At 35.0% G+C, this 144179-nt stretch overlaps 8 protein-coding genes and 2 long non-coding RNA genes across 12 annotated transcripts in view; 5 read left to right on the top strand and 5 right to left on the bottom strand.

Annotated features, from left to right (window-relative positions):
* The first annotated feature begins 5281 nt into the window (after positions 1-5281).
* Positions 5282-21472, top strand: LOC140832932 (cysteine synthase). Of its 2 annotated transcripts, none has more exons than XM_073197244.1 (11): positions 5282-5470; positions 5876-5923; positions 6092-6201; positions 6322-6379; positions 7649-7912; positions 8171-8308; positions 8433-8484; positions 19854-19933; positions 20051-20110; positions 20231-20311; positions 21056-21472. In XM_073197244.1, exons 2-11 carry the CDS (start codon positions 5891-5893, stop codon positions 21146-21148), a joined length of 969 nt encoding a protein of 322 aa, XP_073053345.1. In that variant the 5' UTR covers positions 5282-5470; positions 5876-5890; the 3' UTR covers positions 21149-21472. The 2 variants fall into 2 exon arrangements, with proteins under 2 accessions (XP_073053345.1, XP_073053344.1); XM_073197243.1 differs by having other exon boundaries at positions 5372-5470; positions 5862-5923.
* On the bottom strand, positions 13830-19847 carry LOC140832933 (uncharacterized). Its single transcript, XR_012118198.1, has 2 exons — positions 18569-19847; positions 13830-18451 (listed from the first exon to the last, which is right to left on the bottom strand). It is a non-coding gene; the product is annotated as an uncharacterized lncRNA (long non-coding RNA).
* Positions 21473-41957: 20485 nt separating the features above from the next.
* On the top strand, positions 41958-76962 carry LOC140832931 (nuclear pore complex protein NUP214). The gene is made up of 17 exons (XM_073197242.1): positions 41958-42227; positions 42342-42550; positions 52805-52973; positions 53426-53578; positions 54343-54467; positions 55395-55507; positions 63595-63731; positions 64177-64339; positions 64434-65133; positions 65450-65602; positions 66129-66186; positions 67783-67916; positions 68012-68136; positions 68655-69000; positions 74440-74638; positions 74713-76398; positions 76658-76962. The coding sequence occupies exons 1-17, from the start codon at positions 42011-42013 to the stop codon at positions 76771-76773; spliced, it is 4803 nt and encodes a 1600-aa protein (XP_073053343.1). The 5' UTR covers positions 41958-42010; the 3' UTR covers positions 76774-76962.
* A 10155-nt stretch (positions 76963-87117) lies between these two features.
* On the bottom strand, positions 87118-87995 carry LOC140831735 (late embryogenesis abundant protein D-34-like). The gene is made up of 2 exons (XM_073195485.1): positions 87529-87995; positions 87118-87321 (listed from the first exon to the last, which is right to left on the bottom strand). Exons 1-2 carry the CDS (start codon positions 87859-87861, stop codon positions 87289-87291), a joined length of 366 nt encoding a protein of 121 aa, XP_073051586.1. The 5' UTR covers positions 87862-87995; the 3' UTR covers positions 87118-87288.
* A 1544-nt stretch (positions 87996-89539) lies between these two features.
* Positions 89540-91104, top strand: LOC140831734 (uncharacterized). Its single transcript, XR_012117917.1, has 4 exons — positions 89540-89831; positions 90134-90225; positions 90950-90992; positions 91079-91104. It is a non-coding gene; the product is annotated as an uncharacterized lncRNA (long non-coding RNA).
* Positions 91105-103629: 12525 nt separating this feature from the next.
* Positions 103630-106171, top strand: LOC140832930 (pentatricopeptide repeat-containing protein At4g14820). The gene is made up of 2 exons (XM_073197241.1): positions 103630-104223; positions 104499-106171. The coding sequence occupies exons 1-2, from the start codon at positions 103658-103660 to the stop codon at positions 106090-106092; spliced, it is 2160 nt and encodes a 719-aa protein (XP_073053342.1). The 5' UTR covers positions 103630-103657; the 3' UTR covers positions 106093-106171.
* Positions 106172-115472: 9301 nt separating this feature from the next.
* On the bottom strand, positions 115473-116963 carry LOC140832929 (uncharacterized). 2 transcript variants are annotated; one of them, XM_073197240.1, is made up of 2 exons: positions 116804-116963; positions 115473-116341 (listed from the first exon to the last, which is right to left on the bottom strand). In XM_073197240.1, the coding sequence occupies exon 2, from the start codon at positions 116284-116286 to the stop codon at positions 115669-115671; it is 618 nt and encodes a 205-aa protein (XP_073053341.1). In that variant the 5' UTR covers positions 116287-116341; positions 116804-116963; the 3' UTR covers positions 115473-115668. The 2 variants fall into 2 exon arrangements, with proteins under 2 accessions (XP_073053341.1, XP_073053340.1); XM_073197239.1 differs by having other exon boundaries at positions 116811-116963.
* A 13640-nt stretch (positions 116964-130603) lies between these two features.
* LOC140831733 (non-specific lipid transfer protein GPI-anchored 26-like) lies at positions 130604-132396 on the bottom strand. Its single transcript, XM_073195484.1, has 3 exons — positions 131949-132396; positions 131742-131804; positions 130604-130937 (listed from the first exon to the last, which is right to left on the bottom strand). Exons 1-3 carry the CDS (start codon positions 132262-132264, stop codon positions 130807-130809), a joined length of 510 nt encoding a protein of 169 aa, XP_073051585.1. The 5' UTR covers positions 132265-132396; the 3' UTR covers positions 130604-130806.
* Positions 132397-133124: 728 nt separating this feature from the next.
* Positions 133125-144179, top strand: part of LOC140831732 (non-specific lipid transfer protein GPI-anchored 25) — an 11257-nt gene continuing 202 nt past the window's right edge. Inside the window, exons 1-5 of the mRNA XM_073195483.1 lie at positions 133125-133418; positions 142484-142876; positions 143181-143216; positions 143293-143322; positions 144001-144179. The exon at positions 144001-144179 is cut by the window's right edge and continues 202 nt beyond it. Of these exons, the coding sequence (XP_073051584.1) occupies positions 142525-142876; positions 143181-143216; positions 143293-143322; positions 144001-144179 (597 nt within the window). The 5' untranslated portion in view covers positions 133125-133418; positions 142484-142524. The remainder of the gene's footprint in view (positions 133419-142483; positions 142877-143180; positions 143217-143292; positions 143323-144000) is intronic.
* LOC140831347 (uncharacterized) lies at positions 136719-139534 on the bottom strand. Its single transcript, XM_073195100.1, has 3 exons — positions 137754-139534; positions 136874-137405; positions 136719-136772 (listed from the first exon to the last, which is right to left on the bottom strand). The coding sequence occupies exons 1-3, from the start codon at positions 139532-139534 to the stop codon at positions 136719-136721; spliced, it is 2367 nt and encodes a 788-aa protein (XP_073051201.1).

Below are 144179 nucleotides of genomic sequence, written 5' to 3'. Positions count from 1 at the left end.
TGTGTATAATTTTGTTAAAGGAGACATTTATTAATCGTGTGACTTATGAAAACGACAAGTTTTTTTTTCTTTTAACAAAGCAAAAAGAAAAAAAAGGAATTCCATTAGTATTGAACTGTTATGTAGGACATGCTGCGATATGCTGTTAAGAAAGATTGACAGTATTTTTTTTCTCCCCAAATATTGTGCTTCTAAGTTCTATGTTGTGAAATTTAGCAATGTATCTCTTCTCTGCTTAAACCTAGCCCCAGGCCCCCAGCCGACCCATACACCAGACCGCTCCCCACAACCATCACAGCGCCTCAAACCCCAACTCACGCGTGGATGACTTCCCACGACTTCTTGGTGTTCCAGATTCGGTTCCAGTCCTTACCAAACCCTCTACCACCATCTAGACCCTACTCCATAATCCAACCATAGACCGCAGCAATAAGCCAGAGGGATCCGCCAAGGTTCAAATCAAGAAAGCCAAGAAACCCGACAGTTCATGCACACAAATTTCAGAAAACTTTTCCCCCTTGTTTTGATCTTAATTTTTGCATATAACCAATAATTTCATGCATAATTCGACAATCACAATAATATGGATTTGAATTGTGCAAATAGAATGATTGAAAACATGCCTTTGCGTTTAACGCTCGAATCGTCGAGTCGCGGGGAAGTCGGTGGCAATCGGAGCGACGTTTGCGGATATTTTTCTTGTGTAAAAATTGTGTGAGACAATAGTGCTTTAAGGTGGGGAGGATCGGTGATGGGTAGAGTCCAGGAAAAGTGCAAAAATCCAAACTCCAAAGCTTGAAGACTCACGGCGGCTGGTGTTTTTTTATTAGCTTAGGTTAGTTTAGGGTTAAATAATCTCTAATAAATAGTTTAAGCATGAGTTAGGTAATTGAATTAACCCACAACTTTTATTTAAAATTTAAATATCATGATCAATTTAAAAGATTAATATTTCTATTTTCAAAATGCCATTTTTAAAAAAAATCTTAAATTCCATTTAAATACTAATTAAATTAATTAATTAAGACATAAAAATCATTAATATAAAATATTTCATCACAATTTCAAAGATTAAATCCTTAATTTTCAAAAAATTACATTTTGAATGCTTAAAATATTTTAAATCGTCTAATAACTAAATTCGACTTTTAAAATGCTAAAGTTCATTAATCATTTAAAATAAATAATTCTTTGGTTTAATATAACTTTTAATCTTAACACCTTAGTCGTCTCCGATCTTTTTTCTCCGGTCTGACATTGAATATTCGTCTGAAAAGATAAAACTTGCGAAAACGTTTTAAATTGCTTAAAATAAACATGTAAACCTTTAAAAATCACCTAAAGAAAATAAATTAGCAAATTTAAAGTTTTTCATGCATGCGGTCTACGTGAATGAATTTTTCGGACTTTACAAGACCATCAACATGATGATCTTTATTGTCCGGTATATATTACATAAATTTGTCTTGATTATGACAATTTTTTTTCAAAATTATATATGAAATGGAAAATTGAAATTCTTTTCTTGTAAAATTTTAATTTTAGTTTGTTATATTTATACTTTTTTTTGGAATTTTGGTCATTTTTCGACGTGACATTCATTTATGTGTTATCACATCAGCATTGTTGGAAAGGATTAAAATTACCAAAATTTAAAGAGTAGGTCTCATGTGAGACCGTCTCACGGATTTAATCTGTGAGACGAGTCAACCCTACCCATATTCACTATAAAAAGTAGTACTCTTAGCATAAAAGCAATACAATTTCATGGATTACCCAATAAAGATCCGTCTCACAAAATTTGACCCGTGAGACCGTCTCACACAAGTTTTGCCAAATTTAAAAGATATTGGACTAAACGCAAATTTAACAATATAAATTACCCAAATTACAACGAAACAAACCTACATAATAAAAAATACAACTTATTCTAAACGAAATATACATTTTTGGGAATACAGTTTCTGAGAAAGGAATAAAATTTATTTTTATTTATATGTTTTAATTGCTATAATATGTAGCATTTCGCCATATGATTATCGTCATATTTTGATTCATATAAGGACTAGTTTTTTGTGCATTTCAAATTTTATGTCATATTAATGATATATTTATTGCTCCAAAAGGTGAAATCGTTCATCTTAGATGCCCCTCACACCCCGGTCCGACAGGATTGTGAGAGGAGGTAAATCATGGTGACTCAGCCAACCAGCAGCAGCTAGACCTTATGCTACGCCGCGCACAAGGAGCTCCCCCTCATTGGAGGGAATTTAACTCCCACACTGCCGCTTGCGAGACTCAATCCCTGGTCATTGCTCCAAGATTTACTACTGCTGACCAACTGAGCTAAACCCATGCGGGATATTAATGATATATTTATTGTATGTACTCGTGTTCGTGTTGCTCGTTTATGGTTGATTCGATGCTACATGTGGGACAGTACACCACATGACTTGGATGAACAAGATTTACACACATATACAATTTTAAAAAAATTAGTGGACCCCATGTATATGTGGCTAAATTTGGGTCATTCATTCTATCATGAGAGTAGAGCCCCTACATGTAGGATGAAATCAACCCTTGTTTATCCTGCTGAAATAATTATAAAACATGAAATTTGTGATTCTTTTCAAAATAAATATTTTTTTATGAGCGATATAGTCATTTAGAAATTTAAAAACGTAAATAAATATAAAATTAAAAGACTTAAAACTATTAAAGAAAAAAAATGTCGAGATTATAAAATAAATAACGCCAATATAATAATAAAATATTTAATGAATATTAGTATAATAAATATCTAGAAAATTCAATCCATGGGGTTGAAAACAAAAGGTAGAAAATTTCCCCCATTTGTTAGGGTATTATTTGTCATTTTGTTGTTGATAATTGAAGTTTGGAATATCCAGGCACACAAAATTAGGACCATGTTAGATCTCTTTCAAGGCGAGAAGAGGGAATACATTTCTATAAAATATGAGCAGTTATTTTATGAAAAGTTTTTATGTATTTATATTTGAAAGATAACATAGTTTGATCTGGTTTATATCTTATATAAAAAGTAAAAAGTTTAATATAAAAAATAATATAAGCATGTAGAGTCGAAAGTCAATATAACAAAATTGACTTGCGAGATGTGACAATCATTTTTATAAATAAACAACACCAAATTGATGCCACTCCAATCCTCCATGTTACAATTTCAGATCTTGGATAACTAGAGATATATGTATTTATCCAACATATATTTTGTATTCGGCTCAATCCTTTTAGTAAAAGATCGGGCCGAGTTTGATTGCAATTCAATTAAGAGAACCGAGAGTAATTACCTGTTTGTTAGCTTTTTGGCTCATCCAAAGTATCAATCGCTTGAAATTCAAACTTGATCTTTTTCCATACCTCACAAGCGGCAGCTAGTTCAGGACTCTCGTTCGCAAGTCTCACGGATAATTGCATAACCCTCAGCAGCAAGATCACGTCCTTCATTACGAGCTTGTACACATGCTTGTAATATGAAGGATTGGGGTGTCATCCATTTGACATTGTTTATTTATAAAAATGATCGTCAGATCTCACGAGCCAATTTTGTTATATTGATTTTCGACTCGACATGATTCATGAAAAATATATATTATTTTTAATATTATAAGTTTTATTTTTATACAAGATATAAATTATCATGGAGGATTGGAGTGTCATCCATTTGACGTTGTTTATTTATAAAAATGCTTGTCACATCTCGCGAGTTAATTTTGTTATATTGATTTTCAACTCAGATGATTCGTGAATATATATATATATATATATATATATATATATATATATATATATATATATATATATAATCCAGGTGTCCACACATTTTTCTAGATATATAATTTAATGTCATAAGTTTCACTAGGGCACCCATCGAGAGCATGAAAGGACAACATTTCATTACCTTTTTTATTTGGTATATGTTGAAAATTTGAGCACGATATATTTAGACTACTTTTATATCTTAAAATATTGATATGACATTGTTTTTTATTGTGAATATCGATAAAGTTGACCCGTCTCACAAATTAAGATCCGTGAGACGGTCTCACATGAGACTCACTCTATTGTTTGATGGAATATAAGACTACAAAAACTGATAGAAATTTTGAATTACAGATAAGTTTTGAATATTTTTCAATTAAGTCCCTTCACCTTAACATATTTCAATATGAAAAATTTCATTTTTTTCCCCCAAAAAAATCGAAAAATCCAATCTTTCTATTTTGACCAAGAAGTCGTGATAATGAAATATAGCAACAAAACAAGCATGTGACTTCCACTGTCCATTTGTAGGACACAGTGACGTAATCTTTTTTGTACTTGGGCCCAATTCAGGGATATATTCATTGGATTATTAAAAAAAAGTAAATGTCACTAATTATTTATTTAAATTACAAAAAATAGCAATTGCCCACCTTGCTTTGCATTGTTTTGTAATGCATATAGTTCCCATATTACTGAAAAATTATATATCAAACCGGGAATAAGATTCTAACTATTTGTCTTTTAATATATGAATATTGTTATCTTGACAATAAAATATGTTCTTTAAATGATTGATAAGAAGCTATTTTTCTATTTAGTAGGTCTTTTATGAGACTGTCTCACAAATTTTTATATATGATACAGATCAATCATATCGATATTCACAATAAAAAATAATATTCTTAGCATTAAAAGTAATAATTTTTTATGGATCATCAAAATAAGAGATATGTCTCACAAAATACGACCCGTGAGACCTTCTCGCACAAATTTTTGTCTTTTCTATTTAAATATAATTTTATTAATGAAAATGAAGACAACTCTTGTTAATAGTTATGGGTAACATTTTTATTTATGGAAAATCAAATTATTTCCTTTTACTTTATTTTCATATTTCAAAATACAATCGCGGTCTTTATTCATTTTCTCAATATTTGCAAAATTTATGCAACCAGCATATTTTCTCATATATACAGTAAAAAATAACACTTTTAAAAAAAAAATAAAATATACAACTTAAATTGCGTTTCATAATTTATTTTTTGAAGACATTTGAGTTATAAATAGAAAATATGTGATTTAAGCGGTGAAATGATGACATAATAATAATTATTATTATTTTAAAAAGATTGAGAGATATGTTTTGTTATAACTGAGTTTCGAGTTTGACGAGTCGTCCCAAACTTGAGAGCTTGACACTGGACGATCACAAATTTTAATTAAATGGCTGCTAATAGAATTTTTTTTAAAGTTTAGACTGAAAGGGTAAATAATAGAAAGTCTTGGGGGAGACTGAGTTTTCTAATCCGATAATCATTGTGATTAACGTGCTATAAACAAAGCACTGTCCACCCTTCAATTTCTACTATATAAACAGACCGGTGGTTCTGACGAAGTCGTTTCTTGTAGCTCGACAAACGATTCGCATTTTCACTGAAAAAAGGTATTTATCGCTTTCATTTTTCTTTTAATTTCTTTTTGGAGATCGGGAATGGTTTATCGATTATGTAATCTACGCAGCATTTGTTGCGGGGAATTTTGATTAATGGTTAATTTTGGGTCGAGTTGTTGATTGAATCTTGTGAGGTACAGATAATTGTGTGAAAAGAGTTCACTTTTTTTTTTCCTGGTGATTATCGGTGAATTGTCCTTTTTCCTTTGAAATTTTGCCGGAATTTGATGATATAATTATTTTTGCTGCTGTTTGATTTCGGGCATAGATTAGTGTTATCTGATGATATGTATGTACGTACTTTGTGTTCTGGTTTCACATATTTGACCTTTTGAAGAAATACAATGTTGTTAAGAGATTCTGAAGGGAATTAAATTCGCAGGTGTTTGATTGCAGATTTAATTAGCAATTATGGCAAATGGAATTGCAAAGGATGTTACTGAAGTAAGTTATTTGCTAAATTCAAATCAATAGTTGTCTGTTTATGTTTTGATTTAGAATAAAGTTGTATTTTATCTTTGTCTGACGTGTTCCAAGTTTTATTTTTTCAAAAAAAGAAAAAAAAAGGAGAAAAGAAGTTGAGTCTGGTTCACTGTGTGACTTATGTTGTAGTTGATTGGTAAAACCCCATTGGTGTACTTGAACAATGTTGTTGATGGCTGCGTTGGACGTGTTGCGGCTAAGCTGGAAACCATGGAGCCATGCTCTAGCGTTAAGGACAGGTGCTTAATGAATAATATTATAAATGGTCAAGACTTGAATATTGATCGAAGCACACTTTGGAGTTGATTCTTTTGTTATAGAATAATATTTTTTTAACTGCAATGTTTTTAATCACACAGGATTGGTTACAGTATGATTGCGGATGCTGAAAATCAAGGCCTTATTACACCAGGGGAGGTATTTACATTTATTGTCATCATCTTTAGTGAGTTTTATTTGAAAGTAGGCAACGATATGTTCTCTAATCATGTGTTAAATTTATGTTCCTTTGGGGTATGAACAGATCTTGGATTCAATTACACAAACAGTGCAGTGAAATTTTATTCCTGCGTAGTGGAAAAACTAGAACCCTGTCTACAGCATAGTAGTCAAATGCTAGCGCCTCTCGCCGAGGACCCTGCGCTTGGGGTCCCAGGCGCAGCAATTCATTAAGCCGGGTCCAGGCGCTTGCCTGGCTAGCCTTTTAAGTAAGCGCGTCTGAGTGATTTTTTTAATTAATTGTTTAAAACAAAAAGCTCAAACCCAAACCCTAGAAACCCAACGCCCCAATGCCGAAATCAAAAGAAGAAAACTCTGAACAGAAGAACGAGCTGAAGACATCTACATTTAAAACAATCAGAAAGACCGATTTCACATCTTTTGAATGAAAACGAAGAAAAAATTGATGTTGATCAAGAAAATGATAAAGACCAAGAAGAATACAAGTTCGAAAGTTTTGGGGACTCTTAATGATTCGATGGAAAAAGATAAACTTGATTTAGATGATTGGAAAATTTAAATCATGTTATTAATCACTATGAACTTATTAATTATTTTTTGTTTTATGTGACATTGTGACCTAATTATTTAATATATTTATTCTGAGATAAATATATTTTTAAAATTTTTAAAATGTACTCCTTGCTTCGGTAAGGCCCACACCTCGCCTCGCGCCTCAGGCTCCGTTGCCCTTGTGCGCCTCGCTGCGCCTTGCGCCCCTGACAACTATGGTTTGCAGTAGTTTTTTTATTAAGTTTGCTCTAGTCCATTTCGTTATTTCATTATATCCAACTACTTTAGAAATACTCTGCCAATTTATACTGTTCTTGTTAATAGTACAATTGCATTGAAACAAGATTTTTCTTATTTTTCCTTTTATTTTCACTTCGATCAACAAAATTTTGGATCCAAACAAACAGGGAGATCCAGTGAGTGAAGTGAGCAGGTGAAAGGGGATGAGAGGTGGCAAAGTAACCTGATTTAGCGGATTTGTTTTTTTTTGGGGGGGGGGGGGGGTGGGGAGTTTTTTATTTTTATAGAATTTGCACAAGAATTTCCAACCTCAGGGTCTTCCTCTTCAAAAAGTTTGCAATGATTGTGGACAAAACAAGGATACTACTTCTTATGTTATTTTCATGAGTTTCCGACATTTTGAAGACCAACATTTTTTCTCTATTTTTGCTGAAGAGTGTCCTCATTGAACCTACAAGTGGTAACACTGGCATAGGCTTGGCATTCATGGCGGCAGCTAAGGGTTACAAGCTTATAATTACCATGCCTGCTTCCATGAGCCTTGAGCGGAGAATTATCCTCCGTGCTTTTGGTGCCGAGTTGGTGCTCACAGATCCGGCTAAAGGAATGAAAGGTGCTGTTCAAAAGGCTGAAGAGATACGTGATAAGACACCCAATTCCTACATCCTTCAACAATTTGAAAATCCTGCCAATCCAAAGGTACTTTAACCTCCATTATCATGTTTCAAGTGGACCCAGCGAGCGTGATAAGTCAATAGCTGCATCTTATGCTTTTATGATAAAATGTTATTGTTATTTATGATTAAAATTATTTGTGGTTTTCTGATATAATTTTTTCTATTTTTTTCATCTATATATATATATATATATATATTAGTTACATGGACCGTGAAGAATTTTGAATGAAGTTATTGCTGATTGGAAGAATTTATTGACACACATGAATTATATATGTAGATACACTATGAAACTACTGGACCTGAAATCTGGAAAGGAACCAGTGGAAAAATTGATGGATTTGTTTCTGGAATAGGAACTGGTGGCACTATCACTGGTGCTGGAAAATTCCTTAAAGAACAAAATTCTGCCATAAAGGTTGACTTGAGAGCTCTCTAGTACTCAAATCGATTATGATACTGAAGCATTGCAATTGTTTCTTTTGTTTAATCCAACTCACAAGTTAATTGATTTTCATTTATCCCTCTATATTCTTGTATAGCTCTATGGAGTAGAACCAGTTGAAAGTCCAATTCTTTCTGGAGGAAAGCCTGGTGAGTGCTGTTGATGTTGTATTTTGTGCTTGATATGTGTATGTTCCTTGTTTTTTTCCCTTTATTTGAACTCCAACAATTTTCTGTGCTGCTTTTTTTTCCCTACAAAATTTATTATTATATTCTGCCAATCAATAGCCATTGTATTGTGATTCTTTGCATGACCTCAATATTTGGAAACTCTCTGTCAGTTGTGATCTGTCTTTATTTGCAAAATGAATTTATTATTTCTCCATCCATTAAGTCTATTTTTAGGTGAAGGATTTTGATGACCAGATGAGAAAGACGATAGTAAACAACTTCCCATGTTTTTTTATCCAAGTACAGTACCGAGAATAATCAGATGACAACCGTTATTTCTTGTATTTAATTGCAAACTTTAATTTTGGGAAAAATTCTATATATTTCTTTGATTTTCCTTTCTGTTTTCATGAGCGATCAAACAAACATGGGTTTTTTTTTTAAAATTTTTCATTTCTCTGTTACCTTGCATTTTGGCTACATTTCCTTGGTCTGAAAATAAAGCAAGGAATTTAAGAAGACAAAATTTTATATGTCATGATTGTGTAAAATTATATGCGTTCATCCATTCTTCTTTGGCTTGGATTCGTCCATTTTGTGTGATGAACGATAAAAAATTTCTTGGACTGAGCAAGTTTATCCATCTGACAATTGAACTATGTATAATGCTTAAGGTCCTGATAGTTTATAGCAACAAAAACAGAGCATAAAAGTTTATGCCAGTACAAGAAAGCAACAGGGAAATATATTTGGAATGCTTTATATTATTATTCATTGTATACTCTTTATATAGAGCTGGAAAAGCATAACAGAAAACCAAAAAATCTTCCTAATATCAATTCAAAATAATTCAAAAAAATTTCCTATAGACTTGGTCAATTGACCAATTATTTAGCAAATCTTGAACCAAAAGAGACTAAGGCATGTTTCTAACACTCCTCCTTGCCTTAGTAGTTGCAGAGACCTAATTTGTTTCTTAGCATTTAAAATCTAGCTTGTGGTAGAGCTTTGGTTAAGATATTTGCAACTTGATCTTCATTCTTGCAATAATACAACTTCATTTCACCATTCTTTTGTACTTCTCTTAAATGAAACAACTTGATCTTGAAGTGCTTAGTTTCTCCATGAAAAATGGGATCTTTTGAAATTGCAGCTTGGTTATCTACATGAATCTGTGTTGCTTCATTTTGCTCCATATGTAAGTGTGCAAGTATTTTTCTGATCCAAATTCCTTGATATATTGTAGCATTCTACTTATTCTGCCTCTTCTGTACTTTGAGTTATGACATCTTGCTTCCTCGAACACCATGAGAAAAGACCCGATCCAAAGCTGAAACAAAAACCTGTTGTACTTCTAATATCATCAATAGAGCCTGCCTACTGACTATCAGAAAAACCATGAAGCTTAAAAATATGATAGTAAGAATATTTAATGCCATAATTTGTTGTGCCCTGGATACATCTTACAATCCTTTTTGCAGCTTGAAAATGCACTTCACTTGCACAATTCATGAACCTCGAAAGTAAGCTTACATCAAACAATATGTCTGATCTAGTGGCTGTAAGATACATTAAGCAACCACTCAAGCTTCTATATTTGCTTTCATCAACTCTTTCTGCTCCATCATCTTTCTAAATTTTTCCTTCTCATTCATTGGTGTGCTGGTGCTTTTACATTTGCTTTCATCAACTCTTTCTGCTCCATCATCTTTCTAAATTTTTCCTTCTCATTCATTGGTGTGCTGGTGCTTTTACAATCTTCCATGTGAATTTTTTTGAGTATTTCTCTTGGGTACTTTTGATTTTTGAAGACTCCATCATGATCTTGCTTCACCTCCATGCCCAAAAGTAGGACATTAGACCAAGTTCTGTCATTTCGAATACTTTGAGCATTTCAACTTTAAATTCTTTTAAATTTCCTCGTTGCTTCCTGTAACAAGGAGATCATAAACATAAATGGAAACTATAATTAAGTCGGCATCTGTTCCTTTTACATATAATGTAGCTTCACTTGGACTTTCAAATCCAAGACTTTGAAGGTGTGCATCAATCTTGCTGTACCCGGCCCTGGGGACCTGCTTAAGTCCATATAAAGCCTTTTTTCAACAAGTAGACCTTCTCCCCGTCCCTTGAGTCTTGACTTGGAATCCTCCAGGCTGCTCTACATAAATCTCCTCTTAAAGATAACCATTTAAGAATGCAGATTTTACATCCGACCGATAAATCTTCCATCCTTTTTGCATTGCCAAAGCAATCAACATTCTGATTGTATCCAAGCGTGCCACTGATGCAAAAGTTTATGAGAAATCTACTCCAAACACTTGACTATACCCCTTAAACACTAGTCTGACTTTGTATTTATTCAAAGAACCATCTGCATTAAGTTTGGTCCTGTACTAGATCCATTTGACTCCAATGATCTTTGATCTTTCTGTGTCGAGTCTTATCCACCAACTCCCACATGTCATTTTTTTTCAATCATTTTGAGCTCCTCTTTCATTGCTTCAATCCACTTGTCATCCTTCTATGCTTCTTTATATTCTGCAAGCTCAAAAATACCAACATCATTTCTTTCATAAATATTAGATAAGGATCTTGTACCTTGAACCGGAACATCATCTATGTTGTTATCAAAATATTGTTATGGTTCTTCCAATGACTTCTTCATAGACTCCTCCCAATTCCATTGTTCGTCCTTCATAAATTTGATATCTCTGCTCACAAGAATTTTTCCATTATGTGGTTGGAAAATTCTGTATGCCTTTGAAGAATCTCTGTATCCAGTCAAAACTACTGTCCCTGTTTAAAGTGCCATTAAAGGTGGCTGCGAGAATGGAAAAAACAATGAGGAACTTCTTGTGGGATGGACACGAAGGGGAGAAACATTGCCACGTGGTCGGTTGGAAACAGGTTTGCAAACCAAAGGAATTAGGAGGTCTGGGGTTGGGGAATATAAGCCTAAGGAACAGGGCTCTTCTTGGTAAATGGTGGTGGAGATGTTCGGTGGAGAAGGGATCGTTGTGGCGAAAGATCATTCAAAGTGTCTATGGGCTTCAGGAAAATGGGTGGGACTTGGGTTTAGCGGAAACAACAACTTATAGAAGTCCATGGAAGTTTATCTCTCGATCGTATCACGCTTTTCATCAACTTATTAGAGTGGTGCCTAGAGAGGGTAACTTAATTCGATTTTGGGAAGACATTTGGGAGGGGGACATTGCTTTTAATTTTAGATTCCCTTCATTGTATCGGTTGAGCAATTCAAAGAATAAGCCGATTCGTTTTTTCTTAGAGGTCGTCATTAGGGGGGGCAACTCGACTTACGTATGGGATGTGAGGTTCAGGAGAGATCTTAACGAGTGCGAGTCTAGTGAGTTTGCTGTTTTGATAGGTGTTTTACATAACGTAAGAATTCAATTGGGCATCGAGGACTTTAGAGTTTGGTTGGGTGATTCATCGGGCATTTTCTCTGTCAACTCTTTTTACAACTCTTTCTTTCAAAATTCAAGTTTTCCTACTTTCAATTACTCCAATTTCATCTGGAAAATACAAGTCCCACAAAAGATCAAGATTTTCGCTTGGATTGTGGCATTGGGGAGGCTACCAACTTGTGAATTTATTCAAAGACGGTGGAAAGATTGCGCTTTAAGGCCTCAATGGTGTTGCTTATGTCGACATAATGAGGAGACTCAAGATCATATTCTTCTGCATTGCGAATTTTCCAGACATATTTGGTCTAATGTCCTCAGAGAGTTGGGTTTTCATTGGGTATTCCCTAGAGAGGCAAGAGATATGTTTCGATCAGACTCTTTGTGCCCCATAGGGAATAAATTCAAAGATTTCTGGTATTTGACGGTTCATTGCGTTTTCTGGTCATTATGGTTGGAAAGAAATAGAAGGATTTTTGAAGACGGATCGGAGTCAATTGATCTAGTCTGGGATAAGATCAAATTTACAGTGGCCACTTGGACTATCAACTTGAAGGATTACAGACACTTGAGCATTACAGATATTGTTAGGGATTGGAAATTTGTAGGGTTGTGATTCGATTGTTTCGATGACCATCTCTAGTTTCTTTTAATTTTCTTTTAATTTTGGTGTTTGTAATTTCAGGCGGATTACTCATCCGCGTTTTGCTGTAATCTCTTATTATTATAATAAAGTTAGTTTTCTATCAAAAAAAAAAAAAAAAAATACTGGTTCAGACTTCTTATCAAGTTTCTCTCTTTTTACCTGTGGCACATAAGAAAACAAAGACTACCAAAATTCTTTAGATTCTAGCTTTGGCTTATAACCAAACCAAGCTTCCAATGGAGTTTTTCTTGTAAAATTCTTGTAGGCACTAGGCAGCCTATTCAGCAAAAAAACAGCAGCGTTTGCAGCCTCTGCCCACAACCTTTTTGGCAACTCCTTCTCATGCAGCATAAACCTCGTCATTTCCGTTATACTTCAATTTTTATCTCACTTACACCATTTTGTTGTCGGGTGTAAGGAGCTATGAGTTGGTGTTCAATGCCATCTTCCTTGCATAGCTTTTTAAATATGTCATTTGCATTTTCTTTCCCGTTATCGAACCTTATTTTATGCATCCTGCAACCACTTTGATTCTCCACCAATGCTTTATATTTCCAAAATATAATAGCAACTTCAGATTTGAATTTGAGGAAGTAAATCCGGCAAAATCTGGTATAATTATCAATAAAATATAATGTAGTATTTATTACCATTTAAAGATGGCTTTTTAAGAGGTGTGCAAGTTGCAGTTTGTGTGTTGATTTCCATGTTGTTTGAGGGAATGGTTTTCTGGCTTGCTTGCCATAATGACAAGACACACAATTAGATAGCTTGTCTTCCAACAAAGGAATGCCTTTCACCAAGTTATGTTTCTGCATGTATAGAAGTCCATCGTGATGGAAATGCCCGAGCCTTTTGTTCCGTAATTCTGCGTTGCTTACAGTGCTTGAAATTCCTATTTGCTCCTACTCCAACAGATTTAAAGCAAAGCTTTTTGCTTTCATTTTCACCTTGAACGCATCTCTACCCTTTAGATCTTTGATCAAACACCATTTGTCTTCAAATATAACTTTGAATCCTTTTTGATATTAGGCACATATAGAACATCCGTATTGTATTTCAGACCTGTTAGACTTTCTATAGCCACAGTTCCTTTCCCTTTGACTGAAAGAAATTCACCATTTCCAGTATTACTTTGGAAATAATTGTCTTATCAAGCTCTTTGAAGAGTTCTTGATCATTAGTCATGTGATTTGTGCAGCCACTATTGATCAACCAGGAATCGTTAGAAAAATTTCTTGATGACAAACATGTTTTTTTAGAAAACTAACTTTATTATAATAGTTAAAAGTTTTACAATAGACGCGGATGAGTAATCCGCAGAAAGCGTTACAAGAAAAGTTGGTAAAGCACTACGCTATTTCACTATCACACTATTCTAATGATCATACAAATTTTCAATCCCTGACTATGTCTTAAATACATAAATGATTGTACTGTGGCAACTTTGTCATCCAATTGGCGACTCTGAATTTTATTTTCTCCCAAGGGGGGTCCACGAAATCCGACACATGTTCAAATATTCTGTTATTTCTTTCCAACCATATCAACCAAAATATGCAATGAATTATCATATACCAGAATCTGGAGAATCTTTTTGCTATGGGACACCCTGATTCCATAATAAATAGATCTCGTGCCTTCCTCGGAAATGCCCGTTGAAAACCCAGCTCTTTTAAAACTTTCGTACAAATACCACTCGGGAATGAGCAATGCAGAAGTAGATGATCTTGATTCTCCTCTTGCTTTCGGCATAAACAATACCATTGCGGGCATAAAACGCATTCCGGCCACTTTATTTGCACAGAGTCGCATGTGGGCAGTTTCTCCAAGGCCACGATTCACGAGAAAATTTGAACCTTTTGTGGGACGTGTACTTTCCTGATATTATGAAAACAGGAGAATAACGGGAAATTTGAGATCGGAAAGAAAGAGTTTGTGACGACCATGGGCTTATCCCGATCTTGGGCTCCCTCGAGGGCCTTGTCTCATCTTGGGTTCCCACCGGGGCATTTTCCCTCACGGGCTTTCCACATGCGCCATTACTCATAGGACTCTCCACACCAGGATGGTTAATGGCGCATGTGCTCCACCATCCTGGTGTGGAGAGTCCTATGAGTAATGGCGCATGTGGAAAGCCCGTGAGGGAAAAGGTCCCGGTGGGAACCCAAGATGGGACAAGGCCCTCGAGGGAGCCCAAGATCGGGATAGCCCCTGGTCGTCCGATCTTGGGCTCCCTTGGGGGCCTTGTCCCATCTTTTGTTCCCACTGGGGCATTTTCCTTCACGGACTTTCCACATGCGCCATTACTCATAGGACTCTTCACACCAGGATGGTGGAGTGATACCTCCCCAAGTCTCGAACCCATGACCTCCTAGCATAAGTACATAGTTCAAAGAGACTTGGTACCAATTGAGCTACTAGCTTAATTGGTACCAAGTCTTTTATTGTAATGACCATGGGCTATCCCGATCTTGGGTTCCCTCGGGGGCCTTGTCCCATCTTGGGTTCCCACTGGGGACTTTTTCCTCACGGGCTTTCCACATGCGCCATTACTCATAGGACTCTCCACACCAAGATGGTAGAGTGATACCTCCCCAAGTCTGTGTCAAATGTTACAACATTTAAGACAACATGCATCGGAATATTATATTTTGTAACACAAATTGACCTTAAATAAATAGATGGACAAGATTAAATTTGCATAAGTATAAATACTTGTGCGGTGCCTGATGGCAAAAATTAATCACTAAAAAACCAAAACGTTAATAAAAAGCAATAACCAGTGATTACAACTAAAATCAATTTCCTTAACACGTTGAGAAAATAAAAGCTTTCTAAAACCAAATAACCAAAAAAAGCTTATTCAATAAAGCAACAAAACGTGAGCTAAAAACTAAAGCAACAAAACGATCTCCAGCCAACTTCGTCACGGATGTTGTCTGTAGATGTTTCCGACACTCAAGGCAACACGTGCAGCAACACTTTGTAATCAGCACGTCCCTTGAAGAATTATTTCTCTGAACTTCTACGGCTTGCACAGGTGCTTGTATGTATATACGATTCGCGAGAGGAAGCAGCGATATGTGCTCTGACAGTGTTCATTTTGCAATCTCTTTCATAGGGTCCAAGCTTCATCATCATCACGAGCATAGCAATCCGCCCACAAACATAAGTAAACACCGCAATTCATATCAACACCTTGTTGTCGGCAGAAAACTGGGTTCACACACTCCTTCGTTTTGTAATAAAATATAATCCTCATATACCCAACTAAGAACTTAGCATAAGCTTTTGCGGTTCCAAGTGACATAGCTGTGTATCGAGTTTCTAAATTCAAACTCTCTTTTTTCAATATCATAAACAAGCAAGAACCAATGATATTTGGCGTGAATTGGGAACAACAAAAATCTACAACGATCAATGAACTTCTTATTTAGTTGTTCTAATTTTCCCCTTGAATCATGTGTCAAATGTGAGAAAAAATCATGGTAACCTTCATCTTTCAACTTCCGCTTTTTGTTCAACCTCTGTAATGTACTCGATACCTCATCCTGGACTGTCGTATCCATGCAAAATATTTCAGAGCCATTTTTTCGAATATACCCACTCACAATTTGCATAAAACAATTGGTGATATCGTCTTTCAACGCATCCCCAAACAACAAATCACAGAATTCAATGCCACAAATTTTGAATCTTTCTCCACCCCACACAGTACCACTTAGTTTTTCCCCTGTAAGATACTTTATTATGATGTTGCACTCTTTGTCCGAGACTTCTTCATAACCACAAAAATCTTGTCTACCTCTGAAATTTTTAAGTTTTGATTCATCTTTATTTGCGGATATCTTCTCGACCATCACCACCATCCTTAGTCATATTTTCATTACTTTGACAACACATTTGTCTCAGTATTTTAATCTCATGGAATTGGTCTTCCACAAGTTTTTCCAATCTCCTAATTTTGTATGTTATTTCATCATCCTTCATTTTAGAGGATACCTTCGTACGAGTAATTCTTTTTAGCAAAGTCTCCGCGTCTTCAACTTTTAAAGGGATCTTGCTTTCACCCCACTTAAACAAACGTGGATATGTACGTGGAGATCAACTCCTAAGGAAAAAAGTGGGGTGAAAGAAAGATCACGTTAAAAGTTGAAGACACAGAGACTTTGCTAAAAAGAATTACTCATACGAAGGTATCATCTAAAATTAAGGATGAGGAAATAACATGCAAAATTAGGAGATTGGAAAAACTTGTGGAAGACCAATTCCATGAGATTCGAATACTGAGACAAATGTGTTGTCAAAGTAATGAAAATATGACAAAGGATGGTGGTGATGGTCGAGAAGATATTCGCAGATAAAGATGAGTCAAAACTTAAAAATTTCAAGGTAGACAAGAATTTTGTGGTTGCGAAGAAGTTTCGGACAAAGAGCGCAACATCATAATAAAGTATAATACATGGGAAAAACTAAGTGGTACTGTGTGGGGTGGAGAAAGATTCAAAATTTGTGGCATTGAATTCTGTGATTTGTTGTTTGGGATGCGTTGAAAAACAATATTATCGATTATTATGTGCAAATTGTGAGTGGGTATAGTCGAAAAAATGGTTCTGAAATATTTTACATGGATACGACAGTCCAGGATGAGGTATTGAGTGCATTACAGAGGTTGAACAAAAAGCGAAAGTTGAAAGATGAAGGTTACCATGATTTTTTATCACATTTGACACATGATTCAAGGGGAAAATTAGAACAACTAAATAAGAAGTTCATTGATCGTTGTAGATTTTTGTTGTTCCCAATTCACGCCAAATATCATTGGTTCTTGCTTGTTTACAATACTGAAAAAAGAGAGTTTGAATTTAGAAACTCGATACACACAGAAATGTCACTTGGAACCGCAAGAGCTTATGCTAAGTTCTTAGTTGGGTATATGAGGAATATATTTGATTACAAAACGAAGGAGTATGTGAACCCAGTTTTCTACCGACAACAAGGTGTTGATATGAATTGTGGTGATTACTTATGTTTGTGGGCGGATTGCTATGCTCGCGATGACGATGGAGCTTGGACCTATGAAAGAGATTGCAAAATGAACACTGTCAAAGCACGTATCGCTGCTTCCTCTCGCGAATCGTATATAGATACAAGCACCTGTGCACGCCGTGGAAGTTCAGAGAAATAATTCTTCAAGGGACGTGCTGATTACAAAGTGCTGCTGCACGTGTTGCCTTGAGTGTCGGAAACATCTACAGACAACATCTGTGACGAAGTTGGCTGGAGATCGTTTTGTTGCTTTAGTTTTTGGCTCACGTTTTGTTGCTTTCTTGAATAAGTGTTTTTTTGGTTATTTGGGGAGGTATCACTCCACCGTCCTGGCGTGGAGAGTCCTATGAGTAATGGCGCATGTGGAAAGTCCGTGAGGAAAAAGGCCCCAGTGGGAACCCAAGATGGGACAAGGCCCCCGAGGGAGCCCAAGATCGGGATAGCCCATGGACCCTGAAAGGTCCCCCAACCAAACTCTAAAATCCTCGATACACACCTCGAGTCTGACTATCTCTATTCTCTAAGACTCCTAAAAGATTAGTGAACTCACCTAACTCAACCTCGTTAAAATATCTTTTAAACCTTACATCCCAAATGAAAGAAGAATTGATATTGCTATGGACAACATCTACGAAGTTACGGATATGTTTGTTGGTTGAAATGCAAATTTGTAACAAAGATGGAAATCGGTCTTTAAACGAGGCCCCCTACCAACTATCCTCCCGAAAACGAATGATATTACCCCGTTTGGGCACCGACCTAATCGGTTGATGAAAAGCCGGGTAAGAACGAGAGATAAATTTCCAAGGAAACAAGGCCTCCTCTCCCAAACATCCTTCCAAAAACGAATGATATTACCCTGTTTAGACACGGTCCTAATCAGTTGATGAAAAGCGGGGTAAGAACGAGAGGTAAATTTCCAAGGACTTCTGAATGTCACTTTCCCCGCCAAACCCATGTCCCACCCGTTGTCATGAAGACTATAGATGCTCTTAATTACTTTTTTCCACAACGTCCCCCTTTCCACTGAACATCTCCACCACCATTTTCCAAGAAGAGCTTTGTTCCTTTGCCTCTTCAGGTGGTTGGGACTTGCGAACCCTCTCCATGTGTCCAATAATACCACATTTTCTGCACTTGACATCAGGCCTCCATCAACATCTCCTTTGCAGATGGTTTGTCTTTTTGCAATGTGGGCATGCTGGATAGATCCCATCCTTGTTTTTGCCATCTTTATCTCCTCCTAAACTTTCCGCCTTTGCTCAGAGAGCACCCTCCATTAATTCTTCTCTTCTCATCTCCTCAGCTTGTAATGCATTCACCAATTCTGCCAAGGAAATGCTTGACTGATCTTTAAATTCTTCTAGCAAAAATTTTGGACTCGTATTTTTCAGGCAGAGATACAAGAATTTTTTGCGCAATTCGTTCATTAGAAAAGTCCTTACCAAGCAACCTCACCTTATTTACTATAACCAACAACTTGTTAGAGTATTCTTTGATGGTTTCTGTCTCCTTCATTTCATTTTCAGCATTTCAGACTCCCTAATAAAATTGAGTACTTGCATATTTTTGGTTCTTTCATTGGTACTCCTTTTTGAGATAATCTCAAATATTTTTTGCCAACGCCAAGTTCATTATTCTTGTAAAGATAGTGCTCAAAATAGCAAAAAAGAGGCAGGCTTTAGCTTTGGACTTCTTAGTCTTCCTCTCTTTGTGGATCCTAAGCCGAGTCATTGTAAGATTTTCCGGCAATGATTGTACGTTATAGTCTTCCTCTATAGCTTCCCAAAGGTCTAATGCTTCAAGATAGGTTGTCATCTTAATAGCCCAGACTTGATGATGATGGTGCTATATGGGAGAAATTTGTTTCAGTTTCCATTATTGAAGCTGATCGTGTGTATGGATTTTGGATTGTTGTTTCATTCCACTTAAAGATCCCTCAAGAAGAAAGCTCCGATACCATTTTGATGGTTTATAACAACAAAAACAGAGCATAAAAGTTTATGACAGTAGAAGAAAGCAACGAGGAAAATGTATTTGGAATGCTCTATATTATTATTCATTGCAATACTCTTTATATAGAGCTGGAAAAACACAACAGAAAACCAAAAATCTTCCTGATATCAATTCAAAATAATTCAAAAACTATTTCCTAAAGAATTGGTTAATGGACCAATTATTTAGCAAATCTTTATCCAAAAGTGACCAAGGCACGTTTCCAACAGGTCCACATAAGATCCAAGGGATTGGTGCCGGTTTTGTCCCTGGTGTGTTGAACGTTGATATCATTGATGAAGTAATTCAAGTAAGACTCGATTTTCTTCTAAATTTTTTGACAGCGTGATTGAAGTGTATGGCGGTAATGGTTTACTGCAATAAATCGTTGAGATGTATGCTTTATCAAGTCACGGATTTATTCCAGGTTTCAAGTGATGAGGCCATAGAGATGGCAAAGCTACTTGCATTGAAAGAGGGGTTATTGGTGAGTTTTGATTGCTTTAGTCATCTAACAAGTAGCATGAAATATGCTTGATTTTAAATTTTTACTTTTTTAAAAATATTCACCTCTTCATGCACATATCTGATTTTTTTATTTCTGCAGGTTGGAATATCATCTGGTGCTGCGGCAGTTGCTGCTATTAAGCTTGCAAAGCGTCCAGAGAACGCTGGAAAGCTCTTTGTCGTAAGTCTATTTTTTTTTCTCATTTCTTGTTGATACGATGATGTTGAAATCAGAGTACATCAGTGGGGGAAACTGTGAATTCTCTAACAGAAGAAAACATATATTGTATTACTTTGTTGATTACAGTGTGTATTTACATCTGGTAATAGATCGACCATCTTAATCACACGATTCAACCAAGTTAGTAATTATTCTACTGAGAATATCATAGAATGTCCCATTCTGAGGGGCAGCGAAACAATAATATCGAATGGCATCATTGAGGGCAAAGGCCACCTAAGGGCTCATATAATGAACTAAAGTTGTTGGTTACATGATCCAAAATCACCTGCCAATGTTCAGGATTCATTATCAGAATCATAATTGTAGTTTCGAAGACTTGTTGATCTCAGATTCCGTTTTTGTTCTCTGTCCGTTAACTTGGATGGTCAAGAACTTTCTAAATGTTTTTCCAAAAACTGAGTTCAATTCTGTTGCTATATTTATTTTTTCGTGCGTTAATCAGATTGCTTGCATTTGGGGATACTAGCAGATTTACTATGCAGCACAGAAGAACCATGATCTAGAGAGGCCAAGTTTTGATGATGTTGTTGAAAAATTGCTGAGTTATTTTGAATTTTGTGACTTGTTTCTTTATGTTTTCATTTCCTAAATTATAGCCGTGGGGTTTGCTTAAACTAGTCTAAATACCAATTTGATACCAAATTTGCTAACATATCTGTCTTATACTTAACTTGGATTCAGGTCATCTTTCCAAGCTTTGGTGAACGGTATCTTTCTTCCGTGCTCTTCGAATCAGTCAGGCAAGAGGCAGAGAGCATGACTTTCGAACCCTGATCAAGGTTTCTGAATTCATCCCTTGTTTGTGACATCCAGAAACTTCAGAGAATCTTGAGGGAAAATTCTCGCTTCTTTCGAATTAGATAATTTTAATCAATGGTCGTCTTCATCTGTTTTCTGATTTCTATCATGTGGCCTTGCCATTGTCAAATCTTCAACAATCTGGCACACCTTTCCATTTCAATGCACCTGTTTGGGTTTTAGTGTGTTTCCAATAAGTTGCCCGTGTTTTCCGAAAGTTTTTATGCACAAGTCTCATGGTATTTACACTTTGAAAAGTTCCCAACTTTTGTTGACGTCTGATGGAAGCAATTACTACTAGACACACGTTGAAGCTCGTGGAAATCACAATATTACTTTATGTACAGACTAATGTCAGTGTAGGCCCAATTTTTGAGATAAGACGACAAAATGAAATTAAAATGCTCTCTGCCTCTGTTCGGCCCACCCCGCTACTCTCAGCTTGGTTCGCCATATATATATATATATATATATATATATATATATATATATATATATATATATATATATATATATATATATATATATATACATAGGTTAGTTCTGAATAGTTTCTGCTGGATCATGTGAAGCGCAAAGTTAGTTTAAGATTAATCTTTGTGTTAGTATGTCCAAGTTCTTTTCATTGGGAGTGCGTATACGTTGACATTATTCAAAAAAAGATCGAACACTGTAAAAAAAAAGAAGATATAATGATCGTATTAAGATATAAATTTGACAATATAGAGGACAAAGAAAGAAATTAACAATTTAAGATAACTTTCTAAAAAGTTACATAAATAACCGATTGTTGAGAAATTATATTAAATTTGATTTTAAATCGAGAAGAAAGTCAAGATGACAATTCAAAAATCAATTAAACATTTTGCAAATGGTTTGAAAATAATCTTAGTTGAATATATATAAACGGTTTGGTTGAAACATTTTATCAAATATTTTGTATGTATTATTTTGATATTTGAAAGAAAACATAAAATGTTGACCAAGACAACAATTGAATGCTACAAATAAAAACACTTAAATTTGTTTACGGATGTTTGGAGATTAAATATTTGATGTAACACACTTTTTTTGGGTTTGCTCTCATTCTAGTTTGTTTTCTTTTTATAATCTGCTCATACTACGAATCTTCATCAAAAGCTTATGTTTGATCTACAAAGTGTTGTACTTATAATATACAAGAATGATGTGAACATTAAATACAAGAATGTCTATTTGGAAAAGTTCTGTACGGTTTTTATCATTAAAACTGTGTCATATTTGAGTTGCTAGCCACTTTCAGATATCGAGCTATTTTTACCGTTAACTTGATTTGGTCCAAATCTAGCTCTTGCTGGAGGTGCCTGGCTGATCCGGCTGCACCAAGTCTAGCTACACCAAGTCGAGTTGCTCTTTTCGCTTCATTATAACTTTTGATTCGTCGATTTTTGGGCAAAGTAATGAATATAAAAGTCATATCACTTTCTCTTAGTTTTCCGTCGAATCACGAATCACTCAATTTCGAGTTTGTATTATATAAATTTTATCGAAATACCAGGCTATATATAATCTGGTACTTGTTCTTCATTCAGTGCATAACCAGTTGTTAGAGTAGATGCCTTACAAGCCAACGGTTGGCTAGGGAATTTATTGACTCAAGTTGAATAAACAATCTTTATTTTAATATAATTTAACTTTTAATGGTTTCGTTATACTTTATCTGTATACCCATGCAAGCAGCATAGATAAAGTCCTTGATTATGCTTTAATACAAATGAATCGTAATTCGATGTTGAAACTCATTTGTAAACACTGCATATTCTAAATTCGTTCCTAGTCGATTCAGCCGCCTAAAACAGGGATAAAGGCCGCTTGAGCTCGAGACTAGCATCTGTGATGTTGTGTACTGTGTTTCTTAGTAAGGGCATAGAGATGTCCAAACATGCAGATGGGTAGTCATATGATGATTATACCGAACAACCCTCCCTCGGACTTTCCAAGTGGTTATCATTCATCGAGAGGATAAGTCCGTGGTTATGATTGTACACCATTAGTCCTTACGACCCGGGACAACACTGAGGCTCTATATGCTAGGGTTGTGCTTTGACTCGTTTACCGGCTCCAGGAGAGTCATCAGGTGGCGAGGTTGGGTACAGTTGCGACACATATAGGAGCCAGTGCATTGTAGTCGGGGATTCACCACTCACCTACGGGTGTGGATATCCTATGTGATCTGATGTAATAATAGTGCATGGAATCTCTGGCCAGAGTACAAGATGTACGTTGGAGAAGGAGTTCTCCAAATAGTACACGCGATGCCACTATTATAGTTATCACATAGTTATCGAATTAATATGCAACCCTCGATGAACCAATGGTTGCAGATTCGATCGGGATATATGAGATGAAGGGACCGTACTGTACGTTAATCATAATCGACTGGTTCTTGCAGGCACTATCAGTGATACCTAGGGGATCATGGGGCGATGCTACTAGACGCTCTTACCATGATCCGATGGGTGCAATCAGAAATGAGTTCTGACATTCTTGATCAAGGTGTTGATGAAAAGAATGGGGCTAACTAGGGTAAGCCCGAATAAAGGATTCTGTCCTGAATCACAAAGAGTTGTGAACCCACGGCTAGCTGTATCCCTGAACCATTGAGGGTCACACAAGCACTGGATCGTTTGTTCTCGTTGAGAGAATAAATTCAAGGAGTTGAATTTATATTATGATATAGTAAATTCAAGGAGTTGAATTTATGATAATTAAATTTTGAGAAAATAAATTCAAGGAATTGAATTTATGATATAGTAAATTCAAGAGTTGAATTTATGAAATTTGGAGATAATAAATTCAAGGACTTGAATTTATAAAATTTGAGAATTTAATTTATTAAACTCAAATGTTGGGTTTATTAAATATTAAATTTTGGAGGTGATAGAAATTCAAGGAGTTGAATTTATAATTTAAATAATAAATTCAAATGTTGAATTTATAATGTATTTAATTTATTAAGATCAAGAGTTGAGTTGATTAATTAATAAATTAAATATGATGGATAATATGTTTAATGGGCTTGTAGGAGTACAAGTCCAACATATTAAATAATTAAAGTTATTAATGGGCCTTGATTAATGGATTAAACTAGTGTGACTAGCCCAATTAATTAATCAAGCTCATTAAGGTTAATTGTGGAATTTAGGTCAAGGCTATTATTTTAAGGAAATATAAAAAGGGAAAATGACCTAGCCTCCAAGCCTCCACTATTGTGATTAACGTGAATTGCATCTCAAAATTCCTCCAAAATAATTTTTGGCCACTTGTTTTGAAAAAGAAACATTGAGCCGTCTCTCAATTTTTCTCTTCTACGCAAAATCTTCTATACTTTCTAGTGCAAGTTAGAAGAGGAACAAATAATCTAGTCGTGGACCTAATTCGGAGATCGAAGAATGTTCGTAGGGATTTACAACAAGAGCTAGATCCGCCTATACCGGATCAGTTGGAGCCAAGTGATTGAATTCACCAAAGGTATGAAATTTCAACACCCTATGAATGTTTATGATAAAATCATACGAGCGTCCAAACATATTTTGATTTTCAAAATAAATAAAATTTTTAAACTTCCGCTGCGTTTGGGCGTGTAGAAAACCGAGATCCAACACCAGTAACTTCATCTTGATTTATCGTCTTCTTAAGCTCCTATTCACTTCGATTTTGGAAGATCTTTGTGTTAGCTTCGTAACACATACTAAATCATTTTGTTTCGATAATCGAAATGAGGATATGACCAAAATACTAGAACTGCCATGTCTAATCGGATGTATCCGTGTCATCCATCTGGAAATTGCGACGTCCAGTTAGCATAGATAACATTCGAATTAGTGGTGCTGATATGAGATAATACTTGTACAAAATTAAGTTTGTTTTCCAACCGTTTTTCCCATTAGTTATTTGGATCACTAGTTTTTGAGATATGAACGAAATATTAGAACTGATCATGTCAAGCTGGTTCCAGTTCAATTACATCCAGTTTGATCTTGCGACCATCGTTTACCTAGATGACATGAGACTTCGTCAAGCCGGTCTGTAATATGATTTGTGGTAAATTTAGTTCCATTTTGGTTGTTGGTCATTTGTATCACCGAGTGATTAGATATGCTCAAAATAATCATTCGCGCCAGATTTTTAATTTGACTAAATTCGAATTTCAGTTTCTCAAATCTTCCAACTTGACATCTACCAACTGCACAGTTAAAGAAATATGCTAGCAATATAATAAAAAGTTTTTTTCTCTCTCATTAAAATCAATATTTCTAATGTTTCCGCAACCTACAAATCTTTTCCTTTTTTATGATCACTACACTTAAATTACAAAAAAAATATCTAACATTTTCCTCTATATTTTTTAAATTTAGAAATTGATAAAAGCACATGGATGACTAACTACTGAAAATATTTTCAAAAGATGATATTTCAAAATATGTAATGCGCAAATAGTAACAAAAAATATACAATCTCAACTCACATGGAAATCAAGATATATTTGCCTAACACAAATATTCATTAGACATTTAAAACATAATCTCATTAAACTCTAAGCAAAATCATAAATGTAAAAGAATTGCTAAGCATGTTAATACATAAACCAATGCTAACACAAAGTAGAATATTCTGTTGGCAGCAAACTCAAGTACTTTTTGTTGATTAATAAAAATAATTTAAGGATTGTATCGAGTTTTCTTTATGACATGCGACTCAAATTTGAATGTATTTATCTCTTCGATTGATGAGTAAAACATCCTTGAACTCTTTGACTAAAATACCAACTTTGTCCATACCTTGTTTTTTGTCAAAACACACATGATTTTAACTGATAAACTATTTTTCCGCGTGCTTGATTTTAATGTGAAAATTCTTGGAAAAGCAGATTTATAAAAAAAAACAATTTCAAATAATTTTTCAAGAACAACTTTATCTGATACCACTTAATAAGATCGATGAGAGACAAGTATTGAACTACAATAGCTCGTGCTTGAAATGATAAAAAAATGAATAGATTATCGAGATATTATATTGAATTCTGTTATAAACCAAGTGGAGGAAACCTAACATAATCATCTAATAAACTATTTGACAAAAAAAATGCAAGTTGAATATGTAAAAACGGTTTAACTGAAATATTTTATCGAACACTTTGCATACAATATTTTGTTATTTGAAAGAATATATAAAATATTTCAACAATGCTTATCAAAACAACAACAATAATTAAATGTGATAACTAAATATGCACAAATTTATTTATAGATGTTGGAAGATTAAAAACATTTACCTAAATGAATCTTTACACTCTTCTTAGGCTTACTCTCATTCTAGCTTGTTTTCTTCTTATAATATGTGCATACTTTGAATCCTTATAAAAGCTTATGTTTGATCTTCAAAATGTTGTACTTATAACATCTAAGAATGATATGGATGTTAGATACACAAGTATGACCATTTGAAAAAATTATTTACGGTTTTTTTTTACCTAAAAACAGTCTTATTCGAGTTGCTTACCACTTTTTGATACCGAGATGTTTTAAATGTTAACTTGAGCTGGTCTAAGTCTTGTTGTGCCTTGAGATGTCTGGCTAGTCTGGTTGGACCAAGTCTAGTTGCACCAAGTCGAGTTGGTATCTTCTCTTAATTATAACTTTTGATCATTGATTTGTTTACAAAGTGATGACATGAAAGTTGTAGCTCTTTCTTTTAGTTTTCCATATGATCAATAAACACTCAATTTCAAGTTTTTATGAGAGAAATATGATCGAAATATCTTACTATATACGATCTAGAACTTGTTCTTCATCTAGTACAGAACCAACAATTTCATCGTAGTTTATCAGTTTTTTAATCTCCGATTCAGATTCTTCATTGGAATATTATTTGTAGATCATTGTGTTAGATTCATAATGCATATTGAATCATTCAATTTCGATAATCGAGTTGAGTGATATGACCAAAATACCATAATTGATAATATCTAGTCGGATGTTGTATATGTGTCATTCAGCTGGAACTTACAACGTTTGGTTAGCATAGATAACATCCGAATTAGTCGAGTTTGTTTAAAATATGACATATAGAAATGATTTGTCTTTCCAACATTTTGACCACTAGTTATTTCGATCACTGGTTTGTCAGATATGAACAAAATACCGGAACTAGTTATGTTAAGCTGGTCAAAACTCCATTACATCAGCTTGATCTTGCGAGCGTCGGGTTTCCTAGATAACATGCAAATTCGTCAAGCTAGTCTGAAGTATGATTTGTGGAAAATTGAGTTTTCTGTTCAACCGTTTTGGTTGATGGTCATTCTCATTATCGAGTGATGAGATATGCTCCAAAAATAAGTTGCGCCAGATTTTCAGCTCGACTAAATTCGAGTTTTATCTTCTCAAATCTTCCAACTTGACATTTATTAACTGCACACTTAATGAAATATGTTAGCAATATAGTAAAGATTTGCTATCATCAAAATCAAGATTGCTAGTTTTTTCGCAATCCAACATAATGACTTGATATTTGAGTGGTTTATTGTATTGAAATGTAATCATGCACTCTTGTTTATTTTGTACCGACGATATGGCTTCACTAGTCATCCTGTGCAGAGCAAAGAACCAAGTTTTATTTATCTCGTTGCTTCCACATAATGGTGTTGTGGCTTGGCGAGTAATTCACTTGACTTGTGATGGTTGTGAGCGACCAAAATACCTATTTTTATACTAGGATGTGCTTGTTTTTTGTTGTATTCTTATCTATAATGTGCTTGAGTTTACGAGATGTACCATTTTCAAGGGAAACACTGCCGATTTTTTTTGTAAAAAGGCCAAATGACCTGTTTTACACGATATATTTTACAACTAACATATTTATCCTCTTTTGATAATATATCTCTCCCCTCTTTTAGACCATAAATATATGATATTGTAAGCCAAAAGTATTGTCACAGTTCTCTCATATAAAATTTCCAGTGAAAATAAAAATACCTTAAAATATGGACAAATATGAACATCCACATGAGTACAAGCCAAAGACAGATCTTCCAATTGCAACTCCATTAATTTTTCTCAATCATTTGTCTCCCCTTCATCGTTCTCAATGTCTCCTTTTCTCCTTGGTGGTATTGGTCCTACTAGGAATGCCAAAACTGTTTGTACATAAAAGATAATAGTTTGAGTGTGCATGAAAGTGTGCCAAGTTTAAATCTGACTTTATTCATAAATGAAGTGGATCCCGAATCTATTTCTGGTTATAATTCTATACGAAATAGGAAATTTATTCAATAATACAAAACAAATTGGGGAATAAGTTCATAATAGCAATCAAATCAATTATGCTATTACAAACTATAATAAACATATTTACAAGGAAAAAAATAAAAAAAGAGAGTATTAGAAAATCTATTAAAAATATGCTAAATAATTAGGCTATAAAGATAAAAATTTCTAGAATTTGTCGAAAGCTTTTTGTATTGAATTTTTTGATGATTTATGAGTTGTCTTCCTTCCTCTGATGTTCTATCATCTCTTTTGTTGAAACTCCTCCAAGTGATTCTCAACCGCTTCTCCCCTATTCCCACGATTATCGTAACTTCACTGACGTGCATCATGAGTTTGACCCAGTTTCTGAAACGACCAAAATTCTTTTAATCTAATGTGCTCTAAATTTTGGTTTTTATTTTGTTTTGGGTTTGTCAGAATTTGGGTCCAACACAAGTATTTAAAATAATCTGTTTTGGGTTTGCCAGATTTTGGGTCAAACGCATGTATTTAAAATTCATCGCAATTACTATTAAAATTGTATAAATTTATACAATGCAAATTTAAAATTCACTTGAATTTTTTCAATCATCTCAAGTCAATAAATTTGAAATTTTTTTTTTCAATTCATCCATCGAAACATAACCTGAATCGATTTGATGAAATAGGGAAAGTTAATAAGTTGTATGATTGCTAGTCTTATTATTAATTTATTAATAAAATATAAAAAATCACAAGTTTGCGACGAGGTACTAGGTTCAAAACTCAATTATAAAAAATATTCATGCTAAAAAAAATTTTAAGTGGGGGTAATTTTATATTTTATAATATAGAAGGGGAAGTTGGACTAAAATCTCTCTGCTATAGCTTTTATTAGGATTCAATCCCCATATGGATTTTTTTTATACTACAGTCTTGAAAAAATATTTTATTTGTTTTAAGAGTAATGCTATATATACACCTTGATTTATAGTTTTCTTATCAATTACCAATTATCATTGGTTAACAAGATATTTATTTCTTTTCACGGGTAATTTTGTTTTTGATAAGTAAAAATGTAAGTTAATGTAAGTCAAGGCGTACTCTATAAGGTGTGCATTCGAAATGACTGCCGTTTTCTTAATGCGGATAATAGGTTTGGAGTTTTTATTTGCTGAGGTTTGTTTTGGAGGAAGTTGAATGAGAGCAGAAGATTATTCGGACTATGTTTGTTTAGAATAACTGATCATAGTGATAAACTTCCTCTTGATCCTCTTTTGATTTTGAGCAGCTTCTTGTTGAACCCCAATTTCCTTCTTTGCTGCGATAAATTAAGGCACAGAAAGTTTAGGTCGAATGACAACCACATTATCGGCGTCCATCATAGTGGTGGAAGTGCAATCCTTTTCAGAACTGAAACTAAAACCAGCATTCTTGAGAAGTTTGTCGATATGCACACTCTTCTTCTGAACCATCTCAGAGAGTGATTTGAACAGAACATAGGTTCAGTTGACTTGAGTTCCAGTATTAACGACAAAAATCAATTGGACCTTCTTTTTTTTTTTAATTTATCAAAGGTTCGCCTTTTTCAAGATAGATTTTGGAACAATATCGACCAAGACTTGAAATTCCATTTTCATCAACTTCTTGAAGCACGATGGAGACAAATCTTCTCCTGAAGCTGAAAAATTCTTCAAAGCAGTAGCCATATTTTCCTTGGAGATGGCCGGGAAATCAACAATCCAGTCATGGGAGAGAAAGTGGAAATGAGTAGAGCTTCATCGATAATCAATGTATTGTTGTCAGGAGCATAGAAAACCTTCCCTTCAGCAAAAATTGATGCTTTGGCATAGAATTCCAGAAGCGAAGTGGTGTAGATGATTGTTGGAGTTTCCAGAAATTAATGGAGGCCATATGCCTCCAAGGCTTTGAACATAGCCACAAGGTTGGCATATCGAACAATGCAGACATATGGAAAGTAGATTTACTAAGCACTCAGAGTATATGAATTGGACATTTCCGCCCATTTGAAGGTTAGAACAATCGAGAGCAAGATTTGTAGAAAATTGTAAAGATTGTAGAAAGAAAACAAAAAGCTCGAAGTTGAATAGATGCAAAGTAAATGATGTAAAATTTGAAATGATGATTTTAAAATAAATGTGTAGCCGTAATTTACAAACACAAGGACACATGTCAGTATGTTTGCAGTTAGTTTAAAATTTTAAGAAAAACGAGCTGGCAGACTGACCAATTACATAAATGCGCGAAAATGGTTGTCCTAGAGTCGGTTAACAATAAAGCAACACAAGGTATACATTTGGTATATTATATGATAAGGTCTTCTAAAAAGAGAGAACACATGAGAAATTCCAGTAATGACACATTTTTAGAAGAATCAGTGTCTTATCAATATAATAAAATGGGCTTATTGGTGCATACCACATTGGGGTCTTCAACTGGGGTGAGTATTTAATACCACAAGATTTTATAAAATCTTATTTATATTAAACAATATTTCCGCTGAAATGATGTTTAAGATAAATCAATGAGACCTAAAACATTGCGAAAATTACAAAACTTAACCTTGGAGAATGGTTTGGTAAAGATGTCTGCCACTTGTTTATGAATAGATACATGTTCCAAGCGAATGACTTTTTTCTGCACATGATCTCTGAAGTCAATATGTTTGGTTCTGAAGTGCAGTACTGGATTGTAAGTTATTATTATTGCACTTGTATTGTCGAAGGAGATAGGTGACTCAGAAGTAATGATTTCATAAGTGATGATAAGGAAATGGGGATTCGTGAGGGACTAAGCCCCAGTGGAACCTGTTTACGGGACTAAGCCCCGTGGGAACCCAATACCGATTTTCCATAGGCCAAGACCCAATAACGGAAAAATGGTTGTTGGTGTCCCCGCCAACTATAGGCCAAGGCACAAAACGGAAAAGTGGTTAATGTTGCCCCGCCGCCTTGTACCATGGTTACAACTGAGATTGATCAATCGACCGAAAGATGAAAGGATAGTCACAATTAACGAATGGATTTCACCCCAAAGGAAATGTATATGATGAATGATGCAGATGGAGATTTTACTGTTGAGACATGATGGTTGGATGACTGAACTGGCTGGGTGGATGGTGCACTAACCCGGGGAACTTTGCTAGTTTTTCCTCACAGTTAGGCTTTTACATCACCTTAAAATTTTTTTATGACTTTTGGAAGTAAGAGTGGTTTTTGAGAGGATTTATGAAGTTCAAATTGTTTTTGAAAAATGCCAGTTTTAGTTTTGGTTGGATGTTTACGATTGTATGATTTTAATGCAGTCATAATTTTTGAGTAAAATAAATGTTGAGTTTATTTTAATGGTGCAAAAAAGTATATATATATATATATATAAATATATATATATATACATACACACATGTGTTCGGCCGAAGCCTAAGGATTTTAGGAAAAAAATTCTAGTACATTTTAAAGAAAAACAAGTTGAAGACGTTTCATTTTCAGTCGAGTTTATGTTTTTCTTCTTGTAACATCTTTCTTGGGCTTACAAAAATTTGCCATAAAATAATAAGTATTCTCACAGTTGAAACAGGCCATGTCACCATATGGTGAATCTTTTTTGAAACTCTGATTGGGATTTGATAGGTTATATGGCTCTTCTTCATAAATCTTGTATATTTCTTGACAAATAATGATATGCCATCGTTGCTGATTTGTTAAGAAGTAATTTTAGACATTGTTTCAGCAGCAACAGTAGTCGACACATTTGGAACTGCAGCAATAACAATAAGAGATTTAGTTGGTTGACTTGACAAAGGCTCTTCACCGCTTCTTACTTCCAGTTCAAGTAGACCTTCAAATTTGCAAACAGGTCATGGAGTTTTAGTTTGATCAAATCCTTTGATTTTCTCATTGTCATGGTTTAAACATTTCATTATATGGGCAGTGCTCTCATAATCTTGAGGGCAATTTCTCTATTGTTATACCCCTTGTCAAGAGCTGCCAATTCATTGCTAAGGCTACTGAATCTTTAATCAAAATCATTTAATGAATCTTCAATATTTATTTTAACATTCTCAAACTTCTGCATTATTACATAAAGTTTATTTTCCTTTGTCTCGTTACTTTAATTACATATCTGGATCAACTTCTCTCATATTTCTTTTACAAAAGAACACATCTTGATTTTGCTGAAAATATTCTTGTCATGGGTTTTATGCAGAATATCATTGGCTATATTATCAAGGTTTGCTTTCTTCTTATTTTCGTTGGTCCACCCGCTTCTGTGTTTTTCCAACAATTGTGGAGCACTTTCTGTTAAAGCCACTGTTGGATTGGCTTTCATGATTTAATGGGTCCATCAGTGATGACATACTATATGTTATCGTCTTGTACTGCAAGATGATCTTTCATTTTTATTTTCCAATCATCGAATTTTTCTTTTGAGAATATGAGAGTCTTCCTGAAGGATGCCATAGATATTTGCAGTAGATGTTTCAGAATGAGATAAACCCTCTATGATACTACTTGATGGATCGATGGAGTGTTTAGAAGATGGGTTGAATAAATGCTTCAAACTTCAATTTCTTTTTTTTTTTAAAGTGTGCTTCCGAAATGTTTAAGAAATCAAAAGCTGATCTCGTTTTTTGAAAGTGTAGCAGAATACTTCGAAAAATGCGGAATCAGTCCATAACACTTTAATGAAACTTAAAGCAGTAGAAGACAGAAAGAAACAAGACTTATTTCTGGAAGTTCGAAAGACAAACCCTTACGTTTCTTCTTATTCTGTTTCTAAAAGATATCACTTGTGGGGCCCTTAGCTCCTAATCGTTATTACAATGCATTTGATTAGGATTAAGTAATTACAGCGGAAAACGAGTTTAAAATTTCTTACAATGAGCCCAAAATATCTCTTCTGATATTTAAATACTAAAAATAGTATCTAAATTCAAATCATAAAACACGCCCACACATAATCAAAATCAATCACATCCAAACATCTCATATCCTCGGGACATGCCCCGGTATATAGATACATATGCATATATACTGGGAACAAGACATAAACATAAACCTCATCTCAACAGTGACTCCCTCCAGATGTACCCTCTCCGGTCTCCTGATATCCTGGAGTATCTGCCATTGTCCACACACAAAGACAACAACAGCCCCCCTTGGGGGTGAGCAAAGCTCCGTATGGAACAACCGATCATATATACCACAGATATCTAAACAATGATATATGGTATGCAATGCATGTATGTCGTGGAGGTATCAGGTCAAATGCCCATCCACTGAGCACATGTCAGAATCAATCGAATCGCTATCAAATCAAATCAATGCTCGAGCTGGCACATCGGCCGATATGGGAATACACATATGATAGCGTCGACGAAGCGCCATCAATCCCACATCTCATATCCAATCATATGGGCCACAATTGTCTATGTTTTACGGGTCATATAATACCGGCATAGCGATTGTGTTCACAAACCCCGGAATCCAATCCAATCATATCAAGGTATCCAAGGATCATGGCTCAACGTGCATGTCATGTATCGATGTATGCATAAAATGATGTGTGTTAACAAAACATTTATTTTATACATCGATATCTCAATCTCAATGTCATGTATGCCACATCAAATCATCAAATAGGCACATAGAAACGTATTCCAATCCAATCAATCCAATCCAACCGACATATATCATATAATACAGATACCTGTCGTATGTTACCCGGTCGCAACATACCTCAATTCTTCGTTCCAGTCGATGTAGCTTGAAGATATCAGTATAATACTTTATCTACATCAATAACATACTCATTCCAATCAATAACATAATTCAAAATCATTAATATGAGTTTCAAATATCATTTGAAACTTCAAAAATTCATATCAAATCGAAATCAGAACATAATTCAATTCCGACTTCAAAACTTAGTTTCTTGTTAGTTATTCTACCGCATATATAACCGACACATAATTCTTCAATCTCAATCCAACGATTAAAATTCTCTAATTATAATAAATTGAGAATAATTCAAAACAACATCACTATAATCATCTCTTATTCGTTAAAATCATACACTATTCAACAATCTTCAATTTCTGTATGATTTAACAATTTATCGGATTTATTCCAAAAATCGACGAATTTCAAACATCACCAAAACTATGAAATTTATACCTCAAATCGAAGACCTCATGTCAACGATCCCAGAACTGAAGTCAAAAATCCATTTAGCTCTCCCTTCTCACCCTCGGTTGCTTCCTGGAGACTTTGATTGGTATACACTTGTACCATTTTGCCCTTAAAATTAATTTGGGCTTCATATGAAAAAGATAGGTCACTCTTTATCATTTTGCCCTTAAAATTAATTCATTATTTTTCAACTTATTTACGAAAATGTCATCAAAGCTATTTTAGTCTCGGGGTCTCACATCACTAGAAGACTTTGATTGGTATACACTTGTACAAACTGACTTCATCATGTCTTATTTTTGCCTAATAAAACTCCTAGTATTAGAACTCAACATTTTAAGATATTTAATTTTGGGAAAGACTTTCCACGTATTACAAATGCTTTACACTTACAATAATTGGAACAATGAAGAAGTTTGAAATAGCTCAAATGATTTTATGAATCTGATAAAGCTTTAAGTGTGCTAGTTTTTTCGAGGCTCTGAAAAGCTTGAGTTTTTTTAAAGATTATTCACAGTAAATTCATAGTTTGTGTAGAACCCGTAATTTAGACTACGTATAAGTCATGCATAATTATAGTATTTAAATTAAAACGATTTTTATTGTATGAGTATTTAAATTATTTTTTTTTAAATTTATTTATTTTACGCAGTAGTTTAATTGTTATCTTTTCAGTTAAATAAGTGAGGCCGGACTGGAGATGGAGTATTGAGATAAGCTAATAAAGACTTATTTAAGAAGGGCTAATTTAGCATGTTAGTAAATATATTTTTAAACAAGTTGGCATGCAGGCAAGTTATTAAACTTCTTTGATATTTTATTAAATTCTTTTAAAGCATAAAATGCATGTTTATTTTATTAAATTGTGTTTAATTATTTTATGCATAATTAATGCATGATAAGATTTAATTCATGAAATTCATGCATTAGGATTTCTAGATGCATTTCACGTTCAAACGAGGATCGGAGACCGAAGAATTTTCAGAAAAATTATTTTATTATACGATTTATTTTTATAAATTAAGTTAAGGTATTTTTAAGGGTATTTCTCAAAAATGGGATTTTATTTGGGTATTTTCACTCGCAAGACTTTATTTTTAACGGTACGCAAATTTTATCGAATCTGGAGACTTTTTAATGGTTCGGCAATTATTTTCAAAATCTTTTCAACACAAAATATTTTTCGGAAGCGTGTTTGGATTTAATGGGCCAACTTTTAAACTTGTTGGGCTTAAAATCCTTTTCAAACCCCTAATTGTCTTTTTAGGCCCATTAATTGTGTGTTTAACCATCTAATTATTATATAACAAGCCATTAACCCTAAACCTAGTCATTCTCCACCCCACTCAGCCGCCCACCCCTCCAATCAGCAACCCCCTTTGTGAATTGCAGCAGCAAGGTTTTTCGGTGGTGCCTTTTTCTTCAAATTCAAGCGCTACTCCACATCTCGGTTGCTTCCCTTCGAGCATTTGTGCACAAAATATTATCAGGCATGCCACGTACTGTTGTTTTGCATCTTACACGCCATATACATACTGATGTGTGATTTTTTTTATTACAAGAAATCTTCGATCCAGTTTAATGCATGAAGGGTTTTGTCGGTTTGTTCATGTTGTGCTTCCTTGATTGTTCAACTCACGTTTTTGTTTCACGTGCAAGGGGCTGCGGTTTTAGGGACTGGTAAGGGACTGATGTTAGTGTCAAGATGTGGTTTGAGGCTTGAAACAAATCGCCAATGCTGTAGGGTGAGAGATCGAGGGATTGTAGTGTAGTGGGGCTTAAGGAAATGGGGCTCGGTTATGAGATTTGGGAGGCTAGCGATTTGAAGGGGGCTGTGGCTTGCATGAGATGATTTACGTGGGTTCAGATAGGTTCACGGGAGTCCTAAGATGGTCTAAGTCCATGTTATGCTGGTTCAAGGCTGGTGCAGTTGGGGATAGGCGAGGGACGTGAGTTTTTGAGAATATGAGGGAAATAGAGTGCAAACAAGAAGGACCGAAATATTTTGCTAGGTCCTGGAATGTTCAGCCGAGAGTTAGGGGACCTGATGACATTCTTTTAGGAACATTATAGTGCTTTTAAAATATGATAAAAAGTTGGGAAGATTTCGGTTTAGTTTCGGTTTGATTCGGGTTAAAACCGGGACCTCGGTCCAAGTTTTAAAACGAATCGATTAAGTTTGGATTTTGGCTTGGGTTTATGTCTAGGAATAATTTTAAAATTTTTTTGGGATATTTTAAGGAGTTTGGTAAGCTTCGGGTAAATTTCAGAGGTCCAGGAATGAAACGATAATTTTTTTGTTTCCAGGGGCAAAATGGTCATTTTGCACCCGGATGAGATTTTGGTCCTGGCAGCGCCCTGAGCACGAATCATGATATTTTAAAATGTTCATGCATCACGTTTACGATTTTTTACGCTATTATAATAATTATGGTGCATGCTTAATTTAAAGGAATTAAGTGAGAAAGTGAAGAGCACTCCGTCTCCGCCGCGCCGCGTCGTTATTTCGTTTGTTTTCTGTCAAAACAAACCAAGGCATGTTTATATCTCCTTTGACTCCTCAATCAAGTCATATAGACATTTTTTTTAAATTATCGCAAGTAAATGATTTTAATACAGGAGATTGAAATTTTTCAGATTTGATGATGCCATTTAATTATATTACGTGCATAGAAATTTAAAATGTTCATTTTTGAGATTTATGCGATATTGCTTGTGGCCGTAGCACTATCATGGGAGACTTTGTTAATCCGGCCGCCAGTTACCGGTCAGTTTCAGTTTGTACCACCCAGTATACTGTGGCATTTTGTCTGATCAGACGAGCATATTTAAATCCGATCGTCAGTTATCGGTCCGGTCGCCAGTCACCGGTCATTTTGCAGTTTATATTAGTGCAGTGGCCACTTGCGGATACCATAATCTCACCAGAAAATTATTACTTGATATTTATGACAGGGCTCGATGGAGCAACCATTTTTATTACGATGTTCAGTTTAGTTATGCACGTATTATAATTGTTTATGGCAAAGTATTTTCACTTTGTGACTCCTGATACGACATCTTACCCCATGCAAAATGTTATTATTTATTTATTTACTTGCTATTTACGATATATGCATGTTGGGTCTTTAGACTCACTAGACTTGATTGTTGTAGGTGCTGATGATGTCGGGACCGAGGGCGGGGACCAGTGAGCAGGCTCGAGTCGGCAGTAGTAGGACCCGAGGACCTCATTTTTCAGCATTTATTATTTTATAATCAAATATTTTTATCTGTCGTTGGATTATTTTTTTTACGGTTATTTTGCAAACATTGAATACTTCCGCTGCCATTTTTTTAAACCTTTCACTTTATTTATCAATTTAATTATGAATGAGGCCTGGTATTTATTTAAAGAGAGAATTTTCAAATTTTTTCGCAAATTTTCAAACACGAATTTTCGGGCCTTTACAGTTTGAGAGCTATTTTTTGAATCCTTGAGATACATTTATGTAGTTGATCTTTTAACGTTCAAGTAAGAACGTCTCTTTTACCCATTGAGAGTACCTGAATCCAATAATAGACTTTGTTAAAGAGAATAATGAATGATCTTGTACGGTTAATTTAATGAAATTAAATTAAGTATATATTTTTTTTATAGAAAAATTGATAACATCAATCTCTTATTAAGAATTACATGATTTGATGTTAGTCTGTCATGTTACCATAAGATAGTAGCACAAAGTCTACTGTTTCTGGCTATAAAATGTTGTAATCTAGATTTGCTGATATTTGATTTTGATTTTGATTTTGATTATCCACTGGAGTTTCTCTTGAATTAATGTTCTGATTTTTCTTAGCCATCAAATCAGCAGAACAATACAATTTTTGTTTTTCTTAAGCAGTACCTCAACTAAAGTTATGGTTTTAAGGAGTACGCCGCCACTGCTAAAGATTAAGTTGAAAAATTGGAGCTCAAATTCACGAAAAAATTAGCCGAGTTTGCAAGTTCGAAGTCCATGAAAGATATTTTTTCATTAAATGGGTGATTTATTTGAGGATATTAGCCGACAGACTTCTTTGCTTAATTATTTTCAAAAGTAGTAGCTGCTAAATTGCATTAACGAAAAAAATATTTATTGCTCATTTTTTTGGTTAGAAAAGAATAAAATAGTGGGTTGGTCTCCCACATTCAACACAATTATTTTTCTATCATCTGACTATTTTATGCTATTTTTTTTTTTACCTTTTAAAGTTTTTCTATGCTATTTTTTTCTTTTTGTTTGGGATTTGTTAGTTTCAATGTATCATATATATAATTATTTCACTTCAATGTTTTTGGTACATACCAAATGTTTGTAGAAATGCCTCTTTTTGGTTAATTCTTAGGAAAAAGATCGAATATTTGTTAATTAAAAAGAACCTTCACAATAATTTTTTTTTTTTTTTGAAAGGTCATTGAAGATCTCCACCTACAATATTCTAATGTTATCGTGAGTATCAAATTTCACAAATTGAGAATAAAATCTATGAAATGTGATAGTTGATTCATCATATTCAATACTAGATTTAAATAAAAGAAATTTTATGTCATTAGTTGTGCAAATGTCTCAACGTAAAATTTTAACGAGAAAATGAGTATCAAACATAACAAATTCGGTAAATCTCTACCAAATTATTCACTTAATTCATCATATTCGATATTGTCTAATATTAAATAATTTTTCCATAATAATATCAAATGATGTATATTTACATCAAAATCAGGTGGTTTAATTTTTTTTAGTACATACTTGATCACGACTTAGTATAATAAAATAAGTGTATATACTTAATATAATTTTTTAATATAATAAAATATAATTATTAGATTTAGTACATACTATATAATACTCAATTTTAGCTAGATAACACTTGACTACACTTTAAGAATACTTGATCAAGACTTAATACTGCTCAATTTCTAATGTATGATATCTTGTTATTGGTCAAGACATAGAACTAATCATAGAATAAGTGTATATACTCAATTTTTTGTTATATAAAAACTTGATTAGGATTTAATAGAACATAATTTTCGACATATTGTGTCATATTACATGTCGAACAGATAAATAATTATCTGATTGTTGTTTAATAATATATAATAATTGCAATATTATCAAACATCGTGCATTGACATTATATATATATTTTTAAAACTTAAGAACCCGCAACTGTTATCTTTGATGTGCTTTGGGCAAAACCAAAGTGTCATCACATTTGCCTACAAACTACGCTGACCAGATAAATCACACTGGACAAACCCTGTGTGGAAGACTCAAAACTGAGATAATGAAAGCAGGAATGGATTGAACAACTAACCTCTTGATATAAGTTCGCCATACCTGTCATCCAAGCTACCTCTTTGGAGGCACACTGAAATAGAATGTAATGATTTGTATCGAGTGGAGCATATAACCATGTCGAGGTACTCAACTTCATTCCATTATACCTAGTTGAAGTTAAACAATACTTTATTAGGGTTTTATCATACCAGATATCAAACATATAGTACCATATTATTTGCCAAATATTTATCTAAGTACCCAATTAGTGTCTACTGTCACATAATTATGGCTTTATTGTATAAAATTACATATATTTGTGACTATATTTTGTTTGTATTTAGTATATGAGAGTTGACTATCCACATAAAATCTATTTGAATTGAGATTCTATAATGTGGGTCTTGATTGGATTGACATAAGAATGATTCTATATTATTGTTGTCGTATTGTTTAAATTTTATTGATTTTTGTCTGAAAATTGGTTAGTTCGATTATGGGTGTGTGGGCAGTGCCCACACCCCATATGAGTGGTTGAGATTCCACCTCATGGGGAAAAAAAAAATTTAAAAAAAATAAAATTGGACCAGAAAAAATTCTGGCCCTTGGATGTACCCCTGCAGGCACTCTTAGACTCTAATACTTAATTTCAATTGCACGTTGCTTAATTCTTGTTTAATACTATTTTAATTGGTTTTAATCGTACTCAATTTCTAACATATGATACCATATTATTGGCTAAACATGTAATTAAAGTAATCACTTACTACATAATATTATATAATTATGTCTTGATAGTATCAAATGACATATATCAACATATGAAAACAATGATTTATATTGAGTGGAGTATATTAACGGACACGCGATGATCTACTGATCTCCATATGAGAGTCGATCATAACCATCAAAACAATTTGAATCGAGGTTTCAAACTTCGTGTCTTGATTGAATTCGAATAAAAATGACTTTATATTATTGTTGTCGAATTGTTCAAAATTCATTGATCTTCTGTTTGAAAATTGATCAATCTCAGTCAAAGTTGAATTAATCAATTACTTCGTTGTAATATTCCTAGACAGAGTATATGACACCAAATTTCAGTTACATAAATACTTAATTGAAAATTACTTAACTGATAATCAACACAAGTCAAAACTGATAACATATCATGTTGTGATCCTGAACTTAAGTATATGGTTCTCAATTTAAGTGAACTGTTGCTATTAGCGATTGTTTAAACAAAAACCGTCGTTAAATATTTTCTAAAACCGTCGTTAATGAACAACAGTTCACTAAAACCGTTGTCGTTTCCCCAAACAAAACGCTAATCTATAACGGTTTTTGTTAAAACCGTTGTTAAAAGTAAAAACACAACGATTTTCCAATAAAACTTTGGTCTTTTGAGTGTTGTTAAAAACATAATTTCTTGTAGTGAATATGATACCCAATCACTAGTCAATCACATGGAAGTAACCATAAAATAAATATAATACTGAATTTTCGTTATTTAATACCTAATTATTCTATAATTTTACCATATTATGACATAGTTACTATCTAAGTTTTCAATGATGATACTCTATTATTGTCAAATTACATAGTTAAGTTGATGGAATGAGATAATCTAAATGCACGATTCAAATTAATGTTGAAGTATGAACTATCATGTTGTCATGAATTTTTATCTCATAATGTTCACAATTTTGTAAGATTGGTCGTTTTCCATGAGACGAGTCAACACGATTTATGTTTAAAGTGAAAAGTAATACTTTTAACATAAAAATAATATTTTTCATGAATAAAATTAAGTGAAAAATCATATCACAATATTGATTTCTAAAACTGTAATATAAAATTGATCCGTGTTATATTCTAAAAAAAGTTTTTTTTTATATATATTTATAAGTTATTATTATTATTGTTATTTATTTATTTTCAAAGAGAGTGTTTTTTCTTTTTAAGAATTGAAATAGAAGTTATGAATTAATAGGTACAAGCGAGCAGCTGTTGTTTTGGTTTTCTTGGAGCTTTTCGGTTCACTACAGAGAATCAATGGCGACTCCTCCTCCAACTGATGGTGCTCCTCTGATCCAATTGGACGAAGAAATTGAAGGAGAGGAAGTTGGTTCCAGAAATTATCGTTTCTCCAAAATTGGAGAACCCGTTCCCATACGCAGCAGCACCTTCAAATTCGACGCCGAAAGCCTTCCCACCCAACCCTTGGTCGTCTCCGAAAAGTTTCGCCTCCTTTTTGTCGCGCATCCGAGCGGTAACTTCTCTCTCGGTGTCACTTTGACGCGCATATGACATGATGCATAAAGGCGTTCACTTTCTAATCCTATATCCATTGCAATTTTTTTTTTTTTGGCATTTTGGAGTTCAGGGTTTTACGTTACGAGGACCAGGGACGTTATTGCGTCCGCTGAGCAGATTAAAGACAATCAAACTGCAAAATCGTTGCAGGAGTTATGCCTCGTGGATGTTCCTGTACAAAACGTGACCATGCTGGTGCTTTCACCTGATGACTCCATGCTCGCCGCAACGGAGGGCAGCAATGCCCACTTTTTTGCCGTCAGTGCTTTGCTCCATAAGGTAGGGTTTTTTAGTTGGTATAAATCTGTTATTAGTTTGATAAGAAGTATTGAAAGTTCACTTTAATTCTATAAACAAGTTAAGAAAGCAAACAATAGTGCGTGTGTTAGCATTTTTTAAATAATATAGTTTTGTTGAAACATTATTTAGTAGTTTTTCGTAAAATTATTTTAAAACAATAATACAGTACTTTATGTTTAATTTGGATTGGTGCATTGAAAACTTCAGAGCTATAGTGTAGTCCGAGCTAAAATCCATTTAAAGCAAGTGAAATGTGTTTTTCCTATGGCTCCACGTTTGATTGCTAGCTCGCTTAAAGATCTAGTTTGGTCGTCATTGTTGTTTGGTGGCTTTGGGTTTGGCACGAGCAGCGGGTTAGTGTTGTATTAATTGTTGGTTTTGCGTCGGTTTGACATGGGTCCGTGTTTTTGAAGTGTACTGAATTGTGCTTTCTTCTTAAGCCCACAGCTGTCTTATATAGACTACTCAATGCAACTTGTAAAAATTTTTGATGCAAGAAAATGCTGCTGAAAGACCTGAGCCACCTCCCGGACTCCTTAAACTTAAAATCTTCAATAGTATCTTATACCAGTACACCAAAATTTCGTTGTGGTCTCTATTCTCTACACTTGGTCGTTGGCTTTGGTAGAAATGCTGGTGGTCTGGACTCATTCTTAATTAAGTAATTGTTACTAGGTTTTGTGTGGTAAGCTCAGTAGCTTATCCCCTGTGGTGTAGTTAGCCTCTACAGGTCTGCACTATTTGTTGTGTTTTTCCAATAAGAAATGATATCTGCGAATTTTAATCGAATGCATGTTTTGAGCATTCAACGCTTGCTTAATACATGTGATGCATTGAACTTCGTCTTAAGCTAATATGGTTTCTGTCGTGTTCTCGTGATAAAGATCGTGTAACGGGTCTCTTGCTAGCGGAAACCTGGTAATCCAGATTCCAGTTAGTCTTGTGGGACTTTCGTCCTTGTCGACCTATCGTATGAATGTAGTTAAGGCTCGATAGAGAGAACCTTGCGATCTCTGAATTTTTGTTTACTGGAAGAAAATGTGATGATCTTTTATTCAACCTTGAATGAATATATATACAAAAGAGTCCTAGCTCCACAATCTCCTAGAGATGATAACCAAATCTTATCCTAAAAATGAAAAGATAACAAACCCGATCCTAAATACCAAATCCTATCGAAAATAAATCAAACAGCTACTGAAAAAGATCCTAATCCCTAGACTTAAATTTGCCGTGCGTGAATCTCTTGTAAATCAAATCTTTCGGCTTATCCTGTGGTGTTTGGCCTGCGGAAATGTTCGTGACATCACCCACCCCCTGAGATTGGTGTTTGTCCGCAAACACAAAAGCTGGAAAACGTCCGGTGAATAATGCCACATCTTCCCATGAAGCTTCAGCTGGTGATAGCCCTTGCCAATGAATTAACAACTCCGTTCTGCCCTTGTGAACTCTCTGATCGAGGATGGCTTGAGGAGTAGGTAGTTGCTCTCCCGAGGACAGGGCCAGAAGTGTGGATTCGCATGTTTCTGCTCCCCGAAATGGTTTTAAAAATGATATATGGAAAACTGGATGCATTTTGGCGGAACCTGGGAGCTCGAGTTTGTAGGCCACTGACCCAATACGCTCCAAGACCTTAAAAGGTCCATAGAATCGAGGAGATAACTTCCGATTGGCTCGTGCTGATAGGCTTAAGTGGCGATACGGTTGGAGTTTTAATAATACCATATCGTTGATATTGAACTGCAGCTCACGATGGTTGTTGTCATATTGCACCTTCATTCGATTTTGGGCATGTAGTAGTCGTTCCCTGACGTTTTGGAGTACCCTGTCACGAGACATCAGTGCCTGCTCTACGGCCTCGAGGCGAGCTACCCCTTGACAGTACGATAGGAGGCTAGGCGGCTGCCGCCCATAAATGACTTCAAACGGAGTGGCACGCAATGACGAATGGAAACTTGTATTGTAGCAATATTCAGCCCAGGCGAGCCATTCGCCCCATTTCTTCGGGTAGTCGCTTGTAAAACAACGTAAATACATCTCCAAAACTCGATTAACCGCCTCCGTTTGTCCATCAGACTGAGGGTGGTAAGAAGAACTGAAACAAAGTTTGGTCCCTTGTAAGCGAAACAACTCTTTCCAAAATGCACTCGTGAAGGTGACATCCCGATCGCTGACAATGGACTCGGGCAGGCCATGTAGTTTAAACACATGGTCAAAAAATATGCGGGCCACAGATACAGCAGTATAAGGGTGAGCGAGTGGAATAAAATGAGCGTACTTTGAGAAACGGTCTACCACCACGAAGATCACACTTTTCCCCTGCGAAGAGGGTAGTCCCTCCACAAAATCCATCGAGATATCTGCCCAGACTTGGTGAGGTATCGGTAGGGGTTGAAGGAGGCCTGCCGGTTGAAGATGTTCAACTTTATTCCGTTGGCAAACCAAGCAAGAGGCCACGAATTCTTTCACCTGGGGTCGCATTCCTGCCCAATAGAAGTCGCGATGCACTCGCTGGAAAGTCTTTTGGTACCCTTCATGGTACGAATTGTGCAGTGCCCCAATAATCCGAGAGATCAATGGGGAAGTCGGGGGAAGAAATATACGCGCCTTATACAGCAACAGTCCATCCGCATAAGACCAATTCGCCTGTGGATTAGCGCCTGTATGGGTTTTAATGAGCTGCTGAATTTCATCCGAGTGTGCGTGTTCTGCTTTAATATCATCCAAAAAATCCCAAGAGGGTACGGAGACAGCAGTAGCGCATATCGTAGCTGATTCCCGGCGGGACAAGGCGTCTGCTACGATATTAGAATTTCCCGACTTGTATTCGATTTTGAAATCAAACCCCAATAACTTGCAAAGCCACCGTTGTTGGGATGGCGTTGCAATCCGTTGTTCTAGCAGGTATTTGAGGCTGTAGTGGTCGGTTCGAACAACAAATGGTTGGCCCCAAAAATACGAGCGCCATGGCCGGATTGCTCGTGTTAAACCCATGAGCTCTTTCTCGTAAGCTGGTAGTTTTCTGTGGTGTTGGGCGAATGAATGGCTGAAGAAAGCAATGGGGCATCCGTCTTGCTGGAGTACAGTCCCAATACCCAAGTCCGACGCATCACACTCCACGACAAAGGTTTTGGAAAAATTCGGGAGGGTGAGAACCGGTGTTGTAGTGAGGGCGTTTTTGAGTTTCTCAAATGCCGTGGTGGACTCCGTGGACCACTTGAAGGAATTTTTTCGAAGTAGAGCGGTTAGCGGGGCAGCAATCAATCCATAATTCCGTACAAAACGGCGATAATAGCCCGTTAAACCAAGGAACCCACGTAAAGCTGTTGGTGAGGTTGGCTGTGGCCAATCTGTGATGGCCTCAATTTTGGACATATCAACCTTAGCCCCTGATTGTGAGATCACATGGCCCAAGTATGCAACTTCCGGTTGAGCAAAGAAACATTTGGAGCGTTTTAAGAACAATTGGTGTTGCTGTAGCGTAGTGAGGACTATGTGCAAGTGATGCAGATGACTTTCCCATGTAGGGCTATAGATCAAAATATCGTCAAAAAATACGAGAACAAATTTCCGTAGATAGGCTTGGAACACATAGTTCATAAGAGCCTGGAATGTAGCTGGCGCATTGGTGAGACCGAATGGCATAACCACAAATTCGTAGTGTCCATGATGTGTTCGGAATGCTGTCAAGGGAATGCTGCCTGAATCCATGCGAATTTGGTGATATCCTGCTCGTAAATCGAGTTTTGTAAAGAAAGAAGCGCCAAATAGCTCGTCCAATAGTTCCTCGATGATGGGAATAGGAAACTTGTCCTTGATTGTCTTAGCGTTTAGAGCTCGGTAATCCACACAAAACCTCCAAGTTTTATCTGCCTTTGGAACTAGGATGACTGGTGAGGAAAACGGTGAAGTACTGTGGCGAATAAATCCCTTGGAAAGCATTTCGGTACATTGCCTCTCTATTTCATCCTTCTGGGAATGTACATAACGATATGGGCGGACAGCAATAGGGCTCGTCCCGTGTTCGAGAATGATTTTGTGACTGAAGATACGGGAGGGGGGTAGGTCCGAAGGTTCTTCAAAGACTGCTGAAAATCCTAGAAGAAGGCCGTGGAGGTCATGATCAAAATCCTTCTGCACTTGTATGGTGGCGAGCTGGCCACTTGATCTAGGCTGGTCCTTGGCAATTCCCTGAAGAGTAACTTGCTGTCCCTGTGACAAAAATTGCATACTCATTTTGCCGAAATCCCATTGAATGGGTCCCAACAGTTGGAGCCAATTGACCCCTAGAATTGCCCCAAAACCTCCCAAGGGAATAATAACGAAATCGATGCAGAATTTATGTTCATCCAATCTTAAAACCACGTTATGACATACTCCTGTACATGGGATCCGTCTCCCATTTGCTACCAAAACCCGGAGAGTAGATTTGGTTTCCATTGAGAGCCCCAGACTCTGAGCCAATGGTTTATCCAGGAAGCAATGTGTGCTGCCCGAATCAATTAAGACAAGGAGTGATTTGCGTGAGATTGACCACTTGATTTGCATAGTTTGCGCCCCCCGTGTTCCTGTTAACGCATGAATCGAAAGCGCTGGCTCTTCTTCATCAACAGGAGGGTTTTGGTCATCATTGTGTGTTGCATCATCTACTGTTTCGATCCAAAATAACCTCTTACAGCGGTGCCCTGGAAGATATAATTCGTCGCAATTATAACACAGTCCTTTTGCTTTGCGTTCCTCCATCTCGGAGCGATTTAGTCGTCGGATAAATGGACCCGTTGGTGGTTGGGCAGTAGGACGTCGTGTAGGGGCCGTAGTGGTGGAAGAACGCGCACCAGAGCGCACATCATATAATCGCGCAAGGCGCATTGCCCTTGGTAAGTCCAGCGGCAGATGGATGAGGACCTCCGCTGCAATGCCCTCGTGTAGTCCACTAATAAAAAGTTCCACCAGTTGATCTTGAGATAGATTGGTCGTCCTCGCCATTAAGTGTTCGAACTTCTTTTGATAGTCTTCCACATAACTCGTTTGTCTTAATTTAGAGAGTTCTCCCAATTTGGTGCAGCGTAGGATTGGGCCGAAACGTAAGTGGCATTGCTCTTTGAATTCATTCCACGTCATGTTGGGGCTGTTTTCTTCCACCTTCAGAAACCATAATTGCGCATCACCCTCCAAATGAAATGCTGCGATCCCTACTCGTTCGTGGACCGGTGTGTTCTGATGTCGGAAGAGAAATTCACAGTGGGTGAGCCACCCAAGAGGATCGGCCCGCCCATCATATCGAGGGAGGTCCAGTCGTGTATAGCGCTGCCCTCCGAAAAAATTTTCTCCCCTCTCTGATCCGCCGCGCCGTGCATCGTTTGAGTTCCTCGCGTTGCTGTCCGTATCATTATTTTGCATGGGTTCTGTTCGAACAGCTGCTACGGAAAGGGATAGCTCTTCTAGTTGTGCTCGAAATCCTTGCTGAATCAGATCCTGTGCTTTCTTGTCTTCTATATACATTTTCATGAATGCATCCAATTGTTTCGAGATGGACGAGTCACCCATTACACCCTGCTCTGATACCACTTAGTCGTGTTCTCGTGATAAAGATCGTGTAACGGGTCTCTTGCTAGCGGAAACCTGGTAATCCAGATTCCAGTTAGTCTTGTGGGACTTTCGTCCTTGTCGACCTATCGTATGAATGTAGTTAAGGCTCGATAGAGAGAACCTTGCGATCTCTGAATTTTTGTTTACTGGAAGAAAATGTGATGATCTTTTATTCAAGCTTGAATGAATATATATACAAAAGAGTCCTAGCTCCACAATCTCCTAGAGATGATAACCAAATCTTATCCTAAAAATGAAAAGATAACAAACCCGATCCTAAATACCAAATCCTATCGAAAATAAATCAAACAGCTACTGAAAAAGATCCTAATCCCTAGACTTAAATTTGCCGTGCGTGAATCTCTTGTAAATCAAATCTTTCGGCTTATCCTGTGGTGTTTGGCCTGCGGAAATGTTCGTGACAGTTTCCATCCAACTAACAATTTTTTCCCCAATTGTGCCTGTACTGCATCCGTGTTCTCCTTCAAAGATTCGTTACCATTTTTGCAAATTGTACGGGTGCTTGATAGATAGTACACTCCCATAAGTTTTTGCATTTCTCCTTTCCAAACATGCAGGCATGTATGTATCTATATGCCATATTGATTACCTTTGTAGGTCAAGTCCATTGATATAAGACCACAATCCCTCAAACTTTGTCATGTGAAATTTTAAGAGATAAGAAGGTGCTCTGGAGATTTATAGTGATCTTTAAAGGGCTTACACCAATTTGAGGAAGTTACAGCATGGAATCGGGACGTCTTTGGGGACGTACATGTTAAAATTTCAGAACTGCGTAATAAATTGAACATCTAGATGCACAAGAAACGGAAGGTAACTGGACAATTTACCTAAATCAGCAGCGACGGGAAGCTCGTTGTGAGTTGGAAACATTGATCATTCGAAAGCAACAAATGGAAAGTCAGAAAGCCAAAGTGAAATGGATGCAAGATGGGGACCAAAATTCTAAGTTTTTTCATTCGTTATTGCAAAACAGAAAGAACAAAGCAGTGATAGATAAGGTTGAATTGGAAGATGGGACTCTCCTTTCTGATGAAGCTCAAATTCAAAATGCAATAATTAGTTTTTTCACAAATCTGTACAAATCATCGACAGGGGATGGTTCGGGACTTGATGGGGTGGATTGGGCGCCAATAACTACTGCTGATGCTGACCAATTGGAGCTGCCATTCACGGAGGAGGAGATTAAAGGTGCGGTGATGGATTGTGATGGCTCCAAAGCACCGGGGCCCGACGGTTTCACTTTAGCATTCTATCAATCCAATTGGGACACAATAAAAGATGACCTTTCAAAAGTGTTCGCTGATTTCTTCTCAGATGGCATCGTTAATGGTTTGACGAACGAAACGTACATTTGTCTCATCCCTAAGAGACAAGAAGCAACGAAGCTAAAAGATTTTCGACCAATTAGCCTAATTACTAGCTTGTACAAAATACTGGCTAAGGTATTGACGAGAAGATTGACAAAAATTTTATCCAAAACAGTCTCAGAAAATCAATGTGCATTCATTCGAGGTAGACAGATAATTGACTGTTGTCTTATTGCTAATGAGGTGGTGGAAGAGTATAGAAGAAAAAAGAAAAAAGGGTGGGTTTTGAAGATCGACTTGGAAAAGGCTTATGACAATGTGGATTGGAGGTTTTTAGACTTCGTACTCGAGAAGAAGGGCTTCGGGGATAAGTGGAGGAAGTGGATGAAGGGTTGTGTCAGTAACGTTTCTTACTCGGTTTTCATTAATGGCAGACCAAGGGGTAGGTTCAAGGGACAAAGGGGTCTTAGACAAGGCGATCCACTATCACCATTTCTGTTCAATTTAGTGATAGATGGGCTGGGGAGATTGATGGATAAGGCAAGGACGGGTAATGATGTTAGAGGGCTCGTGGTGGGGAGAGACAAAAAGGAAGTTTCGCACATTCAATTTGCAGATGACACACTCTTCTTAGTTCAAACTGACAGACACATGCTTGCGGTTGTCGATCTTAACAAACTATTTTGCTCTAAATCCGGACTTAAAATCAACTTAGAAAAGAGTTTTCTGCTTGGAATCAATCGTTTGGACGAAGAGATTGACAGTTTAGCATCAGCCATTGGTTGCAAGAAAGAAAATTGGCCAATAAAATACCTCGGCTTACCGTTGGGTGGGAATCCAACGAAGCTGGAGTTTTGGGCTCCGGTGATTTCCAAGATGTCAACCAAACTAGCAAGTTGGAAAAAAGCCTATTTATCAAGAGGAGGCCGACTGACTTTGATCAAATCAGTCCTTAGTTCACTGCCTACTTACTTCATGTCAATTTTCAAGGTCCCAAACAAAGTGGCAAAACAATTGGAAGCATTGATGAGGAATTTCCTATGGGATGGAGCCGATGGAGAATCGCAGTACCATGTTGTCAATTGGAATCAGGTGTGTAAACCGTTAGACAAGGGGGATTAGGATTGGGCAGTATTCGACTAAGGAACATAGCACTGTTAGGGAAATGGTGGTGGAGAGGCGCTGTGGAAGATAACTATCTTTGGAAAACAGTAGTCGGTAGCATTTACGGATTTCACAGTAATGGCTGGGACTTAAGGGTCGCAAGGAACACGACCTTTAAAAGCCCTTGGAAGTTTATCTCTCGGTCCTACTCGACTTGTCAAACACTGATTAGTACGGTGCTCAAGGAGGGGAATCTCATTAGGTTCTGGGAGGATAGGTGGGTGGGTTTATTGTCCTTCAAAGTTGTTTATCCTCACATTTATTCATTATCTACTGTCAGAGACAAACCTATCTCTCAGTTCTTCACGGTGTCCAGTACTCTAGGTAATTCGGTCATATCATGGGATACTAGGTTCAGGAGAGGGTTGAATGATGTCGAGTTGGGTGAGTTCACTGATCTTTTAGGGGTTTTAGAGTCAGTATCTTTGAGTGTGGGTTCGGGGGATGTCAGGGTTTGGTTAGGAGATTCATCTGGTGTTTTCTCTGTCAGTTCTTTTTACTCATCATTTTTTCAGAGTACTACACACCCCTTCTTTCCCTACTATTACAACATATGGAAAGTTCCTATCCCACAAAAAGTTAAGGTATTCTCCTGGATAGTAGCTTTGGGAAAACTGCAAACTTGTGACAGCATTCAGAGGAGACGGCCGGATCATGTTTTGAACCCACATTGGTGCTACTTATGCAAGAAACACGAGGAAGATCAGGATCATATTTTGCTTCACTGTTCATTCACGACGAGTGTCTGGAACAAGGTAATGCAACATTTGGGTTTCGAGCGGACATTTCCAGAATCGTCAAGAGATATGTTCATTTTGGATAATGAATTTCTCACAGGAAAGGGATTCAAAGACTTCTGGTACATAATCGTTCACTGTGTTTTTTGGTCGATTTGGTTGGAGCGCAACAACAGATTATTCAGTGACAAAGAAGAATCAAGAGATGACGTTTGGGAGAAGATAAGATTCAGGGTGGCGACGTGGACGGTTTGCGTACCAAAGTTTCGGACATACCTATTATCTGATTTGATTAGGGATTGGTGTTATATTTTTTGTTGAACAAGTTACATTTATGGGTTGGTTTCGAATTCGTGGATGGCTCATCCACTCGTATTGTAATCTTTTAACATTATTAATCTAATATATATTAGTTTCTGATCCAAAAAAAATTTGAGGAACAACTTCATGTTACTTTTTTGTCCTTTGTAGTACATCCTGAGTGTTAATTTAGTATGCAAAAAAAATCTTGTAAATACTTAAAAGCTTGATGGAAAGGAAAAATTTATTTACCATAGACGAGTTTGTGAAGAGAAATGGTTGGGTGGTATGGGAAAAGTCATTAGAGAAGGTACTTGAGTTATTTGGAACCAACCAGTCTATCGTTTGATTTTCTAGGTTCCTTGGCTTGATTTCTTCAAAACAAGATAGTAGAGACTGTTCCTCCTCTCTATTGGTGAAATCTTTGCTTGTTGCAGTTTGATTTCATGATTTTGTTATCAAGTTTAGACTGTATTTTGAAAAAGTTGGATGACACCATCAAACTATTGGTACCAAATACGAATGATGTCATCTTCGTAGTTATGTTTATTTTGGTTTCATTTTGCTGTTGTTGAATTGTTTTGTTCGGTCTTTGTCTTGATTTTGGTTTTCATCGGTCTAAGATTGTAGAATGTTCTTCCCTACTCCAACTTGAGGGAATGTTAAGAGAATGGGTTTTTGTACCTCTTAAGGTATCAATGTAAGTTTTTTACTTATCATATTTGTTGAGAATGCATTTCTCCTCTCCCTAAATTATGTTTATATTTAGTTATTGTAATCAATTTAAACATGCTATTTAGTGGTAAGTTCAACCTCCCCTCCTCGCCTTACATGTAAGTTGTAACTGATTAATGTGGGAACATCCCAAGTGGAATCTATAAGAACCCGCCTCTTTATTTCAGTCACATTAATAAAATCTACAAATGTAAGTTCTATCATCGCGCCATATTTGTTTCGACACATGAAACCTAAGATGTCCTCAATTTTATTTATGCCACGGGTTCCCGTCCAATCAACTATACATTAAACAGTGTTCTCTTGTGTATTTTTCCCCTTATGGGAAATCTTCTATTCCTTGAACTTTCATGTGATAAATATTCCCATTGAGACAGGAGCAAAAGCCTTCCTTTTCAGTTCAACTTGATGATTCCATATGCATTAAGGATTTGAGATGGGCGAGAAATGTTGCGAAGGTGTATGTAATTCTTTCAGCTCGTGGAGATTTATTCTATGGATCTGGCCATGGGCCCCTTAACCACGTGATGGAAAATGTTGATTCTGGTATACTTTCTATTCTGTATTTATTTGGATTCTTTAAGTTGATGTGTATATTATACACGGTGAGTTTTGTGAAGTTGAAGTCGTGGTTCGACTTTACTGAATCATCTTCAGGAATCTTGTACTTCCTAATATCTCCTCTCTAGATTATTTGTCGTACCACTGAAGAGAGAGTTTATGATACAAAAAAGCTTTGTTCATGCAATCCTGGAAAATATCTTGGTTTGCTTGAATTTTGAAATTAATTTTCTTCCACTGAGAACAATGAGTCTATTTCTATTATCATTGTGTAGTCATAGAACTTATCGAACTTCTTGTGTGTAGAAAAAACCTTAGCACATATTTGGTTCAGTATCATATTCTATTACTTACTGATCTCTTGTGTGTAGAAAAAACCTTAGCACATATTTGGTTCAGTATCATATTCTATTACTTACTGATCTTTTTTGGCATAGTTGATTGGAGTGTTAACGGCAATTTTGTTGCTGTGGCAAGGAAGAATAATATCAGCATTTTGTCATCACAATTGAAAGAAAAATTTAGCTTTTCACTACCTTTTCGGTCGGTGATAGGTGATGACGATTCTGATGTTAATCAGGTCATAAAAGGTATTTCTCCTTCTCCAGTAATAGATAGTCGTTGATAATTTGTTGGTTGCCATTGCCAATGTTCTGAAGTTTTTCCACTTCAGTTATATTTATTATTCATTTAGCATCCTCTCCTAGATCTTTGTTTCGAAAACTGTTCTCTGTGGTCAAAATTACAGTCGTAGAGTTGTGAATTTTAATAAACTTGTGACCAGATCCCATGAAGTTTCCCTCTAATCAGATTGTCGAAGTTTCTAATCAGATTGTCAAAGTTTCTTGCAATCTGTCGTAGGTGATTTAGTTTTCTCTCCCTGGACGTCATTTTTCTGGCTTCTGTTGGTTATGCCTGATAGTGTTATAGATTATGGAGTTGTTTCTGTTTGCACTAGAAATGTGAATAATTGAATGGTCAATTGCTCACTTGTTGTCTTCTGTTATAATTGTACGGATCTATAGGCTGTAAAGTTGAAACCTAACTTGAAGTCCTAATGTATTCTTCCATCCTGTTTTTACAAGTTTCTTTCCATTTATATGCGTGAGTTTTTTGAACTATGCTGGAATCTCAGGACTTGGGCTGATATACTTTTCTAAGCAGGATTATGGATTATATAAAAAAAGGAAACCCTTCCCCCTCCCCGCTCCAAAAGAGTGTTCTTCTTTTCTATCAAAGATAAACTTTACTTAAAAAAGCTTTAAAAGACTGATCTCTCTCAACTTGGATCTGTCCTTTTTTAATGTTTCTTTTTTGACAATAATTTGTTCTAATTCTTGAATTTGTGGGTTAGTGGACTCTGTGCGATGGATTCGTCCAGACTGTATAGCTGTTGGATGCTTTGAGTTAAATGATGACGGAGAGGAGCAAAATTACATAGTCCAAGTCATCACAAGCAAGGAAGGAAGAATCACCGACGTTAGTAATTTAATTCTGTATATTCAGATTATATTTGAAAACCTTCTATGCTACTACTGATATTCAATTGCTTCTACTCCATTTTTCAATTCGCCTTGAAGCCTAATGAATTCTGAATGAACTAGTCATAGATCTTCAGACTCTTCATTGCCTCTGATGATTGTAGTTGTTATTGCACCGAAGCAGTTATTGGTAATTGATGTAGAAGTGCGGTTGTCTCCTATCTTTCAAATGAAATTACCTATTACAATCGGATAGTTTAGCATTTTCCTTATGCATCTTGACTTGCATCAGTCTCTGTCATGGCCCACTTTCTTGTTCTTTTTTGCATGTTACTAGTTTTCAAGCAATAGTGTTATGCCCATTTCTTTTCAGATTGGTAGAAATGATGGATCCACAGTTGTGGCCTTTCCAGGTCATAATCCCAAGCCAAATTAGTTTTGGTTACAAATTTCTTTATGTAATTGATTTCAACTTCCTCAAAATCACTGGGGTCAGCCGTCGAATTGATCAGCTCATATTTATATATTTTGAGAGACATGGTTAATTTGCTAGAGGAAGAAGGAACCCTATTAATCAAATTTAGGAAAGCATTAGGTTTTGAGTTATGGTATGGGCACACAACGGTTTTAATAGCTTATTTTGGAACATTATAATATTTTTCCATTTTTTTTAACAACACTCATACATATCTTACAAGTTCATAAATTATCTAATGAAATGTGTAAATGGCTTATAAGCTCTGTCAACAAGCTTTGAAAGGACAATGATTTTCTTTTTGTTAAATGTTCCAAAGTACTTTGTATTTTTCCGAAGTAGCTCGGTTATATGTAAATAATTTATCATAACATTTGTGCCAGAGTTACCATATTTCTTGCTAATTAGTTGATTTGATTATTCTTTGTTTGTTTTTTTTTTTCCTTTCAGGCAGGTTCGAAGGCAATTGTGTTATCCTTCAACAATGTTTTCTTGGATTTTTGTTCTGATGTTGTGCTCGCCCGAAATGGACCACACCTGTTTCTCAGTTATCTAGATCTTTAGTACGTGAACTAGTTAATTTATTTACATGCTTTACAGAGCTTTTGATATTTCAGTCACACTAATATTTTGCTATCATATGTATTGAGTTTGTTCACCCGTGAATCGAATAAATTTCGTCATAAGATAAATTTGCTATAATATTTAGAAAACAAATATGTTTTGTGACGGCCCTTTGTGTTGTATATAATTGGTGTTAAGCCTAAACACAGGGCTTCCCAATGTTTTCAAAATTACAAACTTTCCTGTTATTTCACCCGACCTTAGGGTTTTTTTACTTTTTTTTTATTAAGATGGATAGCTTATTTTGACCAAACCTTTAGAGATGTCAATCAATTGGCTCAATTTAATGCATATCAATGGAGCATAAAAAATAGTTGTAACGAGAAAGTATTTCCCCATATTTTGTTTTGAGATGTCCACGGTTCTTTTTTTGTCTTGGAAGGTTGACATTGAACTAATCACTTTTGAATAGGACTTTAATTCATTGTTGTCATGATCCAACAGTAGCATTCAGTTTTCTCGTTAGTTCTTGTTCTGGGTTCTTTGCTCCTTTCCACCCTATCTCCCTTTGGTTCTCGAAATTTCGATCTAATCGGTCTGCCAAATTTATCTCAAATCTGTCAACTTCACCTGCTGGCCTGGTTCCAAAGTCGTGCTTGATTTCTAGATCGGTCTATTTTAACAAAAGGTACCTTTGAAATCTGGTTGGAAAAAGTTCCTGATCTTGGACCGGGAATATAGAAATTTTGGCTGAGTATGCATTTGCTCTCTCTCATCACAGTGAGCTATATCTGATTTTGCTACTTAGAACCAGTGTTATGAAAGGCGAGCGCCTGGCTGTGCCTAGGCGACAGGCGCAGCCAGGCGCACCTGTTGACCCAGGCGCACGCCATTGAACAAGCGCGCGCCTGAGGTGCGCCTCAGCCCAGGCGCGCCTCTGCAGAAAGGCGCGCGCCTGTGGGCTTTTAATTATATGATGTGAACGATATATATAACTCAAGCTAAATAAAATATAAAGCCCAATAACAAGAAAAAGCCCTGTTTGATAATTTACAAAGCCCTACCATCTGCATGGTACGTTCTTTTCCTTAGCGCCTCTCATATTATTTCTGATTCTTTCGGTGTTTGCACAGCGGCCTTCTTTTTTTTTATAAGAAACATATTTTATTAATAATATGATAAGAAGGATTACATAGTGGACTAGTGGTCCACTCTCATAATGAAAAACACGAAAACAACTATGTCAATGATACACATATTCCCAGCTTCTCAATAAATCTAGCGCTGAGACGTTCTTAAAATCGTGATGATTGCCAATCCACAACGCAATATTAAGCTTAATTCTGTCCCAACATGTCACCGCATTTTCTTCAACATCTTCGAAAACCCTTCTGTTTCTTTCAAGCCATGTAGTCCAACATATGCACTGAACAACTACAAACCAAAAAATTCTGCCCCTTGTTCCCGTATGCTGTCCCAAGTCCATATTTAATAAATCATTTGTTGAGTTAGGCATCACCCACACCAAATGAAGTTCTTGCAAAGCTCTATACCATAGGGATAATGTGAATGGACAGTGAATGAGCAAATGATTCTGAGTTTCTGTATCATTTCTACAAAGTGCACACCAATTAGGTTGCAATGCAATCGATGGCCATCTTTTTTGAATCATCTCCGAGGTAGGTAGCTTACCCAATGACACTATCCAAGAAAAGAACTGAATTTTTTTTGGAACCGGAGTTTTCCAAATAGCAAGGGAAACTGATGGAAATGGGAGACGATTAGTAGGAAAGAACGAATCGTAAAACGATCTTACCGAGAAAACACCGGAAGGGTCCCCTTGCCACTGAAGAAAATCATCTGCCCCTTCTACCAAACTCACCGAATCTAGACTCATTAATAACTCAGACAAAAGATGTAACTCCTCATCCCTGACAACCCTTCTGAAATGAAAATCCCAAGACAGAGTAGACGACACACTATCAAAACATGCAAAATAAGAAATAGGCATGTTATGGATTGAAGAAAGCCGAAACAAAGCTGGGAAAAGTTCTTTGAAAGAGGAATCCCCCCACCATCTATCCTCCCAAAATCTCACTTTATTACCTCCTCTCACTTTAAATACAACCATCTGTTTAAAAGTTGGGTAAACTCGGGAAATGAACTTCCATGGGCATCTAAACGTGACATTCAACGCCAACCCTGCATCCCACATGTTCTCTTGTAACCCATATTTGCTCACTATTATCCTCTTCCACAATGACTCACCTTCCACAAAGAATCTCCACCACCACTTTCCAAGCAAAGCCTTGTTTCTCAAACTTATATTTGCCACACCCGATCCTCCTTTTTCTTTCGGTGTGCACACCTTTTCCCACTTAACCAAATGGCAATGAGATTCGCCATCCGCCCCATCCCAAAGAAAGTTTCTAGAGAGCTTCTCCAATGCCTCCACTATGCCTCTCGGCATCCTGAATAGAGACAGAAAATAAATCGGGATAGAATTTAAAACCGATAGTATCAAAGTGAGCCTACCACCTCTGGAAAGAAAAGATTTCTTCCAGTTTGCCAATTTTTTTGTTACTTTAGCCACGATGGGTGCCCAAAAAGATGTTTTCAACGGATTGCCACCCAAGGGCATCCCAAGATAATTGATAGGCCAGTTGTCCTTTCTACATCCCACTTCTTGTGCCAATAATTCAACCTCTTCCGAAGCACGATGAATTCCCAACAAAGCGCTTTTATCCCAGTTGATTTTCAATCCCGACATGTCACAGAAAGATTGAACCACTTTGACCAAGAATCTTAGATGATCTTCGGTTTGCACGAAGAAAAGTGTGTCGTCGGCAAACTGAATATGTGATATTTCTACCTTTTCTCTTCCAACTTCAATCCCCCTTATAAAATTTGTCTCCTTCGCCTTATCCATTAATCTCCCCAACACATCTACCACCAAATTGAACAAAAACGGTGATAATGGGTCACCTTGTCTTAGCCCTTTGGAAGCTTTGAGCTTACCTCTTGGTCTGCCGTTGATCAATATAGAAAAGGACACATTTGACACACAACCTCTGATCCACGACCTCCATCTACTACCAAACCCTTTTTTCAATAGAACAAAATCCAAGAAATCCCAATCCACATTGTCATATGCTTTTTCGAAATCCACCTTCAATACCCAACCCTTTTTTTTCTTAATTCTTCCCTCTTCCACCAATTCATTCGCAATAAGTCCACAATCCATAATTTGTCTCCCTTCAACGAAAGCGTTTTGAGATTCAGAAATGGTGGCTGCTATCACACTCTTAAGCCTCGTCGTCAGTACCTTTGCTATAATCTTATACACACTCGTTACCAGGCTTATTGGTCTGAAATCCTTCACATTATTCGATTCCACTTTCTTACGAATCAAGCAAATATATGTCTCGTTTGTCGCTGCGTTAATGATTCCTCGTTGAAAGAATTCCTCAAAAACCTTCATCAAATCATTTTTCACCAAATCCCAGCACTCTTGGAAAAAAGCCAACGTGAAACCGTCGGCTCCCGGGCTCTTACATCCATCGCAATGGAAAACAGCTTGTTTAATCTCGTCTTCTGAAAATGGCTTTTCTAATTCTGCACTCAACTCTTCATCAATAGGACTCCACTCCACCCCTTCAATGCCCCAACTCCTCACGTTTGACAGTCCGTACAATTCCCTATAATACTGGAGAATAATGGAGACTATTTCATTGTCGTCTGTCGTAATTGTTCCATCAATTCTTTCCATTCTGTCAATGATCGCTTTGTTGTTGCGTTGAGTTAAGATTGAATGAAAGAATTTTGTGTTTTGGTCTCCTTCCGTAGTCCATTTGATTCTGCTTTTCTGGTTATTAATTTGATTCTTACGGCATATCAATTCTTCCAGCAACAATTTTGTTTCTTTCCTATCATTCAAAACCTCTTGTGAACCCCGACCCTCGCTTTCTAGCTTATCCAATCTGCTGATTTTGTTAACTAAGTCTGCAATTTTCATATCCACCTTCCCGAACACATCCTCATTCCATTTTTTTATTTCACCCTTTGCTGCCCTTAATTTCATCATAAATCTATAACCCTCCCAGCCTTGAAAGCTCTCATTGTTCCACGCCAATTGCATCAAATTTCTGAAACTCGGATCCCGCAACCACACATTCTCGAATCTGAATGGAGTCGGACCCCACTTAGGTTTAACCAAGTCGCAAACCACTGGATGATGATCCGATATAATCCTGGGCAAGAGAGATTGTCTGTAAGAAGGATAAATTTCAGACCACCCCACCGTGAATAAGAATCTGTCCAATCTGCAGCAAATGGCCGATTCTCTAAAGTTCGACCATGTGAATTTTCCATTGAGTAATGGAGGATCGATCAACTCCAATTCTTGAATCAGTGCATCGAAACAACTCATGCTTGTTGTTTGTGAAAGACTATTAATCTTCTCGGTTATTGATCTGACCACGTTGAAATCTCCTCCTAAGCACCAACGATCACCACATAGAACCCTCAATCCCGCCAACTCATCCCAGAAATTAGCTCTCAATCTAGGTTGACATGGACCGTAAACCGCCGTGAACCACCAATCAATGATATTATCCTTTTGTATATGAATCGAAATCGAAAAGTCCCCAATCAAATTATCCTTAACCGAAATGATCCTTGGATCCCACATCATCAGTATTCCCCCAGACCGACCAATAGCAGGTAGAATGATCCACTCCACAAACCTGGATTTCCATAGACTTGCAATGAATCTTCGATCCACCACCTCTCTTTTTAATTCCTGCAAAATTATTAAATCCGGTTTTTCCTTAACAAGGACAGCACGTATCAAACCCCTACGTGTTGCAGAACCACTTCCCCTAATATTCCATGAAATAATTCTCATCACTTCACTGCATCTCCCCTTGAACTCGCTCTTCACAAAGAACGACACTATCCATCCACTTCCCCACCTTCGCTGATATTCAAAATTCCAATCTTCTCGACACCCATAGCTGTCAAACAATCTTTATCGGCCGCGATTTTTAAGTTCTGTAAGTCGACTCCCCCCGATGACAATTCTTTCACCTTGTCATTATGTTGCCGTAGGGAATTTTTCCCGGGTTTACCCAACTTAAACACAGTAGATGTATTTCCCACCCCACCTAAAATCTCGACCCCACCCCCCCGACCCTGTAAGGAACGATTAGGAGACAGAGAATGGATAGAGGATTGAATAAGAATAGAGTTATTGGGCAAATTGCCACCCTTACTCGGAGACTCTTCAAAAAAGACACCCAAATCGTCAAAATCTGTAGAATGTAATGTCGAGTGATCGGATATGAGACTTTCTTCTGCACTTGATTCGCCACCTACATCTGAAAAATTAGGATTCAGATGTTTCTCCCAGTTTCCTAGGTCCCCTTCTATGAAATCAGTGTATTTTTCGATGAATGGATTCTTTGATTCTTCACCCGCTGGGCCGCAATATGTATCATTAATTGCCTTACTTTTCTTCCTACTGTAGACATACTGAAATTCCCTCTGTTTTGGAGATATCTTCAAAGACTCGATCGTCCCTGTTTGAAATTCATTCACTGATTTAGGCTGGATTCTTTGCAAAATCTTGATCTGCTTCCCTCGATACCATGGTTCGGAGTAACATTTTCGACCTTCAGAATTTTGCATCATTACCGTATCTTGCATTTCTTTGACGCTGTGATTGTTGTCCAATCTCAGGGTGTCATCCTTCTGGTTTTGAACAGTACTCGCTTCTGTACCTCTGGAACCTTTCAAGCTGCCCCATCCTGGTATTACTCTAGCACCGTTGACCACCACTTGAGCATAAGATCTTTTTTCAAAAATATCGTAAGCTGCTAAATCGACCGAGTCCACCGAAATTCGAATAATCATAGGTCCTCTTTGAGTTTGAATTCTTAAGTTTCTGTTGATGAACCCACCTTCAATACCAACTACTTTGATTTTTGCTGCTGATAGATCTTTGAGTAGAATTGTGTCTTGACTAATCTTCAACAAACCACCACACTGATCACCAATTTCCTTGAAGAGATGTGTTGACCATAGGTCCCAAGGTAAGCCCATTAATCGCACCCAGCTATTGCAACACTCGAAAGTTTCTTCTTCGGTATTGGTATGTTGATTCCACTTTTCAAACGACAAGGTAACTTTATTTTCCAGAAAGCATTTTTTCAGTCTTAAATAGAACGCTGCGTCCTCCTCGTTATGAGGCCACCAAGCAGCTTTGTTAGCTTGAAATGGAAACACTTCAACCTTCCTCTGGACTGCCCTACCAAGTGTAATACGAACCAAATCCCATGATATATTGACGAACTCCTTTGTAATGATGAGAGCTTTACTCCAATCCTTAACCAAACAAGCCGGTAGCTGTTCAAGATTAGCAACCTATGGAATCACTTTGTTTTGATACGTCGAAGTGAACTTGAAACGCTTGTGAGCTTGTTCCAGGTTATCTCTATCTACTCTGATACTCGGTGAAATGTTCTTACGAGTTGACATGAGTTTGGACATATTAAATGCCATCCATTTCCAGCCCGAGTAGAATCTTCCACTTGGTATGATGATACGTTGCATCTTCCCCCTCCATACAATCTTAGATAATTCCAAATAGCTACCCCGTCCATTCGTAGTTTTCTGCACCGATATGACAGCTTCCTTACCTCTGAATCTTTTAAATTGCGGACATGGGGTTGGTTTATTGATGTATTCCTTAAGTGTTGCCAAAGTCCAGTGTAAACAGTCACAGTCCAATTCCAGCGTGTAGGTTGCGTTTCTAGTTCTTTCGATCACGCTCAGAGAGTCTCCCCTTCTGCCCTTGCATAATAAGAACAACTTTTGTTCAATTTTGGCCTCACAGCTAGTTTTGAGTTGATCCCTTGTTGGCCTTCGATTCATCTCCTTAGTCTTAAAAGGAAGGAAAATGGCTACTGGGAGACAGAAAGATGTTAAATGTCCGGGAGTGAAAGCGATGAGGGAGTCGAAAAAGCGGGAGGCAACAGTAGTAGGATAGAAAAAATAGGTTGTCAGACTCTATGGACGGTGGTCGGAAATGAGTCGGAAAAGGCTAAAGAGGTTCAAGGTTGAAACGGGGTGAACAAAGGTGGCGTACAAAGGACAGAATGGGCTCGTAGAGGTCGCGATAGGCTGAGGGAGAGTCGCCGACGGACGGCGACCGTCGCCGGAGGAAGGAAGACGGTGCGGCCGGCCGGGATCTTTAGAAAAAAAAGGTGAAGGCATAGGTAGGGCACGCGATTGACCGAGGGAGAATTTGGGGGGAGAGCATTTCAAAAAATTCTCTCACTATGCTCTAGTGATATTGTGCTGATTTTCCAGCCCGTATAATCAATTCATTAATAAGACAAAACAAGTTCAGTGGTTTCCAGATGTATTTTTTTCCTAGTATAAGCCAAATTTTATTATATTATTTAGAATAATGACTTTGATTAACATTTATTTCTTATTCACATTATTTCTTATGCACTTACGACTTATTAATGAATTTTAGATGATTGGAGTTTGTTTTTTTGTTATGATTTATGCTACATTATCTGTTAATGAATTTTTATTTATATTATTTGTTATCTTTGTGAAAGTATTTAATTTAAATAGTATAAAATACTTCATATATCTTGAATTTTAAAATTTATGTCAAATGCGCTTTACTTCGATAAAGCGTGCGCTTCGCCTTGCGCTTTGCGCCTCGGGCCCCAAGGCACCCTAGCGCTTTAGTGCGCCTTGCGCCTCAAATAACTATGCTTAGAACAATTATGAGTTTTCATATTATTGAGGAGGTGCATCTTTACTGGCTCAATAAAGTTTATATCTCTGAAAGTTATGGTTATCGCCGACAAAGTAGGGATGAAACTTTTTGGGAGAAAAAGATGAAAATGTGATGCTATGATGTCCACATAAATGAACGTTCAGAATTCACATCACATATATATGCAGTAACCGTTTAAATGATCCAATTTGCTCTTTAGTTAAACATTTTATGCTTTTGAAGACTACATATATCAATGTTATAGCTGTTGCTTTCTTTTGGTTTCAGCGGCCTTGCATTTATTGCTAATAGGAATCTATCCCGACAAGTTGGATTGCTTTGTTGGTCGCTGGACGGCGGGAAGAATGAAGCTGCAGTTATTGAAATTCTTAACGATGCTTGGATTCTGCATATTGATTCTCAAGGTGCTGAAATTTGAAACAAAGAAAAGAAAGATTTTATGGATAAACATTTTATTGATGTTCATTAACACGGTTGTTTGTGGGTTCATTTGCATGTCTCTAATATTCTGGAATTATGAAACTTTACCATTCTCTTTTCATTTGAATGAGAGTTATTTATGCATGGTTATTTTTATTCCATGAAAATTGATGAAACTTATCATGGTTATTTGAGGGTCAGTCAAGTTTATTATTGTTCACTTAGAAATGATGTTGTCGTGTGGGGAAGTGGTATCAAAAGGAAGCTAGTGTTTAACAGATTAAAAAAAGTACGGGAAACCATATTGATAAGTACTATCAAGCTGTAAAGTATGAATATTTCCGGACTCAAAATAAAACAGATCTCAGATGCATCTCTTTTTCAGCTGGTGTGCTTTTAGACGATAATTTCTTAACTGTTTTGTCTTAGGTGATGGTGAAGAAAATGTGATTTTAGGAATCACTGTTGACAAGGTTTCCCAGGATGAGAATGCCAAACTCACACTGGGGGATGAAGATACAGAAGTTTCACCTTCTTGTGTTGTTATATGCCTAACCATCGATGGAAAGATTTCAGTTTTCCACTTTGCTAGGTAATTTTATGCCTGTGGTTTACGTATTTTTGGTAGCTTTTCCTAGTGGAGCTCTTGGGAAGCTACATGTAAAAATCTTACTATGTTTCTCTAGCGCTGCAGATGCTTTGTCATCACCCAATGGTGCTACTTCTGAAGAGGACAATACTTCACAGGTATCATTGAAGCATGAGTTGGCTCAGATTTCTTTTGGAAGTGATGAGAGGAGTGGGGAGAAAATCTCTTCAAAATCTGATTTTCCTATGCTGGGCCGAAATGAAAAGGTAAAAGCAGATGCCGAGGCTTCTGTCAGTGAGAACATTGAACTGAAATCTGCTGTAAACTCACATACATTGAAACTGGCTGAGCCAACAAGACTTCAGTCGGAAATATCAAACCAGGATAGCAATGTAGAAACTCTATCAATACAGGATGCCAAATCATCTGCAAAAGCTGTGGGAAACAACACTCCAAAAACTTCTGCTGGGAGGTTTAACTCTGCCCCTTTTAATGAAGTTGATGATTCTGATAAATGCTCTTCACAATCTGCTGGAGCTGTGCTTCGAGAATCTTCAGATATAAGTAAAAAAGATGAACCTTCTGCGGAATTCACTGCTTTTGGACCGAGAGCACCAAACAGATTTGGAAACATACACTCACTACCAACATATACCGTGTCACAAGCACCTTTGGCTGAGGCCGTTGTTCCCGGAAAATCTCCTAAATCTGAGAACCACAAGGACACTTTTCCATCTCCGTTTGTTACTGGGTTGCCAAACTCCATGCAAAATGCATCAAAACAGCAGTTTGGAAATGTAATGTATTCATCACGATGGAGATTTTCACCATACTTCTCTCCTTTTATTTTTTATTTTCATTTTTCTGTTTCTAGCACAATCTGCCTCGTCACATCCCCACCCATCAAGGCTTTTTACGATGAGTCCATTCTGTTGGTTGTTTCATCAGCTTTTGGTATTTTGGTTACATTTACTTAAATGCTATGGGGCTTCTTAACATTCACTATTGTCATTTCGATGAAAGACGTGGTTCTGAGTTACGTGCTTTTTTTAGTCTGTGAAAATATTATTAAGTTTGTGTGATATGATTTTCACAAGTTATTGTATTCTTCAGGTTGAAGGAATGGCCAAAAAATTGGATATCCTTCTTCAAGGTATTGAAGGAAAAGGTGGTTTCACTGATGCATCTATAAACTCTCAAAAAAAACTGGTTAGAGAATTGGAGGACACCATGTGGGCTCTTTCCAGCAGATGCCGAATGTGGAGGGTTAGTTCTACTTTCATGTAATCAAACCTTCATTTTCTTTGTTATAAATAAAGATCAATCAGCAATTCTTTGATTCATCCCATCGACAACTAAGCATTATAAGTAGAAGTATTATGTACTCTTGGTTCAAACAAAATAATTTCTTGATTCTTTATTTTTTAGAAAAGTTGAACTCAATCATCTTTGATTCTAAATGCTTGAAGCAAAAGGGACATTCATGCAGTTGGCACTTTACAAACTATCACTTTATTATTCTCACCTTCTGAACATCCAAGAAGCAGTTAGCTCCTATCCGAGTACAGTTTTCTGAGATGTAGTTTTTCCATTATGTGACGTTAACAAAAACATTTTACTCTGCTCTCTTATCTTGTCAGTGGGGGAAATATATTGGCTTCTGGTGTATTATATAGGGTCAATGAACAACATAATGATATCAGCCAATTGAATTGGTTTACTGATACTAACTTTGTTTTGTCGGATTAAATACTATACAAATTTTGTAATATTATATTTGTTGATAATGTAGGGATTAATGGATGACAAATCAAGGGAAGTTCAACTTCTACTTGATAAAACAGCTCAAGGTCTGTTCCTATTTTTTGCTGGTACCTTGATGCCATATAAATATTTCTGAATAGTGGCTTTGTTTGAACAAAATATTGTTTATGATTTCATCATCTTTATGTGTTGGTAATGAGGGGAAACTCAGAAGCAAGAATGTGACTAGAGAGAAAAGGAATGGGAAGGGAGTGAATGGTGAACCCCTTCTAGGCCTAGCTAGAAGAACACTATTATTTGTGGAAATAGGATTAAAGTTTCAACTAGGATAACCATTTAATTTAGAAAATATTAAAGCAGAGAAATGATCCATCTAGATGGCTTTAAACTGTTGAGTTAGATTTGTTTTTGTAAAAAACAGAAAAGCATCTTGTTACTTATAGTCTTGTGCATGGTGAAGTTGATATATTTTAGATCATCAGCTCCAGAGATTTGATTAACCATCTTCCATCATATTTATTTTCCTTTTCAATTTATTTATTGTGGTGCAGCTTCTTGGGTGGTGATGGTGTCAAACGTGGAAGTACTGAACTAGATTGACTCACCATTAGTAGAAATTTAGGATCCTAAATTGGTGTTTCTGTTCTGGGTTAAAATTCCAGTTACTGTTGGGTACTTTTGTTTTTAAGGTCTATATGTTCATGTAGGTGAAGGAAATGGAGAGGATGCACTCAGAGAGCAGGATATGTGATGAGGCCATAAGGGCTCCTTATTGGTGTAACCATAGTTGTCAATCGCGCATAATGCCCGGTAGCTCAAAGGGTGTCCGTGGCTATAGCGAATAGCGTAACGAGAGTTATTTGAAAGTAAAGCGCCACAAGTATATAAATATATAATATATAGTAACATCAATTCAAAAACCTTAATATCCAGCATAATATTCCATCAACTTTAATTGTAAAATACTAAAACCTGAAATTATTTTAAGTTTTTCATTGAAATATCATAGAGAACACAAAAATAAAGCAAAATGCTGAAAAATATAATTTGCAGCAAAAACCTAACTAAACCAGCATAATATTTCATCAAATTTAATTGTAAAATACTAAAACCTGAAATTATTTTAAGTTTTTCATTGAAATATCGTAGAGAACACAAAAATAAAGCAAAAAATGCTGAACAATATAATTTCCAGCAAAAACCTAACTAAGTACATGCCCAAAAAAACCAAAATTAGAAAAAAAAAACAAAAAAGACAGAAAATAAGTATGTAGCTTCACTTTGCAATAGCGCCGCTATTTCAGTTATCGCGATTGTCTCTATATTGCCAATAACGAGGATAGCGAGAACTACTGCAAAGTCCATGGCACGTAACGGCCCGTAGCGATGTGGTGTCACTTCGCCACGCTATTCGCTGTAGTGAGGGCTACGGGGGCTATTAACAACTATGGGTGTAACTGTACCATGTCATAGATATTTCTGATATTTGAAGTCATGCATTACCATATCTTGGTGTTCTGTGTTTTGATATCTTTGTAGTAAATATAGGCAGTAAAGTCGTCAAAACACTCTGTTATATAGTATCTAATGCTATTAAAATTTTTATCTTTCTTTTTTCCTTGAACATGGAATATTGGTTGTTATCTTGTCTAGAAGTGCTGAATTTTGTGGCATCGTTTCAGTTTTGGTGAGGAAAGTATATTTGGAAGGGATCTTCAAGCAAGATGCAGATAGCAGATATTGGGAGCTTTGGAATCGTCAAAACCTGAGTTCTGAACTGGAACTGAAGCGAAGACATGTTTTAGATCTAAACCAGGTGTATATCTGTTTACCATCTTCATTACTGTTTGTTTTCCTTATTTTATTTATTAATGCTTACACTGTAACACCACGTTAACCCAAAAAATTCAGGAGCTGACAAATCAGCTGATTGAACTAGAAAGGCATTTTAATTCTTTGGAGTTCAATAAGTTTGGTGGAAATGGAGCACTGCTAAGAAAGTCGAGAGCTTCAGAGAGTGGGTATGGGCATTCAAGGTATTGCATATCATGTCTTTGTCTTAAGCATCTGTTGTACGTCATTTGCTGCTGACTGACTGGTGAAATAATGTCTTTTTATTTGATTAACAAACCATGAAATGATAGCAGGCTACATTCTACCTTTAAGTAATCATCACCTTGATGACTTTGTGAACAGCATAAATCCTTTTAACCTCGTATATGAGTGCAGACCCTTCTGCTTTTGAAATTAAGTAGTGATTACAAATATCATTTCGGGACAACAGTTAACATTTTATAATTTATGTGAATTATAGTAATTTTCCATTTGGAAAGGTGTTTTAATATGAAGACCTCACCTAAAGGGTCGTCTTAGTAATTTCCTTCTTTGTGTTTTATCCATCCGAATTAAATTCTTTCCTTTGTTAAAAACTGTTACGGAACTTGTATGCAACTCCTAAAATTTGCAACCTAGCACTTTGTTAGTTATTAGTGACGTATGTTATTCACATGTCTGAAGGCTTCATTTCGAAACATATTTAAGTGTTCCCTTGCAGGCAAATTCAGTCCTTGCAAAGTTTGCGCCACACAGTGAATGCACAATTAGCAGCTGCCAAGCATCTTTCGGGATGTCTATCGGAACAGATGGCTGTTCTGAGTATTGAATCGAGTGGAAAGGAAAATGATGTTAAGAAAAAGCTCTTCGAGTCTGTTGGCCTCTCCTATAACACTGACTCTTGCAGATCTCCAGATGGGAACAGGACCTTTTATACTCAGTCCCACCGAGAACAGTTCACCGTTTCAGCTTCAATTGCTTCTATAACACAGTCTGTGAGAAACCAAGCTAGTCCCCAGTGTTATGAACCAGAAACTGTACGGCGGCATCAATATTCACTGGATCGGGTATTGTTTCTTTGCTTTCTTCTCTCTTGGTTTTTTGATCTTAATGAGTTGGCCATCACTCATGAGCGCCAGTACATTATATATATTTTATTATAGTCACCCATCTGTTTCATTTTTCTTTGTTTCTAACACGTCATATTCGTTCAATTTCTAGTGTACCTGTTGTGAATAATGATTTTTTTAGGATAATATTTTTAATAATAACGACGTATGTGTCTCTGAATACTTCATCACTTTCTCCTCATCAAAAGTCTTAGGTACGAACCTGTGTTACTCTGGGAAATGTGGGAAATTGTGTGGTTTTGTAGTGTTTAGTGGCCATTCTTTGGATTTTTTGAAGGATTACTTATCTTATATGGTGAAATTGATACGTATTATAATTGGTTTGTGGATCCAATATCTTCCCTGCTTAAGTACATGTATTAATCAAATGGTTGAACGGGTAGGATGTGCATTTTCACCCTTGCAAATAAACTTGAGCACTGTACTATGCTTGCCCAAATGCGTGAAATACCCATGAGTTTGATCTATTGGTGTGCTCATAAATCCTTTCAACAGCTTCACTTGATCTCGTCTTATATATATATATATATATGTAACAAAATATACATTTTGGATGTTAAAAATTAAATTTTTTAGTTTTTTTTTCTAAAAACTGGTTCAACTTGTTTTCCGGTTCATAGCCAGTTCGGCCGGTTTGACCGCTAAAACGTTTTTTAGGGTGTTCGGAATGCATCCGTGACCGGTTCCCTGGCAAACCGGTCGAGCCGACGGGTCCGATTCCGAAAACATTGGTGATTTTAAATTCAAATATCCACACTCTCCATCAAGTTGGGTGATATATGTCAATCATGCCCAACTTGAACACCAAGTTTTCAAATGTGGGTTGAAATCGACCCTTTGTTTGGACATCTACAACTTGCGACTTTCTAGGAACGTAGTCAACTCTTGAGATTCCCATCACAATTTTTTAACTGATGAAATGACGATCGATCTCAATGTGCTTAGTACCATCATGATGAACTGGATTCTTGGCAATGCTTCTTGTTGCTAGGTTGTCATACTTTTGTTCGATTGCCTGATGTCCTTCCAATTTCAACTCAGTCAACAACCTTTGGAGCCATATTCGCAAATCCCAAGGCCAATGACCGAAATTATGCTTCTGCATTACTTCTTGCCACCACTGTTTGATTCTTGCTACGCCATGTTACTAGGTTACTCCAAACAAATGAGCCATACCCAAACGTAGACCGTCTATCAGTCGAAGATCCTGCCCAGTCTGCATCACTGTGTACTTGTATATCTCTTGATGTGGTTATGCGAAACACAGTCTCTTCCCATAGGACTCCTTCATGTGTTTCACTGTCGAATTGTTCATGAACTGACTTACGAAGCCGACAACAAATCCAATAACCGGCCTTGTATGAGAGAGATATATCAAGTTGCCACTAATCTTTGATATCTTCTTTTATCGACATGAGGATTGTCATTCTCCTGACCAATTCTCACATTCGTGTCCGTTGGTATATCTACAGGCTTGCACCCCAACATCCCTGTTACCTTTAAGAGATCCAAGACATGTTTACTTTGGGAAATTAAAATTCCATGCTTTGATTTGGCCACTTCTATTCCCAAGAAATATTTCAAGGGTCCAAGGTCTTTCATCTCGAATTCTTTTGAAAGCAGTCGCTTAATCTGAGCGATTTCCTCGTCATGATTTCCAGTGATCGCAATATCATCAACATAGACAATGATAACAGAGATTCTATCTACGTTGGAGTGTTTAACAAACATAGTGTGGTCTGATTGGCACTGTAGATACCCATTGCCTTTCAGGACTTTGGCGAACCAATGAAACCAAACCCTAGGCGATTGTTTTAGGCCATAGAGTGATTTCTTCAACCTACATACCTTGTTTACAATGTCTTCTGACTCAAATCTCGGAGGTATGTTCATGCAGTATAGAGGTCGGTCTAAATTTGTGGCAACGGATCGGAGTACACGGACTGTGTTCAGCATGGCTAATGGTGAAAAAGTTTGGTGTACTTTTTTTGCTGCTGGAAATGCTTCAAACCGTTAAATGCTTCCATCAGCTTTGTGCTCAACTGTAAAGAGCCATTTGCAACCAACATGTTTTCCAGGTGGAAGATTCTGTGATCTGCCAAGTATTGTTCTTTTCAAGGGCTCGGATTTCATCAAAGAGAGCTGGTCTCCAATGTGGATTTTGGAGAGTCATTGATGCTTGATGGTACCTGTACTGGATCTAAATTCACAACAAAGGTACGACCATACGATGTGCAGGGAATAAACGATCAAATGTGACAAAATTACTTATCGGATGCTAGGTGCATGTTCTAATCCCTCTTTCTCAAGGCAATAGGTAAATCATCAATTTCATCAGTATTCGGTGTGTCAGAGCTTGGCGTACCTTGAATGTGATTCAGAGAATCTGGCGTCAAAGAAGTGCTATTGGTTGGCTAACTATGCATGTTTCCTGAGAATTCCCAAGGCGAAGTGGTTTTCTTCGAGAAAAAACATGTTCAAAAGGTGGAATAAGATTTTCAAGATTAATCAGGGGGTATCTGGTATGATTGAGGGGATTAGGTCAATTTGGGTTTATTTGGAATGTCAATGAGCTCCGAATTCGGAGGTCCGTCCCTAACGGTCTCATCTTGAACCAAGGAAGGTGTAAAGAATGACTCGTCTTCCTGAAAAGTGACATCCATGGAGGAGTAGAATTTTCTGGTGATATGGGAATAACACTTATATCCTTTCTGATTAAGGGAATACCCAAGAAATATACACCTCAGAGAACGATGATCAAGCTTGCCCCAATACTGGAATGAACACGTACGAAAGTCGTGCAACCAAAAATGCGCATTGTAATGTGATTGTAGTAGGTGGGAATTGGGAACTCGAGTAAGTTTTGAATAGGTGTTTTGAAGGTAAGGACACGTGAAGGAATCATGTTGATTAGGTAAGTGGCAGTGATGATGGCGTCACCTCAGTAATGATGAGGGACATGACGAGAGAACACAGAGCGAGCAACCTTAAAGTAGATTTTTTGTTTGTTCGGCGATGCCAATTTGCTGAGGCGTGTCAACGCAAGAACTTTGATGAATAAACCTTTAGTTATTTTATTAAGTAATCACCTAAGACATAGTTAAAGAAATCTCTAGCTCAATCAGTGAGGAGGATCTGGATATTGGTTAGAATTGTGTTTTGATCATGGCATGGAATGATTTAAATATCGAGGAAGTCTCACTCTTCTCCTTCATGAGAAACACCCATGAGATGCGCATATGTTCATCCACAAATAATAGAAATCAACGCGTTCCTGATATGTTTTTTACAGGTGAAGGGCCCCATATATCACTATGAATTAAAACAAATGGTTTGGATAAAGTATATGATTGTGGTTTGAAAGTGTTACACACGTTTGGATAATTGACGCGCGTCACAATGAGGAAAATGTTAACTTTTATTATTAAATAATTGCGGAAACAATTTTTAAAGGTACATAAAGTTCGGATGTCCTAGTTGAAAGTGCCACAACGAAAGTTCACTATTCGTTTTGGACTGAAAAGCAGAAATGGGAATACTAGGAGTTGGAGGCTTCGAGAAAGGCTTCAACTTGTGAAGGTACATGCCCGCACAATAATCAGCACTGCCAATCGTCCTTCCCGAGACCAGTTCCTGAAAAACACGAGGTAAATAAATAGTGGTGATTTCAGATCTTGATTCAACATGCTGACTGATATAAATTGCATTGAAGAGCAGACACAAACAACACGTTATTTAAGTGCGAAGTAGATGATAAACATAAGGAACCCGACCTGAGCACCATCCTTGTGCAAGAACCATCTGCCACCCGAACCGATCTTGGGACAGAAAATGGGTAGTATGATATAAACAAATTCAACTGACCAGTCATATGATCCGATGCTCCAGAATCAACGATCCACGATTGTGAAGGAAGACGTTGAGAAAGAAATGCAAGGATTATCACCTTGGACAACAGTACTTCCTGATCCAATGTCAGTGTTTGATGGTAGCTAAGTTTGCTGGCGGAATTTCCTTTGGAGGACGTGCAATTAGTTTGTGAAGGGCATTGACTCAGCTGAAGAAAGATCAGCAACTGAGACAGTAGCATTACCCGACGTTCTCGCACAGGCCAATCCTGCCATGATTTTTCCAGCAAGGATCAATGTTGTAATTAGATTTCTTGCAATTTTTGCACCAAAGTCGTTCTGGAACTGATCTTCCTTTCGTGGCCGTTGAAAAATTTCCACCCCGTGTAGCAGAATGCGCAGAATCAAGTGGGAATGATGGTGGTGCTGTAATGTGAGGGCAGAACCATCAGGGGATGCGGAACTGTGCTGCAAAGAACCCAGCATCACCGTGCGACGACTTTCTTCCTGTCTGACCACCGAGAAGATAGCGTAGAGGCTCGGAAATGGCTTTGTGCTCATTGAAATTCGTCGATGAGATCAATTTCTGCCATTTCCGAGTCAGGGCAGAGAAGTAGTCCGCAGCGAAGCTTTCTTCTTGGCGGAGATCGTGCACAACAGATTCAATGGCAAAGAACTCGACCGTGGTATATTTGCAAGAATATGTTTCTCAGACCGCATCCAAATGTCTTTTGCAGTCGAATAGAGGAGAAAATTTACGACAATTTCAGGCGTCATTGAATTAATTAACCAAGACATGACTAGGTTGCTTTCAACCTTCCAATTTTTGAAATTGACATTGCCCGAGTCAGTCCGTGTCGCACTGTCCTTGAGGTCATCTTCCTTGTCACATCCACAAATGTACACGAGGACATATTGTGACCAAGGCAAGAAATTTGGGGCAGTTAGCTTGTGGCACATGATGGAAAGAGGAGAAGCATCACCCATGATTTGGGTCGTGCTCACTAGCGGTGATGAACTGTCGGTGGTATAGGCCGTACCATACTTCGTCATTGGCCACACCCTATGTCTGATACCATGTGGTTTATGAGAGAAAACATGTATATTGAATGGAAATCAAATCATATTCATAATAACTGAGTACATCATTTATTTATTATACATAACAAATCAATGGATAAAAAACTTAATCTAATCTGAACTTAAAACTTTAAAATTTAAACAATAGATGGATAGTTATCTAATAAACCAAAGAACCTATCCTTATTTTAAATTCAAATATCCGACACTGGATAAGGAGATAATTCTGTCAACACATTTCTACCATTGCCTGCTTGAATTTAGACATTTAACAAAGGAGATAATCCTGTCAACACATTTATATCATTGCCTGCTTAAATTTAGACATTTAACAAATATGCATTTTCGAATGTGAAGCACTTGTTTTCTTTCTTTCTTCTTCTTTCTAAATATCACTATTTTTTGAGAATTAGCAAGTGCATGCTTTAGGTTTCACAAATATATGCAGAGTTTGGCTAGCTTTGAGCCTCCAAAAACAACAGTAAAACGGGTGCTCTTAAAAGGTGATTATGAGAAGGGTAGTGCAAGTCAGTCAAGATTAAATACTGATAAACAGTATCTAACCCCTCAAGCACAGAAGAAAGTAGAAGTTGGTTCAAAACTTTTGGTTACCTCGGCAGCCTCTTTAAACCTTTCTGGAAGCAAAGGTATTTTAGTAATTAAACTGTAAAATAATGTGCAAATAAATTTTTTTACTAGAAAATGATTGGTGTACTTTTAGGTTATCAAGGCGCTGCTGAAATACAAACAAAGCAGTTCAATGCGAGACAATCAACCTCGTTGTTACAAAGGGAATCCAAAAAAAATTCTGCATTGTTACTGGGGTCAACAGTGACCAGCAGCAGTGACAAAGGAAATTTCCGACCAACTGATGAAAAATTAAGGAGTGATGTTCTTCTCACCCAGAAAAATGATTCTTTTTCTGCAAGTGATTCTATTCTTGTCCAGCAGTCCAATAAAAGCTTCCATCTAGGACCATCAATGCCCACATCGTTACCCGAGCCATCACTAACATCACCATCTGATTCCATTTGGAGTTTGGAACGATCTAAAATGGGGTCAAAGCTGACAACTGAGGATCTGAAATTTACGCTTACTCCTGCATCTGCTTTTAGTTCAGTTCTGAATGAGTCCGAAAGAACTTTAGTTGCTAAAACAACTGCGGAATCAAGCCAGCCTTGTCTTGACGTGACAGCAACTACAACACCGCGATCAATAGTTGGCTCTTCATCACCTTCAAGATATATATCATCATCACTTCCATCTTCTCAGTCAAAAACAAGTGTACCAACCTTATTGCCTCTGACCATGTCCAGTCAAGAAGCTAGTGTAGATGCAAATCAGGAGGTATCTCTACCTCAGACATCAATTCTGTCAAGCGCTAATTCGTCTTTGTCATCATCTTTGAGCAATCATTCATCGATATCCCTTTCTTCACCATTTTTCAAATTGGAGTCTGAAAAATCATTTTCTAGTTCTCCTGTTGCGATGAATGGCTCAAAAACGGAGGGGATTTTGCCAGCACAGACTTCCATTGTCAATACGATATCAGCAACAGAAAAGGATGATAAGATACAGACGTCACCTACACAGCCTATTTTAGCCACATCTATATCAGGTTTGAAGCTAGTACCTTCGGCACCATCAACACTAACACAAAGCGAAATGGATTTTAGTGGCTCATCAATTAATCCATCTATTGTCACATCAATTATTAAGTCGGAAAAGCCTCACACTGTTGAAACTCTTTCACCAGTTGCAATATCAAGTACCGGGACAGTTGGCAGCGTGAAAAATGTTGTCACTGATGCTTCTGAGGAGGAGGAAATGGAGGAGGAAGCCCCTGAGACAGATCAGACTACTCAAGCTGCATTAGGAAGCCTTGGAGGCCTTGGAATCGGGTCAATACCTAATGCAGGCCTGGGAAAACCAAATCCATTTGGTGCAGTATCCCAAGTTTCCTCTTCATTTACAATGTCTGCTCCCAGTAACGGGCTGTTTCGCCCTGCAACATTTAGCTTCCAATCAGCTCAACCTTCAGAACCAGTGCATCCAGCAGCCTTGGCCTTTTCTGGTGGGTTTAGTTCTGGAAATCCCAGTCAAATTTCTTCAGTAGGTGGTTTTGGGCAGCCGGCACAAATTGGAGCTGGTCAACAAGCACTAGGTTCTGTACTTGGAACTTTTGGACAGTCTAGGCAACTCGGATCTGGTCTAACGGGAAACAGTAGTTTTGGTGGTGGTTTCATGGGCAATGCTGCTGCTTCAGCTTCTGGTGGATTTGCTTCAGCTTCTACACATGGTGGATTTGCTTCAGCTTTTACATCTGGTGGATTTGGAGGTCTTGCAGCAGGTGGTGGTGGATTCGCTTCTGCAGCAGTGAATGCAGGACCATTCGCAAGTGCTGGAGGTAGATTTCCCTTTCCTGCCACTACTGACGCTTCCTTTTCTAGTAAATGTTTCACGAATATTTACAAAAATAATAATTGTAATTCAAAGTGAATCGAAAAATTTTAAAATCTCAGACAAACTAATTTGATGAAAATTGTGATTATTATTGCAATTTGCTATTAACATCTGGTATGTCAATTGTTTATCTCAAATTTTTTGTTGATTGTATTATATTTTCTTGGTTGTTTCATCTGATGGTGGTCTGAAAAACTTTGAAGGTGGTGGATTTGGAGCTTTTAGCAGTCAGCAGGGTGGTGGTGTGCCATCCGGTTTCGGTGGTGGCTCAGACACTGGGAGACCTCCCTCTGAATTCTTTACACAGATGAGGAAATAGTCGCTATTAATGTGCATTTTGCGGTTCATTCAGGCATTTATTTTCTGTTCTCTTCACTATTATCTCATTTGTTTAGATAGCATGATCAACGACCCGGATACGACTTTTACTACAGTTTACAGTTACTATGTATTCTTCTTGGTTTGTACCTTCAACGGTGCTTTTCAGAATTAAATACATTTCTCAAAATATTAGTATCCGATTTATCTCTGTTACTCTATGCCTCTACGGTGCCCTGCTGCTGTATCTGCTCTGTCATTCATAATTAGGGTTGCGATTTCAATACGCGCGCATAGACACACCTATATCTATGTATGTATGTATATGTAAGGTTAGCTGGTCATCATAAAATTGTTTTCTTTGTACATAAAATGGTTTCCGCTGATTGCCAACAGCCGGGAGAGAGTTTAGCTTTTCCTCTCGGGTGTTTTCTTTTTGGAGCCATTTTTGGCGTGTTACAGGTTCAATATACCTCGTTATAATTGTGAGAATGCTTGGATGTTAATTTTTTTATCTTGTTATCGATTCATGGTCTTAGTCCACTAATTTGTATTTTTTTAAAAAAATTTTTACACAAGAGTATTATCGTGACATCGGATGATCATCAGTATCTTGTGTTTTGTTATTATTATGATGAAAAATGACTAAAATTGGAAAAAAAATGAGAATTAGTGAAATGAGACCATATTGACTAGTACATGGTCAAAGAAAAAAACTTACAAGTTTGTCATTTAACTGTTATATATGTGTATTATGCTATGTTTTGTAGAGCTTAAGTAAACATTGAAATTGACATTATGATAGAAAAATTTATTATAGTTTCTCTTCGAACAATTATAAATATAATTTTTTTTATAGTTTTGATCCATTGATATTATATGAAATTATGATCAACTGTTTTTTTTTTTAAAAAAAACTCGACCCACTAACTCAGGGAACCGAGGGTAACAAAAAGAATAGAACAGTACGACCTATCGTTTATATTTTCAAACGGGTGGGAACAGTAATGAAGATAAAGAAGTGCAATCTCAAGGTCATTTTTTATTTTATAAACTAAACACAATGCAAATTCAGATTCAATTCATTCATAGCAAAATTACCTATCTAATTACAATGTTTGCCGATGTATTATATATAAAAAAAAATTTACAAAAAAAAAAAAAAAAAACTGCAGAATCAGACACTTGCAACTTCGTCAAAAATTATCGTTGATACTATTGATATAACATCAGCACTGCTCGACAATACACACACTATCCATATATGAACCGTTGAATGTAGTTAGTGATATATGAATTGTCCCAATAAAAATGAAAGAAAGAATTGAAATAGTTATTAAAAGATGTGCAATACATAAGTTGTATTTGAGTGGTGACTAGCAAATTATGACATCACGAGGGTTTTTGTCGATTCGAGCGGTTCTGTAAATATTATTTTTAAGGAAGCTCTAATATAGATGGATTTGCAAGGGTACCAAGTCAAGGAAATCTTCAAGCTTTTAATATAATAATAATAATAATTATATTCAATATTCAAAGATGTATCTTGTTGTGAAAAAGTAAAAATTTATGGTAAAAAGTAAAAATCTCAAACTCTCAAAATTTACCAAACTACACACTTTATAATATTTTTCTCTCTACTCAATTGTGATTTTCTTCACAAATGAGAGATCTATTTATAGAGTTTCATTACACATAATCCAAAAATAAAATACATCATTACCTACATCATCACACACAAATTTCTAACTTTACAACTCTTATTTTCAACATTCAAATATTCAACTATTACTTTTCCATATTAAAATATATTATTTCAACACTCCCCCTTGTGATGATGATCATGATACGATGATGTCTTCATTACGTGTTTTGTACTGCCTCGTTAAAAACCTTACTATTTCATTTTTCTCATTTCGCTTTCGAATAAAAACCCATTTGTATCCAACAGGTTTTACACCTTCAGGTGTAAGGACTATAGGTCCAAAAACATTACGTTTATTTAGCGAATCCAATTCAACCTGGATGGCTTCTTTCCATTTTATCCAGTCCTGCCGATTTTTACATTCACCAAAAGATTTTGGTTCATGATCTTCATTATCATTTATGATGTCGATTGCCACATTATAAGAAAATATATCATCAATTTCATCTATATCTTTTCGGTTCCATATTTTTCCAGTATTAATGTAATTGATAGAGATTTCATGATTCTCGTCAGTTTGTGGTTCTGACAGAACATTTTCATCATCATGTGTTTCTTCAGGAACAACATTCTCTATTTTGTGATCATCATGTTTCTCTATGAATATTCTTTTTCGAGGATTTTTATCCTTAGAACCGACTGGCCTTCCACGCTTCAGGCGTTTAATGACATCATGAGTATCTTCCATTTGTTTCTTTGGAATTTCAATTCGAGCAGGGGCATTTGCAGCATGTATATATGATTTAGTTACCCCTTTTGTGTCTGCAAATGCATCTGGTATTTGATTTGCTATTCTTTGCAAGTGTACAATTTGTTGTACATCTTTTTCACATTGTTTTGTTCTTGGATCCAGATGTAACAATGATGATACATACCATGTAATTTCTTTTTCGGTATGTTTTTGTTCTCCCCATAACATTGGGAAGATTTCCTCATTAAAATGACAATCAGCAAAACGTGCTGTGAACACAATTCCTGTCTGAGGTTCAAGATATCGAATGATTGATGGACTATCATAACCGATATAAATTCCAACCTTTCTTTGAGGTCCCATTTTCTTTCGTTGTGGTGGTGCAATAGGCACATACACCATACATCCAAAAATTCTCAGATGAGAAATGTCTGGTTCTTTACCAAATGCAAGCTGCAATGGGGAGTATTTATGATATGCACTTGGTCTGATGGGAATTAATGAAGCAGCGTGTAAAATTGCATGTCCCCATATAGAAATAGGGAGCTTTGTTTTCATAATCATTGGTCTAGCAATCATTTGCAGACGTTTAATCAATGATTCAGCCAATCCATTCTGTGTATGTACATGAGCAACAGGATGCTCAACAATGATTCCCATAGACATACAATAATCATTGAAAGTCTGGGAAGTAAATTCACCAGCATTATCAAGTCTAATTTTCTTGATTGTATAATCGGGAAATTGATTCCTCAATTTTATTATTTGAGCAAGTAATCTTGCAAATGCAACATTTCGAGTTGACAATAAACATACATGTGACCATCTGCTGGAGGCATCAATCAATACCATAAAGTATCTGAATGATCCACATGGTGGATGGATTGGTCCACAAATATCACCCTGAATACGTTCAAGAAACATTGGTGATTCAGTTTGGATTTTGACTGGTGATGGTCTTATAATAAGTTTTCCAAGAGAACATGCTTTACATTGAAACTTATTATTCTGAAAGATCTTCTGGTCTTTCAGTGGATGACCATGTGTATTTTCTATAATTCTTCGCATCATTGTTGAACCAGGATGTCCAATCAATCATGCCAATTGGTTAATATCGAGGAATTATCAACTACCATGTTTGATTCAATGGGACTTATATGTGTATAATGCAATCCAGTAGAGAGCATTGATAGTTTTTCAATCACATATTTCTTTCCTGATTTATATGTGATAAGACACATATATTTCTCATTCCCTTCATTCATTGTTTGAGTATCATACCCATGGGAATATATATCATTAAAACTCAACAAATTTCTTTTCGATTGTGGTGAATATAAAGCATCATTGATCAAAAATTTTGTACCATTAGGTAACAAAAATTGTGCTTTACCACATCCTTTAATCAAGTCTACAGGACCTGATATTGTGTTCACCGTGGTTTTTGTTGGTTTTAGTTCCAAGAAATATCTTTTATCTCGGAGGATAGTGTGCGTTGTACCACTATCGGGTATGCAAACTTCAGCTTTGCTCATAGCATTTTCCATATTTGAACTTCAAAAAAATATGCAATGAAATAAAATTACTGACAATACATATATAAATATAACACATATCATAATTGTACAATAAAACATTATTATATGAATACATGAAAAACAAATTATTGTACATTTATATTCTACCACTATATTGTTCATTTTCAGAAAAATCATTGAGAAAATTTGCAGCATCAAAATTGTTCATTTCTATCCCACCAACATGTTGATCATTTCCAGAGAAATCATTCATAAAATCACCAGCATCAAGATGAGTTGAATCACTCAAACGGTCACTGCGTTCAGTGAAGTTGGTCTCCTTTTCTTTCCCCTTTAATGATTCTTTATAAAGTTTACAAAGGTGCTCAGGGGCTCGACAAACTTTGGACCAATGTCCTGGAGTACCACATCTGTAACAAGAACTTTCATATCTTTTTGAGTGATTCTCATTAACACTTGTATTCTCATGATGTCTTTTCTGTGGATGGTTTGGGACGCTCTTTTGAGATGAGTTATAACTATCTCTATTATTTTCAAAACCACGGCCGCGTCCACGACCACGACCAATTCCACGTCCACGTCCACGTCCACGTCCACGTCCACGACCTCGACCTCGACCTCGACCAAAACCTTGTCTTTGAAATTGATTTTGGTTTCCAGGTATAAATTCATTTTTACTTACAGCATTTACTTCTGGAAATGCTGTTGATCCAGTGGGTCGGGACTGATGATTTCTCATTAATAGCTCGTTGTTCTTTTCCGCCACAAGAAGACAGGCGATGAGCTCAGAATATCTCGCAAATCCACGTACTCTATATTGTTGCTGTAGAGTAATATTTGATGCATGAAATGTGGAGAATGTTTTTTCAAGCATCTCAGATTCTGTGACCTCATGTCCACAAAATTTTAATTGCGAGATTATTCTATACATCGCCGAATTGTAATCACTGACTTTTTTAAAATCTTGGAATCTCAGTGTGTTCCATTCATCCCGGGCGGTCGGAAGTATAACTTCCCTTATATGTTCAAATCTTTCTTTTAATCCCTTCCACAAAGCCATGGGATTTTTTTCAGTCAGATATTCACATTTCAATCCATCGTCGAGATGTCGACGCAAAAATATCATGGCTCTTGCCTTTTCTTGTGACGTGCATATGCCATTTTCTTTAATGGTCTCGCTTAGACCCAATGACTCAAGATGCATTTCTACATCTAGAGTCCATGGCATATAATTCTTTCCCGTGATGTCGAGCGCAATAAATTCGAGCTTTGTTAAATTTGACATGGTGGTACTAAAAAAAAATTACGATGCATTTTATTAGTTAATAAATATTGCAATACAAAGTAACGGATAAACAACAAGTACAAGTATTTGTAAAAATAAAGAAAACGCACGAGGAGGATATTCTCCGATAAATACAAGACTCGTGAGTATGATAACCAAAATAATTAAAAATATCCTTGAGAAAGTCATCTTCTTTTTTCTTCGAAAAATTTGATGATGAATAATTTTTAGAGAAGAAGAGAAAGTTGGAGTGATTGAATGTGTTTGTGAGATGATATTTATAGGGAAAAAACTAGCCGTTTGTTACCGTTTATGACCGTTGGTGTACAAAAAATAAATGTATGTATTTGTATAATTTTATGGTAATAATATGATGTATATAATATTAGACATGTTTAAATAATTATGTATATCATATCATAATATTATAATGAGTGTCATAATTTATTTTGTTTAAAAACCTTATAGGCTTTTATACTTGTCGTATCCCTTACCGGGAGTGTGGGATGTCGTCTTAACATCCTCCCAGGATTTATAACAAGTTTATGAAAAATATATTTTTATTATTTCTCATAATAACATTATATTGTATATTAAATAAATACACAATAAATAAATAATAGTAAAATAAATATAATTACTTTTGTTACCTTTTTCTTCTGTTTGGAGCTTGGAAAAGTATGTAGGATTTTTAGAGCTTCGTGCTGATAACGTGTTGTGAAAAAGTAAAAATTTATGGTAAAAAGTAAAAATCTCAAACTCTCAAAATTTACCAAACTACACACTTTATAATATTTTTCTCTCTACTCAATTGTGATTTTCTTCACAAATGAGAGATCTATTTATAGAGTTTCATTACACATAATCCAAAAATAAAATACATCATTACCTACATCATCACACACAAATTTCTAACTTTACAACTCTTATTTTCAACATTCAAATATTCAACTATTACTTTTCCATATTAAAATATATTATTTCAACATATCTTTTATTCTATATATAATACAAGAGCACTATATACTAATTATATAGAGTCACTTGGTCATTTTGAGTTCGAGTAAAACATCATTCATCTTATCAAACTAACTACGTAATTTTACTATATTATAGTAGTATTTTTCTTTATATTTTACTTTTTCTCCTTCTATTTCAATTAAAAATATTAATAAATTTTATTTTAAAGTTTTTAAAGACTACTGCATTCTTTTATATATATATATATATATATATATATATATATATATATATATATATATATATATATATATATAATATATATACATCGTGTGTGCTATGATTCGCTAAATATATAATAGCTGAGTAATAATAGAAACAAAATAATGTCATGATGTACTTTTTAAAATCACCACGATACCTTTCTTTTCTATTTTTAGCCCTTCTATTATTTCATTGAATGAAAAATTCAATTTATGTAAACAAAAATCTAAACAACTGAGTAAACATCATAAATTTCTAAATTTAATTTTAAAATTTTCAATTCCAAATTTTTTTTACAGTACTTAAACAAAATTGACTCGACATGAGCAGAATGCACGCAAATTAATTAGTCCGAACTTTCACATAAAAGGCCGACGAAATTCATGATCCAAAAACACACATTTTAAAAAAATCCTAAATAATTTGATGCATAAAAAAGATGATTTGCGTACTATTTGATTTGGATTAACATATATACCTTGCGACAAATTCTCACGGTTTCAGATTTGCACCGAGATCCCGTCTCGGGGCAGCTAAGACCTGCTTGTTTATGATTCCTAACGGAACTGATCACTAAATAGATCAAAATAGTCGAAAATTTAGACTAGCCAAGATTACGAACCAACTGCGCGTTATAATCCACACCCCTCAAGCTTACACAATAAAATTTTCACTCATTCTTAGAATAATTCATAGCTCGTTATTCTTCTAGCTTAGGCTAAGAAGAATATGCTAAGGAACTCCTCGAACAGGAAGAGTTGATCAACGGAAAAACACGTTGAACGAATTTCTTTGAACCTTATGAAGACATTTCTTGAAACTTTGGTAAGAAATTCTCATAAGGTTATTTCTTGAAGCTTTTCAAAATTGGGAAGATTCTCACATCTACTTGTTGAGTGCCGATCATATCACTCGCCACTTACACTTTTTCCAATTAAAATGAACAACCCTTTTTCAACTAATAACGAAGATGAGAAGGAGAACATGGAATAGAACCATATTTTTTTTGAAAGGTAGATAGCAGATGATGTGGATTCACAACTGATATTAGTGAAAAAAAATTTATTGCTAGTAGCTTTATTTAGTAATATTAAAGAATTTCGGAATATAAATATAGCATTTTGTTGTCTTATGGAATTAAAGACATGTTTCAAGAACTTCTGAATTGATTACCTCCTACATGTAGGGGTCCTATCCCCATGATAGAATTAAGGGCCCAAATTTAGCCACACGTACGTAGGGTCTACTAATTTTTTTAAAATCACATATGTGTGTGAATCTTGTCCATCCAAACCATATGGGGGCAGTGCCCTCACATGTAGCATCGAATCAACCGATTCGATCCTACATGTAGGGACATTATCTCATGATAGAATCAAGAGCTCAAATTTAGTCACACATACATATGTGTGTGAATCTTGTTCATCCAAACCATGTGAGGGCAGTGCCCCACATGTAGCATCGAATCAACAACTCAGCTACTGAGGTTGCTTATTTTCAAATTTTTATTTAGAGACAATACGGATGTCACCGACTCGGGAGCAGGGCCGTTCCTATTAAGAGACCAAGAGAAACACATTTTTTGAGGGGCACATAATTTTGATTTAAAAAAAACCCTATAGTTATGTAAATTGATACAATATAAATTTTATTATTTGCGGGTCTTTTTCCTAAAATATCACACACCAAAAAATTTATGGGCTCGATATAAACTTTTTTATTATTCATGGGTCTCTTAATAAATTTATTTATAAAATTTATTAATCTTGGATCTCTGGAAATAGTTTTTTCAAATAATTTTATTTTTCATGGATCAAATATAAATAAAAAAACTTTGTTTTATTCCATAAATTTATTTTATATAACAATAAATTTACACAATATAAAACTTATTATCTGACTTATAAGAGTTGTTCTAATACCAGTGTGAATGATTTATTTTCACGGTTGACATTTTGAAGTGAGCAAAATATGACATTGATGTAGTGAATTCCTTTGCGAAAGTACATTGATGTTTTTCCAATATTGCTCTCATCACTTATAAAATATTGGCAAGTGCATAACAAAATTTTTCCAAGTCAAAGGATCAATCATGTCACTATAAAGATTGAATTAATCGATTATGTTATCAACTGAAAAAAAAATTACTGAACAACATAATTATACAAACCAAATTCGTATTTTTAGTTTTAAAACTAGAACCCGAGTTTTTTATAAGGGAACATTTTTAGCATTTGATCTTATTATTTATATAATATATATATATATATATATATATATATATTTTAACTATTATGTATTGTTTGATTTTTTATATTCTATCTTCCTCTATCCCTGTCCTTAGGTCCGTGCCGATGTAGAGGCATGAGAGTCCATTGACTCAAGCTTATTTATTTTATGGGACCTATAATTTTTTGAAAATTTTATTATATATTAGTATATGTTTTTCCAACATAGATATATTATTTTGGATTTTTTCATAACAAAATCATTATCTTCCTCAAACTTTATTCCACACATTTCAATATTCAATATTTCTTACAATTATGTTATTAAAAATATGAATATTATAATAACTACCTTTGGTAAGTTGGTATCTCCATATTTTTATTACAAAAATAACAATCATTCTTTTTGTTAATTTCAATTTAATATTTCTTGTATCTATTCTATTTTATTAAAGTTGAGGACATGATAGTAAACACCTAGGAAGGACACCAATTTTTTCTTTCAACTTTACTCTTATATGATAATGATATTACACTTTTGTTTTGTTTTTTTTTTTAAATTTCAACACACAATTTTTTTTTAATTCAAATATCAATTTAGTTAATCCATAATTTTTCAAATTTCACTTTAGTCCATCGATAATGATAAAAAATACTGTACACACACATCGCGTATGCAGAGTAGCTAGTATTTCTTAAGTCTTAACCCGCATAAAAGAAAAAATAGCTCTGCCTACTCAGTGTTTAATTAGTGGACAAAATATTTTTGACTCTATTTTTTAACTCAGCGTAATCCTCATGAACAAACACTACTAGTTCGTATGAAATATTTGACTACAGAGAACCTATTGAAAAAAACGTTCGCTACCGCATTTTGTCGCCAGCAAGAGGCACAGCCGCGCCTAAAATCGAGATTCATTTGGTTTTATTCGATTAATAGTAAATTCTCTAGAAAATCTAAACCATGAAGTTTCTCGATATTTCTAGATAATCACGAATCTTCCGCTATATTCTTTACCGTATCTGACTATTTTTTGCGGTTGGTTTTCCTTTTTCATTTTCTCATACAAGATTGTTTTGCTTTATCGAGCACTAGTATCATAGCACTAGACCAGTAGTATTGTTATAGTATCCGACAATTCCATCTGTTGTCTACAATCTGTTCGGTGAAATGTATAAATCTGCTCTATCAGGTGATTTATTTTATTTATCATTTTAGACATGTTTGATCTTTTTATTTGTTTATTTTTATATTAATTTTAATATAATGATTTAATTCGAAAAAGTTGTTATGGAACTAAAAAATATGAATACACGATGAGATAATTTTTTAAAAAAGATAGACTCGTGCCTAAAATTTACTATAATCGGCCTTGCGGCTGTCCCTATCCATCATAAGTATATTGTTTGAATCAATAGATCCTACATTCAATCAAGGTTGTCACAGCGTCAAAGTCCACATTGGATAAAGTAGTATTCATCCATATTTGAAGGTATACTTGAAAATCTGAAAAGAACATGAACAAGTAGTAATTTAGATTTAAAAACTTATTATTTTTTTTAACTAAACTCATACCCAAAAATTGTTAAAATCTGTTCTGCTCGAAGCAACGCGTGACATATACATCTTAAAATATATTGTCAAATGAGTTTATAACATGTTATAAGAAATTCATATATATGTTCGATTTTACCCTTCATTAATTCTGAAAAACCAAATCAAAATTGTAAACAAAACTTTAATTCTTCAAACATTTCTGAATTTATTTAATTTTTACACTGTGATTACAGATACATAAACATTCTTAAGCCGCTACGTCATTATTCTCCTGGCCTGATTTTTCACTACGGGTGCGGTTGAACATGCTGTCCTATAACCTGTTGTAATATCATGTAAAAAAACCTTAATTAGTTTCCCAAAAAATGGATCAAAATTCATGTTATTCTTCGCCAGAGAACCTGAGAATTAATCATTTTCTAGTTGGGGCGGGATTTGTTTGTTAAAATGGGAAATTTCTTCTGAAGATTGAGTTCTAAGTAGTGATCATCGATGAATATGTGAATTGATTTGAATGTTGAACTTACCTGTTTAGCTACAGATTCCGTGATGACACGGGTTCCTGGAAGATCGGTACTTCCCACGAGCGTCGCGCCTTCATTCTCCACGACCTTTGTAACATCTCGGTGGCCCACGACACCGGCCCTTTCATTCCTGGTGGCCGCCGACTGCATCACTGCTGCGGTGCCGCCCTTTAGAGTCTTCCCCAATACAGATGTTTCTGCAGACTGCATCATGGCAGCATCTCCCGGCGCAACAGGTTGGCTTGAAAGTTCACCCGAGACTGGGAAGATGTCGCCGTATTTAATGGGTTCTTGTTGCTCCACCGCCGGTGGTTTTCTCGGTCGTTCTTGGCTCATATTTTCCCCTTCCGATCCAGTTCTCTCTATGGCGCCGAATTTCCGATGGATTAAATGTAGTGGGAAGGAATCCTATCCTGAGACGGTGTCGAAGAACATTACACTTGGCAGAACTAAACGAAATGAAGAGAAAAAAAAAGGGCTGTTAATTGACATTTGTCTTTTTATTATTTTTTTTACTTTTCTTAATTTTCTATTTCTTAATTTTTTAATGATTTTATTTACTCTTTTTTTTTGTTTTTTTTCTAAAAAAAAATTCTTAACCATTTATTCTTTTAAAATTGATTTTTTTCCTAGTCATCTAAACATTAATATATACTTATATTAAGTCAGTTTCAAATGGTATAATACAAAATCTAAACTCTAAACAGAAAAAAATCTTTTTTTCCATGAAATTTCAACTAATATCAGATTGATTTTATTGATGAAGTGATTGATACATGTTAGTCAAATTGGGTTTTTTTAAAAAAAAAAAAATTCACTAAAATGCATTTTTACTCATACAAAAATAAATTAACGTATTTAAGTTTTGAAATTTAAATATATCATTTTGTTATAAGGGGAAAAATAAGTATTTTGGTTAAATTTTATTAAAATTTGGCATATATGATCAATGTGTTATTTAATCTTATGTACAAAAATATATATTTTACTCAACAATACAATCATGAACATAAAAACTAATAAATTTGAATTTAAAAAGAAAATATAACTGTTGTGACATTTAATGCATTTTGTTTTTGTTTTTTAAAGAACGAAAATAAAGTGATTATCAATTTTAATTTTAAAATTTCCGATTTTAAGAATTTCAATTTTACCACAAAATTTTACAAATATGGTAAAAAACACCTTTTCTTATTTGTTTTTTTTTTTATTGAAATGAAAATCAAGTAATACATTTTGCTTTTTTTATTGAAATGAAAAATATATCGTTGAAAATTTCTTATTATGCCTTTTAACAACCAAAATAAATAGTTGATATTCTCCACCAAATTTTGTGTTCCAAAGTACTCAGGAGAAAATTACTTATAACATTTCCTGTAATTTCTTATAATATTGTCAAGTATATAATTTTTATTGGTGTGACATTTATAATTTCATGTACATGGAAACCAATTATCAATATATCGGAGAATGTTACAAGAAATATTGCAGATACTTTTTTCCTTCTCCCCAAACAGACGCTCGTATTTTAATAAGAAAAAATAAAAATTCAGATAAATTTATTCCATAATTGCAAAAACTTGTACGAGACGGTCGCACGATCGTATTTTATAAGACATATATCTTATTTGGGTCATCAATGAAAAATTATTACTTTTTATGCTAAGAGCATTACTTTTAACTGTGAATATCGGTAGGGTTAGCCCGTCTCACAGATAAAAATTCGTAAGACCGTCTCACAAGAGACATACTCTTATACACTTTAACAAAAAAGTTAGTGTACATAAAATTTTATTTTTTATTATCAAAACAATTCTAATATATAGTTAAAAAATGTATTATGCTTTATTATGCCATGCCAATTATGGTCACTGCTAGCATCTCTCTTCTTGATCCATACAAACCATAGAATGGCTTGTAGCATCCCAAAATTTTCTCTTCTTCCTCCCATTTCCCCCTAACAAATTACAAATTTACATTATCCCACAGCCACAATGACCATTTTGGCGTTCTTTCCTCCTTCCACTTTCCCTTCTCTACGGCGAGAGAGGAGGGGAAAAGGCGATGGAAACCGTGAATGCACGCGGCGAAGCAATCGCTGCAAAACGGCAGCCACCATCCTCCTCTTCTTCTTCTTCTAACCTAAAACAAGGCATTGTTGCTGTTGAAGAAAGGGTTTCAGATCTTCTGGCTGGTTGGACCGCCCTTCAGATGGCGGTTCAGGAACGAGTGGGGTGGCCGTAATTCCCGGATGAAATCAAAGAAACTTAGCTCTGATTTACTCTTCTGGCTCTTTCATTCTCAAGGTAAGCCATGGATGTATCTAACAGTATCAGTATCCGAAATGCATGCAGTCTATGTTTGATCATATTATTTTTTAAAAACTTTATAGATAAAAGTTAAATTTTTTTTAATTTAAAAGATCTGCCACTTTCCTACATATTATATAGATCCGTCCGTCCCATCATTTTTCAGCCTGAAAACGTTGGAGGATGAAATTTTTATCTTCAAGAAATTTATATATAAAAATTTCATTATATTTTTGGTTTAAACTTGAGAGGGAATTCAAGAATTGGTTCATAGTGTGATAATACCCTCTGAATTACAGAATCACTTGAAGTAGAAGAATTGGAGAATCTGCTGCATGAAAGATTGTTACTCAGTTTCAACACAGAGATTGAGGATGGCAGCATAGAGGAGGTCTGTTCATTAATATTATTAACTACTGGCAATAATTATAAGTCCAAACAGTTCGTATTTAAAGCTCGAGTTTACGGGAGCCCATACTTAGGGGAGTCACAGTTTCGGTCTCCAATTTATCCCTTTTTATTTGTAGTTCAAATTATTTTCAAGTTGTGCCCTAAGTTGGTCTTTGTATGTGCTTTGAATTTATTCATTTTCATCGAAGCGCATACATGACGCGGAGAACGATGACATGACATTGGAAATTGTTGACTTATTTGATGTCATGTCAGTCCTCTGGTGAAAAAAAGACTCAAATTGAAAAAAAAATGTAAATTACTTAATTAAAACTGTTATTTAACCGATAACAAGACCAAAAATGTAAATTATAAAAGTTATATAACCAAAAACATAACTTCATCGTTGAAAAAAGGTATGTATAACTGCAGGATCGAGTGCTTACCGTTTTACCAAAAGTTATAGCTGGTAGTATGGTGTAACTCAAATCTTTTAAACCGCACAGCAACTCAACCATGGTTCGATCGTACCAAGCAGGGACAATTATTGCACCCAACAATAACGTTGTTGCATTCCAGGAGTTTCGAAGCGTGATCTTTGAAACCATGTGTCCCAAAAATTTTACTTAGAATATTAGAAGATGATGCATGTAATTGTTTTGTGTTTTGAGATACTTAATTATTAACTATTATTTAATTCTTTTTTTTTGTTTATTGTAAAACAGGTCGCAGAACAGTTGATGTTATTGCGTGAAGAATATTTGCATGGTAATATTTATTCAACCAGATGATCAAGAACAACAAATATGGTGCCAAACCCTTTTATCCATATATTTTATGTTGTTCATACGCAGAGCTGATACAATGATACCAGAAGATGCATGGTTGTTGTTATCCATCAGATGATTTACGCCCGGTGGGATATAGAATTTTGACCCGGCTAATCCAATGTCGAGTAATGTTTTTTTTTTTTCATAAAATATAAAAATAATTATGTATATAAACCTTATATTATTTACATTTGAGAATGTGAAGTTATGCTAATTAATATGATAAGATTTGGCAAAAACTTGTGTGAGACGGTCTCACGTGTCGAATTTGTGAGACAGATCTATTATTTGGGTCATCCATTAAAAAGTATTAATTTTTATGCTAAGAATATAACTTTTTATTGTGATTATCGGTAGGGTTGACCCGTCTCACATATTAAGATTTTTGAGACGGTCTCATATGAGACTCACAAATAAGTTTTAATGCTTTAATTTTGGCTTTCCTTTTAGGTTATCTTAGGACCATATTTAATTTGTAAGTGATACTTGGACAGAAAGTACGTATATTTAAAAAGTTTGGATGGCTTAATTAATTATGAGGTAATAATTTTACTTTTAATTAGTTTGGATTTAAATTAAAGATACCTCGAATTTATAAGCTATAACATTCCTTTTTGTTTTTGTTCTAGGATACATGAACGTGCAAAATGAAGATTGAATTAATTTTTCTTTTTTCATGTTGTTTAGTTGGTGAAGATTATTTCTTTTTAATTTTATGTATCGATTGAATAAAACTTTATAGATCAAGAAAAATATGTACAAAATGTTACTTTTGTCTTTTTAAGTAGATGGATAAAATGATCATTATTTTATTTAATAAAAAAATATTATAGAAACCTATTTTAGTATATTTATAACCCATCTCTTACTATATCTTATATTTTCCCTTCCCCAATTTCGTAAATGTTTCTCTGTCCTTATTTTCCTCTGAATTTATAAAAAAAGGATACATGATTTAATCTTAACCATGATTAATATTTTTTGTAAAAAATAATTAGTTAGAATTAAAATATCTATGCAAGGGATGACTGCATGTGTACGTAAACTTGATTAAAAACTTCATGCAAATTGATCGATAAATGTATAATAATTAAAATCGATAACCCCAGCCGCTACAGAAGTTTGGAAGTTTTTCAAAGATTAATTGAAAACGAAAATTGTTCAAGTATTTATAAATTTAATTAAAGGTAAATTTGAGAAAAATGTCTCCGTCAATGTTTGAAATAAGATTCAGTATTTAACCACAATTTTTACGAATCAATACCTGAAAATTTTATATTTTTGGTTTTAACACCCAACGAACCCAAATTTACAATTTTGTCCATTATTATTTAAATAAATATATTATTTTATCCACAAAAATTTTATGTGTCTTTTTCATCTAAAATATAATTTTAAAAAATTGTTTCTCAATTATACTCTTATTAGTAAATAATTATTACGTACAAAGTACATATTATGGGATTTCTGATTACTTGATTTTGCTATTTGAATATGAAGGGAAATATAATTTCCATAGTAAATTGATTTCCCTAATATTATCTTTTCTTTCTAGATTTGATTGAATATAATATTTAATTATGGTTTTGCCTTTCTAGATAGTTAAGATTTTATTGTGCTATAATATCTTCCTTGAATTTAATTTCCTATTGATAAGATTATGTGGAATATTGAGTTTTATCTTTCTAGATATTATCTTTGTGATAAATATCTTCTAGATATAATATTTATGATAATGATTTACATGATATGGTATTATTGATTTGTTTCTAATAGAATTCTTGTTTACCATATCTTATAGATTTCTTTATAGAAGGAAAACTCTAGGGGAGATAAAAGCTCTACATAAGAGTCTATCAACGTGAGAGGAAAGTGTGTGAATAGAGAGAAGATTGTAGAGATAGAGACTAAGAGAAATTCATAGAGTTTTAGTGGAGGAGTTTTTCGTGGAAAGTTTTCGTGAAGAGTTTTCACGTGAGAAGATTTTCGTGGGAGTTCTTCGTGGTGGTCTTTTCTCTCGGTCAAATATTCACTCATATGTGCACGTTCAGAATTTCAGAGAAAACTTTATTCAAGAGACGTTGCTGTGCTGGTTTACGTGTTGCCCTGAATGTTTCCAACATCTACAGACAACATCCGTAACGATGTTGGCTGAAGATCGTGTGTAGCTGCTCGTGTTTTTAGGGATCTCGTTTTTGCTTTCTTATTCATGTTTTAATATTGTTGGTTGTTTTTAGAAAGCTTTATTTCCTCCACTTGTTGAGGAAATTGATTTTTGTCATAATCACTAGTGTTAGATTTTTTGTAAACAATTGATTTTTCTAGTGATTAATTTTTGCCATAAGGCACATATTTAATCTTGTCCATCTAATTATTTAAAGTGAATTTGTGTTATTAATTTTCCGCTGCATATAGATGTTGTCCGAGATGTTGTAACATCTGGCACAACACCTAATTCTGACAAAACACAAATTTACTGTTTTTCATCCTATTCTGATATTTTCATCAACTTTGATATCTGTCGGACAAAATAATCCTTACAAGTGGTATCAGAGCCAACTCTTGATATACTAAGTGCTGATTCTGGTTTTTATTTTGTTTTGACAGAAATATTTAATGGACACATCACTTGCAAACGGAGCACTTCGACCACCAGCTCCTAAACCTCCTGTCCAACAACAGTTTCGACCAAAGAATGAAGAAAAACACTGGTTGCAAGTGAATCCTTTAGGTGTTGCCCTAGGTGTTGCCACACCTGGCCGCAACATCTGCAAAAATTCAGTATGTTTGAACTCCACAACTTCTGGAAATTTAAGTGGGGATGATGGATCAGAGACTGATTATGAAGAACTCACTCTTGAGAGTGTGCAAAAGCTTTATGAAGAGCTGTTTGAAGATTGGACCAAGAGAAACAAGTTGAACTCAAGTCTCATGAAGGAGAACGTTGAACTAAAAGCCGTAGTTGCCAAACTTGAAGTACTTTTGAGCAAAAAGGATTTGGAACTTGGTAAGACCAAAGAAGAGCTTCAAAAGGCAACAGAAACTTTTTCCCAATTTAATTCAAGCACATCCAAGCTTGATTCCATACTTTTAATGGGAAGAGATGACAAGAAAGGATTAGGCTTCAAAGACAGTGTGCTTGATATTGGTGAATCTTCCAAGTCGACTATCTTTGTGAAGGGAAAGGATGATACATCCAAACAACCACAATCCAAGTCGCCTATCAAAAGCTCTCCTCCAAAAAGACAACATGCTGCACCCGTGCCTAAGAAAAGAAAACGCAGGTATGTATGTCATTATTGTTTTAAGCCTAGACATATCAGGCCATACTGTTTTAAACTCAGGGATGACTGCGTGAATCGAAAGTCAAGCAGGATGTTGCCCCGAATATTGCACAACACTTCCCGCAACACCTCCCACCATCGACCTACAGTAAGACAAATTTGGGTCCCAAAGGTAAAAACTCACTGTAAAGTTGTCTATACTTCGTTGAAAACTAATACTGCAGGTCATTGGTACTATGATAGTGGAAGCTCACGCCACATGACGGGATCACGAGAATATCTCACCGATTATGTTGAGCAAAAATGTGGTAGAGTGACCTATGGAGGGGGAGCTAAAGGAAAGATTGTGGGAAAGGGAACTTTGAATGTGGAAGGACTACCAAAGCTCCATAATGTGCTTCATGTTGAAGGATTAAATTCAAATTTGATAAGCATAAGCCAATTGTGTGACGATAATTTGCTTGTTAAGTTTGATAAACATACTTGTGAAGTTTTTGATGAAACTAATATATGCATTATGACAGGTACAAGGTCTTCGGATAATTTCTACCAAATAGATGAAGATCTTTCATGCAAACATGTGCAAATCACCGAACTTGATCTTTGGCATCAAAAACTCGGACATGCAAGCTTCAAAACCTTAAAGAACTTGAGTAAGTACGATGCAGTACGAGGTATGCCTAATCTTTCATTTAATATACCATTTGTGTGCAGTGATTGTCAAAAAGGAAAACAGACTCGCGTGTCGCACCCAGTGTTGCCAACATCTGGGACAACATGCTGTCTGGAATTACTACATATGGATATTATGGGTCCTATGGAAGTGGAAAGTTTTGGAGGTAAGAAGTATTCATTAGTTTGTGTTGATGATTTCTCACAATATTCATGGGTAAGTTTCATTAGGGAGAAATCGGACACTCTTGATGTGTTTAAACAATTGGTAAGAAGAATCACAAACTTCCATAGTTTAAAGGTGAGAAGGATCAGAACTGATCATGGTAAGGAATTTGAAAACTCTTTATTCTCATCCTTTTGTGACAAGAAGGGGATCTCACATGAATTTTCAGCACCAAAAACCCCAAAACAAAATAGCATTGTCCGAACGCAAGAACAGAACTTTGCAAGAAATGACAAGGGTGTTGCTAGCTTCAAAGAGTATTTCAAAGTGTTTTTGGGCAGAAGCCCTTAATACAGCTTGTCATATTTCGAATAGGGTCTATTTGAGAAGTGGTTCAACCATGACTTCTTATGAAATAATCATGGGAAGGAAGCCTAACCTTAAATATTTTCATGTTTTTGGCTGTGTCTGCTATGTTTTGAATGACAGGAATCAACTTGCAAAATTTGACTCAAAGAGTGATAAGTGTTTGTTTTTGGGATATGCCACTAATAGTCGTGCTTATCGGATGTTTAATCTTAGAACTAGGACTATTATGGAATCTATTAATGTTGTTTTTGATGATCATGCAGATCTGAAAAAGAAAACTGTTGAGGATGATGTGGATGAGCTTCTGGAAATTTCTATATCACTGGAAAATACAGATGTTGCCCCAGATGTTGCCCCAGATGCTACAACATCTAGCACAACACCTGACACTGAAGTAACTGGATCTGAGAAAGTGACAAACAGTGATGATGATGCAGTAGATGATGGACAGAACATTCCAACTAAAATCCAGAAAAATCATCCTTCATCTCAAATAATTGGAAGTATGCATGAAGGTGTCCAAACTCGAAAGAAAGAAAAAGTGGATTACCGAAAGATGGCTGGACTTATTTGCAAGAGCTCCTTATACTCACAGCAAGCACCACGTGTTTGGTATGACATATTGAGTTAATATCTAATGGAAATTGGCTTCAAACGAGGTGAGGTTGACAAAACTCTTTTTATTCAAAAGTCCAAAGGTGAGATTCTTATTTTTCAAGTATGTGTTGTTGATATAATCTTTGGTTACTCTTCTCAAAAGCATGCTAATGATTTGTTGAGTGCATCTCATCTACTTTTGAAATGAGCATGGTTGGTAAGTTGAGTTATTTTATGGATGAACCAAATTGTAGAAGACTATGGGCTTAAGAGTGAAACCTTAATTGTGTACTGTGATAATTCGAGTGCAATTGATATTTCAAAAATCCAGTGCAACACTCTCGAACTAAACACATTGACATTAGACATCACTTTATTTGAGATTTAGTATAAAAATGATTGATTCGAATTGAATTTGTTGATACAAATAACCAACTGGCTGACATATTCACAAAAGCATTAGACTTTGAGAGGTTTTCCAACCTTAGGAAATCTCTCAGCATGTGTTCTATATGATCATTCGTAGATGTTGTCTCAGATGTTACAACATCTCGGACAACATCTAACATGCATGTACATTTTTAGGACTTAGACATTGCATTACATGCATACTATTATATGATGTGATATCACAATGTTGCATAATCTTATGGTGCACGTACAATTTCTTGTTCTATCTAATCTTAACACACTTGGATATGCTTAACAATCTGATTAAATCACAAGTAGTTGAAGGATGATCCTGTACTCCATGACATTGTCCCATACGAAAAATGACTTGAAAAGATTGAGTAAAAGACAAATTAATTATTCATATTAATCTGTATCAGAAGAAAAGATGGGAAAAAGCTACCTAAAAGAGTCCAATGAAGACTGTGCTTTTAGTGTGGGAGCTACCTCTTCTGAATTTCATACAGAAAGTAAAATAAAAGAAATTGGAAAAAGCTACCTAGAGGAGTCCTAAAGAAGACCGTTCTTCTAGTGTGGGAGCTACCACTTCTATGATCATAAAGTTGTTAAATCACCAAGTGTGAAGAAAAATCAAAATTGTTTTCTGAAATTGTGCGTGTTGTCAGAAGATGTTGCCAACATTTGTGCCAACACTTCATTTGTGAACATATCTCATATTTGTTTTCATGTTTCTAATTCTGTTGCATTCTGTTTTAGGCATAAATAGGTCATGCATAAACATGTCATTGTGAATATTGTTGTGTCATGAGGACATGAGTATTTCGACGAAGAAAATTCGATGAAAATCCAGATTTTACGAAAAATTGAATATTTGTGATCTTTGATGGTTCAGTGGTGTTAAAATCGATGTGTGTTTCAATTCTGGAAATTTTTTTGAAATAACTTTTGACGCAATTATCTCAGTAATTTTGGATAGTGATTACATGCTAAAGTTGATATTGTCTCCTATGAGAACTTAGCTTCTGACTATCGTCTGGATATAGAGGTAGATGTCCATTCTAGACAAAAAGGGGGAGAAGATGCGACTCAAACTCAAAGGACTGTCAATTGAAATGATCAAATGATAACATCTATCTGATTCCCTTGCTTGATTTCTTTTTTATTTTGCCTTCCCTGATGTGTTTCTGTTTTAGTGAACTGTTAATGATTTTTGCAGGTGGTGTCTCAAGTGTTGCCAACACTACGAACAACATCCGTACTAACTTGATTTTATTCAGGGGGAGAAAAATTCTCATATTAAGGGGGAGTTCACTGAAGATTAACTGAGAAATTGAGTTTGATTTGATTTTGTCTAGAAAGGCAAAAAAGGGGAGATTGAAGGGAAATATAATTTCCATAGTAAATTGATTTCCCTAATATTATCTTTTCTTTGTAGATTTGATTGAATATAATATTTAATTATGGTTTTGCCTTTCTAGATAGTTAAGATTTTATTGTGCTATAATATCTTCCTTGAATTTAATTTCCTATTGATAAGATTATGTGGAATATTGAGTTTTATCTTTCTAGATATTATCTTTGTGATAAATATCTTCTAGATATAATATTTATGATAATGATTTACATGATATGGTATTATTGATTTGTTTCTAATAGAATTCTTGTTTACCATATCTTATAGATTTCTTTATGGAAGGAAAACTCTAGTGGAGATAAAAGCTCTACATAAGAGTCTATCAACGTGAGAGGAAAGTGTGTGAATAGAGAGAAGATTGTAGAGAGAGAGACTAAGAGAAATTCATAGAGTTTTAGTGGAGGAGTTTTTCGTGGAAAGTTTTCGTGAAGAGTTTTCACGTGAGAAGATTTTCGTGGGAGTTCTTCGTGGTGGTCTTTTCTCTCGGTCAAATATTCACTCACATGTGCACGTTCAGAATTTCAGAGAAAACTTTATTCAAGAGACGTTGCTGTGCTGGTTTACGTGTTGCCCTGAATGTTGCCAACATCTACAGACAACATCCGTAACGATGTTGGCTGAAGATCGTGTGTAGCTGCTCGTGTTTTTAGGGATCTCGTTTTTGCTTTCTTATTCATGTTTTAATATTGTTGGTTGTTTTTAGAAAGCTTTATTTCCTCAACTTGTTGAGAAAATTGATTTTTGTCATAATCACTAGTGTTAGATTTTTTGAAAACAATTGATTTTTCTAGTGATTAATTTTTGCCATAAGGCACCGCACAAGTATTTATACTTGTGCATATTTAATCTTGTCCATCTAATTATTTAAAGTGAATTTGTGTTATTAATTTTCCGCTGCATATAGATGTTGTCCGAGATGTTGTAATATCTGGCACAACACCTAATTCTGACAAAACACAAATTTACTGTTTTTCATCCTATTCTGATATTTTCATCAACTTTGATATCTGTCGGACAAAATAATCCTTACAGAATACTCCAAATATATATATATATATATATATATATATATATATATATATATATATATATATATATATAATACTATATTTCCGAGCAATAACTCTAAATTCATTCATTGTTGGTCTTTAATGAAAATATATTAGGATGAAAAAACTTTATTGTAAAAAAAAACATAGATAATCACTCGTAATAAAATAGGATTAAGTATTTATTTTAACCCGTAAAATACTTATTTTGGAGTTTCAGATGCTTGATTTAACTATCTAAATACTTCAAATGTGTAAGAAAATACCGGGGTCTTTTCATTGAAAATGTGTTAAGATGACTTATTCATGTCATCTAATTTTTGAAAAAAAACGCAATTTCTTACTCATTGTGGAATTGGAAAAAATACTTATTTTGACCGATAAAGTACCTATTTTGGGGTTCTAAATATTTGATTTGACTATTTGAATACTTTAAATGTATAATAAAATACTTGAGTTTCAAGTAATATTAAGTGATTTTTTATGGTGTCAATTGTGAAGTTAAATCGTGATACCTAAATTTGTACAAAGAATATCTAATTAGAGTCTACAAATACATGATTTTACCCCCAAAATACTTATATCCAATTATTTGGAGATGCCAAAATATAATTTGAAGTTAATATTGAATGATATTGATGATGACATTCGTGAACTAAAAATGCGATATCTAAATTAATACAAATAATACATAATTCGAGTCCACAAGTATTTAATTTTACCCTTTAAATACTCAAATTCGATTATTTGAGGATGTCAAAATTATATAGTTTGAAGTTAAAAAATGAGTGGCCTTTGATGATGAGATTTGTGAATTTAAAATATGGTACCTAAATTTGTGCAAATAGTGCTTAATTCGATCTCATATATACTTGATTTTACCATTTTAAGACACAAATTTGATTATTTTTTATATAAAAAAATATAATTTCAAGTAATATTGAGTGATTTTTTATGCGTAATTGTGAAGTTAAAATGTGAGACCTAAATTGATATAAAAAGTATCTAATTCGAGTCCATAAATACTAGATTTTTCCCAAAATACTAAAATTCAATTAATTTTTTTATGTCAAAGTATATAGTTTGAAGGTAATATGTGACCTTTGATGATGACATTCGTGAAGCAAAAATGTGATACTTAAATTAATACAAATAATACATGATTCGAGTTCAGAAATACTTGATTTTACCTTTTAAAAACTCAAATTTGATTATTTGATGATGTCAAAAAATATAGTTTGAAGTTAATATTTTCTATGGTGTCATTCATGAAATAAACAAGTGATACATGAATTGGTACAAGGAAAACCTTCTTCTAGTTACAAATAGTTGATTTTATCCCTTAAATACTCATATCCAATTATTTAGGGATACGAAAACATATAATTTGAAGTTATTATTGAGTGACATTTGATAATGACATTCATAAAGTAAAAATGTGATACCTAATTTAATAATAATATTGTCTACTTCGACTCCATGGATATTATCGGGTGGCCTTTGGTAATGGCACCAACAAAAGCTGTTAACTTCAAACTATATTTTTTTCTACATTCGTGAACTCAAAATAAATAATTAATTTTATTTCATGATGAATGATGAACAATGTTTTTATAAAAACATGAATAAATCATCTTAATGCATTTTTCATGAAAAAACCAAAAGTGACTGGATTTATGGTGATTGCTTGAAAATATAGTATTTTCTTATATCTCTGGAATATTCAAATAACGAAATCAAATATCTGAAACCCCATAAAAGGTACTTTGTATGTCAAAATAAGTATTTACTTTTATTCCATGATAATTGAGAAACAATATTTTTTTAAAATTATATTTTAGATGGAGAAGACAAATGTAATTTTTATGGATACAATAATATATTTATTTAAAAAATAAAGTGTAGAAATGTAAATTTGGGTTTGTAGGAAGTTAAAACTAAAAGTATAACATTGTCAGATATTGATTCTTAAAAAATTTTGGTTATGTACTGAATCTTAATTCAAACATTGACATATGGATTTACCACAAATGTACCCTTTAATTAATTGTGTTGGGCGTGGAATTACAAGAAATTTTGATTTTGATCATAGCAAAACTTGTTATTGTGTTTCTAATATATTTATTCAAGTGTGTATTTGATGAGAAAATTTGTAAAATAAACCTAATCAACCATTTTTCTATGAAAATTACATCCTCGAGTGTATTATAAATCTTGATTTTGATGATTGCAAAACTTGATATTGTGTTTCTAATATATTTATTCAAGTGTGTATTTGATGAGAAAATTTGTAAAATAAACCTGGTCAACAATTTTTTTTAAGAAAATGTTCATTATCTTTAAAAAAATATTTAACTGGTTTTTAAAAAGTACCTCGTATTTTATAGATGTCAAAGTAGAAATATTCTAGCACAACTTAGTTTCTAGCGCAACTGTTTGTTTAAAATTTATCTAATAGCCCAATGATCTAAATGACCAACCACCAAAACGGTTGAACATCCAGCCAACTCAAAAGCTATAAGTCATATCTCAGACCAGATCGATGAATTCACTAGTTATCTAGGCAAACTGGTGGTCGCAAGATCGAGCTGGACGATTGTAGTAGCTACCAGCTGGACATGCTAAGTTCTAGTATTTTTATGGTTTCTCTCAGTTCGATTATCGAAATAGAACAATTCAGTATCTGTCACAAAGATAAGACAATGATTTACAAATAATTTTGACAAGTTGAAATCTGAATCAGAGCGCATTGAAGTTGATGGTTCTACATAGCATGAAGAAAATAGTTTCAATTTTTATACATTATCATATTTCAAGCAGCTCTCTCATACGAACTTGAAATCGACTGATTCTTGATTCTATGGAAAGCCAAGACAAAAGGATACAATTTTTGTGTTAATTACTTTGTCAAAAATATCGACGAATTAAAAGTTATAATTATGAAAAATGATCAGCCACACGTCAAGTATTACCATCTAGTAGGACCTGATACCAACTGGTCTGTCAAAGAGCAGAAAAGTCAACCATGTCTTAAAAGCTGTCAGTAACCCATATATGACTGTTGAAGTATCAAAAATTGTCCAGATTTTTTCCAAACGACTTTATCTTGTATCTAACATTCATATTATTATTAATTATCATAAAAACACCACTTTGAAAATCAAATTAAAGGGAAAAAATAGCATATCTAAAGGGTTTGGAGCATTTGGACATATTAAAGATAAAGTTAGACATTGTTCCACCCAACAAGAAAATGTGTGATAAACTATAAGAGAAGGACTTTGAGAGATAAATCATCAACACAAAAATGAGTTTGAAGAACACTTCTATTCAAGAATAGAATAAACATCGTGAAGAGAGCTCACTTACACAAAAGAGTTATGTGTTTCATATAATAGTCAAGTGAAAATCTTTGCACAAAAGATATTAAAGAATGTACTATCATTTATATTTGGTTGTGAGATTTTTTGTCTCAATTAGAGTTGAGAGTGTGCTAGAAGTTTCAATTTAGGCAAGAGCTAAGTCCTAAATTGAAGTATTTTTGTGCAAGTTGTTGTAAAACCAAAGTCTTTCAGTGATATCATTCCAGCAACGGAAGAAGAGAAGACGTAGAAGGATTTGATATTTAAACTTCATAAACAAACTTGTGTCTCTTTATTTTATTGCATTTACTTATTGCTACTGTTTCGATATGTATTTTTGAAGCATTTTATGTGTTTGATAAAATACCAAAATGTTGCATACAAAATGTCTGATAAAACGCTTCAATCAAACTGTTTTTATTATTGAAAATTGCAATCTTTTCAAATGATTTCGAAAATGTTTAATCCCTCTTTAGAGGTTTATGTTGAGTGTCTTCCGTTTAGTTTAGAGCCGAACTAAATATAATATCTCAGTGTTCGGTTAATTATTTAACAGTCTAAGAACGTGCTATTGTCGTTCTTTTTAATCGTAAAATTTTAACAGTTTTTTTGCATTCCTCTAAATATATTTTCATTTAACAAATTGTCTAAGTAAATAATTCATTAAAAAATCAAGAGTCTTCAATAAATCATAAACTTTTTGGGAAAATGATTTTTCTGGTATATCAATTAACGTATCCAGTTTTTATTTTGATACATTAATTTTAAAATTTCAGCTATTTTGATCTAATTATTGACATGCGATATGACAAATAAGCAATTTTCGATGATACATCAATAATTTTTTATGTCATATCAATATTTTTCGACGTCATATTAATATTTTCAGCGTAACATCAGTATTTTTGAGTGTTATATAAGAAATTGGATCAAAATATGTGAAATTTCAAAGTTAGTTTATCAAAATCAAACTTTAAAAATTTAATAAACGAAAACTCAAAATTAAACAAGCGAGCAAAACAAAAAACTATTTATCCAAAATTTTTATATAAAATTTACATTGATCTGTTTATACACATTAACTAAAATAAATTCGCAAATTTCTAATTTGGTATTTATTGATATAAATTTTAGTTCTTAAATATATCGAAAATCCTTCTTATGTATTTAATAAAAGTTGCTCACAATTAATAATAATAATAATAATAATAATAATAATAATAATAATAAAGCTTTGACAAAGGAAATTTTTTTACATATTTTTTTGAGTATTTCACCCATGTCTCAAACTTTACTCCCAGTTCCGGCCACCGCCGCCCCTTACCGCCACCAGCATAACTATGCCCACCTCATCTCCACCGCCGTGGCATTCCGTCAGCTCAAGCAAATCCACACCCAAATCCTCAAACACGAACAGCACCACCTTCTCTTCCAACTTCTACTCTCCTCCCTTTCCTTCCCTGGCTCAACCACCTATTCCCTCTCCCTCCTCTCCGCCGCCACCCCGCCGCCACCGAACCTCTCCAACAAGCTCATCAAACATCTGTCCCGCTCTAACAACCCGCAAAGCACTTTTGTCTTTTTCCAAACAATGCAGAACAAAGCGTTTCCAGTTGACAGGTACAGCTTTCCGCCGCTTCTGAAGGCAGCTTCGAAATCCATGGCTCTCAGTGAAGGGGAAATGGTTCATGGATTGGCGTCGAAGATGGGGTTTGACTGTGACCCGTTTGTGGAGACTGCTCTGGTGGGAATGTACGCTTCGTGTGGGCATATTAGTGAAGCTCGTCTGGTGTTTGATAAAATGTCGTACAGAGATGTCGTGACTTGGAACATTATGATAGATGGGTGAGTTTCGTAATATAAAATTGAAAATTTGTGTGTTCATTTGTATTTTTTGGCGCTTTAAAATTCGGAACTTTAAACTTTCTGCATTTTTCACAAATTTTAAAACTTCCATCTGCCCAGAATGGGATAATCATGTCAATATGGCGAATTTATGAACTTTTCATGCATGGCCAACTTATTGTATTTACGTAAATTAAGCATAAAATCGGGAAAAATATTTATACACTAGAGTTCAGTACTTTTCTTTTCCTGATTTTGATTCCATTTTCGAACAGATATTGCCAGATTGGGCTCTTTGATAACGTCATAGCTCTGCTGGAAGAGATGAAGACCTCTGATGCAGAACCTGACGAGAGAATTTATACCACTATTCTTTCTGCATGTGGCCGTGTTGGAAATTTAGATGTTGGAAAAATGGTCCATGGGCTTTTAGATGAACGTAAACTTGTGATTGATTCATATCTGCATAGTGCACTTATAAACATGTATGCAAGTTGTGGAGCCATGGATGTGGCACAAAGTTTGTATGATAAGTTGAATCCTGTAAATATTGTAGCTTCAACTGCTATGATCTCTGGATACTCAGAAGCTGGCAATGTTGAAGCTGCTCGATTAATTTTTGAGAAAATAAATGATAAAGACTTAGTCAGTTGGAGTGCCATGATCTCTGGCTATGCAGAAAGTGACACGCCTGGAGAATCTCTGAGAATATTTCATGATATGATAAAATCTGGAATCAAACCAGATCAAGTAACCATGTTGAGTGTCATTTCAGCTTGTGCTCGTCTTGGTGCATTGGATCAAGCTAAAAAGACACATTCTTTGGTAGATGACATGGGATTCGGAAAAGCTTTGCCTATAAATAACGCCCTCATTGATATGTATGCGAAATGTGGGAATCTTTTGGCAGCGAAAGAGGTTTTTGATAGGATGTGGAGGAAAAATGTCATCTCTTGGACCAGCATGATTAGTGGTTTTGCGATTCATGGAGATGTTGATAATGCCATGAAATATTTTCATCAGATGAAACGTGAAGATGTGGAACCAAATTGGGTTACATTTGTGGGTGTTCTCTATGCTTGTAGCCATGCTGGGTTAGTTGAAGAGGGACGCGAGGTATTCAAATCAATGGTGAATGAATATAGAATTACCCCCAAACTTGAACATTATGGTTGCATGGTAGACCTCTACGGTCGTGCAAATAGACTTAGAGATGCCTTAGAGCTTGTAGAAACTATGCCAATGGCACCAAATGTCGTTATTTGGGGATCCCTTATGGCAGCTTGCCGGAATCATGGTGAGTTTGAATTAGGCGAATTTGCTGCAAAACGTGTTCTTGATTTAGATCCAGAACATGATGGTGCTCATGTGTTCTTATCAAACATATATGCCAATGAGAAGAGGTGGAGTGATGTAGGAGAAGTGAGACGGTTCATGAAACACAAAGGGATATCTAAAGAACGAGGATGCAGTTCGGTTGAAATGGATGGTGAGATACACAAATTTTTGACTTCTGATAAAAGCCATAAACAAACGGTTGAGATATACGACAAGCTAGATGAAGTGGTTGATGAGATAAAACGGGTTGGATATGCCCCAAATACGAGCTGTGTTACGGTTGATTTGGATGAAGATGAAAAGGGAGAGGCTGTTCTTTGGCACAGCGAGAAGTTAGCGCTTTGTTATGGGCTAATAAGAGGGGAAAGAGATTCCTGCATCCGTATAATAAAAAACCTTAGGATCTGTCAAGATTGCCACAACTTTATGAAACTGGCGTCAAAGGTGTTAAATAAGGAGATTGTTGTAAGGGATAGAACCAGATTTCACCACTGTAAAGATGGTCAATGTTCTTGTAAGGATTATTGGTGATTCATTTTATTTTTGGTGGACATGTATATCATCTTTTCAATGTAATTCTTTGTGTTTTTATTACAATTAATTGGTTGAACATGATGTGTTTCCTAGAGAAGTTGCAAGGTCTTATAAAAAAATATGTATTGATGTTTTTCAAAAGAGGAATAAACAAGATCCAATTGTAATAGTTTATAAGAAGATTTACAAAGAAATTCCGACTTTATTTTGTTAAAATCCCCACATTTGCATCAAATTTAAGATAATTGTACTAGTATAAAAGCCCCACGTTTAATTTTTACCAGGTGTGATCACTTGAAAATAAATCTATTTTTTTTTTCATTTTTGGGATTCCTTATGAACTTTTCCTTTTTTGGTCCTATTAGCAATGAATTCTCATTTTTAGTCATGTATTTTGAATGTTTTTTTTTTATTTTTATTTTCTTCATGTCAACGGGTGAATTGTATTTTTAGTCATGCAATTTACATATTGTTTCATTTTGGTTTTTTTTTACTCAAGTATATCGTGTTTGTCAGAAATTGCTTATGTGACGGACGTGGATGCTGATATGGATTATTGAAAGTAAACTTGCATATGTTCCGTAATTTTTATTTGAATATTTTGTGGCATTCCAAAAATCAATGATCCTCTTTTTAATTTTTTTTATGAAGGTCGTGGTCGTGAACCTCGGCTCCTCTCTTAATTTAATTTTTTTTATTAGGGCCGAGGTTTTGAATATCAGCTCCTTTTTTTAGAACTCTTTTATAAGAGATTGTGGTCTAAAACATCAACTCATTTTTTTTTTTTTTTGTAAGGCGCAAAGGTCTTGTATCTTAGCATCCTCTTTTTATTTAATTTTTTTATGAGGTGTCGAGGCTTTGAACCGCGACTCATCTTTTTTGTTTTATGAGAGTCGCGGCCTTGAATTTGACTCCTCTCTCGATTTAACGTTTTTTATGAGATGGCGGAGTCTTGAATCTCGACTCTTTTTTTTAGTATTTTATTAGGGGTCGGGGTTTTGAACCTCGGTTCCTCACTTTATTTTGGCGCTTTTTTATATTAAGAACCTAGATTTTGGACAAAAATTTATGTGGGACGGTCTCAAGGGTCGTATTTTGTGAGACATATATCTTATTTGAGTCATTCATGAAAAAATATTACTTTTTTATTGTGAATATCGGTAGAATTGACCAGTTTCACAGATAAAGATCCGTGAGACCATCTCACAAAAGACCTACTCTAAATTTTGAACGTCACTCCTAATTTTTTTAAACTTTGTACCGAGGGTCGAGGTCTAGAACCAATGCTCCTTTTTTATTTTATTTGTTTAAATTTTTTAGGCCGGGGTTTTTATTTTTGGCACTTTTTAATTTTTTTATTTATTTTATATAATGGCACCCCGTCTTCTCTTATTATTAATGTTTTTATGAGAGACTAGACTCTAGAGTCTTTAATGTTTTTGTTAGAGAATGCTTGCAACCTGCATCAGTTCGCCATGGTTGATTGTGCAAAGCTTCGCATGAAGAAAGAGAGAACGGAAAAGAAGATTTTTATTCAATTGAAGAGAGTAAAAAGAATACACAAGATTTCCTATTTATAAGTACTAGGAAAGTTCACGTGCGATGCACGTGGGCGAATAATAATGAAAAATATAATCATGAGAATTAGATAATGTTTAAAATCGTTTGAATAACATCATGTTTATAAGTATTTATCAATCTAAATATATCAAAACACAAAAATGCATCATGAAAATAAATCATATATATTCACTTATTTATATGATATTTTTTAATCCGCGACATAATGACGACAATTTTCTTAAATGATAAATCAACAAAAATATTTTTCATCTAAATATCATTCAAAATGAAAACAATAATAATAAAATTAACTGAATATTGAATTTTTCCAAAATCAAAACCAAAATGTACTTAAATGGAGTACACATAGGCAAACATCAAATAAAATTCTCTTAATTTACTAAATTATCATAATAATGTTGAAATAAAACTATTAAACTTGTTATTAAGTTAAACATCACTTGTGTTTTTGCTAACTTTTAATCCATGCGGATTTTATTTAACTTTCTATGTTTTTTAGAATACATATTATAGATAATCAATTTTATATCAGAATCAATCATTTATAATTAATATTTATGATTAATAATTTTTGTGAAATTAAATTTTAACATAATATCGCTCAAATAAATATATGTAGTAGAACACATATATAAATAAAATAATATGTAATACTCAGTTAAAAAATATCATTTATAAAATAGTAATATATAACAAATGATAATATATAATTCATATTTATTATGAGGATTATACTAGATTAAAAAAATTATAAGGATTATATCATAAATTTAATATAAAAGTAGAAATTAATTTTCATTTTTTTTAATTTATCATTACTTTTTTTATATGAATAAAGTTAAAATAAATCAAATTATATTGTAAATGAAATATATATTTTTTTTTTTTTGCAAAAAAGTGTATAAAAGCTACATCCACTCAATTTTCATTTTCATTGGAAAAGTATCATAAGAAAAATGACATTACTGACATGATTTAATGAAACTTGTAGAAAAATGTAAGCTTGAAATATATATTTAGATATTAATTAAACATCATAATTTAAGAAAAGTGCAAGGTTCAGATAATGGATGTAAATGAACCAAACCGTTTGCGAGCTATTCGAAGCTCGGCTCGATAAAAAGCTTGTTTGAGTTTGTTTGCTAATCATATCAAACCAAGCCCAAGCTCGATTTTGAGCTCGAAAATTTAATCAAACCAAGCTCAAGCCTAAGGATATTCGGCTCGCGAGCTCGCAAACGTGTTTGATAATAGGCCCGCGAGCTCGAGCTCGGCTCGTTTAGGTGGCTCGCAGACATGATTTTGGAATGCTCATTAATATACTGATTTATGTTTTTTTTAGCTCTTACTTGTGTCGTTTTGGTTATTTATAAATGAATTTACATTTTTATGTCTGATTTAAAAATTGGTTTATAGATATATTTAATTTTTAACAAGCTCGATTCAAACTCAAACTCGAGCTCCATTCTATGCTTATCGAGCTCGAAAACGAGACGAGCTCAAGCCAGACTTGTTAAACATGCTAAACGAGCTATTAATAAATCAAGCTCGAGCCTGACTTGATTAACATGCTAAACGAGCTTTTAACGAGTCGAGCCCGAGCTTTTCTCGAGCTCAGTAATTTAAATACAAACCAAGCTCGAGCCTGATAATAGAAGCTTGAATCGAGCTCGAGCCTCAAACAATTTTAAACAAACCAAACTCAAGCCTGATACTGTTTAGTTTGGTTTTGATCGTTTACATCCCTAGTTCAGATATAATATTTGTCGTTAATTCAACCTATAATGAAATAAGGTTATTATCATTTTCAATCTCAATCCTTAAATATATTTTTTTCAAATAATTTACAAAACGTTATTAATTAGATTAAATTAACATAATATTAATCGAGTTACATCCTATCACAAATCAAATGATCTCGTCTGAAAGCAAACCGATAAACTATCCTAACCACACTTTACCTCAACTATTTCATCATGATAAATTTTGAGTGGATGTGATAGCAACAATCATTTACCCACACATACGCTCCGTTGAGTTGCAATAATAATAATATACTATTTATTAGTAATCTTGACTTAGTTAATGTGGTGTGGTACATGAGTAATATTTAAACAACATTAACAATTTTGTAATTTAAAAATGAGGTTAAAAGTTCTTAATGCAATAAAACTAAAATAAATATAGACTAGTATATAATTCGGAAGAGGAGAACTTAAAATGACTATAAAATAAATCTTTGGAAACTAATATAATCTCATAATTTTTTGAAATATTATAAATATAATGTATAGATTAACTGAACTGGAAAAAAGATGAAGGAAAAGAAACGATAACAAAACACGAACCATCGATAAACTAAACTAATTAAATCAAGGAAACTAACGTAACATCAAATAATTAAATAAAAACTCATAGAAGGAAAATAGATAATCACTAAAATAAAATGAAACACTAAAAGATCAAATTCATTAAACAAATTAATGTAATAAAAGTAAAATAAATATAGACTATATAGTTTGGATAGGAGAGCTCAAAATAACCATCAAAATAAATCCTTAGAAACCAAGATATAATCTTCAAATTTTGTGAAAAGTAACAAGAATTATTAAAATAATTAAATAAAAGAAACTAACGTAACATCAAATAATTAAGTTAAAAAACTCAAAGAAGGAAGGAAATAGATAATCACTAAAATAAAATGAAATACTAAAAGGTCAAGGCTTGGTAAAAAAGTCCTCCAGTCTCAGCTTCTACAGGCTGGAGTTCAGGGGGCATAGAAAGCCATAACTCAAGGAGCATCTCTTTCGCTTAAAGTCCAATGGAGAACCTTGCCTGACCTCTTTCCTAGGACATGCCTTCTTTAAGAACCAGCTCTCAATCAGTCCCCGGGGAATTTGTGCATTGAACAAATTAATATAATAAAAATAAAATAAATATAGACTTTGGATAGAAGAGCTAAATATAACTATCAAAATAAATCTTCAAAGATCAAGATATGTTATTCAAATTTTGTGAAAAGTGACAAAAATTAACCGAACTCTGAAAAAAACAAGAAGAAGCCATGTAGAACCGCAAGACGAAAAAGTAGGAATAAATTCAATGTCTTTAATGAATATTAATGCTCATATATTAATAATCAGTCATTGTTATAGTTATTTAAGATAAACAAATAAATTACAAGTTACATATATAAGAATACAACTTGCTAAGTTTAATAAAAAAAAGACATATTGAGAAATTCACAATTGAAATTGGTATATTTATATGCAAGTAGATATGCCAATAACTCCATAATACTTCATTGTCTCATTTCATTCACCCTTCTCATATTTTTCATCGGTAAGTTCTCGTAAATGTTTGAATTTATTTTTTCACTTCCTGCAGATTTTTATTAATTTGATTTTTTCTTTTGTTTTTGCAGGTTTATTTTAGTTCCAACTCATATTAAGGTATGTATACTAACATAAATTATTATGTTAAATATTAAATTGATAAATGAAATTATTATTTATGTTAGACTAATTTTGTAGTGTTTTTTAATTTTTTTTTTCAATTTTAATTATTATGTGAGTTTTTAGTTATTACTAATTTTTGTAAAGAAATTTAAAAATCGTTCTAACCTTATTTATGGGCAGGATATTCAGAGTTAAATCTGAATCTTTTTAGAAAATTTTGATAAATTTTCATTATCATTATTATTTTTTAAAAAAATGTTAAAAAATTTATGTTATATGCTATTTTTTTCCGTTATTATTATTGTTTTATTTTTTATAATAATTATATAATTTTATAATACGATAATAATAATTTTAAATTTATTTGTTTATGTATATATTTATTTCATATTTAATATAAAGGATTATTTGTAAAATGAAAAATAAAATCACGTAGTTTTTTTTAAAAATAAAATATCACGCTTTATAATTTATTGAAAAAATATACTATCCCATATAAAAAAGGAAGTCTCGTCTACCAAGTAGGCGTGACTTCCATTAATAAATTGTTGTAAAAAAAAGGAAGCCACGCCTATTCCACTTCCCTTATTATTTTTTCAAATAAATAATAATTTACATTATTATTTATAATGTGTTAAATAAATTGTTTTGTTATTTGAAAATTGGTTTACTATAGTTAATATTTATATATTATAATTGTTTTGTTAATTGATTTTGTAGTTATTATTTTTAGATAATATTGTGTTATATAATAATATATTATTCTTGTTATTAATTACAGGATGTCATTACATGCTACTACTTTAATACTCAAGTAAATTAATTTATATCAACGCTTACCTCAAACAGAAATTCAAAATCAAAATTTTATCTGCAAATATATAATCAAAAATAAATAAATTAACGGTTTTAATCAAACATTGAAGGACAAACTTAATTTAAAGCATACAAACCTCATGGGCTGTAGTGCAATTACTTGATCAAACATCGAACGAAAATCCACAGGAATGAACAATCACGATACATTTAAATCTAGAGAAATGAAGAATGATAAAGACACAAGAATAATACATTTGAAACGAGGGCAAATGATATATAAGCAAATTTTCAGATAAAAAACACGCCATGTTAATATTGATCAGTGATACATCACATCACTTTAACACGTCATGTTCGTATTGATTAGTGTTACATCACATCACTTTAAAAAAATTTAACGTTTTCTTTGTAAAAGAAGAAATATGCATGTATTATTGACTGTAGTAGGTCGCCAGTCTGTTACATGACAGAGTTCCTCCAAAACGAGCGTCCAGCAATTATTTTTTAAAAAAATTTAAGCAAGACGTTATTTATTTTTTTAAAAAAAAAAATTTAAAAGGCAAGTCACGCCATATGAGATAATGTGACTTGCTCTTTTTTTTCTAAAAAAATAAAATTAGGCAACTCATGCCATCTCAGATGGCGTGACTTGCCTTTAAATTTTTTTTTTGTAAGTCACGCCACTTCAAGATGCGTGACACATTAGTATGTCAATTTTTTTTTCTACCTTATTTTATTAAAGTATTAAAATATGTGCTGTAAACGGTTAAAAAGCCCTAATACTTGCAACTAATTGACATCCTTCAAGGATAACACTTAATAGCCCCCTCAAGCTTGGAATAAATTAAGCTTTGCAAGCTTAGAGATCAAAAACTGATGCTGGTCGGAGGCCAATCCTTTGGTAAACACATCGGCTGGTTGAACCCGTGTGGAGATATAAATAGTACGAATCACATTAGTCTTAATATTTTCCCGAATGAAGTGACAATCAACTTCAATATGTTTCGATCTATCATGAAAGATCGGGTTTGCCGCAAGATGAAGAGAAGATTGATTATCACAAAGAAAAGGTGTAGATGTGTTAATGATGACCCCTACGTCACCAAGAAGGCCTCAAAGCCAAACGATTTCGCTTGTTGTCATGGCCATGGAACGGTACTCTGCTTCAGCTGATGAACGAGAAACAATGTGTTGTTTCTTTGTTTTCCAAGAAACAATGGAAGATCCAATTTTGATGACATAGCCAGTAGTAGATTTGCGGCTCATAGGACAAGAAGCCCAATCAGAATCACAATATGCAGATAATTGAAGATCATTTGTGATGAATAGGAAAAGACCCAATCCATGGGTCTTTTTTATATACCCAACAATGCGGTAGGCAGCAATCAAATGAGACTTCTTCAACGAGTGCATAAATTGGTTGTGAAGTTGCACGACATAACAAACATCAGACGTAGTGATGGTGAGGTAAATGAGTCGACCAATTATGAATTGATAACTCGGGGGATTAGATAATAGTGGATCAGATTCAGAGGAAGATCCAGTAGAGTTTTTAGACTAATCAAACTCAAGCGTGGTGAGTTTCAGATGTTGTTCCATATGAGTGTCAAAAGGCTTGCATCCAGCCATGCCACCTCTGACAATAATTCAAAAGCATATTTGTGCTGAGTTAGACAAATTCCAGCTTTAGAACTAGAAAATCACCTTGCAGGAATGCATTTGTTACATCCATTTGATGTAACTCTCATTTTTTGGCCGCTGTCATAGTGAGAAGACATCTACAATAAATTTTTTTGCCACATGTGAAAATGTATCTTCATAGTTAATCCCATACTGTTGAGTGTAGCCTTTGGCAAAAAGCCGGGCTTTAAAACGTTCGATGCTACCATCGGCTTTGTATATAATTTTATAGATCCATCTGCAATCAATCAGTTTCTTTCCAGAGGGCAAGGGAAGTATTTCCCATGTGTTATTGGCCTCCAAAGTTGCGATCTCTTTAGCCATGGCTTCACGCCAATTCGTATCAGAAGCTGGCTGGTGGTAGGATTGTGGTTCAGTAAGAGTAGAGACAGACGCCAAGAAAGATTGGCATGATGGGGATAGCTTTTGTAAGAGTGATAATCTACGATGTTATGAGCTGTGGAAGGGCATGTGTTCGAGGATATATTAGAGTAGACTTGAACATTGGTCCAAACAGGAGGTTTTGTGATCCGAGTGGATTGTCTTAAAGGTTTTGTGATTCCATATTAAGATTGAGACTTTGACCTAACTCAACTCAAAAGCTAGCTCAAGAGAGGAAGATTGTCCAAGCCCATATATGCAACTCCCAAGGATTTTATCCAACCGATGTGAAACAACTAACACCCCGCCCCTCACGCTCATGAATGAACATATATCTAAGCGTGGATTTTACAAATGACCCAACCATGGGCAAATCGAATAACCTAACTATGCGCAGTTAAACACATAATGGTGAAACCTGAGCTCTGATACCATGATAGAGAATGCTTGCAACCTGCATCAGTCCACCATGGTTCATTGTGCAAAGCTTTGCATGAAGAAAGAGAGGAGGGAAAAGAAGATTTTTATTCAATTGAAGAGAGTAAAAAGAATACAAAAGCTTTCCTATTTATACGTTTATGCCAATAACTCCCTTATACTTTCAACTAATTGACAGCTATCAATGATAACACTTGACAGTTTTATGAGGGACCATACTCTTTTTTTTAATTTTTTTTTATAAGGGTTAGAGGTCTTGAGTCTCGGCAGTCGGCTCCTCTTGTTATTATTATTTTTTTATGAGGAGTCGTGTTCTTGAACCTCGGCTTCTTCATGAGGGCCCGGTGTCTTGAACCTCGACTCTTATTTCACGAGTACACACACAACACATGAAGAAGAATCACTAATGTGCAATGGTTGCTGTTGAATTTTAAAAGGCTTGTGCTTGTAACGCTCGCTGTTCGTGGTCATAAAATATAATTCGACTTGTAGAACTTTGTACTGAATCGCGCTCCAAAATTTTCTGACGACCTAACATCATGATGATGTTGGCGATAGCCCGTCCAGATTGCAGGTATTGTTACCCATCATGTTCTAGTATAATGTTGGCCATATTTGCATACAAGATCAAGGGTGCATGATTCGGTCGGATAAGCAGCTTGAAGGATACACGCTCTAATGTCGTTAATTCGGACGTGTATGTTGATATTGATTATCTTGATCCTGCCGATGATGTGGAATCACCGACTATGGTAGGTTGAGCTTGTTTGTGTCATTATATTGCTGAATCATGTGATTCTCAATGAACTTACTTTGGTTAAGTTTAAGGTAACCAACAAAGAAAATTAAAAGTGGCAGATGTAGAACGACGGTTCTAGAATATATTTAAGCTCATCTTAATTGCATTTTCATCTTGGTTTTTGTGAATGCGTGATTTTAACAATGGAGATACATGTTAAACAGAGCTGATTGGACCAGCTTGTGTCAAGTAGAATGATGTTTGGTCTACAGTGGGAATCAAGAAACACTATTCTTTGTTGGTCCACAAGCAAAATTGGCATTAGACGTAACAAGAACAACTCAGAATTTAGCACGTTCACTACTAATGAAACTATCACATTCCAAGCGAGGATGTGATACTAGTATGGAATCTCAAAATTAATTTAAGACAACAAAAGAACCACATGCTGAACGGCAATAGATTGTGTCCAACTCATTCCATAACAACATTAGCCCCAACCGCTTTCATCTTCTCGATGATTTTCTCCGCTTCCTCCTTGGATACCCCTTTTTTAATCACCACAGGAGTCTTTTCCACTAAGTCCTTCGCTTCCTTTAATGCCAAGTCAGTAAAACTCCGAATCTCCTTAATTACCTTGAGCTTCGAAGCTGCTTCGTATGAGTCCATCTTCAGCTCAAAAGCTGTCTTTTCGGGCTTCTTTTCTTCCTTAGACGCTGTTGCCGTCTTCGCTGCCACACCTCCACCGGCACCTGCTTTCATGACACCAATCACTGGCATCTCCCTCATACCCAACTTCCTCATCATAATAGAAGACATCTCAGCAGTTTCAACCAGAGTGAGTCCAGATATTTCATCAACGAGCTTCCATACTCTCTCTGTTGGGGGACTGCGATGCTCTGTTGGATCAAAATTTGAAGCGTCATAATCCGCCGGAAGTCTTCTTTGGTCTATCTCCACTTCCTCCTCCTCATCCTCCTTCATTGCAGCCTGAGAAAAGTGTCTGCTATGCCAACTTGATTCAACTGAAACTGATGCAAGAAAAGGAGAGAAGATACGTTGCCTAACCCTTGCAATCAGATTCATTGCCATAGTCTTGGGATAAAAATTGATAGCAAATTTACAGAGAAATTACCATCCAGAAACCCTGCAAGATACCGCAACTCAGAAATCAAGTGAGAAATGTAATACAAGGTGATTAAAAATAATAATTGCAACTCTGATTTTTAGGCTAAAAATTGCAGGAATCTAGTTAATTTCTTTGCTGAATCCAAAGTCACCGAACATACTGCAATTACCAATAAAAACTGTTGTAGAAAAACTTGTATCTCAGCTATATGAAACATGGACCACTGTTTAAAAACTGGATGAACATTTCAATAATCTACGAAGCATTTTTCTACTCTTTAACCTATTCCAACAAAATCAATCGTAACAGCAACTTTACCATTCGATTATGATATGCAATCTGTTGGTTCAATCCATAAACTAAATATAATCAGAAATGGATGATTTTGATTTGAACAATATCGAAACGGGCAAAGCCACTCAGTTTCATCAATTAACAGAGACATAAATCATAACTTGACCAAATGAAAGAAGGATGTACCACTTACAAGTATCGATTTTTCGTCCGTTCGCGGTCGGTGTAGATTTTCTGCTATCTTCGATTTAGGGGATTAGGGCTGGCGCCTGGCAGGAAGACAACGATCGATGAAGGAAGAAATCCTTCACAAAATATAACACAGACACCAAGTGCCAAGCGAGAGCAAAAAAAATATATTAATAATACAAGGTCTTGTTCCTTAATATTATTTTTGATACCAAAGTCTATTGTGAAAGGATCTTATAAATTTTTATCGTTATAAGAGTCAACTATGTTCATATTTACAATAAAATATATTGCTTTTAGTATAAAAAAGTAATATGTTATCATAGATTATCCAAATATAATATCTGTCTAACAAAATTGACTTATGAGACCGTGTCAAATAAGTTTTTATGTATTTTTTTTAATATAAAAATATAATCAATTTAAAATATTTTAAAATTCATAATCTAATCGTTTCAATCGAACTAATTGATATTTTTAAAAAAAATAGAATTTCGAATTTAATTAGGTTCGATCGGTTATTTCAGTTGAACCGAACTTTTGTTCACCCATACAAATTTTATATAAACTAGGTTGCATTTGGTTAATAATTCAATCCAATAGATAATGTGATAATTTTACAATTTTGTATTTTTTAACAATTAATGAATATAAATAAATAAAAATAAACGATTATAATTTTAATTCAATGATATGATTTAATGCATCAAACCAAATATGTTATTATTTATTTAATACTAGTTTACATCTTTCTCAAATAGTTTATAGTTAGAATATTATTTATCTATAGAATCTCATTCAATCGACCAAACGAAATCAATTATGTCATCTTTGTTAATGGTTATAAGTTACAAAAATTATGTATTTAAGAAAACAAAAAAATTAATAATTTTACAACTAATAAAGTTATCAATCGATGAAACTTGTGGGACTTTTTATGGGTAAATTTAAAATATGGACAATAATTATAATAACATGTTTAATTTTTGTTTACGAAAAAGTGAAATGCAATTTTTGTTTACGAAAAAGATTAATAGTGAGATTTATCCACATAAAAAAACATGAGGAAATTGCTTAAAAATCCCTAAACCCAAACTTAACTTGCCCCTAACTCCCTACACATAAAAAACTTTCTTTTAACTCCCTAAACCTATAAAAAAGACAAAATTACCCTTATTCTCTATTTTCTTTTAATTGATCCCCGCACTTCACAAATGGTATCAGAGCGAATGCTTAATTTATTTCAAACACAAATTTTATTATTACTAGTAACTAATTGTATGAGAAGGAGAATTTTGAAAAAATTATGAATCCGAACTACGGTTCGAGAAAAATGATTTACAAGGAATATTCCAAAATTTTGGAATATAAACAAGGACATCTAACTATTGTTAGATATCAGAAACAGAAAGGGAAGCTACTGCACCCTCAGGTAAAATCTCAGGTAAACTTATGATTCAAAATAATAAGTTTCTGGAGATAGTTCCAGATTCCTCTAAGCTCTCTTCAGATCTTAGAGAGATCCAGAAAACGGTACAAAGTTATGGCACTTTGCTATATTATGTACCTCAACGAATTGAGAAAGTCCTAGAGAAACAAGAAGAAATTCTTGTAACCTTAAAGGATATTCAAACAAGAATTCAGAAACTGGAACAACAACCCAGTTCCAGTAGACGAACTTCAGGAGGTTGGTTACCACCATCCTTTGGTACTGAACCTTTGTTACATCAACAAGGAAGATCAGAGTGGTGTCAAAACCTTTGACCGAAGAAGAAAAGATGATCAATCTAATTAAGTCTGTCTCAGAAAAGAAATTGATCTGATGACAACTTTAGAAAGGATTGGTTTAGAGGATCTACAAGAGCTTGCAGAATCTTTCGCAAATCTCAAAGTAGTAGATCTGAAGATGAACAGAGCAGTAGGTGAAACCCCACCTGCTATAACCTGGTCATCCTCTCAAGCACCACCAAGAGAAAGTGTGGGATCTCAAGATGAAAACATGAGAGAATCTCAATCTGATTTCCATACTGGTGGAGGATCACACCCAGCAGGGACAAGGGCAAGGAAAAATCAAATTCCTTTGCACCAAACACCCTATGGGAAAACTGTTTTGGATCCTATACATCCTTACGGGGTTATGCTTAACCTTGATGTATTAGACTTCAAAAACAGAGAAGATCTCATAGATGATTGGACATCTGCTATGAGAATTGCAGCAGGTACGCTCGATCTCAATAAAGAAGGATTCATTAAACTTTTGGAAATGAGTCTTATGGGATCAGTGAAAATTGCTTGGGACATGACTTTATTAGACATGAAGGAATCAGTCCTAACTGGTGAATCTCTTAGTGAGATTGCTGGAAAAATGGCTACCCTATTTAAAGCACATTTTATAGGGGTAGACTATTTCAACAGTCAAGATACAGAGAAGAAGAAGAAATATACTCAAGCTCTGTATAGTCTGGAATTACATGATATATGTTTGGTGGATGAATACATTATGTTATTCACTAAATATAGATGGAAAAAAATTCAGGAGTCGAAGAAGATATAGCTATGCAGCTTTTCTTCGCAAAAATGTCAAGCCCTTGGAGAGAAATGCTCATTAGGGAGTACGTACCTGGAAATCCAGATACTTTGGCACGAAGAGCCTCTTTCCTCAAAGGAAAGCTGACAGAATGGTGCCATATGGCAGCATTACAAAAGAATTACAAACGCCTAAGGGGTATCAACAAAAGAACTCCTTTGTGTTGTAAGGAAAATGATCTTCCAACAATTATTGGAAGTAAACCACAGAAGCATAGAAGGAAAAGTTTTAGGACTCATCCTTATGCACGAAGTGGAAGAAGTTCTTGGAAACCAAGAGCTGTATGGTCTAGACAGAAAGCCAGATCTTATAAATCTGGACAAAGAGGCGGACCATCGAGGAGTAGGATATCATCCCAAGCATCGAGTACATCTCGAAGCACAGGAAGAAAAGCTATCAAGAAAACTTTTAGAAGAGCTCATACTCGGGCCAATGAAGGTTTCAAGGACTGCAATTGCTGGACATGTGGAGCAAGAGGTCATATCTCGACCAACTGTCCAGAAAATGAAAAAAGAGGTATTAAACGCTTTGATCCTACCCCGGATATTGAAGAAGCAGTTTATTACCAAGATCTTATTCAAGTATACCGATTTGAGGACATCGCCTCAGATGAAAGTATATATGAAGAAGAAGAAGTCTTAAGTCAGGAAGAATATGATGAAGATCTGTCTGGGTTTTTCAGCCTGACAACAATATCTCATAACATGGTTCAAAGAATAATGAGAGAAAATCCGAGTCTACAGAGATATCAAGGTTTCTCTGCAGGACAGGTAGAAAAGTTCTTAAGAAGTCTTGGCCTAAGAAACAGAAAGCATCATCTAATCTATAAAGTTTCTAGAAGGGAAATGGCAATCCCGATGGAACTTACAGGAAATAAAATGGAGATGCAGTTAATTCCTTCCGAAGAAATTAAGGAGGAAATACAAAAACTCAAGATAGAAGTAGCAAGGACTATGTCCTGGATTCATATCGGAACAATCCAAATTATGATAAAGGCTACTTTCAAAGAAGGGATAGATTCACCAATTGATATTGCTATACGATAAAAGAATGGGGAATCTACAAGATTCAGTACTGGGGACAATATCAGGAAATCTCTGTGCAGGAAAGATTGTAGGAGTAATCTATCCAAGGATAGCCTACAACATGGCAGATCGAGATTTCAGCCGAGCCTTGACATTGCATCAGAACTTCAAGGAAAAAAGGCTGATAAAAGAAGGTAATAGGTCATATTCTATTACATATCAAATTTCATATGCTCTATCTAATACACATTATTCTGAATTGTTTATTAGAAATGAGTTTATAGAAATCCCTGAGATATTCGGAAAAGTTGCTCAGGCAATTTATCCAGAAAGAATCGAGTTTCCTTTAATACAGGAAACAGATATCCAGATCCAAGACAAACCGATTCTACAAAGGAATCAAAGTCTTAGATTGGAATCAAGAAGACTATCTTTTCAAGGAGATAGAATTACAAGCTATAGATGGGATAAAAAGCCTATCATAGAAACCCAACAGGAGTTGAAAAGTTTTTCTACAATAGGAAAGCTTAGATGCCCAGAAGGGTGGAAGGAGGTAGAAATAGTATTTGACATTACAAAGCAAATGAATCAATTTCCTTGTAATTCAATATATTATTTGGAACAACCTACGATAGGAACTTACCAAGGACTGAATAATATCGGAGAATTGGAAGTTATTCAAGGAATTCCAGGGAAAGAATCAGATCGACTGATTCTTGGATTAGAGTTTCTCGAGGAACACAAACCTTGGAAACGTCTAGAGCATGGAATGGAGTTTATGGCAGAGGATAAAATGTGGAAAATCCAATGACCACAAGTCCATTCTCTATATACATTCCGATAGGAATGTTATATAAACAATATAAGGCAGAATATTTTGCTGCTTATATTGATTCAGGGGCTGGAATCTGCACAGCAAAAAGAGGAATTTTTCCAAATAATTTGGAAGAAGAGTTACCAAAGATTGCTGGTAGAGATTTTTCCAGAAGAATCTTAATCTTATGTAAAGGGATTAAGATGACTGAAATTATGATTGGCGGTGCGGGACAAACACCTTGGTATAAGGTAAAGACACCATCAATTTATTTTCATGATACATGAGCTGATATATTGTTAGGAAATAATTTCCTACAAATGTTCAAGTCCTATACCCAAGAAAATGAGACTAGAAGATTAGTGTTCACAACACCCTGTGATCACAGAATCATAGTCCAGAGACTACGAGAGGCATTTTACAGAAAATTGCCGATCCAGTTTCGCAGCAAGCGTGGTGATTCAGGACAACTTCTGAACCCAAAAATGAAGGATTCTAGAAGGTTTGGAGAAACAATGCTCCAGTTAAGAGCAGATCAAGTACTCCAACCAGAAGATATAGAATGCCTTAAGATAACTCTACAAACAAATAAAGTAGAGTTCGAATCTAAGGTATCATTGGAAGATGTCAAGAAGAGGATCAAAGAAAATTACAATGAAGATCCCTTGGCATGGTGGGACAGAAATCAACTCAGGGCTTACCTTAAGATCAAAGAAGGCAAAGAGTATGAATTTGTCCGTTGCAAACCCATCCCAATGAACATCGTTGATCAAAGGGATATGCAGATTATAATCAAGGAACATTTGGACCTTGGTTTGATCAAAGCAGGTATGTCACCATATAGCAGTCCAGGTTTTCTGGTAAGAAATCATGGTGAGATTAAACGAGGTAAACCCAGATTAGTTATTAATTATCAAGAAATTAATAGATTCTGGAGTTTGATGGATATTTTATACCAAGTAGAGAACATCTAATTAGTTGCATAAGCAATGCCAAGATATTCTCTAAATTTGATTGTAAGTCCGGATTTTATCAGATTCGGATGGAGGAAGGAAGCAAGAAATTCACAGCTTTCTCAACACCTCAAGGACATTATATTTGGAAAGTATTACCAATGGGATTGGCTAATTCACCCCAGATATTTCAAAGAAAGATGGATAATCTTTTTAAAGATTATTTTAAGTTTATGTTTGTTTGCATCGACGATGTTTTAATAGCATCTAAAGATATGAATGAACATGTTAAGCATTTGGAGATTTTCTCTAATGTTTGCAAGAGAGAAGGACTGGTTTTATCTGAAAAGAAAGCAGTCATTGCTACAAGAAAGATTGAATTCCTCGGAATTGAAATCGATGAGTCAGGAATAATTCTGCAAGAACACATAGTAGAAAAGGTGCAGAATTTTCCAGAAAATCTCAAAGACAAGAAACAACTTCAAAGTTTTCTAGGAGTTGTTAATTTTGCTGGGATGTTTATCAAAAACCTAGCAAAACACAGGAAAGTGTTCAGTCCATTATTGAAAAAAGATGCAAGATTTATATGGACAAAGGAACACACAGAAACACTTATCCATTTAAAGAAGGTTTGTAAAAATCTTCCAAAAATAGCTATTCCTCAAGACGAAGATGATCTGGTATTGTATACCGATGCCAGTGATCATTGGTGGGCAGCAGTTCTTACTAAGCTCACACCTGATGGAGAACAACCATGCAGATATTGTAGTGGATTATTCTCAGATGCAGAAGCCATAAGATGGCATATCAACGAAAAGAAATTTTATGCAGTAAAGAGGGCTTTTGAAAAATGTCCATTATTCTTACTGGCAAAGAAATTCACTTTGAAAGTTGATAATACCCAAGTCAAAGCTTTTTTGAGGAATATAATTGAGTCTAAACCCGAGAAGGCTAGATTATTATGATGGCAAGCATTATGTTAGAATTATATTTTTGATATTGTGATAATCAAATCTCATGAAAATATTCTTGCAGATTTTTTCACAAGAGATGGACAGCATTGACATTGATGCTATTATCAAGATGCAGAGGCATTTGAGGGAACACCTTGAAATGCTTCAAACCGAGTTCAACAAGTTGGCCGTTAACGCAGAAGTTGCGGGAAGGCTACAACAAGCTAATAAGAGAATTGTCTCTGATCGAATTACAGGTTGTTTACAGGCATATACTCAGTTATGGTCTGTAATGCAAAGGCCTACCTCCAAGGCATTGAGAAGCCATTGGTTTCCCAAATGGAGAGTTTTCGAGTACATGACTCTATACCTGTAGCGGGGGATTCAAATATCCCTTGCACAAGTGTTATGTCGGGATCATCACCAGATGAGTCGGCTGAAACAAAAATTGATACTCTTGATCCTTATCTTGAGTCATCAAGTCAACCCTTCACCTCGGGGATTGAAGAGGGAGAGATCAACCTTAGGCCTCGTATTGACAAAGGCAAATCTAAGGTTGGTACTAACGAAGCAACAATTTCTCCATTTCAGGTCTACCAACAGAACTGGGAGAAATTAAAAACAAGAATTGGCATTAACCCAGCTACCAATATGGTTGATGTTTCAGGAAAATATCCAAGGGTATGGATGAAACAAAATTCATATCCAAAAGAGGTTAAAGCATGGTATGAATTCGGGGCTCTGGCCTCAGTTTATACTACATCACCCAGCTTTCCGGAAATTTCAGGTCTACCAAAGTGGATCCAGGAAGCTGTTCACGAGACTTGGGCGAATAATGATTATTTGTCCAGAGTAGATGTTCTGCAGCTATACTTCTTTAGTGCAGCACCAGAACCAGCAGGAAAAGGTTCTCATGAAGCCTTTCATTTCATCAAGCTAAGGAGGCCAGATACAAATGTCCAAAAATTTATCAAGGATCCTCCAACAGAAGAAACACCCCTTGTTGCTTCAATTTCTGAAGATGATATGTCTACCAGAAGAGCTTGGGGTCTATGGGTCTGTCTCACTGAGATGGACAAAGTCAAGTTTCTGTTCAAATTTTATAATCATTCAGTGAACGGATCATTCCTGTTAAATACCATGACAGGGAAAATCACAAGTTTTGCAGAAGATTTATTCGAGAAAAAGAGAAATCTTTTGTGGAATAGCAAGCTGCCGGCAAGTAAAGAAACTCGTCGGAAATTCTGTAATATGGCACATGTAGGAAGATGGTCTGAAAACATCTGTCCAGAATGCCAAAACCAGAAGGAACCGGAATTCGGTAAAGGATTCAACCCGAGATCTGATCGGAAACACTTTACCGATACAAGTACAAGTAGGGATGGACCACATTCACATTTTCCTCGAGGAAACCGAAAGCCAAAGATTCCTCGACAAAATTAAAAGGAACATGTGAGCATCCCACCAATACAATAAGGACCACCATGTGAAAAATCATGTAGATGGAATTCAAGGACCACCAATAATCGGTGGAAAAGGAACAAGGACCACCAATAATAGGTGGAAAATGACAAAAGACATTGGATTCCTTATCTTTAAAGATAAAGGAAATCTAATAAAAGACGAGAAACTGGACCCAAATAAATCTATAAATAAGACCAAATGGGAACCAGTAACTTACACCAGACTTAAACCAAACTGGAAAACAAAATGTATTTTGCATATCTCAGAGTTTCCAGGAAAAGGATTAAGGGAACAAGAAAAGAGCTGAAAAATTTCAAAGAATTTCAAAAGAAGCTCGAAGAAACAGGAAAAGAAATACAAGCTGATCTGATCCAGGTGTATATAAACTATTTATGCAGACAGATAAAATTGCAAGAAATGACTGTTTCTAGATTAATAATCTAGAAAAAGACAGAACAAGAAGGGACCACTCAACCACCGCAGGGTCTATATGCAAGCTGTAAAGGCTTATCAAGATTTGAAGTCCGAGTTTCAAATTCGAAGGAGCCTTCTATAACTAAAGAAGCAGAAGGAAGATGAAGGCATCGATCAACCTCTTCATTTTTCTTCAAATCATTTGTAATATTTTATCTTTCAAGTTTATGTGTGTAGTGAGTTCAGCTACTATTAGTAGCTAAACAAGTTTCTCCTCCTCTACAGGAGGTTAGTATGTACTAGTAAATGTTCTGTGTTTGAATAAAGAGATCGTTGTTCTTAGCCCCTCTCATGTATTATTTTCAAAATTTTATTTTTTACTATACACTCTAAGGTAGGAAACGAATTAGAGTTGTGCCAAGTATTGCTGAAGGAATCTGCTTAGGAACCATCGGTTGCGATCGCGTGGTTGGACTGTGAGGAGCAGTTCGTAAAATCCGGTGGATATAACCCGGCGGTACTCCGGTCAAAGAGATAAAATATTTAATTTATTTTCGGAAGCATGATGGGCCATTATTTACAAAAGAAAAAATCAATTATTTAAAATGAAGATATAAGGGCAAATTTGGAAATTTGAGAGATATGGGGAGTTGAAACAAAGTTTTAGTGGGCTAGGGAGTAAAGGGAAGGTTGAGAATGGAAATAGGGAGTTTTTGACAAATTCCCCAAAAAACATCTTGTTGGAGGCAATATAAATAAGAAAACATGCTAAAATGTCCGGAACACATGAAGAAGTAATCAGATCTTATATGAAATAAAAAGAACTAAAAAATCAGATTGATGTTATCCCTCACTTCGATAAAGTTGCAGAACAAGAAGAATATTTGGAAGTTGAAGAAGATGCTCAAGCAAAAGAAAAACTAATTATATACTTCATTTGGTCAGTGTTCTGTCTTATTTTATAAGGAAGAAATTAAAACAAACTCCCCAGACGAGATGTTGACAAGATTGTGAAGCAAGGAAAGACAAAAAAAAATCTCTTTTATGTATGTTAGTTAATTTACCCTATTTGTATATCATAATTCAAATCTTAGCCAACTCCTTGCAACAAAATCAACTCTTAGACAAAATTAGAGGTATTCTAGATCTGTCTCAAGAAACCTATATCACCAAAGTTTTAGAAAATATGTGACTAAGGATTGATCATCAAATGTAGTTCTCATCGTGAAAGAAGATAAATTCAATTTGAGCCAATATCCAAAAAATGATCTAGAGAGGGAACAAATTAAAAACATTCATTATGCTTATGTTGTCAGAAGCTTGATATATGCTCAGGTTTGAACTATACCTAACATTGCATTTATTGTTAAAATGTTGGAAATATATCAGAGTAATCCAAGATTAGGCCACTGGAAAATTGCAAAGAAAGTGATGATGTATCTTCAAGGAGCCAAAGATTATATGCTTGTGTTATGACGATCTGAGAATCTGGAAGTATTAGGCTACTATGATTCAGATTATGCTGGATGCATTGATTCACGAAAATCTACTTCATGATATATTTTTATGCTAGTTGGTGGAGTTGTATCTTGGAGAAGTGCAAAGCATATATTCACATGAAAGCTGAGTTCGTATCTTGTTTTTAGGCAACCTCACATGGTGTATAGTTGAAGAGTTTCATTTCAAGCCTTAGATTTATGGATTCTATATTTAAGCCATTAAGAATACATTTTGACAATTCAACTGCTGTTCTTATGGCTAAAAATAACAAAAGTGATAATTGAAGGAAGCAAATTGACATTAAGTACGAGAACGTGTTAAAGATAAGAAAATAGTTATCAAACACAATAGTACTGAATTGAAAACTGCAGATTTTATGACTAAAGGCATACGACCATTGAAATTTAAGGATCATATAGAAATGATATGACTTGGTTCTTTTATGTAATTTTGTTGTAAGAACAAATTAATGAAACTCTGACGTGGTCTTTCTCATAATTGTTGTGCATACATTTATTGTTTCGAGAAATATCAATAAAGTTGGACGTAGAATAAATCTAGTTTATTCAAATTTTGATTATGGAAATCATTAAATAATATAGTTTCTTAGTTGTTATGAAAATGGTTGGAAATCCTTGAAGAAACTCGGTATAAAAACAGGCAAGAACATGATAGAATCTAATTACAAATTATTGCGAGAGAATGATAGCAAGGTAAGGTTGAACAGGAAAAATGTTTTTATCGAGGAGTGGAAGATTGAAAACTTCTCAGTGGCAAGAAAACACTAAATCAGGGAAATAAAAAAGCATGATACAGAAGACTGTCAACTACCATCAGAGCTCCCAGAAGCATTTTAATGTTTTAGCAGAGTTTCATTAGTGACGAAAATAAATCGAATTAATTTGGATGCCTTTCTTGAAAGCCTTTGAAATATATATACCATATTGCGAATGAACGTGTTTCCGACCACAATTCGTCTTGAGGTAAGATTGATGAAGATAAGCAAGTCAAAGCCAAGGTACCAAGAGCCGTTGGGACCTTATATGCAATTGGTTGATGAGTTTATCAAGTGCAGGGAAACAGGCAATCATGGAATCCCCGGTTTGTTAAATTCTTATGTTCGAGCACGCTACAGAACATTAAGCGAAAAGCTTCAAACAGATGTGCATCGATCTGCTATAAACTTGACATTAAGGGAGTAGTCCTTGCTCAAAATGATGCATGGATCATCTTTTTGAAATATGAGATAGAAGCCCTATTCTACCATGTCTTTTCTTTTTGTCCAAAGGTGCAAAAGAGCCGGGCTGAAAATTTAGCATGCTCGAAAAAAAACCGGCCAAAATACCCATCACTATTATTAAGTGTGAGGCTAGTGGAGACGACAAATCCAATGGTGTCGTAGTTTATTTTGTTGTTTTCCATTTTAATTCATCATTTCAAAATTGTAGTTTAGCCTTTTTCCTTTTATTTTTTTAATTCTATCATTTCAAATTGCAATTTAGTCCATTTTTAACTATTATTATATGACCACTTTTGAATATAATAATTTTAAATTGTAGTGTGACTCTTCACTAATTTTTTATCATTATAATATTACTTTTATTAATATAAATTATATTAATTATAAAAAAAGATTGCAGAAGCACGTAACATATGTCAAGGGTCACTGGTTTTTAGAATGTTTTTTTGGGGTTAAATAAATCGGATATGTTAAAAATCGTTCTCCCTTGAAAAAAAATTCGATATGCTGGTTACATATTTTTATAAGAGTAGATATCTGGCGAGACGGTCTCACGAATTTTTATCTGTAAGACGGGTCAACCTTACTGATATTCACAATAAAAAAATATACAAAAACTTGTGTGAGACGGTCTCACAGGTCGTATTGTGATACAGATCTCTTATTTGGGTCACCCATTAAAAAATATTACTTTTTATGCTAAGAGTATTATTTTTTATTGTGAATATGGGTAGGGTTGACTCGTCTCACAGATTATGATCCGTGAGACGGTCTCACATGAGACTCACTCTAAAAAATAATACTTTTAGCATAAAAAATAAAATTTTTTATTGATGGCCTAAATAAGATATTTGTCTCACAAAATACGATCCGTGAGACCATCTCACACAAGTTTTTATCTTTTTATAATTAGAAGAAGACGCATGTGTTGTATGTAGGAGCCATTCCATTTAAAACATAATTCGTTAAGCTAGCAAAATATAAATTATAATGACATCGTCGTAAATTTTCATTGTTGTACGCTTAGTATTGTGGACATTATTTATTTTCAACCTCGCATATTTAAAGCAGTAATATGTATTTTATGAAATATGTCGAAAATTGTGGAAAAAAAAAAAGCAAGTAAATATATGTACCGTAAGTTTTTCTTGTATCCGTTGCTTTATAATGAAAAAGATGAGAGATAAAACCCCTTTTGCGTAAAACAACTTCTCCACATGTTGCTTGATGAATAATTTCTTTTCTTTTTTATCTTGAAATTTTGCTTGGATTGATGTAAGGTAGTGTTTGCAAGAACTTATTTTAAGTGTTTGTAAGCTCTTAACCAATTAAATATTTGGAAATTATATGTAGAAATTGTTAATCAGCTAAGATAAGCTCTTTCAAACACTACCTAAATCTAACCAATCATTAAGATGTTGATCTTCTCTTCCATATTATCTGTTTTTTCTTTTGTATTTCGAATTACAAACGATGGTGATAAAAGCTAATTTTATCATATCTAGCATGATTTCTTTTCCGCGAATCTTTTGGATCTCAATAAAAAAAATCCGAGAAGAACAAATTATATGTTCAATCTCATCACCTCTCTTTTTCCACCATTAATGACATCAACAATGTTTTTGATGAAACTCAAATCTTATTTATGCTTCATTTTCTATATAATTATCTAATCGAGTTGTTTAAAACTTGATATACATATAAACGACATTATTATAAAATCTAAAATGTATAAATATACAAAAAAAAAATCATGTGAGACGGTCACAGGTCAATTTTGTATGACATATATTCTATTTTGGCTACCCATGAAAAAAAATATATTAATTTTTATGTCTAAAGTATCACTTTCGTTATAAATATATGCAGGGTTGACCTGCCTAATGAATAAAAAATTGTTGTTCTAAGATTTTCACACTCTTTATTCGGTGGATGAACCAATGTTATGGTCTCACCCCTTAGAGATATAACAATTAGGGAAATGATATTAGTAATCGTAAAGAAATTCTGATTTTATGTTATGGACATGATGTGGTGAGATTAAAACCGAAAATATGACATCACTCTTTAGAGGATTCACGTATAGGGCAATATCCATAAGGAAATTACACGATTTTCAGTACGTTCTTGAATTATTCTGAAAGAAATCAGACCGGTTATATTTTTTAAGTTGTGCTATGTTTTTATTGCGAAATTATGTATACATATATAATTCTTATCATGTTTTAATTACCACTACTTGAGAATGTTATTTTTGTAAAATTCATGAATTATATTCCTCTATTTACTGAGTGACAGTCATATCATTCACATATTCACCACTTCTAGAAAATAAGAGCGAAAATGAGATGGAGTGGGAACAAACATAACTTTGGGGCTGATAGAAGTTGGTCAGAAATTCCATGATGTTTCGTTATTATTTCAAAAAGTTTATAGTTATTCTGATTTGAAATTTTTACTTTGCTAATGTATTTGCTTTTGAGTTGTAAAACTTTGATTCAATAAACCGGTTTTTTTAGAGAATTTATGTAACTCAGAGGCAAACATTTTCTAAAATTTAATCATTACTTTCCGAGATGTGGCGGTGTCATCGGCTCTGGGTTGGGGCATGACTATGGAGAATAATAGGATTATCAATCATGTTTTTTACAAAAAGAACAAGGATAATCTAGCATACAACCTCATAAATTTACTCAAAAATAAAGAAGAAAGAAGTACATCGGACCAAGTCTTCGATCCAAGGTGAAAAAAATGGAAAAAATTACATTCTCCGTCTTGTGTGTTTGTTGTTTTTCGATTTTAGTTAGTTATGTTGTCAAATTTCAGTTTTAGCCTCTCGTGTCTTCCGATTTTTGGAAATTTAATCGTTTTTCATCGGAATGGTGATAAAAATAACTAATATTTGCAAAAAAAAAAAAAAGGACCGCCGACTAAACCTAAAATTTTACAACATAAACAACTAAAATCGCAAAGATACATAACGAAAAACACAATTTTGCCGAAAAATTTCTTTAACTGCATTCAAAAGAGAATGAGGTGGTAGACAATATTCAAGCCATGTTGAAAGTTGAGACATAAGATACTATGAACACGGCAAGAATCGTCACCGGAACAAACAACTTCGAGGAAGCTGCATCCGAGGAACCATCTCCAGCTAACGGCACTGTTCTTGATATTCCTCCTGCATCACATTGCAATCTTAAGGTTTTAATCTGTTAAAAAATCGTTTTTTATCTGTGAAAAATTAAAGGCACGTGAATATTCGGTGCCAAACCGTACCCAATTCAAGCGATCCAAAGGTACTCTTAAATGTCAAAAACAGTGTAAAAGGTATGTAGCAGCGATTAATAAATCAATAGGTTGATTGATTTGGACATATTGGTCCACAAAAATATATGAACCTCACGTAGTCAAATTAAAAAATTGAACTACTGAATACAGTATGTGGGTACGTACTATCTTTATGCTGACATCTCATCAACAATAAATAGTTGTTAAAACATTTAATAAGGGTGTTTATAAAAAAACTTTAAAAAATAAAATCAATATTAGAAACATTTTACAACATTGGTGTATACAAATTGATTAAAAATAAATCAATATAATTTTTTTTTTCAAATATTACTTTTCAGTTTAAACATGGATCATCGTGTTCAGATCGATCCATCTAACGAAAATAAATTTGTAAGTCTATCGCCGCACTCATATTCAAATTTCAAGAGGCGCACGAAAGATGTTCGAAATCCGACAGCTATAATTTAACTTGTTACCCTGCATGATTATATTTTGTCGTATACATGTTTTGAAACACTTCCCCTGGCTTTTCTTCCTCATAAATGGGAGTAGCTTTAATTTTTGTGTCTTAAATGCAGTCTTGAATTGAATTCAAACACGGTACAAATTTTTTGCAAGATCACTTTTTCATAGTAGCCTAACAGTGGATGAAATCTTGATTGACCATCTGGAAGAGAAATAGTATATATACCTGAAGAAGGGTTTGTTTTAGGAGAATTTGGCGTCGAAGGAGAGCCAGATGGAGAGGCGGCAGCTGCAAATTCGATCAACAAGGCATCAACTTAAAAGTTCAATCAAACCCGTAGAAAATCGAACTTTTCGTTCACGCTTTTGCTGGTTTCTCATCGATTTTGTGTTGTATCAGAAATGGAAACATGACCAAAAACTTCTTACGTACCATTGCATCGGCTAACTGGTGGAGTTTGAACTTTACACGTCTTGGGCAGCTCTAAAGCTTGAGCCTGATCAATGTTCAGCCCCATGTTTGAGCCTCCACCGTTAAGCACCTTGCACAAGCACTGTGGTTGGGTCCGGACAACGGTGTCGAGCTGCGTGCAGCAGGCGACAGACGGGACGGAGGAGTTCCCGGTGATGTAGTTCAGGCAAGGTGACATGCTAATGATCACCTTAGTACAGTCGTCGGATTGCGAGAGGACGACGGACCAAAGCATGGGTACGAGAATTAATATGTTTAAGGTTTTTTGGGGTGACATATTTGAATTCTTGATGGAAATGTTTTGTGAAACAATGCAAATTTTGGTGTTCTATTGAGGGGTTTGGCTACTTTTTGTGGGGTTTTAAGGGAATTTATAAGGGTGGATTAGTTAGTCCAATGCAAATTTTGGTTTTTGGTTACCTACTTTTTTCTAGTTTATGAAGTTTTGGTATTTTATATATATATATATATATATATATATATATATATATATATATATATATATATATATATATATATATATATATATATATATATATATATATATAAAATTAAGGAGTATGTATGTGGACACATAGCTAAGTCTAAGTTGTTAATATGGTGGGTGAACTACTTCTTTGTGATTTAACTAAAATGTTTTGAGGGAAATTAAAATTTTATATGGAGTTAGGCTGATTGAAAATATTGTTATTTTTATATATTTATATATTTAAAAATATCAAGTTTATAATTCAAAATATGGAAATAGTTCCATATGTAACGTCAGCATTTTCTAATTTGATGTCAAAATTTTCATATGTAACGTCAGCATTTTTCAGTGTCACGTCAGTACTTCAACAAAAGAGAACTGAAAATCTATAAAAATCAAAGTTACTATATCAAAACCAAACTTTGAAAATTTAATAGATCAAAACAGCGAATACCATGATTTCGGCAAACCAAACAAAAAAATTCGGAAGAGCAGCTGAAGAGTTTAGCAACAGTAACTTTTTCTTAAAAAAAATAACGTACCGCAAGTCAAATCCACGAGAAACCACTTCTATCTAACAAATCTCCACTTCTACGAAAATCAAATCCTTCAATAAAGCTGATCACCACAAACAAAACAAATCCCAAAATTCAAAATGGCCTTGCAACACTAAGTGTATCCATCTCCACTCATATTTTCCCCTACATTTGGGGCTGATCACAACCAGTACTCCATGCAAGTCTTGGATGATCACGCCCTGCGTAAACTTTGTCGATATCGGCATTCTTAACACCATGACCACCCCTCCACCTGCCTGTTGCACTTCACTTGCTTCCCTTGTGTGTAATAGCAAGGATTGTTTTTGTCAGATTATGTTCCGTTCCAAATTCCCGTCTACCAGACGCTAGCGGTTTCGCTTCCCCGGGCTTGTAACATGCCTGGTGTACCACTTCAATCTAAAGGTATTGGGAAATAATTCTTTTTTGTCACGTCCCGATACCGGGGTGAGTTGACATCCGGCGTTGTTTTACAATTATTCAATCGTAAATCAACAAGCCTCGTAGTACAGTATACAACCAAACCAGTCTTTTCATAAAACATACATTGTCTTTACAACATAATCAACTTAATAAATGAGTGCGGAAGCGAACAACGTAGAAATAAAAGATAGTCAAATTCCAAAGTATGTCTTGATCAACTGAAACCTCGTTACCATCCCCAGAAATGCATTTGCTCTTCTTCTTCAACTTGTTTTTCATTCTTATCTGGGAGTGAGAGGTGTAAGGGTGAGTATTTTGTGAAATACTCAGCAAGTGGGGGCCGATCGATCACAATAACACAAGGATATACATATATAGATCTTTAACCATTCGAAATTTTCCGTGTCTCAACAAACGTCGGAACAATAAAATGATAGATACGACATAACTTATATATATTTATGTAAATATTAAATGAATTTCATGTCACAATAATTATTCATAACAAAATCAAGACATGATATTAACAATGAGCAAACATAACTTAGCATATGCATATAGACATAAATTATTCGTATTGCACTGTTATTTCATCTTATTATCCATGGTGTTACTGATCAGTCCCCTATATGTAATTCCTCTAAGGGGTGAGGCCATATATCGGTTATTATTACCCACCGCATCAGGGCCATAAACTTGTCATATCTTATCATGTTTTAGGAAAATTTTCCTTTTTACCATTTCTAACTTGAATCATAACAGTGCCTTTAAACATAATTCTTAGAATACACCAATTTGGTGTTTAAGAATATATATTAGAATATAACATGAAACAAAGACAACATAATTTTGAAACGAAAAGAACATGCACTTGAAATTGATTTAAACATGCTTAACAATATATTGAAACAAAATATTCATATATCAAATCGAAGGAATATATCATGTCGATCGAATTTTCGAAAACATACTTAAATACTTTAAAACATAAGCCCACTTACCGAAAAGTGCTCCTAAATTATGGAAGAAACAAGCTGGAATTTATCGTCCGAAAATCCGTAAATTAGCTAAACTCGTTTGAAATCCGAGCAGTTTTCTTGCCGAAGGGTTTCACAAAATTTGACCGTATGGATGAGGCTGAAATTTTGATATGATGTTTAAAACATATGAAAGTGTATTATGAACGGTGAAGATCGGATTCTGAGGTCGGAAGTGATGGAACGAATTTTCAGAAGTATAACAGAATTATTGCTCCTAAATTTCACTTCAAGAAAGATTGATGATTTCAAACTTCAAGCTTGCTCTAGATGGAAAGGTTTTGGTGTGATTTCTCTCAAACTCAATACATCTATTTATAGGCAAAATTTTAAAATAATTTCCACAATTTGATGCATACTTTAATATATTTTATTTATTTTAGTCAATTTTGGCACATTTGATTTTCAATGTTTTGCACTCATGTTTTGTCAATGTTTTGCACTCATGTTTTTTTTCAATGTTTTGCACTCATGTTTTTCAATGTTTTGCACTTCATGTTTTTCAATGTTTTGCACTTTATAATACCTAATAAATATAATACTAATACTAATAATTAATAATAATAAATCATATTCTTACATTCCTCCCTCCTTATTGGAAGTTTCGTCCCTGAAACTTGAGTTTTCTAGATTTTCGAACAGATAGGGATATTGCTCGAACATCTTCTCTTTTAGTTCCCAAGTAGCTTCTCTTTCGGTATGATTAGACCACTGTATCTTAACATAGGAAATGTTGCGTCGCCTTAATACTTGTTCTTTGGTGTCCAAAATTCGAATTGGAACTTCTTCATATCTTAGTTTTTCATTCAGATTATTTTCCATCAGGAGCGGTCCAGTTTCAAGAACATGACTTGGATCTGGGATGTATTTCCTCAATTGTGAAACATGAAATACATTATGAATTCTTGACATATCTGGTGGCAATGCTAGTCTGTATGCCAATGTTCCGATTCTTTCTAAAATTTCAAAAGGTCCTATGTATCGAGGATGTAATTTCCCAGCTTTATTGAATCGAACAACTCCTTTCATGGGAGAAACTTTTACGTAGGCTTTTTCTCCAACTGTGAACTCCACTGGTCTCCTCTTTAGATCAGCCCAACTTTTCTGTCGATCTTGAGCAATTTTGAGTCTTTCTTTAATGATTGTTACTTTGTCCACGGTTTCTTGGACAAGTTCAGGCCCAGTTATGGATTTCTCTCCTACCTCATCCCAGTACAGAGGTGATCTACATTTTCGACCGTATAGAGCTTCGTATGGAGCCATTCCAATACTGCTATGATAACTGTTATTGTAAGCGAACTCAATTAAAGGTAGATGTTCACTCCAATTACCCCTGAATTCTAAAGCACATGCCCGTAGCATATCTTCAAGGGTTTGTATTGTTCTCTCTGTTTGGCCATCAGTTTGAGGGTGATAAGCTGTACTGAGAGTAACCTTAGTCCCCATAGCTTGTTGAAAACTTTTCCAGAACCGAGATACAAATCTTGGATCTCTATCAGACAGAATGCTTGCCGGAACTCCATGTAATCGCACAATATTGTCCATGTATATGGTAGCCAATTTTTCCAGATTATAATTCATGCGGACAGGTAGAAAATGTGCAGATTTTGTGAGTCTATCTACGATTACCCATATTCCATTATGACTTTGCCTAGACTTGGGTAAACCTACTACAAAATCCATAGAAATATGTTCCCATTTCCATTCTGGAATTTCCAAGGGTTGAAGAAGTCCTCCAGGCCGTTGATGTTCAGCTTTAACTTGTTGACAGACCTGGCATCTAGAGGTGTATTCTGCTACATCCTTCTTCATTCCGCTCCACCAGAAATTTTTCTTTAAATCTCTGTACATTTTTGTACTGCCGGGGTGGACCGAAAATTTTGATTTATGTGCTTCAGACATTACTTCCTGTCGAAGATTCTCGATGTTTGGTACACACAATCGTCCTTTCATCCACAGAACTCCCTTCTCGTCTATATGAAGATCTTGTGACTTCTTTTCTTTGACTTGTTCTTTAAGTTTTGTCAAAGTAGGATCTTGATTTTGTCTTAATTTGATTGTTTCTTGAAGGCATGGTTGTGCAGAAAGTGAAGCTAGGATCACTTTACCCATGTTTTTCCTACTTAAAGCATCAGCTACCTTATTTGCCTTGCCCGGATGATAGCTTATTGTTAAATCATAATCTTTTAACAATTCAATCCATCTTCTCTGCCTCATGTTTAATTCTTTTTGTGTGAACAAATACTTAAGACTTTGATGATCTGTGAAGATCTCGCATTTGGCGCCGTAAAGATAATGCCTCCAAATTTTTAAGGCAAAAACTACCGCAGCTAGTTCGAGGTCGTGAGTAGGATAATTTTTCTCGTACGGCTTCAATTGTCTTGATGCATATGCGATTACTCTTCCTTCTTGCATGAGTACGCATCCTAAACCCTCTTTTGATGCGTCACTGTAAATGGTAAAGCTTTTGTCCTCAGTGGGTAGAACCAATACTGGTGTAGATGCAAGCTTTTCCTTGAGCGTTTGGAAGCTCTTTTCACATTCCTCACTCCAGTTAAATTTTGAGTTCTTTTGTGTAAGTTTTGTAAGAGGCGTAGCTATTGAAGAGAAACCTTCAACAAATTTTCGATAGTAACCTGCCAATCCTAGAAAGCTTCGAATTTCAGTTACTGTCTTAGGTATCGGCCAGCCAGTGATTGCTTCCACTTTTTTAGGGTCCACAGATACTCCTTCTTTTGAAATGATATGGCCTAAGAAAGTCACACTTTTTAGCCAGAATTCGCATTTCTTGAATTTCGCGTATAACTCTTTTTCTCTTAACATCTGAAGAGTCAGGTGAAGATGTTCTTTGTGATCCTCTTCACTTGGGGAATATACGAGAATGTCATCGATAAATACCACCACAAATTTGTCGAGAAATGGCTTGAATACTCTGTTCATGAGATCCATGAAAGCTGCTGGAGCATTTGTCAATCCAAATGGCATTACCGTAAACTCATAATGACCATATCTTGTTCTGAAAGCTGTCTTTGGAACGTCTTCTGGTTTGACCTTCAGTTGATGATATCCTGTCCTCAAATCAAGCTTGGAAAATATTGTGGCTCCTTTGAGTTGATCGAAAAGATCATCTATCCTTGGAAGAGGATATCTGTTTTTGATTGTGATCTTGTTGAGTTCTCTATAATCGATACACAATCTCATACTTCCATCCTTTTTCTTTACAAATAAGACTGGAGCTCCCCAAGGAGAGACACTTGGTCTGATTTGTTTCTTGTCTAACAACTCTTGAAGTTGTTCTTTTAGTTCATTGAGTTCTGCTGGAGCCATTCGATAGGGTGCCTTTGATATTGGTGTGGCACCTGGTACCAAGTTAATCTCGAATTCTATCTCACGGTCCGGAACCATTCCAGGTAGCTCTTCTGGAAAGACATCCGAAAATTCTTGTACCACTGGAATATCTTCTATCTTGAGCTCGACTCCTTCTTTTACTTCGTTTACCATTGCTAGATAAACTATTTCTCCAGACTTCATGGCTTTCCAGGTTTGAGATGCAGAAAGGAGGGATTTACGTTTCTTAGCCTTGCCATGGTATGTGATTTCTTTTTGGCTTGGAGTTCGGAGTTTGATAATCTTATGCCGACAATCTACTATTGCATGACTCTTGGATAACCAATCCATTCCCAGAATAACGTCGAACTCCACCATGTTAACTTGAATCAATTCAGCGTTGAATGTGTGTTCATTGATATATACTATGCAGTTCCGATGTATCTTATGTGTTTCAATTGTTTTACTGGTGGGAGTAGCAATTCTAAAAGGTTCAACAAGTATCTCTGGTATAAGCCCTAACTTCTTAGTGAATCTCTTAGAAATAAATGAATGAGTGGCACCACAGTCAAACAACACATAAGCTGAAATTTTATTGATTATAATGGTACCTGCCACGACATCGTTTGCATCATCTGCCTCTTCTTGAGTTATGGCAAACATACGAGCATTGGTCTTATTCTCCTTTGGCTTGTTGGGGGTATCATTAGTGTTTGACCATGTCATTTTCTTTAATGGTTCAGGACAATTAGCAATTCGATGTCCCATCTTCCCACAATTGAAGCAAGCACCAGTGTTCCTTCGACATTCTCCAATGTGTCGGTAGTTGCATAATGGACACGGTTTTATGCTTGAGAATGTCGTAGTTGAATTGGAAGGAGTTCCCTTGAATGGTCCACTTGATTGGTTTGACCTTTTAACTGGTTGTTTACCTTGAAAAGATTGTCCAGAGAGAGGTCGTTTATTTTTGTTTTCATCTTCTCGGCGCTTGATATCAGTCTCAGCTCTAATGGCTGCTCCCATTAAATCATCAAAACCTGTGGGTTGGTAAACTGCCAGAGCTGATTGGATACGGCTGTTCAGACCACGTTTGAAACGATGCATCTTCAGGATATCATCTGCCATGATGGCAGGAGCATAGGTTCCAAGGGAGTTGAATTTAGAAGTGTACTCCACAACAGACATATCCGGGGTTTGAGTAAAATTCTCAAATTCACTCAACAATTTTAATCTCAACTCTGGTGGATAGTATTGTTTCAAGAATGCTTCTCGAAATCTTTGCCATGTGATTGGTCCGACTTCTGTCATATTTGCTGAGATTGTCTCCCACCATTTGGCCGCCTTTTCTTCTAGGAATGGTGTCACCACAGTCACTTTTAGTTCATTTGGCACTTCAAGCAATTGGAGTTGTGTCTCAATATTCTTGAGCCAGCCTTGACCAACTTCTGGGTCAGGGTTGCCGTCAAACGTTGGGACTCGATTCCTCCGAAGAGATTCATAATGGTGTTTGATTCCATTCGGTGGTGGAGGTGGTGGTGGCTGATTAGTGTTGGTATTTACATGGCTCATTCCTTGGATGGTTGTTGCCACAATGGTTGCTATGGCCATTAAATCTTCTCTGCTAAGGCCAACTCTTGCTGCTGGTGGTGTATCTTCGTTGTTATTGTTGTTGCAATCATTGTTGCGATTGGCATATCGCGGGTTGCGGTTGCTACGATAGGGTCTCTCTGCCATTTCCTACACGCATGAGAATTTCTAAGATGTTTGAATAATTATGTACAAAAATATTGAAGATTAACTCAAATATGAAATCAATCAAGGAATAGATCAAATAAACTTTTTATTGATTCCAATGAGAAGGAAAAGCAATACAAATCAAAGTTTTCAGAAGTGTAATGATAAGAAGTAAAAGAAAGGAAATGGATTATCAATCCTTATTACAAATAGTCACGACACTAAATACTCAATCATCTAAAACCTCGCCATCTCCTAATACTTCATCTTCCATCTGTTCTTCTACCGGTTCTACTTCCGGCTCCAATGCCATAATGATGGCATCCTCAAGATGATGAACATAATTCTGTAATTGTTCATTTTGCATAGTCAAATTGTGCACTGAATTCTGTAGTTCTTGAATGGTGGCCTCATCTTGCTGACGACGTTGATTTTCCATCAGTATACTTTGTTGAATTTGAGACTGGAGTGCTTGGGATTCTTCTAGCATTTGTTGGTGTTCTTTGTTCAATTCAAGGACTTTTGTTTGGGAAGCCTCTAGTTTATTTTTTGTCATTTCGTGATTTTTCTCTTCTGAGTTGAGATAGTAAGCAAACCTTTGTACGTCAGCCTGAAAATGGTCTTTGATCTCTTCTAACTCTTGTTTTTCCTTTTTCAAGTTTTCATATGCCAAATCTTTGGCCAACAATTGCTCTTGGTGTTTTTGTTGCTCTTCATAAAGTTGAGCTCTAAGGTTTGCCATCGCAATCTCGTGGTTACTAAGAGCTAGTTCACGCATACGTTTGGGTATTTCAGCACGAGTACGGGAAGCCATTTCCTGAAATAAAACCAATGGAAAGGCTTAGAACAAGGAGTTTATGATATTCACGATTATTACCAAAAACGGCAAAACGTGATTTTGGATGCTTCAACAATAGAATATGGTGATTTTCAGATGTCACGATAAGAACAGTGAATATTGTTCATTGGTAGGAAGTCGCTAGGGTCTTGCCAAAAACTGACTTTGTCAAATTTCCTATGGCAATTTCCCAGCCGGATTATGAACCTGGAGGGCTCTGATACCACTTAAATGTCACGTCCCGATACCGGGGTGAGTTGACATCCGGCGTTGTTTTACAATTATTCAATCGTAAATCAACAAGCCTCGTAGTACAGTATACAACCAAACCAGTCTTTTCATAAAACATACATTGTCTTTACAACATAATCAACTTAATAAATGAGTGCGGAAGCGAACAACGTAGAAATAAAAGATAGTCAAATTCCAAAGTATGTCTTGATCAACTGAAACCTCGTTACCATCCCCAGAAATGCATTTGCTCTTCTTCTTCAACTTGTTTTTCATTCTTATCTGGGAGTGAGAGGTGTAAGGGTGAGTATTTTGTGAAATACTCAGCAAGTGGGGGCCGATCGATCACAATAACACAAGGATATACATATATAGATCTTTAACCATTCGAAATTTTCCGTGTCTCAACAAACGTCGGAACAATAAAATGATAGATACGACATAACTTATATATATTTATGTAAATATTAAATGAATTTCATGTCACAATAATTATTCATAACAAAATCAAGACATGATATTAACAATGAGCAAACATAACTTAGCATATGCATATAGACATAAATTATTCGTATTGCACTGTTATTTCATCTTATTATCCATGGTGTTACTGATCAGTCCCCTATATGTAATTCCTCTAAGGGGTGAGGCCATATATCGGTTATTATTACCCACCGCATCAGGGCCATAAACTTGTCATATCTTATCATGTTTTAGGAAAATTTTCCTTTTTACCATTTCTAACTTGAATCATAACAGTGCCTTTAAACATAATTCTTAGAATACACCAATTTGGTGTTTAAGAATATATATTAGAATATAACATGAAACAAAGACAACATAATTTTGAAACGAAAAGAACATGCACTTGAAATTGATTTAAACATGCTTAACAATATATTGAAACAAAATATTCATATATCAAATCGAAGGAATATATCATGTCGATCGAATTTTCGAAAACATACTTAAATACTTTAAAACATAAGCCCACTTACCGAAAAGTGCTCCTAAATTATGGAAGAAACAAGCTGGAATTTATCGTCCGAAAATCCGTAAATTAGCTAAACTCGTTTGAAATCCGAGCAGTTTTCTTGCCGAAGGGTTTCACAAAATTTGACCGTATGGATGAGGCTGAAATTTTGATATGATGTTTAAAACATATGAAAGTGTATTATGAACGGTGAAGATCGGATTCTGAGGTCGGAAGTGATGGAACGAATTTTCAGAAGTATAACAGAATTATTGCTCCTAAATTTCACTTCAAGAAAGATTGATGATTTCAAACTTCAAGCTTGCTCTAGATGGAAAGGTTTTGGTGTGATTTCTCTCAAACTCAATACATCTATTTATAGGCAAAATTTTAAAATAATTTCCACAATTTGATGCATACTTTAATATATTTTATTTATTTTAGTCAATTTTGGCACATTTGATTTTCAATGTTTTGCACTCATGTTTTGTCAATGTTTTGCACTCATGTTTTTTTTCAATGTTTTGCACTCATGTTTTTCAATGTTTTGCACTTCATGTTTTTTCAATGTTTTGCACTTTATAATACCTAATAAATATAATACTAATACTAATAATTAATAATAATAAATCATATTCTTACATTTTTCCCTTAAAAACAACATATATGCTAAAAATATTTATGTTTGAAGTTCATGTAATATAATAATGGGTTAACACGTCTCACAGGTAAAGATTCGTGAGACCGTCTCAAAAGACCTACTCATATATAATATATATTGTTTATTCTTGAAGAAAAATAATTGAATTAAAAAATATATATAATAAAGAAGGATTTATCCATTAAAATCAGTGTTTTTTTTAATACTGTACAATTCTCCTGTTTATATGGTTTTTTTTCGCGCCAGTGGCTCACGCAATCAAATAACCGTCATCCTCTCTCCGCGCCATGAGCCGGCCCCTTGTCCTTCACGCCGCCCTCATCCTCCTCCTCCAGTTCGCCACCGCCGCAACACCACATCCATCTGCGTGCTCCGATGAGCTGGTAACCTTCACGACATGTCTTCCCTACGTGTCCGACTCCCCCAACAACCTCACCGAATCTCCTCCCCCTCAGTGCTGCGATGACATTTCCACTGCTTTCTCCACCGGATCCGCTGTATGCCTGTGCTATTTCCTCCTCCGACCTGGAATGCTTGGATTTCCGCTCAATTCCTCGAAGCTGATGTCTCTGACTTCTGTCTGTCCCGCGAAGCATCACGATTCCGAGGCTAGTTTCTCGCTGGGGACTCTATGTTCAGGTTTGATCTGAATACTTTGTGCTTTCGTGTGCTAACTTTGATCTGGTCGTTTACTTCTCTATATTTTGTCTCACGAATTTTATTTTAGCGATTTACGCCTCTGTTTCCCTCAATTGTTCATTTTCAGTACAATGTGTACATGAACTGTAACAAATTATTGGTTGATTTAATTACGAATTTCTGGAAAGTTCTTCAGATTCTTGTAGTAAATAGTTGGATATCTTGAGAATGTTCAGTTTTAGTTTTTGCGTTATGTTCCTCAATTCTTCTTTAGTTCATCCTGCTGGGTTGTTTTACTCTTCAGAATCGGCTACCTTGCCTCCACTTCAGGCAATAACAGGTAATTTCCGTATCTTTCTTCCTATCTGATATGCTGAAATTATGTTCTGAACACTTGTACCAATTTTATCTATCAGGTCCTGGTAGATCCACTCCACGCAATTCTGGTAAAAATCTTTACATTTTGTGTCTACTTTGGACATTTATCTTCATGCAAGAGGGACCCCTGTAGGATGTTTGTTTGTTTTCTAACCTGTATAATTGTATTGATTAAGTGTAATCTATGTCATGGATAGATAAGTTTCATTTATATAATTTTTCGAAACCAATTTCGAGTAAATAAAGTGAGAACATGTTCCCTGGTGAATCAAATAAGAACATATTGGGAAGATGAAAGACCACTTGTCCCATGTCAAAATATGTGATGGATGAATCTTCTTTACCAACTAGTTCTACTTCTCAGTGAAATGAATTCATTGGTGGAGTTTTAGAATATCATAAGCTACTTATAAAAAACTGTCATGAAGTTTGGTGTGTAACACAGAAAATGATTTTTTCCTGTGTTTTTGGAGCATGAAATTTGTGTTAATGCATTTAGACACATGGATAGACAAATTACTACCTAATTAATTGGAGAAAATAGTGTGATTCAAGAAATTTTGTTCACAAGTTACGTGAAAAAAATCGCTGGAGCAAATTACAGTTAATCTTATGAATAGTTTGCCTATGGTTAGAATCACCGAGGAACAATTTTCCTATGAATACTTCATATGAGGAGAGCTTTTATATTTGTGCAAAACATCTTGAAAATTCTGAAGCTGATGATGCCTATGAGTACTATTCAGGTGCTAATGTCTCTCCTCCGTCGCCACCTTTGATGGGTTCGCCCCAACAATCACCCGGTGGCAGTTCATTACCTCCAGAAGCTGATGATGCTGAATTGCCGACTCAACCAACACCATCCACAACTGCATTTCTTTCGTTCGCAACTGAAGGTTTTCGCAACTTCGGTCGGGTAAAGACT

The sequence above is a fragment of the Primulina eburnea genome, chromosome 5 (assembly GCF_022965805.1).
Source record: "Primulina eburnea isolate SZY01 chromosome 5, ASM2296580v1, whole genome shotgun sequence".
Classification (NCBI taxonomy): Eukaryota; Viridiplantae; Streptophyta; class Magnoliopsida; order Lamiales; family Gesneriaceae; genus Primulina; species Primulina eburnea.
The sequence above is the reverse complement of the archived record's forward strand: the minus strand, read 5'-3'. Positions and strand labels throughout refer to the sequence as shown.

Excerpts from the sequence above, each read along its gene's own strand:
- LOC140832929 (XM_073197240.1), bottom strand. The coding sequence starts at position 116,286 with ATGGCAATGAATCTGATTGCAAGGGTTAGGCAACGTATCTTCTCTCCT.
- LOC140832930 (XM_073197241.1), top strand. The coding sequence starts at position 103,658 with ATGTCTCAAACTTTACTCCCAGTTCCGGCCACCGCCGCCCCTTACCGC. Across the intron at positions 104,224-104,498 it reads TGGAACATTATGATAGATGG|ATATTGCCAGATTGGGCTCT; the intron begins GTGAGTTTCGTA and ends ATTTTCGAACAG.
- LOC140832931 (XM_073197242.1), top strand. The coding sequence starts at position 42,011 with ATGGCGACTCCTCCTCCAACTGATGGTGCTCCTCTGATCCAATTGGAC. Across the intron at positions 52,974-53,425 it reads GATGGAAAATGTTGATTCTG|TTGATTGGAGTGTTAACGGC; the intron begins GTATACTTTCTA and ends TTTTTGGCATAG. Across the intron at positions 69,001-74,439 it reads ATCAATATTCACTGGATCGG|AGTTTGGCTAGCTTTGAGCC; the intron begins GTATTGTTTCTT and ends AAATATATGCAG.
- LOC140831733 (XM_073195484.1), bottom strand. The coding sequence starts at position 132,264 with ATGTCACCCCAAAAAACCTTAAACATATTAATTCTCGTACCCATGCTT. Across the intron at positions 131,805-131,948 it reads ACCAGTTAGCCGATGCAATG|CTGCCGCCTCTCCATCTGGC; the intron begins GTACGTAAGAAG and ends TCGAATTTGCAG. Across the intron at positions 130,938-131,741 it reads TAAAACAAACCCTTCTTCAG|GAGGAATATCAAGAACAGTG; the intron begins GTATATATACTA and ends AATGTGATGCAG.
- LOC140831347 (XM_073195100.1), bottom strand. The coding sequence starts at position 139,534 with ATGGCAGAGAGACCCTATCGTAGCAACCGCAACCCGCGATATGCCAAT. Across the intron at positions 137,406-137,753 it reads AAAGAACAACTTCAAGAGTT|AGTATTCAAGCCATTTCTCG; the intron begins GTTAGACAAGAA and ends TCTCATGAACAG. Across the intron at positions 136,773-136,873 it reads TACTCATGCAAGAAGGAAGA|GCATTATCTTTACGGCGCCA; the intron begins GTAATCGCATAT and ends AAAAATTTGGAG.
- LOC140831735 (XM_073195485.1), bottom strand. The coding sequence starts at position 87,861 with ATGAGCCAAGAACGACCGAGAAAACCACCGGCGGTGGAGCAACAAGAA. Across the intron at positions 87,322-87,528 it reads CGGAATCTGTAGCTAAACAG|GTTATAGGACAGCATGTTCA; the intron begins GTAAGTTCAACA and ends ATATTACAACAG.
- LOC140832932 (XM_073197244.1), top strand. The coding sequence starts at position 5,891 with ATGGCAAATGGAATTGCAAAGGATGTTACTGAA. Across the intron at positions 5,924-6,091 it reads TTGCAAAGGATGTTACTGAA|TTGATTGGTAAAACCCCATT; the intron begins GTAAGTTATTTG and ends CTTATGTTGTAG. Across the intron at positions 8,309-8,432 it reads AACAAAATTCTGCCATAAAG|CTCTATGGAGTAGAACCAGT; the intron begins GTTGACTTGAGA and ends ATTCTTGTATAG.